A 144179-nucleotide genomic window follows, 5' to 3' on the forward strand; every position below is an offset into this window, starting at 1 on the left:
CCCCCCCCCCAATTTCTCAGCGTATTATTGCATAAAGTGCTGGACTTGGACCAAAGGGGTTATTGCTGGTTCTAGTGAAGTCTTTCCATCACTGGATGTTACTTTCTGTAAAATGGAAACAATCTTACCATACTGCCGATCCGGCAAAATGAAATTAAATTGTGGAATTGTAGATGCAGTGTTGGCCAGTAGCACAGACGGCTTTAAAAGATTAGCAGATTCATGGATGATTGGTCCATCAATGGCTACTAGCCATGGTGACTAAAAGGAACCCCCACATTTACAGCAATAAACCTCCGAATATTAGGGCTAGGAGGTAGCATGAGAGGAAGGTCCTTGGCCTCTATGCCTGGTGCGTTGGCCCTCAGGGCAGCTGGGTGGCTGCTGTGTGAAACAGGGTGCTGTGCAAGATGGACCACTGGTCTGATCCCTTAGAGCTGTTCTTATTCTTACATGGAAGTGTTGTTGTCTGTGAAATAACTTTTTGCATTTTTAGTGTTTGTGATTTTGAATTTGAATACTCTAGATTGCACTACCAAGTTTACATCATGCACTGCCAAACACAGCCCCACCCACCATATTATTATTATTGATGTTGTTGTTATTATTACTACTACTATGAGCTGCTAGAAGCAGAGCCAGTCTTACACAGCAGAAAGATCAAGCAGAGATCAATGGATTGCCCAATCAAACTGAAAATTAAGAGACACTTATTACTGTAATATTTCTATCTCTACGCTCATTCTGCAATCAGATCCTGCCAGGATAGTGCGGATGTACACTGGTACATCTCCTGAGGTACTACTCACCTCACCCCATTACTTGTTTATTTATTTTTATTCCACTTTTCTTTCCGATGGGAACCCACGTTCATTTGTTTTTGGGCCACGATTCCGCAGAAAGTTTTCTGGTGTGCCACCAACCTAAGCAGTGACCCCACGCAAATGAGCAGAATGTACATTTATTTGAAAAACGACACCCTTCCCCATTCTCTCCCACAATGACAACATTCCACATGCACACCAACAGTACAAGAGAGACACAGTGGTCATACATGAAAAGGCTTTATGGGCATGGCCACAGGGGTGCTTCAGGAGTGGAAAGCTGGAAGTTGCACCTAAAGAGAAGAAGGCATGATGTTGCACAAGGTTTTCAAGCACTGTCTTTGTGCTGTAGCATTCATTCCTCATATCAGCAGGGGATCCGTTCAGAATGTACATTGATAGCTTTTGGGAACAGATGTACTAAATGAATGCATGCAATACCTAACACCGTATGTGGACATGCCCTTTGCGATGCAGTGGCTATAATATAAATGGAACAGACTGATGTTATATATGCCTGCTGCTTTTGGAAATAAAAAGTGTTAGCAGCGTCAATGTAAGTAGACATAAGGAAAATCACAGGGGAAGGCAGGATGGTTCATTAATGCAACTGAATGAAGAACCCGCTTGAATTAAAGGGGGGAAAGTATTTTTGAACCACCCAGGTTATAGCACACATCAAGCAGAGAATGGTGATCTAGATCCCGATTCTCCATTGCTACTTTAAAAATGTTTTTGTTTTTTTTAAAAAGCAGCCGCTTGTCAGCCAAGGCACAAGGCAGAGAGATCCCTCTTTCAAAGAGTTGACATTTGGAGATCTGTGTTCAAAATCTACTCGGCTGCTGCCCTGGGGCGTGAAAGATGCTTCTTTTCCAGAAAGGAGGTCCCTCTGAGCAAACCTCCAGAACGAAGGGAGTCTCCCTCCCCGCCGGCGTTTAAGCGGAGCATGACATCTCCTGCCAGGCCTGCAAAGAGTTTCATCAATCAATCCATCGGCCTTTATTGGCATATACTCAGAAATATGATGTAAGCAGTACACAACATTCACTGTCCATACATTTTCGATTGAAATATGGGTTAGACTTTACTCCTTATATTGACAACGTTCTTCAAAAATTCCACCACCTTTAAAGTGACTTCAAGGAATAGTTCACAGTGGGTAGCCGTGTTAGAAATATGACGTAAGCAGTGCACAAAATTCACTGTCCATACATTTTCGATTGAAATATGGGTTAGACTTTAGTCCTTATATTGGCAACATCCATCGAAAATCCCACCACCTTTAAAGTGACTGCAAGGAACAGTTCACAGTGGGTAGCCGTGTTAGCCTGTCTGCAGTAGTAGAAAAGGGCAAGAGTCCAGGAGCACCTTAAAGACTAACAAAAATATTTTCTGGTAGGGTGTGAGCTTTTGTGAGCCACAGAAATATTTTCTGGTAGGGTATGAGCTTTTGAGAGCCACAGAAATATTTTCTGGTAGGGTAGGAGCTTTCGTGAGCTGCAGAAATATTTTCTGGTAGGGTAGGAGCTTTCGTGAGCCACAGAAATATTTTCTGGTAGGGTAGGAGCTTTCGTGAGCTGCAGAAATATTTTCTGGTCGGGTATGAGCTTTCGTGAGCCGCAGAAATATTTTCTGGTACGGTATGAGCTTTCGTGAGCCACAAAAATATTTTCTGGTAGGGTAGGAGCTTTCGTGAGCCACAGAAATATTTTCTGGTAGGGTAGGAGCTTTCGTGAGCCACAAAAATATTTTCTGGTAGGGTAGGAGCTTTCGAGAGCCACAAGAATATTTTCTGGTCGGGTAGGAGCTTTCGTGAGCCACAGAAATATTTTCTGGTAGGGTATGAGCTTTCGAGAGCCACAGAAATATTTTCTGGTAGGGTAGGAGCTTTCGTGAGCCGCAGAAATATTTTCTGGTAGGGTAGGAGCTTTCGTGAGCCACAGAAATATTTTCTGGTAGGGTATGAGCTTTCGTGAGCCGCAGAAATATTTTCTGGTACGGTATGAGCTTTCGTGAGCCACAAAAATATTTTCTGGTAGGGTAGGAGCTTTCGAGAGCCACAAGAATATTTTCTGGTCGGGTAGGAGCTTTCGTGAGCCACAAAAATATTTTCTGGTAGGGTAGGAGCTTTCGTGAGCCATGGCTCACGAAAGCTCCTACCCGACCAGAAAATATTTTTGTGGCTCACGAAAGCTCCTACCCTACCAGAAAATATTCTTGTTAGTCTTTAAGGTGCTTCTGGACTCTTGCTCTTTTCTGTGGCTCACGAAAGCTCCTACCCGACCAGAAAATATTTCTGTTAGTCTTTAAGGTGCTCCTGGACTCTCGCCCTTCCCTACCACTTCAAGGAATAGCGTCGTTTAACAAAATCCGGCCCGCAGAGAAGCCTCGGCTAGGCTGCAAAGAGTTAAAAGCCGACCGTCTCCCAGCGCAGCCGTCTCCCTTCCCCCCCCCCCCTAGTTTTGGCAGGGGATTAAAGCAGCTCCCCCCTGTGGCAGCCGTGACCCAGAAACGAGTTCGATTCGCCGAGTCCTCCCTCCACAACAAGTAAAAACGTCAGTCGGAGAGCGAGCGAGCGTCTCTCCCTGTGCGCGTGTGTGTGTGCATGTGTGTGCGCGCGAAGGGAGCCCCGCTCCGCTCCCGCTCTCCGGCGCTCGCCCGGACTCATGAGGCAGCCCGGAGCCCCGCAGCCTCGCCGGCGACCCTTGCAGCAGCAGCAGCAGGTAAGCGCGCCCGGGCGGCTTCCCGGCTCGCCTCCTTCGCAGAACGAGCCGCCCGCACAGCCATGTTTGATGCGCGCGCGCGGTGTGCGCGTGCGTGCAACGCCATCCGCTTCGCTTCGGAGTTTTCCCGAAGCGTCGGAGAGGGGGAGCGGGGTTTTTTTTTTTCCTCTCTCGCGCCGAAGGGCCGCTGCCTGGTGGAAATATACCGAGTGCGTCATTAACATGGCGCCAAAAAGAGTGGCTTCTCGATAGGGAGCGAACGGAGGGGGTGTGTGGTGTGTGTGTGCGAGTTGCGGCTTTGCCTATCCCATAAGCAACTTGCACGGAGGTGGGGAGGAACGGGGTGGGGGGCGAGGGGGGAGGGAAAGCGGCGCGAATTTCGGAGCCGGGCTCCGTCGCTGCAGACTTTGCTTTTAGGCAAGCCGGGAGCTGCTGCTGCTGCTTTTTTTTAAGGTGAACTAGATGAAGGGACCCAGTTGGGGGTTGTCCCCCCCCCCCCCGTCTCCAGCCTGTTTTGTTGCGGACCCAAAGACTTTTGCCGTAGTTTTTCTTGGTCGGAATGGGGTGTGTGTGTGTAGGGGCGGGTGGGGGGGGGGAGAGACGTCCGTGCCCTCAAGCGCATCCATGCTGGATAGCTCAGCCCTCCTCGGAAAGTAAAGCATGGTCACAACTTGGGGAGACAGATGGCCGCGGCCGGGCGCGGGTCCGGGGGAGGCCGAGCTCTGGCGAGGGGGAGGGGCGGCCAGCGAGCGAGGATCCGCCGCCGCGTCACCCGCACGCCCTCCATACCCGTGGCATTCACTCAAGGGCAGGGAGCGGGAGGGGATCGAAATCAACGCGCCCTCCCCTCCTGGCCCATCCTGCGCCGGCTGCAATGAGCACGGGGCGCTTAGGCGGCAGGGCACGGCCGGTTAGGTCGAAGTCTTCTTTGGCAGGCGTGCCGGGGGAACTCGGTGCAGCGAGGGGGGGGGCATTGTGCAGCTGGAGGCTGGCATGGGGGGGGGCGTTGTGCAGGAGGGGCGCCCCGCTGTTTGTTTTATTGTTTTTAAGACAACGAAGCGTACGTTTTCTCCTGCTGGGGAGCAACTTGTGAGACCCCCCCCCCAAAAAAAAACAGTGCACGTGTCAGGAAAGAGCGAGTGAATGGATATATGATGGAAAACAAGGGGCGTGTGAGTGTGTGTCAGAGAGCGCGCGCGGCGGGGCTTGCTGTTCGCCTGCTGTTCTGCTGGGCGGCAGCAGATTCTCTCCGGGCTCAACGCTGCTGCTGGCGCGGATGATTAATGCGGGGAGAGGATGGAATGTGGAACGTCGCCCTGGGATTCGAATCCCTTCCGAACGGCCTCATTTGCTACAGGCGTTCGACTCCCCCCCCCCGGCCTCTCCGTCAGGAGGCGGGGCTTCCTCGTCGGGCTGCCCATTGAGCCTGGGCGAGCAGGCAGGTGTGCGACGCCGGCCCCGAGCCTCCTGGACTCTTCTCCGTTCTTTGCGGGCAACCTCCTCTCCCCCCCCCCCCCTGCGCCGGGAAGCGTCAATAAATGCATGCACGGTTGCCGCGCAGCTGCAAAGGCTCGCAGGGGGTGGGTGCGAACTTTTCAAGCACTCTTCAATCGAGGGGAAGAAAAGAGCAAGAGTCCAGGAGCACGCTGTGGCTCACGAAAGCTCATCCCCTTCCAGAAAATATTTTTGGTAGTCTTCAAGGTGCTACTGGACTCTTGCTCTTTTCCGTGGCTCACGAAAGCTCATCCCCTGCCAGAAAATATTTTTGGTAGTCTTCAAGGTGCTACTGGACTCTTGCTCTTTCCCGTGGCTCACGAAAGCTCATCCCCTGCCAGAAAATATTTTTGTTAGTCTTTCAGGTGCCACTGGACTCTTGCTCTTTTCTGTGGCTCGCGAAAGCTCATACCCTGCCAGAAAATATTTTTGGTAGTCTTTAAGGTGCTACTGGACTCTTGCTCTTTTCTGTGGCTCGCGAAAGCTCATCCCCTGCCAGAAAATATTTTTGGTAGTCTTTAAGGTGCTACTGGACTCCTGCTTTTTTCTGTGGCTCGCGAGAGCTCATCCCCTGCCAGAAAATATTTTTGTTCGTCTTTCAGGTGCTCCTGGACTCTTGCTGTTTTCTACTACTGCAGACAGACTTAACACGGCTACCCACTGTGAATTATCTTCAATCGAGGGAATCAGCGTCCGCCCTCGATTTCCCTCTCTGTGGCCATTTATGCACGGGTGGTTTTGCCTTGGGTTTGCCGCTCTGTAGGTGCACGTTTCCCCCATCCAAATTCTCAGAACTGTGCACGGGGGGCTTTTTTTTTTAGTTTTGAGAACTTGGATGGGGGGGGGATGTGCATCCACAGAGCGTCAAATCCAAGGCAAAACCTCCCGTGCGTAAATGGCCTCTGTCAGTCACACGGAGATGCCAGTTGGCTCGGAGCGGCGGGGTGGGGCGGGACACTCGGGCTTCTCCGATGCGATGCTGGAGAATGAAGTCTGGCCGGTAGGCAGCTTAATCCCTCTTCCACCCGATCCGGCAAAAACCTCCTTCCTGGCGGCAGGTGCGGTGATTATGTAATAAATTCGTATGAGCAACGCCATAAGGTGCTCTCGAGGCTAAATGTTGCCCGGTGCTGACGGATGCAGATTGGGATCATAGGACAATGCTAGGAGGGGTGGCTGCGGCGCGAAGTGCCTATAGGGTGCTTTGCACGGGCGGAAGTAGGGATCGGTTCGGATGTGGAGATCCGCTTTCCCTGCTCTGCATCCAGGCTAAGAAAATGGGTAATTCCCAGTGGGGAGCCGTGTGAGTCTGTCTGCAGTAGTAGAAAAGAGCAAGAGTCCAGGAGCACCTTAAAGACTAACAAAAATATTTTCTGGCAGGGTATGAAAATGGGTGTAGGTGACGCTGACGGTCCGTCCGACCCCCCAGAAGGAGGAGGGAGAATGCAACTGATTTGGTCATGCCCCCCCTTGCTGAAATAGACAAAGCCGCCCCGGCGCTATTGCTGCCTGCCCCAGATCCTTAGGCTTCCCTCCTTCAGCCCTTTTTCAAGACGTTCACATCGTTTGTCGTCGTTTCTCTCCCCCCCCTTCCCTGTTCATGCACCCTTTATGCTGGGGGGGGGGTCGGTTTTCCGGCGGGTGGAGGCCGGTGGGCGTTTGTTTGTTTGCAACCGCCGGGCTGGATGGCTTCCTGTGACAAGAGGTGATACAGTTTCCAGAACTGTCGAGGAGTGGGAGGAGAAAAGCAGATGGGGGGGAGAGGGGGGGGGGAAGCAGCTTCTCCAAGTCTCAGCAATGCCGCTCGGTACACTAACCCCTCCCTCCCCAGACATTACAACATGGAGATCAGGGGGGAGGGAAAAGCAGGCGACGAGGAGGGTTGCATAGCCAGTTTCAGCCACGCAACGAGAGGTGGATTTTTTTGGGGGGGGGGTGCACCAAGTTTGATTTGCAGCCCGGCCGGAGCGGATTGGTGCAGCCGGGAGGAGAGGGCGGAGTGGAAGGAGGGAGCCCGGAGCAGGCGACGAGGAGGGCTGGTCAGTTGCGGTTCGGGGTTTCTGCTGTTGCACGAGAAGGGACCGTCGTCGGCTATATATATATATATGTATATATATACGCGTAGGTATATGTATATATGTGTGTGTATACACACACGTAGGTATATATATATATATATATACCCCCTACATATAATGATTGCTTCGGCCTTCTTGATCTGCGGCTTGCTAGGGAAATAATAAGGCGGCTCTTCTCCAGCATCTCACTCCCCCCCCCTTTCCCCCCTGCAACGCGGTGGTTCTTTGCTGCTTTTTTTGGATCTCGAAAAATAGGAACAGCTAAGCTTGCAATCCCTGGGTGATTGGATTGCCAAAGCGGTCTGCAAACGACTGCTGCCTTGTGTGGATTGGGGAGAACGGGTGGGCGGGTTCAGGAGGCATGGCGGTACCTGCTTAGCAGCTGTTACCCTGGCAGACTGGGCAGCTGAAGACAACGTTTGAAAGAATGAGAGGAGGATAAACCAGGCTTTTAAAATCTCTTCGGTGGGATACTCTCACCACCAGTTAAGAAATCTAGAAAACTCCCCTTCCTGAAATGAAAGTCTCCTTCCAATTAGTTTCCCCCCCAGGAAAGTGCTTGGATCTTAGGGAAATTGTGTGGAAACAAAGTATCTACAAAATTGCAACAGTTCAAAATTTGGTGGAATCTTCATTACAGAATTACCCCCCCCCCCCCAAATTCAAAGGTATTATCAGGCCCTTGATTCTGGTGTACTTCTATTGAAATGAATGATGTTGGGTATCTGCACAGGCATGTAAAAATGGACACCTTGAGATGTGCACACAACATGGAGGAGTTAAGTCTGCACTTTTGTGGCATTGTTGCATTCAATAGTAAGATATTTAAAGGGCAGGTTTCCCTTCTTTTCTCCTAGGGCTTCCATACTTAGGCATAAAAGATTATTGTCTGCAGCCTAGAATGTGAGTGTATTAGCCATTTGTTACTACAGGTTGACTGATGTGGAGTTCAAGGCTGTGTGATATAACTATGTCTGTGTAAGAGAGAAATCTATTCCTTGCCACCAGTTAAAAATTCAACATAAAATGTACAGAATATTTCAGAAGTGGTGGCTTGTCTGTTGGGTTGCAGTTGCTGTACAGGTTGAGTATCCCTTATCTGGACTGCTTGGGACCAGTCCGTATTTTGGATCTTTCTGTATTTTGAAATTTTTGCATCTACATAATGAGATATCTTCGGCATGGGACCCAAGTCTAAACACAATTCATTTATGTTTTATATATACCTTATACACATGTCCTGAATGTAATTTTAAACAATATTTTAAAATAATTGTGTGTACATTGAACCATCAGTGGCACTGCTGAGGGCCTGTGTGTAATTCCTGTATGTCGGCTCAAATGGTCCTGTTTTTGGATCAGTCCGGATACTGGGTGTCCGGACAAGGGATACCCAACCTGTATTAGATGTTGAGGGATGTATTCTCTCTCTGGGTGTTCTGTTTTGACACATAACGACAACTTTGAGTGGAACAGGCTTTTTAACTCTCCACCTTTTTTTTAGTTGTTTCTTCCAGTGTAGCGGTGACTTGAATTAGCTCCTTTTGCAATACTCACTATCTGTTAAATAGACTGCCCAGATTTGCGAGCCTGTTATCCATGTAGTACACTACAATATTCCCTGTTCCTATCAGGTCTTCTACACTCTGGGATATTATGCTACACAGCAAGAGGTGTACCTGTTATGATAGGCTCCTCTTTCCAGCTGCAGGTTCCAGGTCAGTTCTTTTGAGATATTGTTGACCCATATGTTTAAAAATAATAATACTGCTCCTCTTCTCTCACAGTTGGAGATTTCCCTTCCACCTTCTCTAGTTTCATTCCCGTGTTGCAAAACTATTACATAGCAAAATTCAGCACCTTGTCAGTGGTCTCTCCTGCTGCTTCATCATGTTGCTATTTCCTGCTGAAATGGATTCAGGTGACATCTCCCTCCACACTGAGATTGCCAAATAAGTCTGATTTATTTATTTATTTATTTTTCAAATTTATAGCCCGCCCTCATCCCCAGCTAGCCAGGCTCAGGACGGTAACTGATTAAAAACATAAATATATCCAATATATAAAATCATCAACATAATTAAAACCATAATCTTAATAAATCATTTATACTCAGATGGCCATAAATATACCCAGGTGTCACAGCGTAATAAATATCAGCAGATCAGCCCCCCACAGATTTCAAGAGTGGGGCTGGATAGGTGAAAGGTAGAGGAACCTTGCAATCCTATACATGTTTACTTAGAAGTGAGTCCTGTTTTATTCAGTGGGGCTTACTCCCAAGTAAGTGGTTTTAGGATTGCAGCCAAAGTGAGAGATTCAATGTCTACTAACCCATTGCTACCAGCAGCTTTGACAGCTGCTACAACTAAAATACATTATTTGTCTACTTCACAATATAACTTTTGTTGTACAAATGCACCTTTTATGACGGTGCAAACTTGGAAGGAAAAAAAACTTACGTTAAGTCAGCTGAGTGTAACCACTGGGTACTTTGTATCCATGACCCCGTAGGCCTATTTCATTTACATATGTCCCAAGTCTATATGTAGTGCACTTACCATGGATACAGAAACGTTCAAATTTATCTCGAGCATAGGCATGCTAATTAGTTCTCAGTGTAGTTAATATCTCTTCACCTCGTGGACTACTTTGGAGAGAAGATAATTTCTCAGTCTTACTTCAGGGTGTGCATTTGCATTCTCTCTGGGCTGTCGGTGTGAGGTTGTGTGCAGTTTATTATAGTGGCACCCGTTAACACCGTTATAGTTAATGATCTGTCAGAACTGGAATTATAAATCCTGTTTACCCAGGGGTTTATGGAAGTCATTAAAAGTACTCTGGAAGGAAACACAGATTATAAAAGCTTTGACCTGGGGATGCACATTTAATGTCCATATGAAAATCTGTTTCTCTTCAGCTGTTAAAATAATAATTGCAGCCACTTTCAAACTACGTTTTCTTCCCATGCCATTCAACCTATATCATGCAATGTTCAAGGTATATTGATAGTGTCTGTGTATTTGTCCTTAGGAGGTGAAAAAAGATTGAATTTAATTTTTATATTAAGGTTTACTTGGCAATGCCTGCATTTCTGTTTAGTGGAAGCTAGGTATCCCATATAAAATGAAAAAAAATGGGAGCAAGGAGAGGTCCCTGCAGTGAATTACTGTTCTTGAATACAAGACTAACTGAATAGTACCATATGGAAGTGTTGCTGAATGTATGTTGTTGCTGTTTGTATTGGTATAGGATGTGAGTGTACATCAGGATTCTTCCGCATGACACCTGCCGGCACTTCCCATGGTACCCACCATGTACTTCAGGAAAGGAAGTAGAAGCAGTGACTGGCTGCCTTCATGAAAATAGAGGGGCTCTTCACTTGGATCCTGTCTACCATGAATTGGAGACGAATCTTGTAAACAGGACCCACAGATCAGCTGTGAGGCAGTGGGGCTTGGGGAAGACTAGAACAGCAGAGTACGGGTTGTCTTCTCTGTGAGTGTAGTATCCCTTCAATGGGCTGCTTCCCTGTGTATATGGGTTTATATTTCCCATCCCCCTTCCTCGTGTGCATGTATATGTTTGACTCCACCTCCTGAGACAGCTGTTTTGTGGTAGAGCCTGCTTCAAAATTCCAAAGGTGCCTGCATGCTTGTAAAGGTGGGGGAGCCCTGATATAATCCTCTTCCATTGTGGCTACTGCTCTGTGGAATGAAGAGGTGAGGGGGGACTTTTCTTAGAGATCTTCAGGAGGTTCTGTAAGGCCTGCCTGTTTGCCAGGGCTTTTGATGGGGTTTGAATGGCAGATATATTTTAAAGAGGGTGGGGGGAGTTGGGGTTTGCTATTTTATTTTGGGTTTTAACTGTAAATGTTTTAATAAATAAATATTTTAATTAATAAATATTTATTAATATTATTTATTAATATTATTTATTAATATTTAATATTAATTAATTTTATTTAATTAATAAATATTTTAATAAATAAATGTTTTAATAAATAAATATTCACATTTGTACCTAGAGGTGGTTAAAATCGCTTTCTCTTGTGTTCTAATCCTAATCACTGAGAAGCAGTATGAGGCCAGAACCTACGAAATAAACCCATGTGCAAAAGCCCGAGGTTACTTGGGAATGCAACAAATTCAACTATTCAGGATAGGCCATCTGAAATGGAAAGTAAGAGCACTGGATAGATTTGAGAAGGACATGACGTATGAGTTTTGATTCTGAGCAAGTCGCATACTCAGCTTAATCTACCTCATAGGGCGGTTGTTGTGAAAACAATGTAAGCCGCTTTGAGTCCCTATTGGAACAAATTAACTGGGTATAAATCTCTAAAATAAATAAATTCTAAGAGTAGGAGAAAACACTTTTGTTAGGCTAGTTTGTGTTTCTCAGTGTGAGTCTTTGTGCTAATCAGTGTGGGATTTTAGTTGCCCCTTCGAAGTGAATTCTGTATTGTACAATATGCTTTCTCTAAGACTATCATGACTGATGATCATTGATATATCCATCTTCCCCAAATTTGTCTAATCCACTCTGAAAACCATTTTAACTAGCTGTCACTATCATATCTTGTGGCAGCAGGTTCCATAAATGAATAATGATTTATGTTATTAACACGCCCTGACCTGGATGGCCCAGGCTAGCCTGATCTCGTCAGATCTCAGAAGCTAAGCAGGGTCAGCCCTGGTTAGTATTTGGATGGGAGACCACCAAGGAAGTTGCTGTGCAAAGGGAGGCACTGGCAAACCACCTCTGTTAGTCTCTTGCCATGAAAACCCCATAAGGGGTCGCCTTAAGTTGGCTGCGACTTGACGGCACTTCACACACACACAAATATTCACACAGTGGGTGGCTGACTTGTGGAACTCATGACCACGAGATGTGGTGATTGTCACTGAATTAGATGAATTTAAAAAGGGGAGGTAGATATCTGTTGTTGGCTTTTAGTATCGATAGCCAAATGGGACCTCTGGGGTCTGAAGCAAATGCCACTGATAGTTATATGCTGAGGGGTAGGCAGAAGATGAAGGCGGTTGTAATTCGGCCTGGTTTGTGAGACCTCTGCAGCATCTGGCTGGCCACTGTTGGAAACAGGCTTCTGGATGCTGTACCATTGATCTGATCTGGCCTGACTACATTTTTGTTCTTAATAAAGTAATAATGTGTGGTGTGAAGTACTTTCTTGTTGTCTGTCCTGAGTGCTCCCCCAGCAGTCTTTGAGAAAAACAAAACGTTATCTCCATCTCCTTTCTGTGTATTACTCCTCTGCTCCTCATCTTTTAAACAGTATGAGAGTTGCAAAAAGTGTTTCCTTTCTCACTATGATAATCTAAAAGCTCAGTGTGAGACAGGGAGAAAAAGCTTAAGAGCCAAGATGACCAACATTTCCAGTATCTGGAAATCTGAGCTTTTTTTTCTGTCTGAAGGTGTCAGCAATTTTCCGAAAGTCCATATATTAACTGGGTTATTCTTTCCTACATAATTATTGACAGTAGCAATCTTATAATAGATTTTTGAGTTATAATTTTACTTTACATCATCTATGTTGTCTTTATACCCAGGATAAAATGTTTAACTTTGTTCTTAAACTACAGTTTTCCATATTAAGAAAAGAACAGTCAAACATCCTTTTGTTTGTTCATAGAAGCAGAGTATCAGTATTCTGAACAGCGGTCAAGAGTATTACTTGCATGGCAAGTTAGGATTACTAGGTATATCTATATACTAATAGTGAAGTCAGCCTAATCTGAGGATACTTAAGTCTGGAGACTAGAGTGGTAAATGGGCAAGATAGATCTTTCTACAAACCTGAAAAATGCCCCAGGTTTGCAAAAAAAAAAAAAAAAAAGGTGAAATCTAAAAAACAACAACAAACCAACCCTAGAATGATTAAAGGAGCACCTGTAACTTTAACAAACTGATTTCTTCACAGTATTCCAAGCTTGGGAGTTTCTGTGAGTAGAAGGTAGGAGGAGGGGGCAGGGCCCTTTCCAGGGCTGTTTTGGCCTTTGAGGGGAGACTCATTGGTGTCAGGCCCGGCTAGGATTACCAGCTCCAGGTTGGAAAATTCCTGGAGATTTTGGCATGTAGTCTAGGGTGTGTGTGCAGTTTGGGGAGGATGCATGTTTTTGAATGATTTTCCATATACAGATAAATTAAAAAATACTTCATATTGACAACTGTTGCACCAAGAAGAAGACTAAGCTTACAGTCCAGGGCTAGCTTTCTTTAGATGGGGGACTGCCTTCACTGCTTTTGGGCATTTTTCTCATTAGTATCAGTTACAAATTAATTGCAGAGTTAGGATATAAAGCTACACCAAAAAATAAAGAAATTAAGGATTGAACAATTCAGTAGCCAAAGTGACCCTTTCTAGCTACCCTGGCTGGGGAGTGGATTTTTATAAATGGGATGTTAATCATAAATTATTCTGTGGACATCACAGGCAGGAATATATATAAAAAGGTCCGATACAATGTGACGCTAGATTGAAGACAATATGGGTATTCTTGCAATAAATGCTAAAGATGGTAGCAGTTTTCAGGTCTCTGTCAGGCTATCTCAGATTGGGCAAAGTATGTGTTTGTATTTTTCTTTTAATATGGAAGTTATCTTAGTGGCAATTGATAAGTTAAAACAACATATGTGCTTGTAATATAGTTTTTACTAGAACTGAGATGTGTATGAAGTAGCTACATATCAAATGTTTGCAGTTGTTGACTTTTTTATTGATATTAGGTGCAGAATAACACTTGGGTAACAGGTATAAAAATCCTTTTAAAATGGACCAGTAAATGTATAGACAGTTAATAATTTTTCAAAAGTTTTAGTCAGCCTATGAAGAGCTCCCTGGATTCTTTACATCTTCATTTCCTGCCACTGGCTAGTATTTTCCTTTTGTATTTGCACACTGTGTTGTCAGTGATTTAATCATAGTGGATGAATGTTATAGACTTCTTGCGTTTCCACACCTTGGGTTGGAACCAGGGGTTATTTCTCATCAGGAATGGTACTTTCCTGCTACAGCTGGAATTGCTTCCCGTAGTGCTGGGGCTCCCAGGAAGAGCACAAGAGAGCAAGGTGGAGATCTGCAGTGGAAGGGAGGGAAACTGCAAAAATCATCCCCTATTAAGCAGAAACAAACCACTGGATGCAAACCCTTTAAGTCTTCCTAATATTGCTTCCCTAAAGTTCTGCATAAGACGAGGCCTTGATCAGGCTACCTTTTGAACCATATAACCTTGTCTAACTTTTATAATGTGAGAGACATAAAAACCTCCGCATAAGACTTTCTGATAACAGAGGCTCTAGTTTACTTGGGCCACAGAGGAGCAAACAGGACGTAACAAAGAGTGATCAGGATTGCTTATATAATGTGTGCCCCATGATGGATGTATTTATGCATGTGTTCTATCTTACACTCCTATTTCTGTATTTAGTCATCTCCCTCTTTGTTCAGTTGATGTTATTACAATTAGGCATATTTTCCATATGTACTTGGCTGTGTGTCTGTGATGCAGAAGCCAGTGGAGCAGCCTATTAGAAGTTGCAACTTGTATGAATATCAAACTAGTTCAGCTTCTGTGCTCCACACTAGATGCAAATCAGCTTGGCAGCCGATTTCTAAAGCTGCACCTGGAAGCCGTGCCTTGGGATTTTGCTGCTAATGGTTTGGCCAGCCCTCATTGTCACTGGAACTGAAACATGGCAGGCCAAAGCCTCATGAGATTTGATGCATGTCCTAGAGTACTTGTCACTTTAATTCACACTGAACATGCACTGCTTCACTTATGTCACGTTGTTTCCGCTGCTTAGCTCCTTTCCTACCCCCCTCCCTTTCCTGGCCGTTTAGCTCTTGGATGCTCACTGGCTATTTTTGTTTTGTAACTGAGAGCCAGTATTTATTGCATAATTTAGTGCTTGGGAGTATCAGCTCTACTGAGGGGGCTCGCAGCAGGACAGAGAATTTTTCACCTGAAAGAACTTCCTTCACACAGTCATTCTGAATGTTATGGTGTCAGCACGGTGATACTTCAGTGGATTTTTAGTGTTTTAACCGGCATAAAAACTGCCCGGCTGCACTGAGCTCCTTAGAGGAAGGGTGTGCAAAATGGTCTAGACAGATAATTTCCTTTTAATTAAGTCTTCTAAGTTAGTGGCCATCACTATATCCTGTGTCACTGAGCCCCACAAGTTGCCTGGCCCATCAGTTTCATTGAATACTCCTTATTTCTAGTAGTAGGGGAGAGGGAGAAAAAGTCCTATCTATTCCTTTCTCCCCTTCAGACATAATATTCTATCATGTTCCTTCTTAGTTGTCATTTTTTTCTAAACGGAAACCCCCCAAACTTTTTAGCATTTCCTCGTATGAAAGGGGCTCTGACCCTTTAATAATTTTAGTTGTACTCTTCTGCACCTTGCCTTTCTCTATAGCATCCTTTTCAAGGTATTGTGACTACAATTATAAACAGTATTCCAAACGTGGTCCTACCAGAGATCTGTACAATGGCATTATGATACTGGCTGTTTAGGTTCCAGTTAGTTTCCTAATAAGTCCTTAGCATAGAATTTGCCTTCTTAACTGCAGTTGTGCTGAGTTGACACTTTCATAGAGCGATCCACTAGGAGCCCAAGATCTGTTTTCCCTGGTCTTCACTGTCCATCCAGATTCCATCAGTATACATGTATTTTTTGTTCCAGCATGCATACCTTTATAATTCCACTGATTCTCATCAGTTACATTGTTGCCCACTCCAAATTTGGAAAGATCCTTTTGGACCACAGTTTGCTTTGGTATTCAGTGTTCTGAATGATTAGATGCTGACTACAAATTTATGTCACTTCACTGCTCACCTCCAATTCCAAATAATGTATAAACAAATCAAATAGCTCTGGAGCAATAGCAGCCCCCATAGGACTTCACTACTTGGTTTCTTTCATTGTGAGAACTGTCTATTTAGTCTTACTTCCTATTATCTTACTTATATGTTTAAAATAAATATAGTATCTTGAATTTCTCCCAGAGGGCCTGTTCAATTGGTAATCCACAAGATAATTCTAAATACTCCCATCACATTCTCAGATTTGCCATATATTTGTTCTAGACACTTTTCAAAGACTTTTCACCATATGGTGAATACAGATGTAGACATGATCTTGGGTCCTGCCTAGAAGTTGTGCAGGCATGTTGTCTGTGTGTGATTTTCAGTGATTCCCACCAAGCGATTCTTGGGGCTCCCCTTGTCTCCCAGGAACAGCTTTTTGGGAAAGTTATAGGCTGCTGAGGGAGGGAGGAATGGGCAAAATTTGTTCACACTCCCTGTGCCCTTGGAAATTCTAGACGGTCCAGGCCGTGGTTTGCAGCATTTATAAGGAAGGTGAGGGCACTAAGCCAACATAATCACTAAAACCATCTTGAAATATCAAATGTTTGTGTAAGTATCCTTACTTATCAAACTAATTGGAAACCAGATATACATTTATAGGATGTCTATACTGAGCTTGGCTGCTTTCAGAAGGTTATGTAACATTTATGCAGTTATCATTACTAATAATGAAAATGCTGTACTTAGAAAGGGCATTGCTATCATGTATGTGGTCTTCTCAAATGTGCAAATGGACTTAGAAATTTGTGGCAAAAGTCTGACTTACCAACTACCCGTTCTTTGGTTTGGTAAATTCCTGTCTGATTCCTATTGACAGTTTCAGGGAATGCAGTTGTTAAAGACCCCAACATCTGTAGGGAATGATACAGCAAATATGGTCATAGATATATGTGAACATTGCTTTGCTGTTTGCCTTTGTAGCTTTGATTTTTTACAAATACAGAACTACATATCATAAATACCTAAAGGTTGATGGACAGATGGTTGCCATAAAGTGGTGGTGTTATTAAATGTTTATCTCAAATTATGGATTTTTACAATGCTCTTTGCTCCCCTGAAGCGACCTTGCATTTGTCTTGCCATGGGGTCCTTCTTGGAACTGGGTTATGTGAAGGGTCCAACATGGATAAGAGTTGTGACATAGCTTGGAAATTTGAACTTATCTTCATTTATGGTCTTCGTTTCCAACAATTCCAATTCATGTGGATATCCCTGAATGGCAGGCTACAGAGTGAATTCACTGTATTCAGTGTCAGAAGTTCTCTGTTCCTGGAATAATCTTTTTTTGTTTTTTTACTGTCAAGTCACAACTGACTTATGGTGAGCCCAGAGGGTTTTCAAGGCAAGAGAAATTCAGAGGTGATTTATCATTGCCTGCCTCTGCATAGCAACCTGGTATTCCTTGCTTGTCTCCCATCCAAATGGTAGCCAGGGCCAACCCTACTTAGTTTCCAAGATCTGACAAGATCTGGCTAGCCTGGGCTATCCATGGCAGGGAATGAGCCATCTAGATCCCATTTATTTATTTGTTGTGGTTATAGTCCACCTTTCTGTCTAAAATTCAAAGTGGTTTACCACATTAGAAAAACAGTGGAGTAAAGAATGCGGTGTAAGAAATACTGGAAACAAAGAGCAATTGGATCACAGAAATTCAAAAACAGTGCAATACAAATAAAGTAATACATGCACAAGCCTGTTCCCTGTATGAAAGTGCCCTCCTGACCAATTCATTTAATACAGCTCTATTCCCTTTATAAAAATGTCCTGAACAATTCCATGTTATGTATTCTGTGGAATGATAGGAGCCTATTGATTGGGAATCCTTGTTATTTATGCTTCCTGCTCTGGATGGATGGATAGACCTCAATCCACCACTCTTGTCCTTTTGATGCCTCCCAAAGCTGTAAATACCTCTTCAGGAACAAGCTGCAGAATGTAAATATGATATAGTATTGTCTGATAGTATGGCCGCAAAGCATATTGTTGAAGTAGCTCTAAAACTGCTAATATCACAGGCGCACAACCCCATCTTCAGCAACTTTGCGATTCCTTTTTTGGCCACCCCATGTGATGTGCTCCAAATTACACATCTCCAGGATATTTACTGGTTATTTTTCATACGCTACTTAATACGGCTTGCTTGTGTTTGTGAGCTCTGAATCCTGGAATGCCACTTGATGACTGTGTTGTTATTGTGGGTTAACTCCTCTTGTATTGCTTCACAGGCTGCCTGCTGTTTCCTGGGAAGATCATGAAACGAGGTCGACTTCCCAGCAGCAGCGAGGATTCTGACGACAATGGCAGTAAGTGCTCCTTTTGTTCTGCTTGGATCGCACCAGGGTTATGAGTTTGTTTTTTTTTAAAAACACTCTTTTTAATTTGATTCTTTAAATAACAAAGATGTTTTGCATATCAGCGGGCAGAGTGTTAATATGAAAAGAGCTTTTTAGAAATCAAACAGATTTTGCTAGGTGAACTGCGGTAAAGCATCCCAAGGCTTTACTACTGATTACACAGCATGCAATAATCTCTCTCTCTGTATATATGCACGAAAGCTCTTTTGTCACACAAAGAGTTCAAGAAAATTTACACAGCACTAGTTAGAAATGTTGTCAAATCTGCAGCATGTAATAAAGGGATCAAAGTTTGATCTAGGGCTGCTTGTCAGGCTGTTCTACTGTACTGCAGATGGGGTTCATAATGCTTCTCTTTCAGATGTTTACACACTAACTCTTTATGTCTAGAGTAAATCCCTTTCTTTAATGTGTAATAATGTTCAAGTGTGGTTTAAGGCAGTGCTTCCCTGACAATGGGTTACAAGAAGTTGTTGGAGTAGCAGTTACTTTTACTGCAAGTGATGAGACAGAGAGATGCTTTGGTAGAAGAATTCACTTTCTGGATCTTTGTTTAAAATTGAGGAACTGTTGCTGGCATCCTAACTTTGATCTCCAAGCCTAAGGTGGATTTGAATTTGAAATACTGTCATTAACACTCTCTAAAAGTGTCATAAAAATGATCAGATGGTTTGGTCATTTGGGTTGCCTAGTTTGCAAATCAAAAACTTAAATTGCGAGCAGATTGCGAGCAGCCGTTTACCGTAATTTATTTTTTTAATCTCAGTAAAGCACCTTTTGGCGTTCATACAAAAAACCATTAAATGTTTGTACATATAATACTTAACTCATGAAATGGACTGGTGTGTCAATATTCCAGGGAGGGTTGACATTTGAGACAGGTTTGCAACTGTGGATCATTGGTTGTGGTTACTGCTTGATAGTCTGGTTATTTGAGCCTTGGGAGAAGTCTGCAAGAATGTGTGGGTAATATTAGTTTGAATAGGCTTTGCCTAGGGTGAGCATATCACCAGGAGAAATTATTTGCCCAAATTGGTCCTCAGAGACTTGTTTTATTTTCTGTCCACAAAAATGATCTTGTCTACAAGAGCTTTGGTTGGTGGTAAACCTTGGCTGGAAGAAGAACCAGAAAGGGCAACAGCTGGCAGATATCTGCTGTTCCTTCCGCTGACCTGGCCTGTTCTTCTCCCACTGCTGTATCTGCCTCTGCCCCACTCCTTATTGATTGTGACACTATCTGCCGCCCCCATTCTACTCCCTCAATCAAATCCCCAGCCAGCAGGTGACACAATGACAGACAACCACATTGAAACACTACAGTCCAGATGCCAGCTCTATCTTGGATCTAGACAGGACCAACAAGTCTAGGGACCACCTCACTCCTGGATCTGGACGAGACAGAAACATAAAGACAAATCAGCTCTCACCTGACATAAGATAGACAACAGAATGACATAGCCCCTACCCTCTTTCCTGTACAAAAATGGTAGGTAGCTTAGGCTCAGTTGTCTTCAGCTATCTTGGTTCTCCATATGGGCAGTCGGTGATAAAGGATTATCCAAAGGATCTCAAGAACATTCTTCGTGTTCTAAAAGTTGATGCACCTATTTTTTGACTTATCCTTGTTAAACAGCAGATCAGCTTGAAACCAATGAATCTCCCAGGGACCATAATGATGGGTAAGAGGCTCCATTAAAGAGGAACATTTAAGGCCTGTACTACTCTATCTCATACTTTTATAGTCTGTTTTTTTGTCAGAAAAGCCTATCTTTGAGTCAATAATATTTTTTTGGTATGGTACAGGATCACTTTTACAGAAAGGACTGCATAAGCTAGCCTTTACAGTGGCCTTCACTGCAGATTCCACATTGGCTGTTATGCCACTAGAAGCTAGGACCTTACTGTATGACTGACACTGGCCAGCTGGGTGAATGAGGTGGCAGTGGGGCACTTTAAAACAAGTGAGGACAGTTGGGATGATGGGCAGCCACCCAGCCAGCTACAAGAAGGGGGCAGGGGTTCCCAAAGGCTACAGAGCCAGCCAGCATCTGCCCTGCACTCTCATGGGCCATGAGCTACTCAGGAGGGGGTGGGTCTTCTCGGGAAAAATGCACTACTGGTTATAAATAGGGGGACGAAGCTGCAGGCCAAGAAGGAAGGTGACAAGCTCTCTCCTGGTTTCAAGAGAAGTGCCCTCAAAGAGGAGGAGGAACACAGTGACTGCAATCCCATCCAATCTCAGTTCTGAGGCCTAGCCGGCCCCCAAGGCTGAATGATGGGTGATGCAACTAGAGGTTTGGTTGGGGGTTACCACACCCCAACCCCTGAGGAGAACGGGGCCATGTTGGTGACTCACAACATAGAATATAGTAAGTAAGAGAAATCTCTGGCTTAGGACTTAGTTAATAGATGCTAAATCTAAATAATGGTTTGAGCCCATCTTCATGGAATTGAAGGATAAAAAGTAAGTTCTGGTTTCCATTCCAAAGAACGAATGAAGAAAAGCCAGTTACAAAAACTTGGATTTTCTGTTCCTAAGTTCAGTTACTTCCATTCTAGTTACCATAGATGGAACACCATCATATTCCTCAGAACTGTGTTCTCCTTTCTTAAGGCTCTAGCACAGCAAGTTCTTGTAGCCTGAAGCAAGACCTTCAGGATGGTCAGTGACAGTAACAGTTCCATCAAATTGAATCAGCTTGCTCATCTAGGAATGATCTTCATTACTCAAAATTTAAGAAATTTCATTTCTAGAGAGAATTCATTCTCTGTACATTCTCACAGGACATGATCCTTCTCAGACCTCTGGAAGTGCTGGGCACTTTGGTCACTTGCATGAATGTCATTCCATGGGCATGAGTAATACTAAAATATTAGTTACCAACTCAGTAAACATCATGGTTCCAGTGCCTGTCCCACATGAGAATCTCTGAATTGGTGGCTGAACCATTATTCTTTTGAATACCAACAGTGCCACTAATGGAGACACTATTCTGTTATCCAGAACCATTTCCCACAAGAGTTATTTAAGTAGAATTTTATGTAACAAATGGAAAGAGAGGCAAGTAAGTGCCCTGATTAAGGTTCCACATAGGCCTAGTAGGCCAACAGTATTTTAGGATAAGGCCCTTGGCTGATAATAGTCTGTATGTTTTTGGACACAGTGGTGGACACTTGTCAGTCTACATTTGAGAGAGAAATTCTTTAGTGAATAGCTAAATCTGGATAGTTTTCTTAGAAAGATCCTTCCTAGGAACAATATCTTTTGTGTATTCAACTGACCTGAGGGAGGTCAGTTGAGGGAGAAATGGAGCTGTTGTTTTTCCTTTCCTGTAAATCGCCATTTTTAATTACCGTATTTTTCGCTCTATAAGACGCACCTGACCATAAGACGCACCTAGTTTTTAAAGGAGGAAAAAGAAGAAAAAAAATATATATTCTAAAAAGCCGCTGCGTCTTTAAGAAAATATATTTATCTTCTTTTTCCTCCTTTTTCCTTCTCTTTCCCCACCGCCCCCCTTCCCGGGACTCCTGGGAAGGGGGGCGGTGGTGGTTTAAACTGCTCTGCGCTGCCTGCCCAGGCAGCGCAGAGCAGTTTAATGTCCGCACACACACACACACACCGCGCTTCCCGACCAACCGCTGAGAGGTTATTATGGCCAGGGCTGGGTGGAGGGATTACTGCACTCCACTTCCAGTTTCCTAGTCCTGCTCTGTGGAGCATGCACACAGCAGGGCTAGGAGGAAGGCTCCAGCCTCCCTTTCCAGGTTGTAAGCCCGATTGGGACCAGTCAGGCTTGCAGCCTGGAAAGGGAGGCTGAAGCCTTCAAAGCCCCACTGTGTGCACGCGCTGAGAGATCAGAGCGTGCGCACAGCGGGGCTTGGGGGAACTCTCCAGTCTCCCTTTCCAGATTGCAAGCCGGATTGGGACCAGTCAGGCGTGCAGCGTGGAAAGGGAGGCTGAAGCCTTCAAAGCCCCACTGTGTGCACGCGCTGAGAGATCAGAGCGTGCGCACAGCGGGGCTTGGGGGAACTCTCCAGTCTCCCTTTCCAGATTGCAACCCGGATTGGGACCAGTCAGGCTTGCAGCCTGGAAAGGGAGGCTGAAGCCTTCAAAGCCCCACTGTGTGCACGCGCTGAAAGATCAGAGCGTGCGCACAGCAGGGCTTGGGGAAACTCTCCAGTCTCCCTTTCCAGATTGCAAGCCGGATTGGGACCAGTCAGGCTTGCAGCGTGGAAAGGGAGGCTGAAGCCTTCAAAGCCCCACTGTGTGCACGCGCTGAGAGATCAGAGCGGGCGCACAGCGGGGCTTGGGGGAACTCTCCAGTCTCCCTTTCCAGACTGCAAGCCCGATCAGGAGGGGCGGTGGGTCTTTAAACTGCTCCTCCGCACCCCCCCTCGCTTCCCGGTCCCGAGGCTCAGCTGAGCCTCGGACCAGGAAGCAGGGGAGGTTAAACTGCTCTGCGCTGCTTGGGCAGGCAGCACAGAGCAGTTTAAAGACCCCCCCCCCCGCGCGCTTCCTGTTCCGAGGATCCGCCCAGCAGCTGAGCCTCGGGACCGGGAAGCGGGGGGGGGGAGGTTAAACTTCTCTGCCCTGTGCTGGGTGGATGGGAGGGGCCTTCCAGCTGCAGCTGGCGTTGTCCCAGCCGGCTCCCGGGGCAGCCGGCGCTGCATTCGCACCATAAGACGCACTGACATTTCCCCTCCCTTTTGAGGAGGAAAAAAGTGCGTCTTATAGTGCGAAAAATACGGTAGTTTTTTTCTCAAAGAAGTCTTTTTGAACATAGAGCTTGTGGAAAAGCCGTTCTCTTAGGGCAAAGTTGTCAACTTTGCTCCTTCTACTCGTCTTCCCGAAGGGAGTCACTTCCCACTTCTCCAGGGGGATCTGGATGTAGAAGTTTCCTGTAGAGTTTCTGATTCTGTGTTCTGTTTGGATATGTGTGTGTGGGAGTCTCTGAAGAATAGTGGGGCAAGAAATGGAAAAGAAAGGAGAGATGGTAAACAAGGAGGTGGAATAAATTGGACATGTCCATGGAAAAGGCAGTCTAGGCCAATATAATCAAGGAGAACTGGTACAATAGTACTGAGGAAAGATTGCTTTCCTAATAATACTTTCTGTGTCCCTTTTCCTCTTGACTTGTGGAGCATGTTTCTTGCTCTTAAGCTCCATTGAACTCTGTGGTCCTGCAGCTTTATAGCATGATAATACTCTTACTGAACTAATTGACAAACCTCTATTGGCTTTAATGCAAGTGAGCTCCTAGCTTTTAAACTGTTTTTTCTCAGGCTGGGGGGTTTTTCAGTTGTGTGTGTGTCGTTGTTTTTTGTGGTCAGGAATTGTAGCATCAAACTTAACTCTGGCCATGCATAATTTCACTTGTATATTAATATGCAGATTAATTCCTTAAATCCCACTCTAAAAGCATTTTATGAAGTGAGGAGTCATGTTGAAAATAAGAGAAACTATAGCCAAGTTGTTGAAATCCAGTATAATAAAATAACAGAATAAATAACTATATATCCACTATGACTATGTAGATAATGTGAACAATTGCATTTAGTTTCAGTATGAAGGAACACTTAAAGAAGGAGTTGCTATTATAAAAGTATAAAGAAATTCTGTACCAGATGCAGTTTTGTAAAGGAGTCAGTAATCAGCCTAGTGTGAAGAATAAAGTGTAATAATGAGACAGTATTTCCTAGTGAGACAGTATTAAAGAGTGGCAATTCCCAACATGGTGCCGGTGGGTACCATGATGCCTGCCACTGTGTTTCCTGCTGACCTTTTGGTGCCCTGCTTTCTGAACTCTCACATTCCTTCCTCATCCCTTTTAAGAGCATAACAAGAACCTGCTGGATCAGAACAGTGGTCCACTAAGTGCATCATCATGTTTCACACAGCAGCCTGCTAGTTACCCTGGAGAGCAAATGGGATATAGAGGCTGAGGCCCTCTCTGTGACTTCCTTCCAGCACTGGTATTTAGAGATTTGGTACCTCTGGATATGGAAGCTGTCTTCAGTCACCATGGCTAGTAGCTATTGATGGACTTCATGAATCTATTTTGCCCCCTTTTAAAGCTATCTTTGCTCATGACTATCACTGCCTTACCTTGTAGGAAAAGTACTCCAATTCCCTAATCATCTAGGTTGTCCTCCTTTGTACTTTTTCCAGTTCTGCGATGTCCTTTATGAGATACGGCAATCAGACCTGAACACAGTATTCCAAATGAGGCAACACCATGGCTTCATGCCCCCTTTCACTTTGCCTTCCTTTGCCTGCACCTCCCAGCAGCCATCTTGTGATAGCATCCACTGTTAATAAAAATAGAAAAAGTGTGAACAGGCGAGACAAGAGATAATCTCAATTTGCAGGGTTTAAGAGTGTGAATTAAAGATGTTTTTTTTTACGGTTGTAGTCACCAGGTCAAATGTGTGTCAGTTTTGAAATTTGTATCATAGCTAGCAGATTCCTTTACCTTTTAGACTGGCAATCTAGAAATATTTGATAGTAGTCCATTTTGAGAGAGTTACATTATCATGGGCCATGGGCTTCTCAGGAGGGGGTGGGTCTTCTCAGGAAGATTGCTAGATTTGTTAGATCCATATTTTGAGTATATGGTAGTAACAGTCAATATGACAATTAGAACAGGATTATGATTGTGCATTTTAGTTTTCTATGTTCAGATGTAAAGGTGTGCATGGTCATTCTTTCAGTTCTCTGAAGATGCAAGCTTAGAGCACTGTAATATTGGCTGCTTAGGCAGCAGAATCCTTAACATGGCTATTGCAAGTACAAGGACATATAACACAGAGATGATGCAAGATGACCATATCAGTTGAATTTGGTGTTAATTTAGATGACCATCTCTGCACACTTTATACCTGGGATATCTTTCCCTCTCCATGCAAGCAGGTTTTCCTTGTGCCCATGCAGAATAGGTCTGTCAGGCTTTTCTGATCTACCAAGGGGAATTTACTCAGCTGGCCTAGGTCCCAAGTGACTAGACCATATAACGAACAGTACACCTCTATAACCTTGTTCTGCCACTCACCTCAGAAATGTTAACTTTTTACCATAAGCAAGAACAACGAAAAGTCTACCCCTCCTCCTCGAACACCTTTGATGAACTCCCCAGCTCAGCTCCCGTGTTAGAAGCCCCTGTTCAAAAGACCCTGAATTCAAGCTCACAGGGCTTTTGAATAAGGGTGTTGAGCAGGCCTCCAGGAAACCATGTACCTTTGTAATTATTGTAGTGGAACGGCTCCATGCTGAGGAGAATAGATGTGGACAGAAAGCTATTTTATTTATTATTTATTTAAAACATTTATTATCTACCTTACAACCTTCTAAGAGCTCAAGTCAGCATACAACGTAAATAATAATAAAATATCATTACATACATAAAATATATTAAAACCACTAATTAAAATCAATAATTTAAAACTGCCAGTAGGGAGAACAGAGCAAATGCCCTTATTTATTTATTTAAAACTACACCGTTATGTCAGATTCAGTGAATCTATGCATATATACTACCTGGAAGTCATAAAGTTTTTAGAAACCTAACAGACAAGCAGATAGGGAGTGGGAATCCTAGATTAGTGTGATAATGATAGGAGGAAAAAAAACTTTCATCTTATTAAATGGTAGTGCAATCTTTGCTACAAAGATAGAATGAGTGTTACATTGTGCCCTCCAGCACCTTGACAAGAGAAAACAGGTAGGTACTCTTGTTGAGTTAATTAAAGAAGGCCTCCTAGTGTGGTGGTTAGTGAGTGAGCTGCTTCCAGGAGAGTTTGGCAGAATGCCCCACCTCTGAGAAGTTTGGAAACATTAAATTCAAGATGTGCATTTTCCTGCAACATGTCTTAATGTTTACATACTCAAAGTGTTGCTCAGCGCACGATTCAAAGATAAACAGCAATATGCTCTTGTAGAACTGAAGAGACAGGTCAGAGGAAGCGTTTTCCATCACTTTCCCCCTAGGCTTTGAAGATGGTAGCAAAGTACAGGATTCTTTTCTTACCGTTGCCCCCGTGTAAATTATAGAAGCCTTTCCCTCTCCCCAGGTCTTCAGTGTATGCTAAGGCGACTCTCACAGTGCTATCCTCAATTGAGTTACCCCATTCTAAGGCCATTGATTTAAGTGGACTTAGGAAGCTGAGCCCCGTGGCGCAGAGTGGTAAGCTGCAGTACTGCAGTCCAAGCTCGGCTCACGACCTGAGTTTGATCCCAACGGAAGTTGGTTCAGGTAGCCGGCTCAGCCTTCCATTCTTCCGAGGTCAGTAAAATGAGCACCCAGCTTGCTGGGGGTAAAGGGAAGATGACTGGGGAAGACACTGGTGAACCACCCTGTAAACAAAGTCTGCCTAGTAAACGTCAGGATGTGACGTCACCCCATGGGTCAGGAATGACCTGGTGCTTGCACAGGGAACTATCTTTACCTTTTAGGAAGCTGTAACTCCACTTAGGAATGCACTGTCAGAAGGGTAAGGATTGGTGACAAGTACAAATATTGATTGGACAAACCATCGTTGAAGAACCTCTGGCAGTTCTTCAAAGGCCAGTCTCCTCTTGTGACAATAAAATGCTAGTAAGCGTGAGCTAGAGCAATAATCTTGAGCCTCTTCAGACTGAGACCTGTCTAACTCCAATGTGCATCATGAATCAATTTTTGTTTTTTCCCATTTGTATCTATCTTACCCTTCCCCCTTTATTTTATAAAAGAAAATAGTGGAAGCTCTGCTGCAACCAACTTTAAGTAAGGGCACAGCCCAGTTGTAGATTGGAAGACTAATGACCTATCTATCTCACATTATTATCCTCCACAGAGCTTAGGGCAGTTTACGTGGTTCTTCTCTTATTCTCACATGAATCTGCCTTATACTGAACAGACCATGGGTCCATCAAAGTCAGTACTGTCTACCTGGACTGGCAGCAGCTCTACAAGGTCTCAGGCCTGGTCATTTTAACTGGAGATGCCAGCGATTGAACCTGGGACTTTCTGCATGCCAAGCAGAGGCTCTGCCACTGAGCTATGCCCCCTCACAGATAATTCCAGGAAAAAGGTTATGTTGAAAGATCAGCCCAGGGTCATGGCTGAGTGGGACTTGAAGCCAGTTCTTCCTATTCCCAGTTAAACACCCTAAACCATGCTGGCTCATTTAGCATATACTGTATAAGCAAAGGAGACAAAGTTTTGATCCCTATGTGTGACTTCGGCAACCCCTCTCTTTCTTATGTCCCTCTCCTTGCCCAAACTCTTCAGATCCTCAGCCATTCAGTCCCTCCCTAATGCCTTCTAATTTCTGGTTTCTTTGGGATCCTATACCTTGGAACTTCTTTCATGTTTCTTTGGTATTTGCACTTCCTCCTTGAAAGGAGGGATGTGAGCAGTGGTGTGCCTCAGGGATCTGTGTTGGGACCGGTGCTTTTCAACCTGTTCATCAATGACCTGGAGTTGGGGTTAAACAGTGAAGTAGCCAAGTTTGCAGATGACGCCAAATTATTTAGGGTGGTTAAAACAAAATCGGACTGTGAAGAGCTCCAGAAGGATCTCTGCATACTGGAAGAATGGGCATTAAAATGGCAAATGAGATTCAATGTAAGTGTAAAGTGATGCATATTTGGACAAAAAATCCCAACTTCACATATACACTGATGGGATCTGTGCTGGCAGCAATAGACCAAGAAAGGGATCTTGGGGTGGTAGTGGATAGCTCAATGAAGATGTCAACCCAGTGTGCAGCTGCTGTAAAAAAGGCAAATTCCATGCTGGCCATAATTAGATGAGGAATAAAGAATAAAACTGCTGATGTCATGCTGCCCTTGTACAAATCTATGGTGAGACCACACTTGGAATACTGTGTACAGTTCTGGTCACCACACCCAAAAAAGGATATTACAGAGCTTGAGAAGGTGCAGAAAAGAGCAACCAAAATGATTAGGGGACTAGAGCAACTGTCCTATGGGGAGTGGTTAAGACGCTTAGGGCTGTTTAGCTTGGAAAGAAGGCGGCTGAGGGGAGACATGATAGAGATCTATAAAATTATGCATGGTTTGGAGAGTGGACAGGGAGACGTTTTTCTCCCTCTCCCATAATACTAGAACACGGGGTCATCTGCTAAAGCTGGAAGGTGAGAGATTCAAAACAGATAAAAGGAAGTATTTTTTCACACAACGAATAGTTAAATTGTGGAACTCCCTGCCCCAGGATGTGGTGATGGCTGCCAGCTTGGAGGGCTTTAAGAGGGGAGTGGACATATTCATGGAGGAGAGGGGCATGCATGGCTTTTAGTTAGAATGAATATTAGTCATGCTGCATACCTATTCTCTCTAGTATCAGAGGAGCATGCTTATTATTTTGGGTGTGGTGGAACACAGGCAGGATGGTGCTGCTGCACTCGTCTTGTTAGTGGCTTCCTAGAGGCACCTGGTTGGCCACTGTGTGAACAGACTGTTGGACTTGATGGGCCTTGGTCTGATCCAGCAGGGCCTTTCTTATGTTTTTATGTTCTTATGAAAGGCTTCACACACGGTTCTCAAATTGCTTTTTTGAATTTCCTGGATCTGTTAATCAGACGGACAAGCCTCATCGGCCACAACATTCCTTTGATTTAAAATGACTGCCTATAATGAATTAATACCATTCAGAAACAATGCATGTGAAACGGAAAGTTTTCTAACTGGGAAAGTACTGCTTGTTTCAGAATATGGCTTAGAGTAGGAAAAGGGGCAAACGCAAAATCCCTGTATTTTAATATCATGACCAAATCCAACTCTTCATCGAATTGCCAGGCAGCAGTTTAGTTTTTAACCAGGCCAGCAGCACTTTGCCCACATATGACACATGGGAACAAAGGCTAGTTACAAACTAAAGCCTTGCCTGGTAGCCTTGTCACAGGTTTGCTGCCATACAGTTTTTGTCAACATGAGTATTTATGCAGGCTGAGAAAACCAGGGCCACACTTATCAGATAAGTAGAAAATGCAGTGTAGTATATAGAAATATATCCTGCTCTGGAGCAGCAACATGAAACAGGAAGCTCTTGTGCTGTTGAACAAGTTTTCTTAGGCTCGTATTAAGCCACATGACTAGTGGTCTGTGGCAAGTCAGAATCTCTTACAAACAGCCAGTTCTGAAGGTTTGTGTAAATTCGAAAAGGTTAGGCTCTTCTCTGTGCGGGCTGGCAGTGTGCCATAAATGTGTAGAATATAGGTTCGTGTTGACAATCATGCTAGTATCTGGTGCGTGTGGTGCGTGAGTTTTTGGACCACTTGGCTGGGTTCTCTCTCTCTTTCTTGTGGTTGCAAGAACTGTCCAATGAATAATAGTGTTATATACTACTTTAGAAGATGCAAACTGACTCGCAGCGTGGTGTTGTGGTTAAGAGTGGTGGTTTGGAGCAGTGGAGTCTGATCTGGAGAACTGGGTTTGATTCCCCACTCCTCCACATGAGCGGTGGAGGCTAATCTGGCGAACTGGATTTGTTTCCCCACTCCTCCACATGAAGCCAGCTGGGTGACCTTGGGCTGGTCACTCTCAGCCCCACCCATCTCACAGGGTGTCTGTTGTGGGGAGGGAAAGGGAAGGTGATTGTAAGCCGATTTGATTCTGCTTTAAGTGGTAGAGAAAGTCGGCATATAAAAACCAATTCCTCCTCCTCCTCTTCCTCTTCGAAAGTTAAGGGGTTTGAATGTGTATCTGTATCCTGGTCCTTCTAGTCATCAAGCACTTTATGGGCAAATGTATATGATATAGCTGCAAATTATCATAAGTAACCTTCAGCAATCTCAGGTACATTTAAGGCCAATGTAATCCATGCTGGACCTCTGTCTTCTGGTTTAGAACTACGTATTTTGCAGACAGTTCTCCACAAAGCACTTGCCCTCTGACTGTGGCGCGTTGTGCTTTGCCTTGCGTGGGACCGATGGGTGGATTGTCTGTGATTCCATGAACTTGGCAGGCTGCTGAGACGCAAGTCTGAAATAAGGTTTTGTGACGAGAGGCTGGCAGCTTGGACTGTTCCGACCACTTCCACTTTCTGCTTCAGCTGCATGGGTTTTCCAACCAATTGTGCTGTTGGCAATCCTGCCCGCTCTCGCTCCAAGAGTGCCCAGAAAGAGTCTTGGCAGGCGGAAATGCTAGCGCTAAGGAGCAGCGGCTAGGCGAGCATCTGTGTTGGAAACTCTGTCGTGCTGATTTAGCAGCGTTAGCAGCATTGTATTTACAGTAGGGGGAAAGTGTGTGCAGCCTCCAAGAGTGCTCAGCTTTTGAAGTGTCAATGAAATGATAGCAGCCCGGAGCTCTCATGGGACACGGCTGGATGCTCTGCAGCTGGTTTGACAACAGTGTGCTGCATCATGCGCTCTGTAGCTAATCTTCTGCCATGCAGCGTAGCATATTGGTTTCTGGGTGTTCTCCCTGGGACACCAGATATGCTCTGGCAGCTCAGAGGGACTTCTTCATGTTTAAAATGTTGAATCTCTCTTTCCTTGTCCTCTGGGGAAAAGGAGTGTGTGTGGAAATATTTGCAACAGAAAATATAAAATATGTTTAGCGTGTGCTGAATTAAAAATAATAATTACTGACCTCCTGTAAAATACGTTAATGAGACAGAGTGATTTCCCCCCCTCTGTCCAAATAGCACAAACGGTGATTATTAGTTACTATTAATGATGTTTGTAAAATGTCTTTCCTTGTGGAAACTGTCCCAAAATCAGTGGAACGAATTGTTTTGTAGCTTTCTAAGCCAAAATATCAATGTCAGCAGTTGTTGTTTTAATTAGATCAGTTTAGGCATTTTTGTGCATCTGAAGTTTTAGATTTTTTATTATAAACCGACTTGTTTATTTTTCAGTGGAATTAAATGGATGTGAAAAAATATGTCATCTTAATGAATGACTGCCTTGCCAAATCCATCCGTCCATATACAAAGGAGGGACCTGCAAGGAGTTGCAGTGGATGGGAAATCCCCCCTCTCCCCCCACTACCTGCCTCTGAATTCTCTCTCTGTTTTGGCTTCCACTCCCCCACCCACTACGGTTTACTTCTTTTAGTCCCAATTTCTTTCTTCCCTCTCTCCTATCTTTCTGAGTCCCTCTACTTTGTTTCTTCCCCTGCCAGCTTGCATATTCTCCTTCTGGGCTCTCCCCTTCTCCTTTGCAGGCTCTCCCAGCCTCTTTCTGATCCCTTTTCTGCTCCCCACCTTCTTGGTGAACAAACTTTCATCTGGTGACCTAATCGTTCCAGGAGATTCCAGAGAAGATTCTGAGCAAGGCAGGGTGCCTTGATGATGCCTGGTATTGACTTTTCCATTCTCCACTGTGTTTTTTTTTTTTTAAAAAATATTATTATTTGTAATGTCTGCTCCTGTGCAGACATTGGTTTTGGGGTTCCCACCCAATTAAAAGGAACAAAACAATTTTTGGATTTTTTTGCAAACCTAGGGTTTCTCTGGGGGCTTTTTTGCATGTTCCACTTCTGATTTTCTTGGCATTCGATCTGCAAGCATTGGAATCAGTTTCAGCACTGTTCTTCCACACATCTGCCTTCCCTGTGCCTTTTCATAGTTGTGGAAACTGTATTTTCTTCCATACATGACTTCAATGATGAAGATTTTACAGGGAGGATGCTGTCATCTTTGGTGGCATCACAGCACGCACACCCCTTTTTTAAAAAGGCACTAAATATTGACATATCACTAGAGCATTGTAACAATAGGCTTAGCTGGTTCTCTGAATTCCCTGCTTTCATTTAAAAAAGTAAATCTGTAGACCCATCCCTCACAAAGATATAAGGAAAAAGACATATTTCTGCGAGGGAAGGGCTAGAGACTTGCTCTTTCAAAAAAAGAAAGATGGGAATTCAGAGAACCAACTAAGCCTATTGTTATATGGCTATATTGATATATCGATATTTTACTGCCATTAAAAAAAGAAGAAGAAAACTAAGCACTCGTCTTCAGGGTGTGTGTGTGGGGATGGAGTGGTTTGACTACAACAATCATTGAAAAGTGGGCTGGAGGAGGGTGGGAGTGGGCAGGACAAAGAAAACTGACAGAAGCATTTCACATGAGGAAAAAGAGAACTCAGAATTGACTTCCAGAAAAAAGATTGGGGCAAAAGTGGACTCAGAAGAACTGGGGAAAATAATAAAAAAAGAAATGAAATCTCAAATCTCAAAAATGCATGTAGAAATCGGGATAAATTGAAGCAGTATGGGGCCAGAACCGACGGGGAAAAGCAACTGCGCAGAAAAGCCCTTCATTAACAGAATGTCCTATCCCTGAGTAGTGAATTTTTTTAAAATGTGCATGTGGGGGGCACTCATGGCTGTTAGCGATATGATACATATTTTCTGTCCAAACATTTTACTGTTTTTTAACTAACCGCAAAAAGCTTCTCCCGTTTTGCTTTCTTTAATATGTATTTAAATATTACAGTTGTTGGAATTTTGTGACCCCATCTGGACAAATTACATGCTTCACAGGCCTAGATAATAGGTTGAAAGTGCATAGGCGAGAGGTTCTGCAAAAAAATTTCCTTGGCTGCAGTGCTCTTTAAAAATGCTACTCTAGGCTGGTGATTCTGAGCCAGTAGAGTGTGGTGGGACACAGAAGTAGTCTAGGTGGTATGCAGGTTGTTCATAACAATTACTAGAAATTCACTCTCCCTTAATCTCCATGTCGACCTGCAAGTGTGACGTTCCGTCTCGTGCCGACCCTCCCTGCCATGGATTCTTCACCTGTGACCTTTTGGCATGTTGGTTTTAACTTTGGACACTCCGTGTTTTGCCTAATATCCTGTTCCTGCTACCCACCAGCAAGTGCATGTGGTGTGCTGCTGTCTGCTGACCCTGACTGCCAGGGATTATCCATCAAAACCATAGTGATAAAATTTACTCCCAACAATACTACTGCATTTTTTTATGTCCTTAAAGCTCACTGTAAATGATAAATGTAATTAAAGGATGCCTATAAACATATGAAGATCCTCCTTGGAAAAAGTGAGCGTCCTTGGAAAAAAGTGGGCTTTTCCCAGACAGGGAGTGAGAACACTGGAAAATTGATTCTCTTGGAGGCATCCTTTCAAAGGAAAGGGAAAGCCTGAGTCATCTTATTTGGCAGTCTTGTACTTTCAAGTCTCACGAGAAGACACATGGCAGTATTGCAAATCTAGGCCTAAAATGTTATTGGAGCAAGTGTGCTTTGACTGGCTGTGTAGAAAGCCCTTAAGAGCCAGTGTGGTGTAGTGGTTAAGAGCGGCAGACTCTAATCTGGAGAACCGGGTTTGATTCCCCCCTTTTCCACATGAGCAGCAGACACTAATCCGGTGAACCAGTTTTGTTTCCCCACTCCTACACATGAAGCCTGCTGGATGACCTTGGGCTACTCACAGTTCTCTCAGAACTCTCAGCCCCACCTACCTCACAAGGTGTCTTGTGGGGAGGGGAAGAGAATGCAGTTGTAAACGGTTTTGAGACTCCTTAAGGTAGAGAAAAATGAGGGTATAAAAACCAATTCTTATCCATCATCTTCATCTTCATCATGGCCAAAGCAGTCCCAAATAATGGCAAATAAATTTGGCACCACTTAGATCCACTTTTCCAACTGCCTTTTATTGCCACCATTTTTGGGAGGTAAAATTGGAAAAGGAATTTCTTGAGTTTTTTCAGTTCGGCTTTATTCAATGCACATCCCAAATTTCAGCCTCTGTAGACAAAACCAGCCTCAATGCCTTCATAAAAATTTGAGACTGACAGAGTAACCCTAGGCAAGGCTCAGCAGTCTAAGACAGGGGTCTCAAAACTGCGGCTCCAGAGCCGCATGCGGCTCTTTGGCCCGTTGAGTGTGGCTCTCCGAACTTGGTTCGGAGCCCCTGCTCTTGCGCCCACTCGCGCTGGCAGCCGGGCTGCGGAGCCAGCGCGCCTGAGAAAGAGAGAGAGAGCGGGCGAGCGGGCGTGCTGTCTCTCCCCCCCCCGCCATGGAGAATGGCCGGGTCCCCCTTCCCCTTGCCCTCAATGGTTGGGAGGCTAAAGCCTCCCCTTCCCTCTAGCAGCGCGATTGCTGGGTGGGCGGTTCAGCGGTTCCTGGCCCCCCCCGCCTATCCGCTGTTGGGCGGGGCGGGCTTCCTTTGGTAGACCTGACCTCCGGCTGAGTCCCATTGGGAGGCCATGTCTACCCACTGGTTTTCTTGGCGGTAGACCTGGACTCTGAGGAGGGGAAAAAAGTCCCCCTTCAGAGTCCAGGTCTACCAACTGGCGTCTAAGGGCCTCCGGAGGCCAGGTCTACTGCCAAGAAAGCCAACGGGTAGACCTGGCCTCCCAATGGGACTCAGCCGGAGGCTAGGTCTACCAATAGGCTTTTATGGCGGTAGACCAGGCCTCCAGACGAGGACTCCGGACGGGGAGGGGGAAATGGCAGGGACTTACAATTTAATTTTTATCAATAAATAAGATCACTATTAAGTATGATATCAAGTTTTATTCAGTGTACCTATAGTTTAATTAAGACTTAAAACTTTAATTAAAGTTTATTAAGTTAATAAACAGTGTACCTAACTATATAGTTTAAGTTTAAGAAATTTGGCTCTCAAAAGAAATCTCAATCGTTGTACTGTGGATATTTGGCTCTTTTGACTAATGAGTTTGCCGACCCCTGGTCTAAGACCATGTTTAGATATGAATAATTCTACATGGGATTGCATTGTTAATTATTGGCATATATGTTACAAAAATGTAACTAGCTAGTAACCAACTATTTCAGCAGCTTTTATTCATCCAGATAGGGATTGTTTGTCAGATTGCTGACATGTCAAGTATGCAATAGTAGATTAAAGCAAGACAGTGTATTGGGGCTCATATGGACGACTTCCTTAAAGGAACAGAATCAAAGTTACCATTAACATGCTTCCTTCGAGTGACCGAGACCTTCAAGCAATGGAAAAATAATCAAGACAAGAAGTTTTCTATGCTTGAAGGATCACTGATAGCCAGATTTATCCTTTTGCCATGGAAAAGTCAAAGAAGGTGAACACTTCTGAACATCATTGGGAGCTCTTGAATCTTCATTGTTAACTCTGGCAACTTGGCTCACAATCCAGCACGCATATAGTTAGCTTGTTGTTCCAGAAAATTCATCAAAATGGTTCTTTCTGTCCCACATTCTGTGCTGGATTAGTCTGAGAAAGAATATCTGTAACTCTACTGCTTCAAACTGATTGCAGTGGCAGCTAACAGTCAATATAAAGATCTTAGTGTTGTAGTAACATGAGCTCACCAATTTCTGTTACATGTTCTTTGGTCATACTGACACCTGACTTGGTTACATAATCTGCATCAGCTGGAACCAGGTGGAAGACGTTCTTAAAGTACTTTTTTTTTTTTTTTTGGGAGATTGTTCTTTTTTGAGATGGCATTAATCAGCTGGCACAAGATATAATTTCTATATTAATTGAATACTCTGGTTTTCTTGTCCCCCCCTTAAATTGTTAAATGCTGTGAACCCTTAAGATTTGGGATAGGAGTTCAACTAAAATGAAATTACATGGCAGAACTCAGCCAAGGTTAAGCACTTTTAAGACCCGTCGGGGACTTGGGGAGATTTAAGTACATATGTAAACTTCCCCTTTGAAATAATGGGGTTAAATGCTTAATTTTGGTTAAGTTATTTCTGTGAAAGTAGATACATTATTGTATGAGTAGAAGGAGAGGGGTGATTGTGAAGATTCAGCATGAAAGGCATCCTTGATAAGGTGCTAACTTAGCCTAATGTGAGAACAAAATATCATAGTGTTTTTTTTTCTGTGCCCATTAACTCCATCTGAGGAAACGCCAAACAAATTAAAATTAATAAAAGTTTTTTAACCGGGTTATAAAAATGACAACGTCATAGGGAAAAATGGATTCAGCTCTTTAAAATCCTGTTTTTTCGAAAATTAAAAAGAAAGCCTTTTAACAGGGCACATGTTTCTGCAGCAGGAGGGAGGAAGTTGGAAAGATCTGTTCTACAAGTGAAGCTCCACTCACACTTCCTTGTCCCATCATTTTACCAGCTAGTAAGCAGTATTTTAAAAATAGGCCAACTGCAGTGCATGATATTTTTAGCTTGCTTGGTGAACAGCTCCTTCATGCTTTCCCCCCCAGCTTTCGGACTCTGCATCTAAGCTTAAAATCAACAGCATAAGAATGGTATAGAGATGCTTCTGAGAGCTAGCATGGTGCAGTGGTTACGAGCGGTGGTTTAGAGTGGTGGACTCTGATCTGGAGAACCGGGTTTGATTCCCCACTCTTCCGCATGAGTGGCGGAGGCTAATCTGGTGAACTGAATTTGTTTCCCAACTCCTACTCATGAAGCCAGCTGGGTGACCTTGGGCTAGTCACACTCAGGCCCACCTATCTCACAGGGTGTCTGCTGTGGGGAGGGGAAGGGAAGGTGATTGTAAGCCGGTTTGATTCTTCCTTAAGTGGTAGAGAAAGTCGGCATATAAAAAAAAAAAAAACCAACAACAACTCTAGTACAGCACATCTGTGTTTATTGGGAATCACACCAGCTATGAGATAGTCATGTCCCGGTGTTTGTCCTTGTGTCTGGTAACATTGATAGTGGTTTTTTTTTTTTTTGGTTGATGTATGGGTTGGTATCCAAAACTGACTTTTGTATGAACAGTCCTGACTGTCCTGGTGTACGTGCCTGAGAGACACGTTGAACCAAGATTAGAGTCCAGTAGCTCCTAAAAGACCAACAAAATTTCCAGGTATCTAGAGCAGGGGCGGGGAACCTTTTTTCTGCCAAGGGCCATTTGAATATTTATAACATCATTTGCGGGGCATAACTCCATTAACCCCTGCCCCCTTTAACCCCTCCATTGTCGCCACTTCCGCCCCCAGCCCTCTTGTAGTACAGAGGGAATATCAATCATCACCTTTATTGGCATAAAACAGAGGGAATATGTTTCTCCATGGCCTGGGTGGGAAAGGGTTAACGCAGTTTCTTGGGCAGTCCTAGCAGTTCCATAGCTAACGACTCTTCTGCAAGGGGGAAAAAGGTTCCTTTTCTCAGCAAAACAAACTCATGATCCGCCTTGAATAGAGGCTATTCCTGTTCTCGGGAGGGGGCGGATCACCAGTCTTAGATCTTTCTGAGCTAGAGATCTGTCAGGATCCACAAAGGGACAAACCAAATGATTTCGCGGGCCTTAAACAGCCCCCGGGCCTGATGTTCCCTACCCCTGATCTAGAGAAAGCATATTATTAATCTATTGTAGATTTCAAGTCTGTAGTGTTTATGTATTGTGTATGTATTATGTATTGTTTATGTGTTGTAGTGTTGTTTGTATTACATGTTTAACTATGAAATTTGAAAATAAAAACACTAAAAAATAAAATAAATCCAGGTATCTGATGAAGGGAGCTTTGACTTTTGAAAAGTTATACCCTGGAAATCTTGTTGGCCTTTAATGTGCTACTGGACTAGAACCTTGCTTTTCTACTGCAGCCCAACGCAGGTACCCACCTGAATCCATCTTCATGCTGAACCAGATGATTATGAAAACAGTCAACAAACATTTTATTTTGATGGCACTTTTTCACGTTACCATGTTCACGGATGTTGCTGCTGGTTGTACCCGTGATTGCCCAGGTTGCATGTTGTTCACTTGAGCATGAGACCTTTTATGTAGAAGAAATCATCTTGTATGAAATGGTCCAGAGGACACAATTTAGTAGACATTGGTGAATATTGTCTATTCATTGGGTTTCCTAGACCCCAAAATACTGAATTTGGTAGCATAATCTCAAGCAATCCATAGACTTTTTTGGTTGGCTTTTTATGAATCTTTAAGGATTGATTGTGGCTATCATAATCAGTATAATTTAGCTGAGGTGCGTGGTCCAGTATCTTTCCGTGAAAACGGTCTGTGAAGATGGAGTATGTGCATGTGCGTCTGTATAATGTATATGGTATATATTTGTTGGTATGGTTAAAAATGGCTCATCTGCCATTTAAACAAAAAACAAAATACATTATACTTCCAAATATAGAGAAGCAGAAATTGTATAAACAGTGATCATTAGAATTTGGCTGGAAGATTTCCCTCCTTCAATTTATGTGCGTGTGCAGTCTATCTTCTCCTCCCCCCCACATTTTCTTGAATTTCTCTCTCAACCCAAAGCCTGTCTGACCACAGCTTCCTGCGGACTTACTGGAAGTGTTCCCTTCAGTGCCAGCCAATTCCCAACTGTTAGACCCTTTAATAGTTCTCCATATCTATGGTTTTTGTATCAAGTCCTGAAACGACTTCCTTCACCAAGAGGAAGTACTTCATTTAGTTATCTTCTGCGATACTGATAGGTTGCTAATAGGGAGTAGTTTTTCTTTAGTCCTGGTTCCAAAACATGAAAACAGTGCCTGTGCAATATCTCAAAGTCCTCTATATGATCCTCTTTTGTATTATTGCCATTTGTATTTCTGCCACAATATTCACCATTTTTCTAGCTCTGCGTACTCTTAATATTTTCTGTTTGGCCCACAATTTTTTTTTCTTGCAACGTCCGTTACTTGGGAAGCTAGGCACTGTACAACAGTATGTGAAACCCTGTGTGTGGTTGTCTGGTTATTCAGGATTGGTTAGTGTAGTTAGGCCTTAGGCTCTTACTTCCCAAGTAAAGGAACGTCTTGTTTCTCCTCAGAGCCAAACAAACTGTATTGTTTAATATTTAATACCAACTTTACAAGAACAATAGAAAAATGCAGAACGGTACAGAAGAACTGTCTTTGTTCTTATTCTATATTAATTGAAACCTACAGTCTTCTGAGGCCTTTTCTGCCAGCGTTCTGATGGGCGGAAGACGATCTCTTCTCCCCTGGACTTGGATGTAGTGGCTTCCTTGGTGGACTGCCATGAGACTGGCTGTAGTCAGGTTGCTGGGGCCTAGCTCTCTCCAGTCCTCCCTGGTCTACAGCTTCTTCAGCTCTCAGGCTTCTTCCACATCCTGAGGGAATCCTCTGCTGCAGGTATCTAGATTTCAGCTCTGTCGCTGTCTCCTTCAGAGCCCTTCCTCAGTCCATCTGGCTGGCTAAACTAGTTCTACTTATAGATTGAAGGGAGATTGAAAAATCTAACTTTTAATTGGCTCTTATCAAAGTTTTCTAAAGAGGGCAATAGGATTGCTACGTTCTTCCAGCGGTGGTGGCAGCATGGTGTGGTGGTTAGGAGCGGTGGACTCTAATCTGGAGAACTGGGTTTGATTCCCCACTCTTCCACATGAGCGGTGGACTCTAATCTGGTGAACCAGGTTGGTTTCCCCACTCCTCCACATGAAGTTTGCTGGGGGACCTTGGGCTAGTCGCAGTTCTTTACAAACTCTCAGCCCCACCTACCTCACAAGGTGTCTGTTTTTTTTTGGGGGGGAAGGGAAGGTGATTGAAGCTGATTTGATTCTCCTTTAAGGTAGAGAAAGCATATAAAAACCAACTCTTCCTCTTCCTCTTCTTCCTTCTCTTCCTGCCTGATTGGTTCCCCTCTAACCAGGCTAAGGGACCAATATGACAGCTCTGTTTTTCCTCCCTCTTCTCTAATTAGTTAGCTTTACAAACCCTGAATTTGCATGATTATTCAGCTTTCTAATACATATGCAGACCTTAAATTCAATCCAATGCATATCCTTTTCTATTTACAGTTATATAAAAAAATAGATACATTTTTCCCCGATTTCTTCACAGTGGTGTTTAACAAGAATATTTTTTTTGCTTTCAAGTTGCAGCTGACTTATGGTGACCCCGTAGGGTTTTCAAGGCAAGAGATGTTCAGAGGTAGTTTTCCATTGCATGTCTCTGCATAGCAATCCTGATCTTTCTTAGTGGTCTCCAATCCAAATACTAACCAGGGCTGATGAGATCAGACTAACCTGGGCTATCCAAGGGCTAACAAGACTACATCATTAAAAAAAAAAAGTTTTCTGAGATCATTCAGGACATAGTAAAATCCAGTACAGTCTAATATAATGCTATGATGAAAGAGAACAAATTAGAACTTTATATATCAAAATTCCAGTTTTCTGACCTTCTTTAAGACAATGCAACCAGTTTTCTGATGTTCTTTAATGCAATGCCTTTTGTAGGATCAATTGTATTTGCAAAATAAAGTAGCTTGCTTTTCAATAGCTTTCAAAACCTTCCAGAAGAAAAGCTAGAGGCAACTTGTAGGCATGCTACCATATCAACACTTACTCTAGTTGTTTCAGCAAAAGATACAAATGCAACAGTTCTGGGATCAATACAGTAACTACTGTCAATGGCAGTATATAGGGCTGAAGAAAAATCACATGGAAATGATCACAGGAACATAAAACTAAGCCCAGTGGTTTTCTTCCTGCAGGTTCATGATGCAACAGAATGTTTGAGGTGTGGAATAAAAGCTCTTGCTTTCTTTAGTGATATAATCCCATTGAAGTCAATTTAGATTGCTTGTGTGTCAGTAGATCGATGCACAGTTCTCACATACACATTTCTTCCATCTCTCCTAGGCTTGTCAACCTGGTCCCAGCATTCTAGGCATCGGAGGAGTTCATGCTCCAGGCATGAAGATCGGAAACCGTCAGAGGTATTTACTTTGAAATACCCTTGCATCTTGCTAAAACACACATGTGCCTCCTTTTCCTAATACTTTTTTTCTTTCCTTTTCTGCTCCGTCTCAGCTGGCAACCAGCAACCTTTCTTCTGGCCAGGAGATCAGGGAGCTCAGCTGCTACCACAGTCCCTGCCAGCATCAAGTTAGTTATTTAGCCATGAATACTGGGTTAGTTTGGCGCCAACCCAACCTAGTTTTTTTTAGTCGTTTTCTTTTATTTCTAAAAAAGTGTATTGGGGAATTTGTCTTTGATTTATGGTGAACGTTGAAAATGTATTTTTAGGCATGTTTTCTGTAGTTCCCTAGCCATTTATGTGGCATGAATGAATACCAGTCCTTGTTCGGCAAAGTGGTTAAACCAGAAATTTTGGTCTAGTTCAGTGCTTCGTGTGTGTTGGTTTGAGAAATTCAGATCAAAGGAGGAAATACAAATCAGTTTGACCTTTTCGAGGTGGATCACCAAGTGCAGAATGGCACATGCCTTACAAATTGGCAGATGTCCCTCGGGCCACATATGAAACTAGAAGAAAAGGAACTTTAGAAGGCTGATCTTCTTGGACCATGTTTGGGTCCTCGTAACCAGATACAGATAAATAATGCTTGGGGTCTTGGTCCATTCAGAACTCTTTCCCCTATTTATCTTCAGTTAGTACGTTATGAGTACATTCTGTTGCTCAAGTGAAGAAACCCATGTGCACTCTTGAATGTGTGAGCTGTTTCGTTTGTTCAGTGGCTGAAGCAGATATGCATGTGTATAGGAATGCATAGAGGTGTGCTTTTCCCATTGAAATAATTGGGAGAGGGGTTGTTGATTGAACACGCACGACTGCCATACTTCACTGAGTGGGGTTGGTTTTGTTTCCTACTCTAAGTGGTCTTTTCTCCCCTCTCCCCCCACACAATGCCCGTTTTGTATTATCTTTAATTTATACTGAATGCTATTGATTCCAATAGGCTGGCTGTGAAATTTCACTTCCATAGCTCTGTATATGTGACTATCTGTGTGCCAGTCAGTCTTTCAGACATCAGTAATTCTGCAGTGTTGACTCCAGGCATGCTGGTTGCATCTGCAGAGCAGCAGGGATGGCAGCGCAAGGTGGTGATTCTTGGAAATTATATCCTTGATGTTCCATTAAATCCTCCTTTGTCTTGTAGCCAGAGCAACTCACCACAAATGTTCAGGCTCAAATATGTTCACACCCTGTTTTTCCCCAGACAGTTTGAAATCAATAAGAAGCCTGAAATCTTGTGTTGACATATGAATAAACGTATTCAGTAGATGTTGATCTATGGCAACGTATTTATATTTGCCCCCCAATACAATGTTAAATCATGTTTTATTTCCTTTTCCTGAACATTTTTTTCTAGTTTATCTTGGATAGTTGTACAACTGTTCTCAATCTGTAAAGAAATGATGTTAAGACTTTTGAGGTCTCTCTGGAATTATGAATCACAAAGTTTGATGCGGCTTCTCTAGGGAGACAGGAGTAGTTATTAAGGCAGGTGTGACCTTTGGCTTGATCTCTTTCAAGCCTTGTATGATGTGTACCTTTATTGTGCAAGGAGGCGTAGTGCAGAGTTGCCAATCACAGCTGAACGAGTGACTCTGTGGTCCTCTGTTCTGTCACTTGAGTTTGATTGGTGGCACTTGGAGTTTCTCTCCCTGTGACAATTTAAAAGGCTTACGGATCACAGTCACAATCTGTCCACCTCCCAGAATGAATCTGCCAGAAACATCACGTGTATCTTTTTTTAAGATAGGTAATATACAAGATATGAGCCCTGTGGCGCAGAGTGGTAAGCTGCAGTACTGCAGTCCAAGCTCTGCTCATGACCTGAGTTCGATCCCAACGGAAGTTGGTTTCAGGTAGGCGGCTCAAGGTTGACTCAGCCTTCCATCCTTCCGAGGTCAGTAAAATGAGTACCCAGCTTGCTGGGGGTAAGGGAAGATGACTGGGGAAGGCACTGGCAAACCACCCCGTAAACAAAGTCTGCCTAGGAAACGTTGGGATATGACGTCACCCCATGGGTCAGGAATGACCCGGTGCTTGCACAGGGGACCTCTACCTTTAATATACAAGATGAAATGAACAAAATTTATAAATTCATATTTAGTGAGTCTGTACTTAACTGAAAGGCCCAAATCTGGAGAAATTAATGAATCTTACAATGATAGAAGCTTGGTACCCATGATATATCTGTGTACAGGGCCAACATGTGGAGGGAAAGAAGGGAAAATGTGCTAGCCCCATCCTACATGTGTTCACCTGAATGTGAGCACATTGACTCGACATGTACAAGCTGTACACATGTAGGTTCCATCCTTGCAATTGTGACCAAATGTGCCTACAGCTTGTACTCAGACTTTGTGTCCAGGTAGTAGATTAACACGTGTAGGAGGAGGCATGGTGGGTGTACTCATTTAGGCTCCCCCTCTATGTTTATTGGCCCTGTACTCAGATATGTCGTGTCACAGGGATGGAATTAAAGCGGAACGGCTGACAACATATAGTAGAGCAAAATGGATGGGGTATATAGGACAAGATACTTGAATCACATTTAAATAATAAGCAGGGTGTATAAAACCATACACCACCATCCTAAAAACATTTATTCTGGATCAGTTGCACTGGGATTAATTCACAATAAGTGTTTTGAGAAAATGAATCCACACAAATATGTTTTGCCCCTTTGGCTATCTTTTGCCAGTTGAACTGTGTGCGTGGAGTGTGCTTTGCTTGGCAGTGCCTGCTATAAACTGATGAGTCTTCAGACGGGACAGTTTCAGAGCTAGTATCTGTCTCGTTTTCTTTGCTAGCTCTGCATGAACAGATTTTGTGGCAAAATTGTTGTGGCCTCTCCTCCAACGTATCTTTTTAAAACTCTCGGTAAATACCCTGCACGTGGCATTTGGCAGGCAGTGTTCATGCAGAGCCTTGAAGATTAGAGGTGTTAAGCATGCATTGTTATTGTTGCTTTGTAGTGTTGTGTTGGTTGGAGTGTGCTTGGAGCAGAGGAAGATGGTTAGGTATGCATGGCCTTGCCCCTTTAATGCTTGCCGTGTTGTGGGTTCTGTTTTGCTGATGAGCAGTGACAAATCAGACCAAGCACACGCAAGAGTAGTTTAATAGACTTTCTACAATGATCTATGGCTGAACTCACAATGTATGCCAGAGTAGAAACCCTAACCCCATCCCTGCTTGCTTGTGGCTTACAACTTCCAAGATGTTTTACTAGTTTCAGAGATTCTTCCCATTCAAAACAAAGTTGAACTGTGGCTGCAAAACAGTTTTAAATCTGGATGGCAAATGGTGCTTTAGTGGTAAGCAATACAGAGCTGCAGCAAGAGTTTTTGACCTCGATCTTCCCTGGCTGATACTTTGATTTTAAAGAGAGAAGCCTCTATAAGCAGCATGTCCTCTGGTGGTCAGTTTGGTATACAGCATCACTGTGGTGTGGTGCTGAGATTAATGTACATGATTGTTCATTTGATGTGCATTGTGAGCATCTACTTCGTGTCTACCTGGATAATATCCTCACTCTGTTTAGGATTCTGCAGGGTTGCATGAGTTGATTCTATAATTCGGTGCAGAATTATTGCAGATTTATATCCTCCTGCGTTACGTCCACTTAAGTGGGTCCACATTTCTCTATCACCAGCTCTGCAACATAGGAGTGCATCAAAATGCAATTGATGATATGTCACTAGGCTCAGTTATCATACTTCTCACAGTTTCCCCAGCTTCCCCCTCCTACGGCAGTCTGAAATGCCTCTCAAAATCTTGTTATAGGAGGGCAGGGGACCGCAGGAACAAGATTTCAGGGGGCATTCCAGGCTGCTGCAGGAGTGGGAACGTGGGGAAATCATGCATGGAAATCCTTGTGCCTATGGAAATATCAGTCTGGACTCAATCCTGGGATCTGAAGCATGAAAAGCAAATGCTGTACCACTGATCTGTAGTGGGCTCTGATTTTGTGAAACCTGGAACACATCTTCAAAGGGAAGTATTAATAAGGTACCCAGTGACTCTAACAGTGCATGGTGTGTCTCTTTTCCTTTGTAAACCATTAGATGTGCATATACCGCAGACCTGGTAAAGAGAAGGTGTGTGCCTTCTTATACTGAGGAGTAACTTCTTGATTCAGAGTCATGTTGGGAAAGGTTTTGAGCTTCTGAAATCGCAATTGAAAATGGTGCAAATCAATGATGAGATGAGAAGGTATTGAATCGTGTCAGGCAGGCAGTTGATATAACTATGAGCCTTGAAACTATGAGTGATTCCCCCCTCTCTTTCACCATGCTGACGTGAAGTTAACTGTCTGGCCTCTTAACAGACCATGTTAGTGTTAGCGGTGATACAGTGACCTTGTTATGCATTGTGCTCCATGGTTACCCTGGAGCTGTGAATCACAGAGTGTAAATATAAAATGTCGGTGTCTCATCCCTTTTCCTCTCCCTTCTTTTCTTTGCAGGTGTTCAGAACAGACCTGATCACTGCCATGAAGCTGCCTGACTCTTACCAGCTGAACGCGGAGGAATACTATGTGCTGGCAGATCCCTGGAGACAGGAATGGGAGAAAGGGGTTCAGGTGCCAGTCAGTCCAGGGACCATCCCAGAGCCTGTTGCCAGGTATACTTTGGTGCAGCCGTCAGTCACATGGGGGAAATCCCTCACCAGCTGCACTTTCGAGCTACTTGGCTTGTACTTTTTCGGTTTGTGTTGAAGTAAACGTTATCTCCCCCCCCACCATCAAGGCACAGTACAGTTGGAATTAATGAAATGCTTTGCAAGATGAGGCTTTTCTGAATCAAAAAGAGAAAAATATTTCCTAGGAGGATTTTTTTCAGCACTCCCACTATTTCCCCAATTTTCCCACTGAAAAAATTGAAAAAATCCTTTGGGAAAAATGCCCCCCCCCCCCAATATTTTTCATTTCCCCTCTAAGCCTTCACAACTTCAGTTGGCTGTCGGAGTATGCACAGGTATGAGCAGGGGTGATTTTTATGCCGTTCTTTATTGTTGTACATAAAAGAGCAGCACAAGCATTACTTGCAAGTAAGCACTTCTTTTTTACCATAGGAAGGTGCACGCTGGGATCCTTGCTAATAAGTGGGTCTGCTGATAGCTGGGGCCCTGGTCTTCTGCTTGAAATGGAGCTCTTTGTGAAAAATGCCATAAGGCTCTTGCCGCAATCCCAGTACATGTGCTCAAGCAGCTTCTGCGCATGTATTACACAGGGGGAGCTGTCTGTGATAGTCTTGCGTATACAGTTCATCCTACTCAACAGTCTGTGCAATAGGCAAGGTAGTAGTTTGCCAGACATGTGAAATAGGCATTTAAGCTGTTGGATATTATATCTACGTTTGGAAATGGGTGGGAGGAAGAAGCTGGTAAATAATTATGCAAGACAGGGCTGAAGGTTAAAGAACCATACGGACCAGTCATCAACAGGTCCATATACCTGAGGAGTATTTTCTTCTGTGTATTTTTCTTCTACGAACCTGTGCTGTATTTTGTATTATACAGTGTGCACTTAGCATGTTAAGCAATCATATTTCGCAATCTTGCGTTTGTGCTGAATTTTTGATATTTCATTGCCCTTCGGCAACTGTAGCGATGATTTTCAGTCTGTAAATCTGATAATACAGTAAGATACCAAGTGAGGTTATTTTTTTTAAAGCTGTGCAAGTTAATTTAAAAAAATGAAGTAGATTTCTTTTTGGTATTGTTTTCTAGATATGTTTTTATTTCTGTAGCCATGGATTGCTTTACAACTAGAAGATTAGTGGATAATTTTGTATTGTTTTTTTAGCAATCTAGTAACTTGAAGAGTCTGGCAGTAATTGCTTAGCAAGAGGTTTTGAAATTTCAGGGAGGATTAAAACCTGGTGTAATTAATGCCTCCGGTTCACTACACTTTCAGGGTTGTGTCCGAATCAAAAGCAGTTACATTTACGAGACCTCGGAAATACATCCTTTCCTCAGGTTCTGAGCCCCCCGAACTTGGTTATGTCGACATTCGAACATTGGCGGAGAGTGTATGTCGCTATGACCTTAATTACATGGATGTAGCTTGGTTGGAATTGGCCAATGAAGAATTTAAAGACATGGGTAAGGGCATAATCTAATTACAGTTAACCTTGTTGATCTATAAGAGAGGCTTAGTAGTTACATAGATCAGTCCAGCAGACAGTTGCAGCTTCATGTTCTGAATGGTTGAGCTGAATTTTCTGGATTTGGGGGTGGGGGAAGGACATGTGTATTCCTCTTTGTTTCTGAATGTGGAAATGATTAATGGGATGTCGGGACCAGGTGAGGGGAAACAAAGGTCAGCACAAATGGGAGCATCCCCCCCCCACAGCTTGTGAGATGGCAGACACCCTTCCAAGCCACAGTTCCTAGAATTAAATTGTGTGGTGAGATGTGGTAGGAGAGTAAGGGGAGAGAAACCTGAAGTAAAACCAGTTCCTGTTTAAATTTGCCAGTAATGGAACAGAATAATTAGTGATCTTTTTGAGTCGTTCTGTTTGGAGGCTGTACAAGTTTCCGGACATTTATGTTGTCTAGAAATTGACTTAGAATGTTTAAAGCAATTTTTGTGAAGTTAACGATCCGGCCATGTTAACTGAAGATACCAGCCTTTTAGAGTACTGATAACAGTTTCTTTTTTTCTTATTTTTGAAAATTTTATTGGTTTTTATAATATAAATTTTCCATGTTGACAAACAACAATAAAAGTAATATAAAAAACTAAATCATAAATAATGTTATAGTTATTTAAGAACTTAATAAAAATAAAAAATAAAGGAAAATTTGTTGACTTCCCCATCACCTCCGTCCGCCTCTTAATAAAGTATTCTATCCCATCGTGATATGATCTGATCTTAATTATTCTTATATCTCAGTTAAGTTTCAATCACAATATGCTATTAATATAATTAATTACACTTCTTTATGTTAGCAATGTCATCTAGATCAGATTAAAAGGTACTCTTCCATTTTCCCCAGTCCTAGTTCATATTCACAATATTTCATCCAAGCCTCCCATTCCCCCATAAATTGAACATTGTCTTTTTGGTTTAAAGTAGCTGTAAGTTTTGCCATTTCCACCAGTTCAAACATTTTTATAATCCAGTCTTTTTTCCCAGGAGTGTCTGCCCCTTTCCATTTTGCTGCATAGAGCAATCTTGCAGCTGTTGTCGCGTAGTCCTTTGTATTAACAAGTCATCAGGTATCATACTTAATAGCATCATTTCTGGTGTTTTGGGTATATTTTTTTGTACTATTAGTCTTAATTCATTATAAATCATATCCCAAAAATCCTTAGCTTTGTCACAAGTCCACCACATATGATAAAAAGAACCAACTTCTTTATTACATTTCCAACATTTAGGGGATGTCACTTTGTAAATCCTTGCAATCTTCTTAGGTGTTAAATGTTAAATACATCATTTTGTAGATATTTTCTTGAATTGACTGTGCATTTATTCCTTTCAGGTCCTTCGACCATAGTCTTTCCCATTTATTTAAAGCGATGTCGTGTCCCACAGTTTGAGCCCAATTGATCATTGTTGGTTTAATTGTTTCCTGCTCACAATATATTGTTAAAAGAAGATTATACATTCTGGAAATCAGTTGGGTATTATTATCTAATAGCATCCTGTGAAAAGGCGATTTTTCTTTAGAAAATCCATTTTTCATATCTTGTACAAAGACTGATTTGATTTGGTAATATTAAAGCCATTGTAAATCATCTTTAAGTGACTGATAATCTTTTAGTGAGCATTTTTTCCCTTCCCAGTTAGTTAACTCCTGATAAGTAACAAATTTATCCGGTCTAAGTGGGCGTAATGTTAACATTTCCTGAGGTGATATCCACATCGGTGTTGCTGGTTCAAGAATATGTTTATATCTCATCCAAATACAAATTAAGGAGGACCTGATTATATGATTACGGAATGATGCTTGTGTCTTAGTTTTGTTATACCACAAATAGCCATGCCATCCACTTATATTGTTAAATCCTTCAAGATACTGATAACAGTTTCAATTGATTTTTTTTGGTACTTGGTTCAACTTTTTTTTTATGAAGCAGCAATCTGTTGTTGAAACAAAATAGTCATTTCTGAAGGCATCCAGAACCCCCAGTATGCAAGCCTGAAGGGGGAGCTGTGAAATTATTGAGATCCAAAAAATGATCTAAAGTGCAGTCTCTTCTGTAGCAAAGCTTAGAAAGAGAGGCATATGAAGAAGGTGTTTCTGAAGTAATAAACTTGGCAAAATAGTTCCAGAAGCAGATGGCTCTTTAGACAGCTGACTAGCTGGAAATAAAGACTCTCTACTAGAAATGTAATAATCCATAAAAAAAAAAAAGGAAAGATGGCATAATGATTCTGAAGGGTTGTTTTGAGCTCGTTTTCTTAAAGGTAAATGTAGTCCCCTGTGCAAGCACCGGGTCATTCCTGACCCATGGGGTGATGTCACATCCCGACATTTACTAGACAGACTTTGTTTATGGGGTGGTTTGCCGTTGCCTTCCCCAGTCATCTACACTTTACCCCCAGCAGGCTGGGTACTCTTTTCTTACCAAGGCATTAAAAGTGAAATATGCTATACTGATCTATATCCTTCCTGTCTGTTTGCCATCGGTAGCTAACGACTACCTACCAACCTTTTAAAAAAGATGATCCATTAGACTTGTCCATTCAGCCACAGTCAAGAAGTATGATTTCTTGTTGGTTGATATCAGAAACTGTGTTTCTTAATGTGTATAATGGCTTGGGTATTGTAAAAAAAGAACCATTGGATTAATTTCTCAGGGATGCCTGAATTGGACGAATACACCATGGAGAGAATTATGGAAGAATTTGAACAGCGATGCTACGACAACATGAATCATGCTATTGAGACTGAGGAAGGGCTTGGAATCGAGTATGATGAAGACGTTGTCTGTGATGTTTGCCAGTCTCCAGACGGCGAAGATGGCAATGAGATGGTGTTCTGTGACAAATGCAATATTTGTGTTCATCAGGTATGGCAGCCCAGCAGAACAATACTTAATATTGAGATGAATTTGCATAGATTCACTGATGCTACAAGTTTGTTAGTAGGGATTTTATACCCATCTGGTGCATTTGCAAATGGTTGTTTCAGATGAAATGCCAGAGATGAGGGAAATTGTTGGATAATTTGAGCAAAATATATTGAAGACCTTTCTCTGTCTCCCAGATTTCTAAGTCATACTCCAAAAAACTAAATATGCCTTCAATTTTTTTTTGTAACTAAGAAGGCTGGATACTTAATATTTTGATGTATACTCTTCGTTGTTAGAAACTGCCAAGCCTAATTAACAACCACAAGTGTTTCTTTATGCTTGCACACATAACTATGCTAATTTCTAGATGCTTTCTTTAACAAATAGCGATTTTATATGAAATCATGAAACGATAAAAAATATTGATCCGTTAAATGCTGCACTCCTTTCCTGAGCCTTTCGGCGGCTGGGGATGGCGTGGCTGAGGCGCTGCTACAGCATCTCCAAAGAGGTCCCTGGCCTCCGAAAGGCTTAAAAAAGCCTTTTGAAAGTTAAAAAATAAAAATGGGGCATTTTCCCCATTGAGAACAGCGAGGCTGCTCCAGGAAAAACCTGGTGCAGCAACGCTGTTCCTGGAGGGGGTGTTCCTGGCCTGGAGGGGCTTTGGAAGCTGACTAACATCAGCTTTGCCCCGAGAACACCCCCCCCCACACACACACACCCCATGCTGGCGCCACTTGTCTCTTCCAGGATTTATGTCCTAGAGAGACTGCGCTACCGGGGGAGCGGTGTGCAGCTCTGCAGCACTCAGGCACCGATGGAACTGCCCCTGCTGCCAGCGTAAGTGCCTCTTACCACGGAATAAGGGGCACTTACTCCTAAGCCCAATTGCCCCCCAATCTCAGGAATGAGCCCTTATTGGGTGACTGGATTCTTTTTATCTTTGATTTGTTGAATGCTCATCTGAACTTTTCCTACTTTGTACACTTGAACATTTGCCCTGTGAGGCTTATTGCATTATCTGTTCATGTATTTTCTTCATATTCTTGTTGATTGGATCTTCTACTGCTGGGATGATGTTGTTATAGGCCTAACAGAAATGCACTTCACCATTTAGGGATCAGTGAGCTCTGGATGAGGTGCTTCCACACATTCATCTTTCTTTGCTTTGGCTGTCACGTGGAACAGGCTTCTGTATGTGAATCTTCCTTGCTGAATCGAGAAAGGAAAGATCCACATCACCAGCTTCTTCCACAAACATTTCCGTAGGATCACAGTTGATTTGGCAATAGTGCAGATTTCAAGGCAGCATTGACATGACAGCCTAGAGCCAGCGTGGTATAGTGGTTAAGAGTGGCAGACTCTAATCTGGAGAACTGGGTTTGATATCCCGCTCCTCTACATGAAGCCTACTGGGTAACCTTGGGCCAGTCACAGCTCTCACAGAAATCTCTCAGCCCCGTTTACCTCATAAGGTCCCTGTTGTTGGGAGAGGAAGGGAATGTGATTATAAGTCGCTTTGAGACCCCTTAAGGTAGAGAAAAGTGGGGTATAAAAGCCTACTCTTCTTCTAATGCAGAAATATAGCAAATATTTTTGGTGAGGAAGAAAAATATAGTTAGGTATTTTTGCATAGCAACGTTTGTGATTGGCTGCTTGGGAAAAGGCCTCCTTAGAGTTTTTTTTCCTTCTCCAAGACTACAGTCCACAATAGCCATGCAGATTAGCTTTGGATTCACACATTAACAGATCACTTCAGGATACAATGGTTCCATATTAACATACCACACCCTCATTAGCACATTATCTTGATACTTACAGGACAATGATTAGCACATTACCGTTGATACTTTTTGCAGGACAATGATTCAGCTCAAACCCTACCCCTTTCTGACTATATATTACTCTTCCTACACACTTGACACTGAGAGACACTGTCCTTCAGTGTTACTCCTCTGAAGATGCCTGCCACAGCTGCTTGCGAAACGTCAGGAAAGAAAATACCAAGACCACGGTCACACAGCCCGGACAACCTACAAGAACCAATGAACTCTGACCGTGAAAGCCTTCGACAATATATAGTTTAAGTTTAAGAAATTTGGCTCTCAAAAGAAATCTCAATTGTTGTACTGTTGATATTTGGCTCTGTTGACTAATGAGTTTGCCGACCACTGGTCTATGGCACCTGAAAGTGTAGGAGAGGGTATTTTTCTCTTTTGGGCACTATATTGGATAAAGATAAATGAATTATTTATTAAGGTAATAGACTAGCACAAGGATAAAGATGTATGAATGCATTTACACATCCATGAGGATAGACTCCCTTTTAGAGTGTTTTTAAACCTGCTGCCTTGATAAACTGTCAGCCATTCCCATTGCACTGTGATTACACTGGAACATACAAGGTTTCAAAAGATTCCAGACCAACAGTAGCTTGAATCGAGGCTTCTGTAGCTGCCCTGTCTCTACTTCAACAATCAAAGCCAGCAGGGTGAAAGTTGAGTGAGTTTTCCTCAGCAATAGTGCAGTGCACTTGGAATACCTCCCTTCATTTCCCATTTTTGTTCCACCTTCTCATCTTTCAGGTGGGCACGATATAAATATGTTCTCTGCTGTTATTTTTGTTTCAGAGTCTTGGCTTAACTCCAGTTGAGATAATTATCAACCTTATCTAGTAGTCTGTCTTTGCTGTCGCAGCCGGTTACGATAGTCCTCTTTACTTCCTGTTGCAGGCTCCTGCAGAGTGTAGTATTAGATGCTCCTCATGTCTAGTGGAATCTGAGGGTTGATTAAAACGTTGCCATGGTGGCATGATTGCTACTGCTAAAAATGAGTTTTGCGTGGCTGTGGTAATCTGTCTTGGTCAGATCCCACAGTGGCACATTTAATGGGTGGACTCTACATAATCCAGCTGTTACTTGATGTTACCTCAGCTGTGTGAAGTCTTGGCCACTTGGAAGTCATTTCAGTGGTAACCATTCCACTGCAGTATTATTTGAATTGACCTTAACTTGAAAGTGTGCAGTCCTAATCTAAGGGGAAGGCATGTGCTTGTAGGAAAGTAACGTATGTTCAGCTGAAGCTTTGCCTGGTTGTTTTGCTGCAGCAATTTCTGCTGTCCAAGAAACGTGACATAGTTTTATATATGTCTTATCTCTTATGTTGTGGTAAAGGCAAAGTCGCAGCTGCATGTGTGGCTTCATGACATTGCATAGGCATAGTTGCTGTTATTGCAGTTCTCACTACACTGAACCAGTGTAGCCATTTTATTCACATCTTGAGCCAGTGTGGTGTTGTGGTTAGGAGCGGTGGACTCTAATCTGGAGAGCCGGGTTTGATTCCTCACTCCTTCACATGAGTGGCGGACGCTGATCTGGTGAACTGGGTTGGTTTCCCCATTTCTAAACATGAAGCCAGCTGGGTGACCTTGGGCTAGTCACAGTTCTCTTAGAGCTCTCTCAGCCCCACTACCTCACAAGGGGCCTGTTGTGGGGAGAGGAAGGAAAGGAGATAGTAAGCTGGTTTGATTCTCTTTAAAAGGTAGAGAAAGTTGACATATAAAAACCCACTCTTCTTCTTTATCTACGAAGTCCTTGATTGGTTTTGGTCAAATTAATCTCTCTTGTTCTCAGTTTCCTATCTTTGTTATGACTTGTGAGGATGAATGAGTAGATTATTGTGACAAAGTTCCATGCAGAATGGAGGGAATGTTTTTTTAAAATCTCAATTTCTCTTTTGTATTGTGAGAACAGGCATGCTATGGAATCCTTAAGGTCCCAGAAGGCAGTTGGTTATGCCGAACCTGTGCTCTTGGTGTTCAGCCAAAGTGTTTGTTGTGTCCCAAGAAAGGTGGAGCCATGAAGCCAACGCGAAGTGGGACTAAGTGGGTCCACGTTAGCTGCGCCCTTTGGATTCCTGAGGTGGGTGTCCTAAGCAATCTACATTTACAATCAGAACTGGGTGTGCCATTGTTTCATAACACTCATCAGTAGGAGACATGTGAGAGACCACTAAGCAACATCAGAGGCAACATCACAGACTCAAAGCAATAGAGGAATATGTTTGTACTACCCTGTGGCAGGTTGGATCTCTCTGGAAACAGGAGATGCAGCAAGGCAAGGAACGATAGCCTGGTTCTCATGGCATCAGGGGGGCTGTCCCACATTTTGTGGTTGGCAAGCCTTGTGAGACTGAAGCAGCAGCCCTAAGCAGGTTTACTTCTACTGAGAAGTAAGTCACATTTTGTTCAGTGAAAGTCTTCTTAGGATTGCAGTTTGTGCAAGATGCAGGCCATGGGCAAAATGCTTACCTGCGCAGAATGTCACGTGATGTGATGCATTGTTCACAATGTGTGTGTTTTTTACCCATGAGTCAGTCTCATCATGTGCACCCTTAGCACACCAGTGCATCTTCCCTCTGCAGCTTGTTGGCATATTAATAATACTTAAGAGCCCAGTTCATGGGTAAAAACCTTTCAGATGTGTTACTGGGTTCTATGAATCCAGTATAGGTAAGCAGTTGTCTGCGCCCTTCTTGCATAAGTATTAGCTCCTTGACTGGTAAAGGCAAATGTGTGAAGGGTGGTGGGTGGTGGGTTGCACGCAAGGGCAGGTTCGTGGTTGCTTAGTGAGGATTCCCCCAAAGCTCTGCTGCAGTAGCTTGGCAGACCTGGAAGGCAGAGGAAGATGGGGTATAGTTGATCCCTTCCTTTCTCGCCATTCTGGGAGGCACCCAGCAGCCATCCCCCTGGCCTTTACAAGGTGCGTGAAAGTAAGGAGTTGTGGATCATTTAGTTTAGTGATCATTTGCGAGTGGATTTTGCCACTTCGCACAGTAAAAACCAGTTGCAAAGTGGATTGAAAGGGCATTATTCAGTCTTCGTGAAAGTGCTGATAGTACTTCCCATTAGGCAGCAAAAAGAAATGTAGCTGCAATGCAGAAGGCAGTTCTAAGGGCGAAAGGACAGTTTTCAGGGTGGGGGGGATTCAACATATAAAAATGCAGATTTACTTTGCATTTGGAATCCAGAAAGATGGAGAATGGGCAAAATGGATCACCAGTGACATTTTATTGGTTTTGACACCCAAATACCAATTTTGAATTCAGTGGATTGAGTGTTGGACTTGCAGTGGGAAGATCTGTGTTCAAATTTCTGCTGAGCCGTGAAACTGGTCGGATGACCTTAGGCTCCTGTCTTCAGAGTGACCTATTTTACAAGGTTATTGTGAAGATAAAAAGGGGCAGGTGGGAAAGAATTGTGTATGCTGCTCCTTATAGATGGGACATAATGTATAAAATACTTGGTTGTTTTTAAAATGGTTTTTGACACGGATTCCCCCCCATTAACAGCTGTATATTGGGACAGCTAATTCAGCGTTTACGTATAAGTAGTGAAATAACTTCAGGATGATTCTCCTTTTAGGGGTTACTGATTGATCTGCTTTATTTTTCTCAGGTGAGCATTGGCAGCCCAGAAAAGATGGAGCCTATCACAAAGGTCTCCCATATTCCCAGCAGCAGATGGGCTCTGGTGTGCAGTCTTTGCAATGAGAAGATTGGGGCATCCATACAGGTAAATGACTTGGCCTAGGTATATAGAATATGTTGTTGCTGCTGCCAAAACTTTGCAGATCAGCTGTGGCCACTGGACACTGTAGGGAGGTTCATCTTCCGTCTTCGGTGCAGCCCCACATGTGGGACTGCGCCTGTGCGCAGGCCTGCTGCCGGAAACTTTTACTAGCCTTAAACCTCAAAGTGGGGATGCCTCTCCCCTTGGCAAGCGGGACCGGCCTCCGCGCCAAACCACCGTGTGCTCCTGGGCGGGGCATCCCCTCCCTCCTCAGTTCCTTCTTTGCCGCCGCAAAGGACGGAGCTTTCTTCACCTTACCTCAGATTTTCTTCTAAAATACTTCGATTGTGAGTTCTTTCTTCAGAGCTGCCGCTTAGGTCCGCCTAGCCAGCCTGCTACTGTACCATACATTTGGAGAGAATAACCAAGAGAGAAAAGTTCCTCCGTGCCTCGGTCCCCTCGGCCGCGTGCTGAGGGCCGTGATGGCCCTCAAGACCCCATTTAAATTGTGTCCCAAGTGCACCATGAAGATCCCGCACTCAGACCAACACGAATTGTGCCTAATCTGCTTGGGCGAGGGGCATAAAGTGTCAAAATGTACCATCTGCCAAGGCTTCTCCACCCGGGCTTGAAACGCCCGTGCTAACCGCCTAAATGCAGAGCTATGGAAGAAGGCCCTGACGGCTCCTTCCCCGTCAGCCGGTTCCAGGACACCTCGGATCCGACCTCCCAGTCGGATCCGACTCACGTCACTAAGAAACATCACAAAACTAAACACAAGGAAAAGTGCCCCGGATCCGGACACTCGGCTCGGTCAACTACGCCCGCTCGGAAAACTCCGGATCCGAAACCATCTCAACCGATACCTCCATCGGTACCGAGGACCCCTTCATTCCACTCTGGCTCTCCACTTCAATGCTTCTCAGACATTGAAATAGATCCACTGGATGACCCGCTGCTGCTCTCCGATCCGACCCTTTCGGATCCGACTCCTCCGGACCCAATCCCTCCGGATCCGATCCTTTTGGACCTGACCCCTTCGGATCCGAGGAAGACTCCTCAACCTTCCACATCCTCTACTCAGCCAATCATCTCCCCAGAGCTTGTAAAGGACTGGATCGAGTTCTGTAGATTTCGACAGTTCACTGTGCAGGGTAAACCACTAGTATTGCAGACCCCACAACTCCCTTCACCCTTTACTCCTTTAACCCAACGGAGTCCTAGGGTGGACTCAGATCCGGAAGATTCTGAGACCAGAGAATCAGTGGAAAGTTCAGAAGGGGTGTCGGAACCATCCCCTGATGAACTAGTGGGCGACCCAGAAGCAGTGTCACCATCCAAGGATCTGAAGCTGAGAACAGAACAAATGATCAGGATGGCAGAGGCTTTAGACATCAACATCTCCATCTCAGACAACAAGCCTAAGGACAAGATCCTCAGCCGTCGGTACCCAGACTCTCCAGGAATCGCTGCTTTCCTGGTTTTGGAGGGCCTCTCGGAGGTTACAAAATCTGTCTGGAAGAAACCAGCATCCACCCCACCTTCGTCCAAGAAAATTGAGAACCTATACAGGGTCAAGCCTGAATCAGCGGAATTCCTGATGGTGCACCCTCCCCCATCTTCCATTGTCACAGGGGAGATGCAAGCCAAACAAAGGCAGGGTCAACATTCTACCCCTGCAGACAAGGAAAGCAGACGTTTGCATCAACTAGGTAGAAGAACCTACACCTCAGCCGCATTAAATTTTCGAATCGCCAATTATCAGACGATCATGGGGGGCTACCAGCTGTTCCTGTGGGAAAAAGCCGCCCCCCATATTGAACTGCTACCTGATGAGTCAGAGACTGCCTTAAGACTCATTCAAACAGAAGCCACCCACTTGTCAAAGCAAGAAATCAACGCAGGGAAGCACGCAGCTGAAATTGCGGCCAGGACCATGGCATCAGCCATCACCCTGAGGCGACACTCCTGGCTGCGCACTACAGCCCTCCCGATGGATACGAGATTTCAAATCAAGGACCTTCCCTTTGAGGGTGACACCTTATTCGCAGCTAACACCACGGAGTTTCTTACGAACATCAAGAAAGACCGCCAGACGGCGAGATCCTTAGGTGTTACCCCATCTTTCCAACCTCAAAGTGACAGATTCCAACACCATCATCAGAGCTTCGGACCCTCATATCAGAGGAACCAAAGTTATCAACGGTTCCAACTGTATCCTCCCCAAGGAAAATTCCATCAGCATGGCCAACAAATCCAGCGCAAACCCGCTTTCAAGCAACAATCAGCCCCTGGCACACAACAGAAGGACCAGAGGCAAAATACTCAGAGATTTTGACTAACACCCCAGACTAGCCAAGAGGATCTACCCTTCCTAGATAGGCTAGCAATGTTCACCGAGGCCTGGCACTCCATTTGTTTGGACTCTTGGGTCCTCAAAGTTATCACTGAAGGCTACCGCCTAGAGTTTAAGTTCCTCCCAGTTTGCTCTCCTGCTAGTTCCGCAAGAGACAACCCGTTTCCTGATTTCGCACCCCAGTTAGAAGAACTTCTTCTGAAGGGTGCCGTTCAAAGGGCATCACCACACTGTTCTGGCTTCTTCTCCAGGATCTTCATGGTGGCAAAAAAGATGGAGGCTCCAGGCCCATTATTGATCTTAGATATCTTAATAAATGTTTAAGAATTTCAAAGTTCCGGATGGTCTCCCTGACTTCTGTTATGGAACTTATCACCCCAAGTACGTGGTTTGCTGTGCTAGACCTTAAAGACGCGTACTTTCACGTCTCTATATACCCAGATCATAGAAAATTCCTGATGTTTAGATATGGAACAGAGGTGTTTCACTACACTGTTCTTCCATTTGGACTTGCTACAGCCCCTAGTCTTTATAAAATGCATGGCAGTGGTTATGTCGTACCTAAGAGATCAGGGATGTAGTATCTACCCTTACCTTGACGACTGGCTGCTTACAGCAATCAGCCCCGATGTACTATTGTCTCACCTGGAACTGGTACTCTCCACATGTGACAGGCTGGGGCTAATGATCAATTTGAAGAAATCCAAATTGGTCCCCTCCCCTAGGGCACAGTTTATAGGAGCTGTGTTAGATTCAATCAGGGGAAAGGCATTCCTACCACAAGAAAGGATTGTAGCTATTAAACGCCTTATCCACCACTTCACAAGGTGTAGTCATCAAACGGTGGTCTCTATCCAGAGACTTTTGGGCCTTATGGCTTCCACTACAGCTGTCACCCCTTTTGCAAGGCTACAGATGAGACAACTCCAAAACTGGTTTATTAGGACCTTTGACGTCTCCCGTCATTCCCGAATGCACAGACTTTCTATCCCGAGAGGGATTCTCAGATCCCTTCAATGGTGGCTTTCTGAACCCAACTTACTGAAAGGCATGCCCTTCGGCATGCCCTACCCCGCTGTCGACCTAAAAAAAAAAAAAAAAAAAAAAGGGGGCCAGAGTTAGAAAGGGGAAGTTATTTTAGTACCAGACTCTTGTTACCTTGATTAGACCAAGGCCTCCAGTTTATTATACTGGACATGGCTGGTTTGGATGATCCTTGACTATGGTTGGCGGTGGGCGAGGAACTGAGGAGGGAGGGGATGCCCCGCCCAGGAGCACGCGGTGGTTTGGCGCGGAGACCGGTCCTTATTGCCAAGGGGAGGGGCATCCCCACTTTGAGGTTTAAGGCTAGTAAAAGTTTCCGGCGGCAGGCCTGCGCGCAGGCGCAGTCCCACATGTGTGTCTGCACCGAAGACGTCAATGAACAGCAGTTACAGGTAAGTGCAACTCTGTTTTTCTTTTGTAACTTTGCTTCATGTAAAGGGATACAGGGTCATGGATGGCAACCCACCATGCCTCTTTTTGGGATCTTAATATTTCAAGATTTGAGGGCCCCATCACCATGTTTGTGTATCTTGGCTCAAAACATGAAGCCTTGATTTATGCTCCTAGCTGCAGGCTCTTGCTGTTCCAGGTGGTTTTGTACGATTCGTAGTGCATGTGTGCCGTCAAGTTGCTGCTGACTTATGGCAACCCCGTAGGGTTTTCAAAGCAAGAGACGTACAGAGGTGTTTTGTCATTGCCTTCCTCTGCATAGTGACCCTGAACCATCCAACTACTGATCAGGGCTGATCCTACATAGCTGATAGATCTGATTAGTGAAAAAATATACGGGCATTGGTTTAGCTAAGACTGTTATGAGTGTTTTCTGAGCCAAGTTTGGCCTGAGCTAATTTCTTAAAATAAAATTGGAGATCGGGTTAAGGCAGGCCGATCTTATAAAATGAGGCCAGTTCAAAGCTCAAGAGCAGCTGCTGGAGAAGTTAGCTTGGTGCCTGGTTCTTGGTGAAGATAAGCCAACAGATCACCTTGATGAGCTGTGTGATTTCCAGACTGTTGTGAGCAAGTGATTGTAGGACACTTAACAGGAGCTATCCTTAGTAGGATTGCGCCCTTTTAAGCCCATAGACTTAGAGACGGGTGTAACTCTGCTTTGCAGGGCACTGTAAGTTTCTTTTACTTCATGGCAGGTTCTGTGGGAAGTTACTGAAGACCAAGGCTTCAGTCTGTTTATAGAAGCAAATTCCACCGAAATCATCAGGATTTGTACTTTTGAGTAGGTTTGCTTGGGAACGGGATATTGGGGTGGTGGTGGCAGAAAGGGTTAGGAGAATGATTTTAAAATGATAGGTAACAGTCTGTGATTGCTAATATTTTAAGACTTGGGAAGGCTTTAAAAATTATCCATGCCTCAAAATTCATTCATTACTTTCTTTATATGGATAGTATGAATTTCTGGAAGTAGCTTTTTAGAATCCTCATCCGACTGACCTACCTAGGAGTAATAAGCATTTTTCCAACATATTTTTATTAAGACAATTTAACACACAACTGGAGCAGTCCCAAGATTTAGGAAATAAACTGAGTTGTACACAATCGGTCATTAAAAATAGTTGGAGAAGCTGATGGAATCTAATTTTGCATGCTGATATAAACTGATTTATGATATCCTGATTTGTGTTTGATTTCCTGGTTTCTCTCTGTAGAAGTTTGGTCTCAACTATATGTTCCACTGTATATGGGCCCACTTTGGGTCCTATTGACCAAATATGCTCTGGGACTTCTGTGCCTGCAACTTAATTCCCAGGTGCAAAGAAACTTTGGTGTTAGCCCATCAGTACGTGCAAGTTACTGCCCCACCTCAGCATATGGTGACGCTGGCCTTGTTTACAAGTAAGTTCCTCTGGTGGGGCAGGCAGTGGATTGCCAGAGCTGAGGCGGAGCGGTAACTTTGAGCTCAGAAAAATGGTATAAGGGGGAAATGCTTAAAACCCCTCTACCCATGCACTGTGGTTCTAATCCAAATTGTGCCCGCACGCATTTGGGAATTAGATTCTGAGCACGGAACACCCCACATATATCTAGTTGACGGGCCCCAGAATGCACCTGTGGTGAGGGGGACCACGTAGTTAGGTCACATGAAGCTGCCTTATACCGAATCCGACCCTTGGTCCATCAGTATTGTTGACTCAGACTGGCAGCAGCTCTCCAGGGTCTCAGGCCGAGGTCTTTCCCATCACCTACTTGTCTAGTCCCTTTAATTGGAGATGCCAGGGATTGAACCTGGGACCTTCTCCATGCAAAGCAGAGGCTACCACTGAGCCACAGCTCCTCCAAAGTCCTTAGTATCTCCTTTAGAGAGGTAGTGCCATATCCCAGTTAATTTCTATCTGTGTGTCTTCTTACTTTTTATCATGGCCTTGGCTCATTCCCTGCCTCTTTATTTGCCAAAACCCCTTTCCTGTTAAAATGCAGCTGGTGCAAGCTGGCATCTATCTTGTTTCTCTGCAAGGAACAGAGAAGTAGAAGAAGGGCCTTGATTTCAAGCCTTGCATGATCTTGGCAATTTAAATATCCCTAAAGATCTCTTTTTGCATATTGTATCAAATTAGTAAAGTCAAAGTTACTGTGAACGGGTAGACAGGTATAATTGCGTGTATTATTAATTAATACTACTGGTATACTATGTTTTGGCAAAAGCTGTAAATAATAAACTAATACTAAGACAGCAAGTGACAAATTGAAACAAATACTTAAAGAGGGTGCTGGTGGAAACCCGAAGGATGATTTTCTGTGGCTGGTGATGTCTTTGCTGTGCTCCAAAAGCTGAGACTGCCAGAGAGAGCGGCAGTGACTGGTGCATATTTGGTGTGATTATATAGTTTTGTGAGTTATATCAACCCCTCTCTATTTTCTGATTAGCTTTCCTGGCATCTTTAGGTTATGATGGGTTTATAGCATAAAGAAATCAGAATTCTGTGATGTTATCTCCCTCGTTCAGGTAGCGACTCTTTCATGTCTGTGCATAAAACAGCTACTAATGTAGAGAAACTGCTTTGCCATGCTTGGCTTTTAGAACACTAATAAATATTTTATGCATAAGCATGAAAGCGCTGCCACCTGAACGGTGGGCAATCATCGCTGTATTCTTTTTATTAGTCGTATTAATATGAAAGAAGCCGTTGCTTACATGGTGGAGGGGGGAAATGCAGACTTACGCCGTTGCCCCTCACGTATTTTGGGGGAGATAGGAGTGCATTCTGGGCCTTGTCTTTGGCTCCAGTGAAAGCTGCACTTTGCTTGAAGGTGAGGCCACGCTGTAGTCAATTGCCGTGTGTTTAGATCCTTAGGATGGTGCTGTCCCCCCTCCTTTTCGCTTCTCTGCTTACTCTGAATCATTGATAGGCCAGGGATTCAGCAGGGAATCCCTGCAGCTTTGCAAGTGCTTTGCCAGAGGCTTTGTTTACTGCTCCCCCTCCCAGGGAAGTGTAAGGGAAAAGTGCCGAATACGAATCACAGGAATCGAATTGGGGCCCCGTGCATTAATAAATAAATAGCACAAGCCCTTACAGACCTCTCTGGACTCCCTCGAGTCCACGCTTATGTAACTGGTGAGATAACCGCACTGATATTGCCCTTCTGACAGTTGCTTGGAACTACTGCGTAACAGCTTCGTTCCAAGTGCAGACATCTGTGGGTGTTGCTCATTCTTGCTTTCTCCAAGTTGATAATCTGAATGCAAACAGATGAAAAGAGTGCCGCTGTCCCTTCAGACAACAGCAAGCTGTTTAAAAACACACTGGAGGTCTTGGTCCCAGTTCTCTGGCATTTTTCGTGCCCCATTGGATTAGTTCCAACATGATCCTCTGCTGTCTTTTCCTCGTGGGAAGTGAAAGCACAGGCAGAGAACGGGATGATACTATTCCTTGTGTGCATTATTTGGTGCATCCGCTGATCAAGTAGCATTTCATCAAGGAGTTCTGTTGTTTCCTAGATTATACCAGTGGGTTTTCGTGTCATTAAAAAAAACAATCTCTCAGGGTGTTTATAATTCTGTGTCAGACCAAGATCAACTAGAGCTGTTTTGCTGTTGAAATGATCTTGTGTAATCAGATTACATGGGTGCAGATTGGCACATTCAAATCCCACAGCCGGTGAAGAATGTATGGTTTATTATACCTCAAAAGAGGAAAAGGAACATGTGATACAGTCAAATGTATTTAATAACATTGTACCGCATGTTATGACATGGATTTCTGTACTCAGTTAAAGCTTGCCTCCTGATCAGTAAGGCCGTCAGCAATCAAAATATCCGAGTCTTGGGACTTGTTAGGAACCTTCCATTGTACAGGGGTGCCATCTCCATTGTCTTGTGCCTAATATAGGAAACTTACGGATTCCTTTTCTGTTCATTTACAAAGCTAATTGTAGACTTAAGATAAATTCTCCTGTTCCTTCTGGAGCTGTGAAAAGACCACCTCATAGAAACATAGAATTGGAAGGGATCACCAGGGTCATCTAGTCCAACCCCCTGCACAATGCAGGAAACTCACAACTGCCTTCCCCCCCACACCTCCAGTGACCCATACTTCATGCCCAGAAGATGGCCAAGGTGCCCTCCCTCTCATGATCTGCCTAAGGTTATAGAATCAGCATTGCTGACAAATGGCCTTCTAGCCTCTTCTTAAAAACCTCCAGGGAAGGAGAGCTTACCACCTCCCGATGAAGCTTGTTCCACTGAGGAAAGCTGCTCATTGCAGCTTTCAATATATAAAAGCGTTTATCATTATAATTAACAGATTTACAGTAATGGTTTAAAAATCAGGAAGTTTGATGGTGCAGCATCCCTAACCTGCACAGTGCTGCAAAGGATTTATCACAACCTAGTGGGCAATTCATTCCCTTTCTTCTCTGTGTAAGGATCCTCCTCCCCTGTAATGAACAGTGAAAGCAGCACACCTTCTACTTAGAAAAATGGGAGCTGAGCGCTGCCCCATTTAGCTGCTACAGGAGGCTACTTGAGTTGCAAATGTCTATTTTTTCGTAGGTTAGGGAATTGTGGAATTCCACACAGCTACTTTAGTAGCAATTGAAGGAGAAAAGCTGGTGTTTCAGTTTAGGGACTATTCCTATCATTTCAGTAAGTGAGAGGAAACCCTTTCCTTATTCACCAGATTTCTTTTTCTGCCCATGAAACCTTTTATGAAGATGACCGTGGCATGGAATCCAAAGTCAAGTAGCTTTTTGTTACATGGAGGGGCACCCACAGTCGATGGGTGAGCGCCGCGGCCTTCCGTCGGCCCCACACTCCGCTGGAACGCCCGGGGAGCGGGCGAGAGGGCTCCAGAGCCTCCCACCACGTGCAGCCCGGGTGCGGGTGAGTCCCAGCGGTGGGAGGAGCCCAGGCGTGGCGAGAGGCACCCAGCCAGGCGGAGAGGCGAGAAGCTGCCCTGCGCCTGGGCAGGAGCGGAGTGGCTCGGGAGCCCGCACTCAAGGGGCCAAAGAGCCACATGCGGCTCATGAGCCGCGGTTTGCCGACCACTGTTATAAACTATTGAAGGTTTAAGTTTACATATTTAAGGTTTGTAATTTATCTCTCCCCCCCCCCCCCCAGTGTTCGGTGAAAAATTGCCGCACAGCTTTCCACGTCACTTGTGCATTTGACCGTGGCTTAGAAATGAAAACCATTCTGGCTGACAATGATGAAGTTAAGTTCAAGTCGTACTGCCCAAAGCATAGCTCCACTAAGAAGCCAGATGAGGAAAACCTAAGTGAATTCATCAGCCAGGAGAATGAGAACGGAGACCAGGACAATTCCCCTCCTGCTCACCTTGAGCCATTTGACAACATGGATCAAAACCAGGAGGAAGCCCACAGAGTGAGCGTTCGCAAGCAGAAGCTTCAACAACTGGAGGATGAGTTCTATGCCTTTGTCAATGCTTCAGAAGTGGCCAAAGCCCTGCAGCTTCCAGAAGACTCTGTAGAATTCCTGTATCAGTACTGGAAGCTGAAGAGGAAATCTAACTTCAACAAACCTTTGATCACCCCAAAGAAAGATGAGGAGGACAATCTGGCCAAACGGGAACAGGATGTTCTGTTCAGGAGACTACAGCTTTTCACCCATCTTCGGCAGGATTTGGAAAGGGTAAGCAGCTGTGGAAAGGAAGACGTTGCTTTGGTTACCAAACCAAGGCCACAACTCTGTTGTCTATAAATGCTTTGGTTCCAGAGTACCTAAAATCAGGTTAATGGATAACTTATTGATTCTGGGCAACTGATGAGATACAGAGTATTGGCTTCTTGACTCTGTTTCTTCCAAGTGCTTTGGGAAGAGGAGTTAGCTGATAGAACTCTTCTGGATTGTACATACAGTGAGGGGAAAAAGTATTTGATCCCCTGCTGAATTTGCCCGTTTTCCCTCTGACGAAGAAATGACCAGTCCATAATTTTAATGGTAGGTCTATTGTAGCTGTGAGAGAGAGAATAACAACAGGAAAAACCCCAGAAACCCAGAAGACAAAAGTCAGAGATTGATGTGCATTATAATGAGTGAAATAAATATTTGATCCCTTTGCAAAAGATGACTTAGTACTTGGTGGCAAAACCCTTGTTGGCAATTACAGAGGTCAGACGTTTCTTGTAGGGGGCCACCAGGTTTGCACACATCTCAGGAGGTATTTTGTCCCACTCCTCTTTGCAGATCCTCTCCAAGTCAGTAAGATTTCGAGGCTGATGTGTAGCTACTTGAACCTTCAGCTCCCTCCACAGATTTTCGATGGGATTAAGGTCTGGAGACTGGCTAGGCCACTCCAGGACCTTAATGTGCTTCTTCTTGAGCCACTCCTTTGTTGCCTTGGCCGTGTGTTTTGGGTCATTGTCATGCTGGAATACCCATCCTCGACCCATTTTCAATGCCTTGGCTGAGGGAAGGAGGTGCTCACCCAAGATTTGATACATGGTCCCGTCCATCTTCCCTTCGATGCGGTGAAGGTGTCCTGTCCCCTTAGCAGAAAAACACCCCCAAAGCATACGATGTCCCCCTCCATGTTTGACGGTGGGGATGGTGTTCTTGGGGTCGTAGGCAGCATTCCTCCTCCTCCAAACACGGCGAGTTGAGTTGATGCCAAAGAGCTCGATTTTGGTCTCATCTGACCACAACACTTTCACCCAGTTCTCCTCTGGGTCATTCAGATGTGCATTGGCAAACTGCAGACGGGCCTGTACATGTGCTGTCTTGAGCAAGGGGACCTTGCGGGCTCTGCAAGATCTCAGTCCTTCACGGCGTAGTGTGTTACCAACTGTTTTCATGGTGACTAGGGTCCCAGCTGCCCTGAGATCATTGACAAGTTCCCCCCGTGTAGTTCTGGGCTGCTTCATCACCGTTCTCATGATCATTGCAACTCCACGAGATGAGATCTTGCATGGAGTCCCAGACCGAGGGAGGTTGACAGTTAGGGTTAGGGTTGTCACCTTCTCACCAAGCTGCTTGGCAATAGTCTTGTAGCCCAGTCCAGCCTTGTGCAGGTCTACAATCTTGTCCCTGACATCCTTGGACAGCTCTTTGGTCTTGGTCATGGTGGCTAGTTTGGAATCTGATGGATTGATTGCTTCTGTCGACAGCAGAACCCTAACCCTAACCCTAATCTGGCTGGTTGATAGGGGATCAAATATTTATTTCACTCATTATAATGCACATCAATCTCTGACTTTTGTCTTTCTGGGGTTTTTCCTGTTGTTATTCTGTCTCACAGCTACAATAAACCTACCATTAAAATTATGGACTGGTCATTTCTTTGTCAGAGGGCAAACGGGCACATTTAGCAGGGGATCAAATACATTTTTCCCTCACTGTATACCTCCAGTGTTGCCCCTTTCTGCCACTTTGTTTAATTGCAAGGTGTGTATTAGAAAGTGGAGAGATTATGAGAAGAGACAACTCACATTTCTTGCTCTCCCAAGAACTGCCTGTAAGGTAGTCATTCATTGCAAGGTGTGAATGGGTAAGCAATTGCAAGCATAAGATCGTGAGCCTACACGTGTTCTCTAGAGCCAGACTTCGTCTATGTGAGCAGGCCTCTCAAGTTACTTCATTGTAATGGCCATCTCTGCAAATACATTCCCCTGTTCAAGCAGAGCTTCTTTCTTAAAGCGAATAGGAAAATCCACACGGGAAGAGGTCTGTGAGTGTGTGAAAGTTCCTATGCCCACAAAAAGTCACGGTGCACATTCTCTCTCTCTCTCTGTGTGTATTTTTAGGTACGAAATCTTACATACATGGTGACCCGACGGGAAAAAATTAAAAGATCTGTTTGCAAAGTCCAGGAACAGATTTTCAATCTCTACACAAATCTTATGGAACGTGAAAGAGTTTCAGGTGAGTTCTGTTTGATTCCTTTTTGTGTCCAGTACAACATGAAAAACTGTGTAGGCAGATGGGGTCTGGAATTAAACCGAATTCTGTAATTTAACATTGCACTGTAATAAATGTAATTGCCCCACATTTCCTTGTTCTACCATACAACACTTTCCACCTGTGGGCTGGGGGAAGAAATTCAGTATTTGAAAAGTTCTGATTCTTTCCTGAATTTGAGTTCCTGAGGATGGTCATAGTAGGTATTCATTAAAAACCATCACAAGTAGACCTATTGTATAATTTGCTGCTTGTCATGTCTTCAAATATTTTTGACTGGGGATTATCACTTCCTTGCACAAAACATGAACACATTAAGCTTTAACCTCCTCCAGCTCAGATGCATTCATTTCTGAAAACTTAGCCTGTTGACTCGACACCCTTAACTTTACTTTTTTTATTAAACACTTGAAGCAAAATAATAAATATTTGTGTGATACCCACAGGCTTCTTTCTATCTCTGATACTGAGCATATGTTTGCCCCTCTGTAGTTCTTGTAGACTTTTATTTATATCACTGTAAAATCTGGTGCTGTTTATTCTCTGCACCGGACTGAATTCTACCTGTCAGTTTCCACTGTTTATTTTTCTCCATTATTTTTTTACCTCTATTACTTACGTTACCTTAGATCTTATCCCTTTCCCATTCTTTATAGTTCTCTGTTTTTGACTCACATCCTACTTAGTAGAGCCTGGAACTTTTTTACATTTTGTATTTATTTATGAAATTTTTATGGCACCCCTCCATTGTCCTGCTTGAGGTGGCTAAAAAAAAACACCTGTACCATAAAAACGTTACAGATTATCAACATAAAAATAAAACAAGTCACTAAAGCCGAGGGCTTAGAAACGCAGCATAAAATAACTGCTGATGAACCTAAAAATATCCACAGAACAGGCCTCTGACCAGAAGCAGATCGTAGAACAGTTGAAAAGATAAAAGCCCCTTTGTTGTAAGCCCTGGAGAAAAAGAAATGTTCTGGCGCTAAAAGACAGTATGGTCGGCAGCAGCATCAGGTGTTTCTGACATGTTTGATATGAAATTGCTGATAACCCATGTCCTGTTGAATGCAGGCAGACGGCTGCATTCATTACAGTGCAATCCAGTGCAGGGTCACTCCATTCTAAGCCTATTGATTTTAATGGGCTCAGGCTGAAACAAAGTGTGCACAGGATTGCACTATTTGTCCAGCTAGCCCTTTCTTAGAAACTTTTCCAGTGTTGCAAAGTTCTGACCTTTTGAAATCAAACACCTTAACTGCAATGTTTGCTCAAGCTGGCCCTGTAGCTGAATTAACTGAAAGTGGTGTCCTCTCCCTGTTCAGAAATTCAAGTGCTTATGTGCCAAAGTACATGGGCAATTTTTTTAAAGGTCCCAAATCATTAAATATTGAAAAAAATGTTTTTATTATATCAGTACAACATTTCCACTTGCAGGTTGAGTGGCAATTAGGATAAGGTAATTCGAAGTATATTTGTACCCGCAGATCAGCTTAGACAATGATTGTTCAGTTGACTTATTTTTAAAACTGCCATTCTTGTGTGGTTTTGGGCATAAGGTGGATTTTCTCATGATGGCAATACAATAATAGGGAAAGAAATCTATAAACTAGAGCCCTGAAGAGTCGATTGCTGCATCCTCAGGGAAGGCATAATTCCTAAAACCAAATGATCTCCATTTTCAAAATTGAATAATTCAGTCCTATTGGACAAAAAGAAAATAATAGAGTTGGTTTAATGTTTGTTTGCACATGGATAATATTCCCTCATTTGTGATCTGGATCACAAAGCAAGGTGTACCACTTTTTTTTTCTAGTAGTGTTCATTTTGGATAGGATTTGTTCCTTTTCATAAAATTAAGTGGCATAAACCATATACCTTGCTTACTGGCCTCCTCAAAGCCTCTTACAAATGGCTGACACCCTGACTCTTCAGCCATAACCAAAAATGCATCAAACACCCAAGGGGGGGAAAAGGCTGTAGGAGAACTGAGCTTCATGGGTCTATTACATTACAAATGAATTGAACTAGAAAAGTCTGCCTTTTTATCACATTCTTTACACTGAGTGTCTTGCGCTGACAAGCCAAGTACTTCAGAGACTATCAGCAACTAAGTGGAACGACGACCTTTCTTTAATGTGGCTCGCCAGTCGGAAAGTGCTTTAGAAGCATAAACCCTGAAGAAATAGCGAGCCAAGTTGTAACTGTACATTCTTCAGAGACACTAGCACCCGTTCAGCAGAAAAATGCTACAGCTGAATGACCTTCATGTTTCAATCATTAATCATCTGCCTGGATTTGGCAGCCTTTAAGCCCAAATAATAAAATACTGGAGCTGGTGTCGTTAACAGAGGTGCTACTGAAACATCCCTTCATGGGTGAAGCTGTACTGGCATGGCTGCTTGTCTTCCTGCTTTTCGTGCAAAACAATCTGACCTCCACTGAGCCATGAAGTGCCTAGTCAACCTATCAACCTAAATTCTATGTTGTGTAGAGAGTCCTAGGATAAGGCTGTCAGTTCAGTGTTTCACTTTCTTAGCTTGTTAGCACAAACTTGTACAAGCCGTGACCCATCAGCCTTCCACCTGCTAAGTAGTTAGCATGCCCCAAAGTAGGCAAAAGAAACTGGAAGTCTGTTAAGGCCATAACACATAGCTGATGGGATTGTTCAGCTGGGGTCACAGGTTGTGTACGGTTATGTTAGAATTATGCTGACTTAACTGCGTGTGTTTCTTTCCATCTAGTTAAAGTTGATTCTGTGCAAGTTGCAGTCTGCTAAGTTTAGATATGCTCAGGGCATAAGAGTTAAATGTGTTTTGGTTTAAAAAAAGCAAAGAGAAAAGAACAGGATCTGCAGTCTACAGCTGTATTTGTTTGCTTAAGCAGGAAACGGAACACATTTATTTATTTAATCAATCATTCATCCCACACAGTCAGCTGTACTTGGCTCCCAAGGTGGCTTACATAAAAAATTAAAAGCCTGCAGTTTAAAAAAGTTTAAACTATATAATGAACAAAAGCACTAAAAGCAGCAAAAGAGTTTAAAAAATCAAGAGTTTGCAGCATCAGATAATCAGTGCTAAATAAAAATATTACCGAAGCACAGAGGAACAGGTAGTGAACACAATAACTCATGAAGCTGCCTTTTACTGAATCAGACTCTTGATCCATCAAAGTCAGTATTGTCTACTCAGACCTGCAGCGGCTCTCCAGAGTCCCAGGCAGGGGTCTTTCACATCACCTCCTTGCCTAGTCCCTTTAACTGGAGATGCCGGGGATTGAACCTGGGACCTTCTGCATGCCAAGCAGATGCTCTGCTGCTGAGCCATGGCCCCCTCCCTGTAGCATTCCACAAACTGAAGCTCCATAAAAGAGGAAGTCTCCCTCCCACCAGCTTATGGACACACCTAACTTCAGAAGATGGGGGAATGTGGAGTAGGGCTATATGAAGTGCAGGATTTTGTCCCCCCCCCCCCACCGTTGTTTTTTTTTTGAGTTCTGAAATTTATATATTTAGCAAAGGGAATTCATGGACCTGAAGGATTCAGTTTGTGTTTCTAACATGTATACACTAATAATAATTGCCCCATAAAGATGTCTCCATTTATTTCACTGAAACTTAGCATGGACTTGATGAGCACTATAAATCCCATAGACTTCTGCAGAATAGTTAAGCACATGTTTCACTCTGTCCAGCAGAAATCAGCAGGATTTTAAAATAATTATTGGGTAGGTCTTGCAGGTCATGCTAGGAAAAGTTGAGGGCAGCAGGAAAAGAGGAAGACCCAACAAGAGATGGACTGACTCAATAAAGGAAGCCACAGCCTTCAGTTTGCAAGATCTGAGCAAGGCTGTCAAAGATAGGACATTTTGGAGGACTTTCATTCATAGGGTCACCATGAGTCGGAAGCGACTTGACGGCACTTAACACACACACACAGGTCTTGCATAGGCTTTTGTCCCACTGAAATTACTGCGAGAGGTGAGTGCTAACAGGCTACAGTCCTAAGTATGCACACATAGATGCTAGTTTGATTTAAATCGGTTACATTCAAGCAACGTGGACCATACCCTTCCCTGGATTTTTTTTTCTCCGATTGATTAAGTATAAGTAGATTTCTGCCCACTCCAGTACTGTTAAAATGTGTCTGCTGGATTCTAGCAATGTTCAGTGAGAGTGTTAATTATATCCAAATATTCCAACACAGAGTGATGTCTGTACAAAGGCATAGTGTGGTGGGTGCAGCCACAAAATGGCTGCCACAGCTTACCTTCAGTCACACATTGGAGAGCCTGGTGCTGTTGGGCAGTTGCTGCCAAAGCAACTTTAAAAAACATTGCACAGCCAATCAGAATCTTTGCTAGACAGAAACCCCACCTGGCCCCGCCCAGTTTCTTTTAAAAAAATTTGGGGAAATTTTCAAACGAACAAATATTCTCAATCGTTCACATACATACAGTGTAAACAATCTTTCAGGGAGTTCGTTTTGAATTGATCATTTGTGTCGTAGTGGACATTTATATAATCCATCTGTCTGAATCCCTTATCCATGTTTCCACTACTTTTCAGGCTATCGAAGCAATACTTGATACTTAATACAATTCATATTTCCCATTCTATACTTTTATTCTTCATCTGCTCTTCTAAACTTCATATGCACAAGAGATCTACCGCCTTAATATTGATATTCTTTTATTTATTAATATGCCCCCACCCTTCTTTACTAAGTTATAGTTTCTACTTTAAGTAATCAAAATAAAACACCTATTTCTTCGGAAATTCTTCCATCGTTCTGCCATTCATCAAGTTAGATAGTTTTGCCATCACTGTATATTTGGCCCTGCCCAGTTTCTGAAAACACTTTGCAGGCGCCAGGAAAGCTCCGGGGCACCATGGTAGGGACTCTTCATATAACCCATAGTTTTATAAAAGGCGGTTTAAGATGTGAAACTTAAAAGTTGGATGCAGTCAGCTTTTTGGTAACCATGAAATGATTTTTATGTCTTTCCAGGTATGCCCTCCTCCTTTTCTACTATGGAAAATATGGTGCTCTTCAACAGTTCACCTTCGGGACCAGATGCACCTAAGATAGAGGATTTGAAGTGGCATTCAGCTTTCTTTCGGAAGCAAATGGGCATGTCTTTGAGTCATTCATTGAAAAAGACGCAGAAGAGAGAACGAATGAGGCACAATGACAAACCTTTGCTCAAGCAGCCCAGCCAAAGGGAAGGCCTTGAGACTCCAGCTAGCTTTTTCAGCTTTGAAAAGACCTTTGCAGAAGCACAAATTGGATCAGCACAACAGAAGAATGGGGTTGTCACGGCAGACCACAGGAAGAGAAGAGACAATCATTCCCATTGTGACCTGACGAAGGGAGGACTGAAGGAAAAACCTTCCAAACACATCCCCAAACCGCTGAGGTCTAACGAACTCACTCAGAGGCAACTGGAAAATAAAAAGGCAGTGAACCACCCGAGTGGGAGGTCAGCGCCTGGAACCAGGAGGGATACGGTGCCTAAATACAATGGATCCTTTTGCAAAATAAACTGTCACCCAACTCCAGTGAAAGTGCCTACGACACCAAGAAGCCCTGTGAAAAACTGGGGAGGATTCCGAATTCCAAAGAAAGGGGAGAGGCAACAGCAGGGGGAAGGGCAGGAGGACCCATGCCGACAAATCTCTAACTACCATTACTCGGGCTTGGGTCGCATTTCGCCGAAGGACAGGGCAAAAAACAACCTAAAGGTGGACAGCGAGAACGACGGGTATACCCCTGATGCTGAAATGAGCGATTCAGAAACTGAGGTGGCTGAGAACAAATGCCGGCAGCCGAGGCTTGGTTCAAACAGCACTATTGCTCGGAGGACAGACATTATTAGGAGAAGCATCCTCGCCTCCTGACTGGAGAGTGAAACATTGTAGTAGCACTGGAAGTCGGTGATGTTCCCAGCCTGGGGGAAAAAATCCACTCTGCATTATTTATTGGTGTGACAAAGAGGAGGGTTCTTTCAGATGTGGCTACAAGATCAAACTGTAAACCAGTTTCTCTCCCCCCCCCCCGCAGTAGAAACATGTTTACATGTACTTGACACTAGGAGTTGGGCCCCCTGCCTGTCCTCATTTTTGTGTGATGTGAGCCTCCTTTATTTCCAACTATCCTGCAGAAATCATCAGAAAAATGACCTTGCTACTCTTGTTAGATCAATAGGGCTGAATGCTTTTAAAAAATTACTTAATAGCAAGGCGGTTGATTTTGAGTGGGGAATAGTTGAGGTGGATAGCACTGAGGTTTTTCCTCACTGTCCCTGAAAAGCACAAGCGGTTGGTAAATCAGATGTATGATGAATGAAATGAGGTGGTTAATACCACCATGCACTGCTTAACCCATGCTAAATTGTCACTTTTGTCAAGTTGTGCTAGGACTGAGTCCTAGCAGGCTGCCGTTTTGTTGTCGTTGCTTTAGGACTCGAGATGTGGGCAGCTGAAAATCTTTTTTAATACGAAGCCCGTCAAATAGGTAAGAAAAAGCTTACCGTGACTACTAGAGGAAAAACTAAAGGGACAGATCAAAGCTGTCCCTAGCGAAAAAACGGCAGCAGGTAGTGCTACTTAGAAGGGACCCAGACTGAGAGTGGATGAAAATAACTCGGCTCCCGTAACTGGGTGAGCAAAAATGTCTTTAAAATACTTTATCTTATTCTGAAAAGGAAGGCAGGTTTTTAGTCTGCTGTCCTCACCTGCCCATCCAGGTACCTTCCCAGCTGGAATACGACAACAATTCAAGTGGGAAAGACTGAGGGTGTGTCTGTACCGCAAATATAAATAAGTTTTGCTGTTGTGGTTCCGTTCCCTTCTCCACTCAGGAATCATGGGAATTGTAGTTCTGTAATGAGTGACAAGGTCTTTAGCAAAGAATCAGTTATCTTCAACTCCCCCAAACTACAGTTTCCATGTTTCCTTGGGAAAAGCCATAACAGGTTAACGGGTTGAAATTTTGTCATGAAAACATGCCCAAATTTCTAAAGGCGCTGGTCAGTAGCCTTTCCCAATGTGCACTAATGGTATGTGTTGGATATGCAAGTTTCTGGCACATAAGGGTTACTTTAAATAAAAGAGAAGGATGTAATAAATATATATATATTTTTGAAAAAAAAATGGAAAGGCAATAAGATGTGGTAGCGCTTTACATTTAAGCCAGTTTAACGACATGATTTCATGGATACAAATTAGATTTGAACAAGAAGGCACTTGTGTTCGGATTACATAATTTCAAAAACATTGCAATAACTAGAGAGAATAAGCCATCAGCAATAAGATGAACAGATCCTTAAGATTCTATTTTCTGCACCCAAGGGAGTGCATTTATAATACACAGTATAACAACAGGTAGACTTAGGCTGCTTTAAGCTTTAGGACACAACTCAGCTATAAAATCAGACGTAACCCAGTCACGTGAAAGTTTAAGGTACAGATTATTGAAAAGTTATGAATATCTCTCCTCCCAATCCATTATAACATTATCATTCAGTCTACACTATTTTCTTTCTAACCCTTTCCCTAATGAGAAGTATGTTTATGAAACCTTGCAATTTGACTCAAGTCTTCCAGGGGGTTTCAGCTGAGAAGAACCGGATTGCTGATATTCCATCTTGCTATGCAAGTCACTGAATGGTCAATGATAAAGTCGAGGTAGTTAACACTACATTTTTTCTTCAGTACATGTACTCCTGAGTTTCTCAGGGGTTGAGAAATGGAATGTGTAAACTTGCAAATAACAGATATGATTCGCAGCAATTCCCATGAAATCATGTTATATGTGAACCAGCCTCATAGTATTCATTCCCATTTGCCATTGGAACAGAGGTTGATAAATGCTAAACACAACAAGGGCTCAGTTCAGACAACCCTTCAGACCATGGTTGAGAAATGACCTACAGGCTCTTGAAGCCTTCATCTTTCTCCCATCATGCTTGTTTTCCTTTTGTTTCCTGTTTAGCATTAGCTGTAGTTTGGCCTATTGTCCAAATGATGCTGTCTTGCCTTCCAAGCAAGAACAGGAAACCACGGTGGGCATGATGCTTTTTGGACACCATGACAAAGTGGTTAACATTAAATGGGAAACCAAAAGGGGAGATGTGGGAGGGCATGAGACTGTGGCTTAAGAATGAGCGTTTGAGTTTGAATGTCTGCGTAATAACCCTTGCTCAGTAGCTGCTATACACATGCTGGGACTTCAGTATATACATAGAGGTCTACACAGGCAGGAGTTATTGCATGTGCTTCATTGTATGGGAAAGTCCCAGCAAAAAATGAATGCAGCTGCTGACCTCTTGTATTTTCAGTGGAGTCCTTTGGATCAGGATGAACAGGATTAGCAAGTATGTTAAGATCTTTGGGTTCCAACCGTTTTAGGATACCCACCGGTCAAGAAAAATATTGTATGCTTCTGATCAAGACTACTTGCAAATTTGTTGACCTGGTTTGCTGTTTAAAAAGCAGTCACATTCTTGTTAAATATAAGACGAGGGATATGAGAAATGAATTCATTTTTCCATAGAGTATGTTTCAGTTGAGGGTTGACTAAAATATTATCAATTGGACTGCCCTGTAAGGGAGTTGTTCATCAAGCCATAAGGAAGAATAAGATAAATTTGATTCTATTTGAAACATTATTCAATGTTATGACCAATTTTGAAAGAGGTATCAGATAACATTTGCACTATTAGGAATGCTAGCATTTGTGCAGAAAGAATGCCTTATCTGTTTTGCTCCCCACCATGTTTAGGTTCATAAGCTTTGTGATATTTTGAGTAACACTGAACCAAAAATTTAAAAAAAGAAAAAAATGCTTTCCCCAATCCTCTTAATTGCAAAAGTAGGGTAAAATATCAGTACAACCAGCTGTATAAGTTAGTTTCATGCCATACTTAGTACTCAAAAAATGAAGGATCATAAATAAATAAAGCAGTAAGCTTTACCTATCACTGCATTTGTTTTGTTGATATGGAAACGGCTGATGATTTCTTGTTAAGCTTCACCTTTTCCTTATGCATACTGCCCAAGCAATCTCTTTGATTATAACTGGTGTACTACTCTGAAATGTACACTAAAACACCTCTATAATGTTGACTGGAATGTTGTCTATTAGGTTCTGGGCATACACCAATATGAAATGAATGAACAATTATACATGTCTGTGTACAAATCTTAATTATTTTAAAATTTTGAAAAAAAACTATCATTACATTTGTAAAACCTTGTACAGAGGATTTTTCACTATGTGCCTAGCTTTGGTGTCCATTTGCTCAAATCTGAAAACAGGTGCATGATGACAAAACAGATAGAATCAGATATAAAATATATGTAGAGATGACTATTTTATATTACATGGCCCAATCCTGTATTTATTTTCCTCCCCCTTTTGAAGTATTTATAAAGACCTAGTTGAAGATGGCTGTATTTTTTTGTTAAAATATTTAGTAGAATTGTGCCTTTGTCTGTATGTGAATAAATGCTGTACATTTTGCAATACACTCGAGTGCTGTAGACTGACATCTGTGCCTTTTGACACTTTCGAGTCAGACTTGCCCTTGAGCGATTGCTGCTGGTCAAATGGGCAAATAGCTGCTCATTTTCCTTACATGATCCATAACCTCATGCCACATGCTTCACCCACTTACCACCTGCAACGCATTCTTAGATCACGCAGTTGGCTGCAGCCAGAGTCAGGAAAACCATCTTCTTCCAGCTGAGCTCTGATTGCAGTTTGTTGGGTTCAAGCCTAAGTCTGGTAAGAAGCGAGTAGCAGCTGGTACAATCAATGTCAAACTTTTATAAGAATTTATTGTGACTAACAGTGCAGTCCTTGGGCGGGAAAGAGTTTGGATGCAGTGTGACCCCAGCCCTGGCCACTTACGCCGGCTAAATGGGTATTTATGCTGGCACAGGACCACTTATGTCAGTGTTGGGGAGCTACGTGGCAGCGTCAAGCATGGGCGCTGCTGCAGCGTATATCAAACACAGGGGCTTGCTCTGGCGCCAAAGGGGACGCTCCTGGGGGTGGGGCTGACTTTAGTCAGCTCCCTAAGCTCTTTCGCCCGGGAACACCCCCTTTTGCCAGCGTCAAGTTATGTCAGCAGAAATGGTGGCGTAGCCCTGTGAAACTGCATTGGGGGATTTTCCTGATCAGTTTGCTCACCATGGCGCAGCAAACTAATCATGAGGCATCCCGGCTGCTTCGTCCCTGGGAACACCTCTACTACCCCACCCCCCTTAGGATTGCTCTGCCCAAATAGGTCAGAATTTGTTGTGCTAGTTAAAATAATGTCAACTACTGTAAAGGAAAAATAAGATCCATACAAGGCAGCAGTGTTACAAGTGCCAGGTTAACACATGTGATTTTACAGTTTATTAGTTTTCCAGCTAAATAATATACACATGGACAAAATCCATTTAAAAGACATGGTTTATTTATAGTTGAAAATTATGTAAAACGCAGTTAGACAAACCAGTTGTACAGTAAAAACAGTTTCCATTCCAGCAGCAGGTATGTCTGACTCCACTTTAAAACCATGGAACAGACATTATGCAATGCAATGTTAAATTTCATATGCTGAGAAAGGGAAGCCAGCTTCCTTTCTGAGTGCTTGTAATTCATTATGTATTTTTGCAGTTCTCTTAGTATTTGAAGAAGCTGTAATCTCTGTCTTTCTGGGTTCAAGCAACATAAAATTGCCGCAAAAACAACACTTTGTGCACAACAGGTCTTAATATTCTTCTTCAAAAGCCTTAACTTGGGAATTTTACAAAAGAAGTGCATCATGTTTAAATATTTTCCAACTCTATCAAGGAGACAGCTTTTTTCCTCTGCATGTTAACTTTACTGAGCTGTAATGAAAAACAAAACAGTGATTAGTTTCTTCAGTGGGGATCTTTAAGCTAATTGGACTATGGTACAACCTGAAGTAGAGTGAAATGAAGGAATTATTTTATTCTATTCCTATGAACTATGAAGGTAGCCCAAGATGATCGTGACATTTTTATGGAGAGCTTACTACATAAAAACCAGAAAGGCATTCAGTTTCAACAGAAGTGCGCCCTAACCCAGCAAATTCATATTAGTCCAACAGCAGCAAAGGTCCCCTGGAGTTTTTCCACTTGCAAGTGATTCCCTATTCATTCCAACAGAGAAAGCTGATCTCTTTACGCATGTGGGCAGATGTGGATCTGCTCCTGCCATTGGAACAATGTCAGGGTCTGAAATGAGTATAAATAGGGCCCAGTGGGTTAATGGTAAATGTCCAATGGTGCATCTTTTTTTGTCAAGCTTCAGAAATGCTGGTTTTCAACATCACTTGCAGTAGATTTAAATAACTAGTTATGCTGAGGAATCCATTTATGAATTCAGTGTGTGGTAACTGCAAGGGTGTGCAGGCTATTCATCCATTATATTACTTGGTGATAAGATTTGTATCGTGTCTGTGCAACTATATGTACAGAACTCTGGAGAGGGTGATTGGCTTTACAGCTGACTGGCAGTTGCCACGTGGTATGTATTTAACAAGCCGTTTTAATGGTATAAACATTAGTCTGAATCCATGATTTGAAATCCATCAATAAGGCCTAGAAAGCCACCTCTTATTATGCTGTTCCCATAATTTGTAATTCTATTTGTTACTATAATAGTTCCAATAACTAACTCTTCATCCTGAGAACCATATTTCCTATCTCTCAGCAAAAGAAAGATAAAAAGAAAAGATTGTCATTTCTAAGGATTTCTGATTATACAGCTGTAATGAGGGTGTTGCCTGATACATATTTAGATACCTGTTGAGATGCTGTAGCTGCCCTCTCTTCTGCCTGGCTTAGCCGTCTTTGAAGCCTGTTGACTTTTTCTTGATATTCCATCATTAATTTTTCATTCTGTATAAATGAAACAGCTCATTACAAATGTAAGATTCTGTTATCAGATCATACATATTGCAGAAAGCAAGCTTTGAAAAAGGGAGAGTTAATCAATGCCAAATACAGAACTATACACCAAAGGAAGACAAGACAGGCTGCTAAGCACACTGTTGTCTAACCTTGAAAGGAATTTCCAGCTTTCATTTTTTTGGGTATGCTACAAATACAAGTGAAAAGTTTTCATATGATGGTAGAGACGTTGCAGGGGGGATAGGCACAGTTCTACTATAGTGCTTTTACCAGCCAGCCCTTGGAAGAGAAGGGGCAGATACTTGCACCTGGTTGAAGGAGCATTTCAAACATACAGTTTTGAAGTCATCACCAAGATTGCTTTCAGGTACCCAGTTTAATTGTGGTCAGCTAACAACAATGTATGTGGCTTGGGCCTTGCTCACATGCACACTTGGCTCCTATGTCTTCCAATCACTCCTCTTACCTTTTCAAGTGGAATGCGATGACAGAATGGTGGTTTAGGATTAACTCTGGTTGGCTGTGATGTATAAATGCATGGCATGACTTCAGTTAAGCACATGCCTGCATTCAGAGGTAACCCAAGTTATTGAGCCACATGCCTTGAGATGCCACATGTGTGATGAACAGAGACCACAAAGAAGAGTGAATGGTTCTTGGAACCTCCTTTCTTGGACACTATTTTAGAATAATCCCAAATGGTGGAGAGATATCTCAATAATGAAGCAAATAGACAGAAAAGATATTTTAATACACAAACCAGAAACAGGACAGGCGTTTCTAAGTGAGAACTTATTGTAAGGGATACCAAAATCTTAGCAATAAACAACCCAGTTATTCATACCAATAGGGTTTAAGTAATATTGCTTAAGATGGGCATGTTTTTGAAGCATGGTATTTGAATAAAATTCAGTCTCTTACCTCTATGGTCTTTTCATGTGCTCTTTCCAGCTGACACAGTAATTCCTGTGTGTGAATTTTCTGGCGACTCAGCTCACTTCTATGAAATGGGATCAAAGAAACTCATTAAATTAATTTAATGTATCCATTGCACTGACTACTGGCCCAAAGAAAGCTGAAACGTTCATGGTTGCTCCCATTTCCCTATGCAATGAGTACAGAAATGGACAGAACTTTAAAAGGTACAAGAGCGTATGTTGATTCTTAGCCCTATATGATAATACAGGGCTAAACATATTCACATTGTAAATCCCAGATGTGAATGAAATAAACCATCTAGTGGCCTAAGAATAATCTCCATTCAATATTAACCTCCTAAACTTAAGATAATTTCTATGTTGATGCAGCCAACATAGACTTTTTTTCTCTCCTGCCGGTGCTCTGAGCAATGGCAGGGAACTAGGAAGCCATAGCAGGAGGCCTGGTAGCCCTAAAAGAAACCTATATTAGCACCTTCTAGGTGCAACTGTATGATTTGACTAGTGGAAACAAAGGGAAATATAGGAAAATTGCAGATGAAAATCTACAGAATTCAGTTTCATGCACGTATACATTCACTGAGGGATCTTCTGACTTTGCCAAAGAGTAAATTCCCTCCTTCCTCAAAACACATCAAAAGCAGAATTTTGAACTTTAGAGAGCTTTAAAAGCTTTTTATGGTGTGGCTGGAAGAGACTGCTTTTTTAGGAAAAACAAACTACATGGATTTCTCAACGTGCTCTATATTGAAGTAACAATGTGAAAAGCAAACAAAGGAAAAGTTTTGCAAAGTCAGAAGATCCCTCAGTGAATGTATAAGTGCATGCTCTCCCCTCTATATACCACCGAGAACAGAGGTTCACGGTAAATGAAAACATCGTCCTTTTTTCGGAAGCTGTCCATTACTTGGAATTGCTTCCACTAGTAGACATGCTTGACCCCTACACCTGTCTTCTTTTCTGCGGAGCCATTTAAGCAAGACAGGTTTTAAGCTCTACCCTGCTGCTGCTCTTCCTGTTCTAAGGTGTTAACATTGTGTTATTACAATAGATATTTCCAGTTTTAACGTCAACTACTTTGGAAACAAATTTGAAAGTAGCATTTTCATTTAGCAAATACCATACTTGTAACTGGGAAACAAAAGGTGAACTGTTGAGTAATCAGGCAGAGGTGATGATAAATCCTCTAGCTATGGGGAGTCATGTGACATACACATCACATTCCAGATGTTTTGATGCTGAGTTATGCTGCAATATGCTTCAATTATTCTTAGCATATATTTTGTAGGCTGCCAGTACTCGCAGCTGTTTCTCATTCTGTTAACATTTTTAAACAATATTTTAAAATAAACAATTATAGATGCCAAATCTTACAGAATTCTAGCCAAAAATCATGTGGCAGGAATAAAAGGAGGACTCAGAGGCCCCAAAATGTGATGTATTTAATAGATTAGATGGTATGTCAAAGAATGTTGTTTTAGCTAAGACAGGGGTCCCAACATGTTGCTCATGGGCATCATGGCACCCATCGCCACCTTTCCTAGTGCCCAAGTATTTTTAGAAAGTGGGTGGGGCTTCTGCCCAGCAAGGCTTTTGTCTGGCTGTGCAGATTTTTCAAAATGTTGCTTTGATGGCAGCTGCCATCACAGTCTAAGAATCTTAATTGTGTGACGCAAGTAAGCTTTTGCAGCTATTTTGTGCCTTGTTCTGCCTCCTGCGCTAGCCATTTTGCGACTGCGCACGCCACCCTGTGTCACAAATCCAAAAGTGCCCACAGGTTCAAAAAGGTTGGGGACCTCTGCTCTAAGACCGCATAAGGACAGCTGTTTCATTCCATGAAGATAGTTTCAGGAGGGTAGCCATGCTGGGCTGCAGTAAAAAGCTAGATTCTAGTCCAGTGGCACTTTACATGCTCACAAGATTTTCAGGGTGCAAGCTCTTGAGAGTTAAAGCTCGCATCATCAGATACAAATAGACACCTTGATACTACTTGTACCTGACAAAGGGACAGTGAGTCTCAAAAGCTTATACCCCAAAAATCTTGTTGGTCTCTAAAGAAGAAGAGTTGGTTTTTATATGCTGACTTTCTCTACCACTTAAGGAAGAATCAAACTGGCTTAGAATCACCTTACCTTCCCCTCCCCACAACAGACACCCTGTGAGGTAGGTGAGGCTGAGAGAGTTCTAAGAAAGCTGTGACTAGCCCAAGGTCACCCAGCAGGCTTCATGTGGAGGAGTGGGGAAAACAACTCGGTTCACCAGATTAGTATCTTGCTATTGTGGAGGAGTGAGGAATCAAATGCAGTTCTCCAGATTAGAGTCCACCGCTCCAAACCACCGCTCATAACCACTACACCACACTAAGGTGCTACTGGATTCAAACCTGGCTTATATTATTCGACAAGGTTCAGTCTAGAAATTCCTCAGAGATTTCTATAAGCAAATGCTTGAAGCCATATTAAAAGCAGTCACAATTCAAAAGCAAGACCATAGAATCCAGATGCAGATTTAATCAAAAGACCGCATTAATTTAACAGCTGCATGGAGAAACACGTGTGCCTGAAAACTCCAATTCTACTGTTTACTCTTGCACTGCCTAAATACTGCTCCCCGAAGTTGAAAAATCCTCAGAGCAACCTTTGATGCAGTAAAACAAGCTGCAGGCAGAGAAGAAAATGGAAGACATCCAAGTATGCGCACAGTGGCTGTTTTTCTCACCCTTAAAAGGGCTGTTAGCTACAAAATGTACAAATCACATTAGCTTCAAAAGGAACTGCATTTCTCCCATTCAAGCCATATTTATAACTTTAAGCATAAGACTAGCAACATTATTTGAAATGTAAGGGAACAATTTCATTTCAGTAGAACTTCTAAATAAATGAGATCAAGTTTGCTTATTTGCTATGCTATCACTTTGCATAATAAGTTAATTCCAGACTTAGCTCCAAAGTTCACATCAAAAAAAAGAAGGGGAGAACAATGTTTTTACAAAATTGGCACGATCGCTAGGTTGGCATAACAATTCCCAAAGTAAAGCACACACACACAAACACCTGTGTGTGTGAGTGGGGGAGGTCTTAACCCCCCCCCCCACTAGGGTTGCCAGGTCCCTCTTTGCAACTGGCGGGAGGTTTCTGGGCCGGAGCCTGAAGAGGGCTGGGTTTGGGGAGGAAAGGGACTTCAGTGCCATAGAGTCCAACTGCCAAAGCGGCCATTTTCTCCAGGTGAACTGATCTGTATCGGCTGGATATCAGTTGTAATAGCAGGAGATCTCCAGCTAGTACCTGGAGGTTGGCAACCCTACCCTCCATGCATGAAAATGCAAAAAAAATTATTTTTTTTAACCAAGGAAACAAAATACATGCTCGTTGTCTTTAATGTAGCACAGAATATTCAGGGCAACTGAGCATCTTTTAAGAGAAAGGGAAAGAAAGAAAACAGGAGACGATGGCAAATTATAGTGATGTGGATCCATGGTTTGTAGGCTCCAAATTGAAACTCAAAAATCCTAAATACAAAAACTGGACTGTGGAGTCACAGATCATTCCTAGAAGAGGCTGCCTTGGAAGACCTCTGGGAGTTTTTGAAGAGTGACGGTGACCCATTAAAACAACCAGTTTTCATATGCATATTCTCAGTAAAGTAAAACAATTTTAAACAGGTGCACAAAGGTCACTTTATAACATGAAGGAGTGTGCACAGTAGGCATGCACTGAATCAGCATTATCAAGATCTAAGCATCTTAAGACATTTACAGGAACTCCCTCAGAGACTTGTTAAAATTGAGCCTGGAAGCACTGCAAGATTTTCTTGTTTTAATGCCCGAGGCCATTTGACTATATATACTTTCATGGGTATTTTATCTTGACTTTATCAGTTTTAAATGTTGCAGACTCTGGAAATAATATGCATTACAAATGGAGGGGGTGGAATTATGGTGCAATCCTATGCTGTATTATGTTGGTTGATTGAGGGCAGGATGGCTAGTAAAAACCCACGTTAGAATCAACTCCAAGTTGCAACACCTTTAAAGACAGTGTCACGGCATTCTAACTAAGTCAGTGTGATTGTTACCCTGTCAAAATGACAGTGGCACAAGGATGAAAAGACTTGGAGTAAAGGGGAGAGTACGGTAAGGAAGAAGTGGGCCCATTGCTAGCTTATTTAAGGTTGCATCACCACCCAGGGTTAGGTTCTGCCTCCCTACCAGGTGAAGTTATGGTAGCAAAACTGCCACAGTAAGTAAATACACACATGTAGGAAACAGCCGGGGGGGGGGGGAGTAAACACGCTGTGTGCAGAAATGGAATTATTATTTAATGAACTACCCAAGCCCACCTAATGCAGTGGGAAAGCGGGACTGCTGCTCCACCCCTTGCCTCCAGCCTGCGGGGTTCCATGAGGTTCTATCTTGTCCCTCATGCTTTTCAACATCTACATAAAGCTGCTGGGAAAGAATGGGCTTAGTTGCCCAATCCAGAGATTCTCTCCAGGATCAGAGGAGCATGCCTATTATCTTGGGTGCTGTGGAACACAGGCAGGATGGTGCTGCTGCAGTCGTCTTGTTTGTGGGCTTCCTAGAGGCACCTGGTTGGCCACTGTGTGAACAGACTGCTGGACTTGATGGGCCTTGGTCTGACCCAGCAGGGCTGTTCTTATGTTGGGCTTAGTTGGTACCAAAATGCAGATGACATTCAGCTCCATCTTGTGCTCCTAGCATACCACAGGGAGGCCGTGGAAACCATGAACAGATGCCTGGAGGCAGTTTTGGAATGGATGAGGGCTAACGAGATGAACATGTATCCCAACAAAATGAACTGGTGGGGAAGCATGACCCAGGATGGGATTGTGCACTTACCCTAAAGGAGCAGGTGAAGACTTTCTTGCTTTGTTTCACGTACTCCCAATAAACTCTTATTGGCCCTCCTCTCTGGTTGTGTTCATATGTCCATTTTTTAAATTGCACTATTAAATATTTTATATACCGTATATTCTCGGGTATAAGCCGACCCGAGTATAAGCCAAGGTGCCTAATTTCACCCCCAAAAATGGGGAAAAATTAGGCACCCACGTATAAGCCGAGGGGGAAATGCATCCCCTCTCCCCCGCAGGCTTACCTGACCGGGCTCCAGGTGTGCAGGCAGGCGGCGGCGGCCCCCTCCCTGCACCCAGGAGGCCCCACAGGGTCAGCTGGCAAGCGGGAGGACTGGCCCGGGTGAGGTGGGGGGGTGGGGGTAAAGAAACCACCGCCGCCGTGCAGAAGGTGGGGTGGGGGGTAAAGAAACCACCGCTGCCGCCGTACAGAAGGCGCGATCGCACAAAAGGCCCAACAATCGCGCAAAAGGCGCGATCGGGTGGGGTGAGGTGGGGTGGAAGAAGCCGCCACCGCGCAGAAGGCGTGATTGGGTGGGGTTGGGGGTTTAAAGGCGGGCTGGCCGTCGGGAGCGTGCTAGGAGAGGGCCCGGCAGGCGAATTACCGTATTCACCCAAGTATAAGCCGAGGTGAGTTTTTAAAGCCAAAAATCATGGCTAAAAAACTCTGCTTATACTCGAGTATATATTTGGGTGAAAATGTGGCGCAAAAGTATTTCAAATAAATAACCTCCCATCATGTACCAGTAAAGGAATTATAGAACAATGGAGCCACCTTTGCTGGGGAATACCTGACACTCCACATATTATCACTGCTGGTCCCAATTCACTTCTCTATACCAGACAGATGTGACGAGGCAACTCTTCTATAGGTGAGCCACAAACCTGTACAATTCATCCCACATAGTGGAAATTCACAGATAAATATCTGTAAACACCAAAAATAAAATAATCTAATAAATCTCTGTCTTAGAGCATGATAACCACTCGAGTGACAAGAACGTGCATTAGATTTATAGTTTTTAATAAGGGAGAACAGAATCGTTCACTTCTGTTCATCAACGAAACAGTCTGAAATTCCTATTACACTAGTAAATAGGGTATTAAATCTCCACAAGTTACCTCCAGCTTTCACAGCGTGGACAGCCTCAGACACAGAAGACATTTTGTTTTCAAAATAGCCTCCTGAGCTTCTCCACAACGGTTCAAGAGCCAACAGCAGACACCCCGGCCACTTCTTCAGACGGCATACCGTTTTTTTGTCCCTGTTTATTAAAAGCGCTTACAGAGAGGCCCCACCGTTTTCACAGTCACTGAAACATCGGGCAGGCTCAAGCTGGGCTGCAGAAGCAGCGCTTCGGTACCCCTCCCTGGACTCTTGCTGACGGCTGCATTAGAACAGGGGGTGGTGACAAGCACACCACACCTGTCACCCCCACCACCACCAGCACTAACGCCTTAGCTGGTCTGGTGCCCCGAGCAACCGCTTGGGTGGTGAACCGGCCTGTATGTCACGTATCCTACTGATCCTCTGGTTCCCACCCTGAAAAGGAGCCATTTAGTAAACCACATCTTTCATTTAGCTCACAAGTGACTGGAGGCTGATCTCGACGAGCAAAAAGTGCAGCTGATGACCCATTTTAACCAGAAAGCAGACCTAGCAAGCATTCCAGTTGTGAAAAACCTTTTCTAGTCAAGCTTTTACGAAAGACTCAAGGGCAGTCAAAGTAACTATTAAAGCAAAGCTTTAAAAATCATGTACCTCAAGGAAAAAAAATAACTGCAACTTTAATATCTGGACATGTTGCTTTAAAATTTGTCCTGGGACATAACTAAATTTGTTCTATGCCGCAAGGAAAACCTGACAGTTTTTTTTTTTTTTACAGAAACCTTAAAATAATGCTACTAGTTAGGGGCTTAGAACTGTGTGCTAAAGTTCTGCAACCACAAAACCCAAATTCTGTTATTGGATTATGCTAGAAAAACATGCATAAAATCTCCTTTAAGGATTCAGAGCTCAGGTGACTGCCCTGCAACAGCTTGAAGCATGGAGATACATAATGGAATATTTGAGTGTAATGGATACTATGACGCACCCCCCCCTTTCAACCACTTCAATATCCCACTCTCTCAGCCCGCCTGTATATGCTGAGGAAAAAGCGTTGGCCTGAGTATATTTGTGAGGAGATTATTTTCCTTCTCCTCCAGTCCCACACCAGTATTTACCTCAGAGAGAAATAGGACACAAGATTAGAGTCTGCCGCTCATATGGAGGAGCAGGGAATCAAACATGCTTCTCTAGATTAGAATCTGTTGCTCTTGACCACTAGCTGGCTCTCTAATAAGGCAGAAGGGTGAGTTCTTACAAGCTAATTACAACTGGAGAGCAGAAGCCTCATGGTCCCAATCAATCCTCTATCAGGCAGGACCAGAAATTGTGAAAGAATGAAACCTTCATACCACCAGTTATCTCTAAGTGGTCCCTTCCACCAGCCTTATTTGATGACTGATACCAATCTACTGTTGAATGAGATGCCACAACTGTTGTGAGGTAGATAGATGCAGGGCTTCTCTTCTCTTCACAGCTTTATACTATTGCGATTGCAGCAGATCTCCACACGTTTGCATACATTATCATCATAATGCACACAAGCATGAGAACACAACTAAGTACCTGCTAGTACCTGCTACCCAACAGTTCTGCAATTCAGCACTAATTCAAGTTGAAGATTTTCTGTAGAAACTTGCATAGTGAAAGGAAAGAAGAGATGTAGAATTTAGCCCATTGTATTCCACAAGCTCAGAGCAAGTAATGTAATTAATTTTTAAAGAACATCAAAATGTTTCAAGAAAACTTACACAGAATTTAAATCTACTGGGTACCAAATATTAAATTCCCTCCTCTGTGACAATTCTAATCCATTCAAATATCATAAAGCATCACTAAAATGATGTAAGAGTTTGGCAGAAGGGACAAAGGAAACAGGAGTATACTGTGTAAAATGGGAGAAGGATGAGATGGACAATTCTAGTCAGTTTCAGAAGATTAGAAAGAATTCTTATTGATAAGTTTATGACCAATTGCTTTCCCCCTTTAGGGAGTAGATGCACTAAAAGGAGTTAGCAGGAAGGATGGCTACTTAGGCTGTGTGTTAAGAGTGTCCTGCAGAACTGAAAAACAAAACACACTCATTAAAGGATAGGGAGGGGGTCTCTTCTCTCCATCTAGACCTTGCTTCTCTGGTGCTGCTGCCTAAATCCACATTGTTAAGGTCAGAACCGATATCTCCACAATGCATCAAGCGTAAAGCTTCACAGACACCTTCAATGCCAAATTTCCATTAGTGTGTGATCACTTCCAGATAAACTGCTCACCTCGTTCGTTCAATACATTCATTTCTCTTCACAGTAAACTCTTACACAATTTTTACCACAATGAGGTCTCCCAGTTTGGGGTTTCACTCTCTGCTTTCAGAGAATATTTTGTCAATTTATCTTCATAGAATCATAAAATCATCGAGTTGGAAGGGACCACCAGGGTCATCCAGTCCAACCCCCTGCACAATGCAGGAAATTAACAACTACCTCCCAGGCACATCCCCAGTGACCCCAACCCTCCTATACCAGCTCTGAATCTTGCTGGTATGTTACAAGAAGGACATACTCAAAATGATTAGAAACGCAGTGATGATTCGAAATCGCAACATATTCCATGCTGTAAAAGAACTCAGTAATTTCCTAGCCAAGCATTTATACTGATTAAACAAGAAGTGCGCTCCCAATCTCTTCTTGTCAGCCAGCTGATCCAGCACCTTTGTTTGATGCTATGCTCTGGCTCCTGCAGTTGAGCTGCACAAAGGGCTGGTGTGGTTCTACTATGTCTTTGATCACTGCTGTCTGAGACTTTTCGGACCACAGACACTGAATGCCAATGAAAATGGTGCCTTGTTCCCACCTCAGCTGATGGAGGGGCAGGCGGTTGGTTCTTCATTTGCCAGAAACAGAACTGCTCCTACAGCTTAAACAGACTCAGATGATGTTCTGTTGGCAAATGGATTTGAATTGAAGTGGAGAAAGGAGAACTTCCCAGTGGAGGTGCATTCTCTTTAAGTACTGCTTGTCTGCTGGAAACACATCTATCTTACAAGTGATTAACTCATTATTTTTTCCACTCAGCTTTCAAATGACCAAAAACTGAATGTTAGTTCAAAGCCACACAGGAACTCTCATAATACATTTCACAGGAACAGTATCACAATACGTTTTACATAAAATACTTCCTATTCTTATCTGTACTTTTCTAACGGATACATATGCCTGTCTGCATCAATGAAGACATCAAAGAAACAAAATTATATCCCTTACTTTAAATTATTTATTCTGGTTTCAGTATTTTCTGTAAGTTTCTTTGTTTCCTCTTTCCACCGGTTTGTTGCTTTTTGTTGAGCTATCAACAGGCGTCTCAGCTCAGCAGTGGAGTTTTGATTCACATCTTCCATCTCTTTCAGTTGAATTTCATACCCGTGTTCTTTTATTAAAAGCTCATTCTCCATTGTGCTGATCTACAGGAAAAGTAAAAAAATTCACATCACCACAAGTTCAGCCTTTTTCTTTTGACCATATGATTGAAGCTGGCCAACATGGACAGACCAACATTCGGTCTATTTTCATTAGTAAAGGACCGCAGAAGTTCTAATAGTGTACTCAAAATGCAAATGGGAAAAAAGCCATTTTAGAAAGATTTTATCTGTCATTTTTGAACTTTCTTCTTATAAGGAGTCTAATCTACGGACCGGTTAAATCAGCTGTCAAAAAGTGAATTTTCCCCACAGCACTTCTGTTGGGGTGGTAGGAAACTGTATACTATTGGGATTTTTATTTCCCTCTTCTATGACAAGCCACTTGCATCAACTCAGCTTGGTCAATGGTACGTGGAAACCTTCCTACTCTTCATGGCTGGCCCTAAAGTGGTAGCATCACGACCAGCATGGGGCTCAGCCATTTTACTATCAGAGAAAATCACTGTTTTGGTAACTGTTGTAAGGGGATGGTAGACACCATTTCCCTGGAAACTGAAGGAGGTTTTTAAGCAGAGGATAGATGGCCACCTGTCAGCAATGCTGATTCTATGAACTTGGGCAGTTCATGAGAGGGAGGGCATCTTGGCCATCTTCTGGGCATGGAGTGAGGGTCACTGCGGGTGTGTATGGGAGGTAGTTTGAATTTCCTGCATTGTGCAGGGGGTTGGACTAGATGACCCTGGTGCTCCCTTCCAAATCTATAATGATTCTAGGATTCTATTGTATGAACTCCTCCTTCCAAGCATTTCCAAGGAATATTCAGTTAAATCTGAATGATGTTAAAAATACCTTTAATTTTGCAGTCTGCTGTGCTTCCATCACCAGCTTTCTCAAGTCCTCGATTTCTTTTTGTACTCGTTCATTTTCTTGCTGGAGTTTTAACCTTTCTTCACTGACTGAGCCACAGTTCTCCCTTTCAGAATCCAAAATACCTTGCAACTTTCGAATCATTTCCTGGCAACGACCTAGCTCTTCTTCATGACTTAAAATGGAAGAGAAAAATCGCAAATAACCTTCGGCAATATTGCAAGCTAAATTACACGCACATTGTGAGGTTCTTTAACTATTTGCCTGAATATTCAAGATATTAAATATGAATGCAGAATACTTACAACATTTACCAATATGGACTTACCAGTGGGCACCATATTCCTTTCCTTTTATCCCTTAGAAGCTCCTTGATCAATTGATCTTGAGCAGCATATATCTAGTGTTGGAGGAATATAAGGACTGAAACAAATCTTGCCACTGACAATGTAGCCTTGGGGTCCCTATCGCTTAGTAAAAAAGGCATTATGTCAGTCACAGAGGCATTGGATTTGTATGTTAAAAGGGGGGAAATATAGTGCAATCGAAGTTCCTCGTAAAAGCGGCATCCCAAAAGGGCAGGAGCTAATGAGTCAATAGAGCCAGATGAGCCAGGGCAGATCCTGTCTGAGTATGGTATATTCAGAATTCTGCCCTGCATTACCATAGAAGGGTTAGCATTCAATCTAGCCAAGCAAAAAGCTCTACAAAGACGAGGCGTTGTCAGATAATATGTATAGGCAGGCAGACCATGTGGAGGGGGTATTCCGAAGAACTGGAATGAACAGACACGACGAGCACGAAAGGTAGTGCTGTTATAATCGAGCTCTTTAATGCACTTTTTAATTTTGGTAAAAGCTTCAGTTTTCCCAAGATCTAATAACATATCCTGCGAGAAGCCCAACAATGACAGTTTCTCATCTAAGATTTTTTGCCATGAGGATTTAAAAGGGTCATGCTTCAGAGAAGCTAGGAACCCCTCAGTGCTAAAGCACAGTTTAAGGTGTAGTTTAAAGGCGGCCAACCACGCCCTAGCTTCAAGTGACATTTGGCCAAACTTGGAACGAAGAGTAACATCAGCAACACATTGAGGGGCATTTAGGAGTTTTCGTAAGAACTGAAGCAGTGGACGATCTATAGATTCATTGATGACTGTTATCCAGATGGCAACACCAAAGAGGATAATTGGGGTAATTTTCAGATTAAAAACCTGAATAGCCCCTGGAATATATTTGCCACCTTTGGTGGGGCACCATATTCAGAATGCCCTCCAGATTAATATTATTTGCGTCCATCAACTTTTTATCTTGTAGTCAATGCAGATTCAAGGATTACTCTTGAATTAATTAGCTAAATGTTGCAGAAGACAACAGGAGGATCTTGGATTTTTTTTTTTACCCTGTACTACTTTTAAGGATCAGGAGTTTGTGATTATCCAACAATGTATGTTTTAGATGCTACTACATAAAGTAATAAATATGTATGTAAAATGGCTGCAGCATGCTTGATACACAAGAATACATGGTTCAAACTGAAACTTAGTATTCATGGAATGAACTAAAATTGTGCAGGCTGACAAAATTATTTTTGCAGTTTTGCAGTTCAAGCAAAAGTTTCCAGGTTAGCTGCAGGCCTAGCCTAAGGGATGTGAATATATTAGCGAAAATGCTATGGAGCTCAACACGAGTCCTTAACCAAGACAGAAGTAAAAGAAAGCCCTTCTGTTTTCTGTAGTTACAGTGCTGTAGGGCCCCTCACAGAATAAGAGTTGTATCGAAACCCCAGTAAGAATGTCACTCTTTTCTCTTCCAGTTCCAATAGAAAGAATACTTTGGTCTTCACAACTTCTTCCTTCTTAGCTGATCCCAAGCATGGTGCTGTCAGCAGCAATTAAATTCTAAGAAACATCTCTGAAACGCCCTCCTCTCTCTCTCTCTCTCTCTTTCACACACACACACACACACACACACACACACACACACACACACACACACACACACACACACACACTCCCCTCCTCTCTTCTTCCAGTCTGTATGAAAATAGGAATGGGGTTCACTGTGCCATAGTTCTGTCATAAACCTTTATTTGATGGGGACAGCCTGAATAGTATTCTGAACCCATTAATAAGACCAGATTTCAGAGGGATATCCCTCTGCAGATCACTCATGAACCATGCCAGCAAATGCGTGGGGGGTGGAACAGCAACCATAATCTGATCCACGACCTAACAATTGTGAACTCTTTAAAAATGGAAGTGTTTTTCAACTTTTAAGAGGTTTAATTATCTTCAACGAGGGAATGTTTAATTAACTCCCATTTAATTATTTCCCAGTTTGGTTCATCACGCTGGCTCCAGTACAAGGAGCCACATGGCGTGTGTCTGGCATTCAAGATGGCTGCCAAACCATGCAGAAATTAGCAAGACAAGCTCCCTCCCCCTGTGCGCGCACACCAGAAGTCGTCAGTGGAATGTCAGATGCAAACACTCATGCAGCAAGAGGCAATGCTTTGAAGAAAGCAATCTGCACAAAACCTAGAGCAAATGTTCATGTTTTGGCATATGCTCTTTAGATTATTGGCACTGACTGTAAAGGAAAAGGAAGGCATTCAGTAGAGAGTGAAATGTTCTGGCAGATCTGGCTGTTTTTAGCCTGTGTGTTGATTTTATCTTACTGGTAACTTGTGTTGTTTTTGTGTCCTTGCACCTTGTTCTTTAAGGAGGTGCAGCAAATGGATATAAATATTTTAAATAAAGTAATCAAATAACATATATGTCAGCATGGCTACACAACTGAATGTATTGATTTCAACATGCACGGTGACAGCACAAAAAAGCAGCTAGAAAGAGGTCCTTGCTCAAATGTTACATACATACATGTTCTTCAGCATGAAGAAATTATTCTCATACAGTTGTAGCAAAAATGTCCTCTTTATAACAAAGATTATTTAAAATATGAAATTATAACTGGGCATCTGTTTAAAATAATCAACAAAAGTTGCAGTTCAAGGGACTTTGCAGAGAAGAACCCTGACAGTGCTTACTTTCAACCTGCAGTGCACAGTAATTACTTACTTCATTTCCAGTTGCCTAATTTTGTTTTGTGCTGTTTGCAGACTTAGTTGAAGATCATCTTTTGCACGTTCAGCCGTCAGGCATCTTTGGTGAAGTTCTTCTAGTTTTCTATAATCCCCTTCATTTCCTCTGCCTTCACGATATATCTGAAAATCAAAAAATGTCATAATTTCCCACTTACATTTCTAAAAGTATCACTCTGCCTACCCATATTTTCCAACTAAGTACAATTGCCATCAAGGGTACTGTGATGATGTATCACAAATTCTGTATAACTCATAAAAGTTATCCACATTATTATTATTATTAGTATTATTGGGTTTTACGTTTTGGTTGCTGTGCTCCCAGTTAGCTGGCAGAAAACAAGGCTTGAAAGGTGGCTATGTTTTTGTGATTGCCTAGCAACCCCCACATTGGCCACTGAGATCTCACATGGCATCCATTTCTTAAAGGTACAGGCACTGATTCTATTATTTTAGGGAGTTTTAACCTCTGAAAGTTTCTTTTAAAAAAGATTTTACTGCATATCTGGCGCTTTTCTCAGGTAGGCAGAAAGATCTGTCTTGTCTGTTCATGGCTACAATCTCAGAATTTAAGTATTCACAGATGGGGCCATGTTGAGAATTAAATATATTATTTCCAGTAGTTTGGAAAATAATGCCGCTGCCCTAATTTTCTAAAAGCTGAATCCAGATGAAATTCTTCAATTCTCCAATTTGTAATATTGCTATGAAAATTCAGTCAGGATACTGAAATCCATCTTAGATTCATTCATGAAGAAGCCATGAATGTGTCATTATTTCCATGATGAACATTCGTGTATTCTCCAGAAAATCTGCTTTTTTCAGTGTTTCAAGCTTTTCATACTAAACTATCTCCTATAACCTCATCGTCACCGCACAACAAATAATTCCTCAAAGCAATATAATCTTGATGAAATAAAAATGTACAACTCGTTGTTTTAAATTCTTCAGTGCTACAATCCTCCACTGTGCAATTCTGATGCACATGCAATAACCAGGCCACAGAACCTCTCTCTGGCTACCCCATGATTAGGGAACAGCCTCCCAAAGTTTAGGATATGCCAAATCCCTTCCTTTTTATTCTTCTAGAAAAGTTGAATATTTTGGAAGGCTTTTGGTTGATGGATACTGGACTAAGAATTCTGAAAACTGTTGGATTTTTTTCAATTGTAGATATCATTCTGCTTTTAATGCAGGCTATTATAAGGACAGGATATAAATATTTTAAATAAATAAAACCTATATTTATTTTTGGCGTCGCCATACAGAAGTGTATGTGCTTGAAACAATGAATGGATGCTGTTTAGATGTGCCTAAAGTCCAAGAAGCCCAGTACAGTCATATAGGTATTAACCATTCAGTCTATTACCTCTGGAGATAACAAATATAACTCCACAAGATGTTCCATCCTCAGCAGTAACTTTCAATTTACTTCCGTGGTGTGAATGCTTTGTCACTTGTCATTCTCGATAATGCCTAGGGTTGTATTCCAATTAAATTTTCTGTCAGCAAAATAGGACTTCCCTGATTCCTCCCTCCCTCTGCAGGCCACAGATCTCCATGAAATGCTACTCTTGAGGGAAAGGGGACACCAAGAAATGACAGGAGAGATATTTGCAGCAAGAAGGGGAAAATCAGTAGAAATCTGCCCCTCTCCTTTGTTAGAAAACTTAGTCTGGATCCAATCCTCATTCTGTAATACATGGTAAGAGTTAAAATACTTCAAGCATATAATTCCACATCGGTAAGTATACTACAAAGTAGTCCGTGCATCACAGAAAAGACAACTCACCTTCTCAAGTTCTTCCTCTATGGCTCGCTTTTCTCTAACAGCCCGCTCAATTTGGGCCTGCTTATCTCCACATTCCTATCAAGAAAATAGTGGGTAAACATTCTACACATTTGCAAACCACTGCACCAGTACAGCAGATGCCAGGTATGATCACTGAGCACAAGGTTACAGACATGGGCACAGTTTGGGGGCTATGATGTAAGTACGTATTCTACTCACTTTGTTTATTTTATCCTTCACCACCTTATACATACAGATGTGGACTTGTATGTACATACAGACATATTCCCTTCTCTGGAACATATGGAAGCAAACCCCCCCCCCCCAAATGAACACAAATCTTCTCTACTGTCCATTTCCTTCATGTCTCATCTTATCACCAATTCCACATTCACTCTCCATCTTGCTTCCTTATCTGCTTGTTGTAGAGAATTACAAGAACCAACATCAGTGATGGCTTGTGGTTCAGAGTGGGCTGGTAGGAGACTATGCCCTCTTTCCACCCCCATGCAAACCGTTGCTGTATGTCTCAGGGGTAACCTGCCTAAAAGTGTACCACAGGGCATGGACTGGGTTGCCAGGAAGGAATGCAGAATATTGTGTGCCTTTTTGTCAAACAACCCTCCTCAGGTGTAGGAAAATCATTGTGTATGTGCATGTGTGATTTTTTTAATGGTGTTAGAAGCGCTCCCTCCCAGCTATGGAGCGAGAAATAGGTCTGGGCTAGTGGCAATGTGTACCGAATAGAAGCCAAAGACATTTGTGTTGGAATCAGGTATCAAAGTGAGCTGTGGGGTCTTTCTATTGTCTAAGAAAAGCGATTGGCTGCATTCCTCAGCCAATATTAAAAGGAGGGTAAACAAACAGAATGCATACTTTATGTTGGGTGGTCTTGTCACTGAAAGCCTGTCATTTCACTTTCATTTTCCATACCTTACCAAATACTATTTGACAAGCACCCTTTATAAAGAAAAGATGAGAACAATACATAGAAGAGCTATACAGAAGAGATGAAAGGATGACAGATTCCTTCCAATAACAATCTTTTGAAGAAGAACCAGCAATTTTAGAAAGTGAAGTGAAAGCTGCATTCAAAGCTTTTGGAAGATAACAAATCACAAGGAGTAGATGGGGTATCAATACAGCTCTTTCAAGCCACAAACTATCAAAATCTTAACAAGACTATCTCAACAAATATGGAAAATAAACAATGGGCCACAGACTGGAAACACTCTAAATACATCCCAATTCCGAAAAAAGGAGACATCAAAGACTGAAGCAACTATCGGATCACCACATCAATTTCTCACAAGAGTAAAGTGATGCTCAAAATCATACAACAAAGAATGTCACCATATATGGAACAGGAAATGCCAGGTGTTCAAGCTGGATTCAGAAAAGGAAGAGGTACTAAAAATCATATTGCAAATTTACATTGGTTACTGGAGCACTGGCTGAGGGCAGCAGGAAAAGAGGAAGACCCAACAAGAGATGAATTGCCTCAATAAAGGAACCCACAGCCCTCAATTTGCAAGATCTGAGCAAGGTTGTCAAAGATAGGACATTTTGGAGGACATTGATTTATAGGGTCGTCATGAGTCGGAAGCGACTTAACGGCACTTAACACACACACACACTGGAGCATACGAGAGAATTTTAAAAACATTAGTTTGTGATTCGTAGACTACAGTAAAACATTTGATTCTGCGGATCATGAAAAGCTATGGTTGGTTTTAAAAGAAATGGGTATGCCAAAACATCTGATTATTTTGATGTACAACCTATATTCTGGACAAGAGGCTACTATTAGGATAAAATATGGAGAAATAGAATGGTGTCCAGTTAGCAAAGGTGTCAGACAAGGATGTATTTTATCTTCCTGTCTGTTCAATCTATATGCAAAACATGTCATAAGGAATGCTGGATTATATTTAGATGAAGGTGGAGTGAAAATTGGTGGAAGGAACATTAACAATTTGAGATATGAGATGACACTGCATTACTGGCCGAAAACAGTGAAGACTTGAAACTAGGATTGCCAACCTCCAGGTGGTGGCAGGAGATCTCCTGCTATTGCAACTGATCTCCAGCCAATAGAGATCAGTTCACCTGGAGAAAATGGCCGTTTCGGCAATTGGACTCTATGACATTGAAGCCCCTCCCCTTGCCAAACCCCGCCCTCCTCAGGCTCTGCCCCAAAAACCTCTCGCCGGTGGCGAAGAGGGACCTGGCAACCCTGCTTGAAACAACTACTGATGAAGGTTAAAGCAGAAAGTGCCCAAGCAGGATTACAGCTGAACATCAAGAAGACAAAAAAAATGACTACTGAGGAATTACATATGTTTAAGGCTGACAATAAAGAAATTGAAATTGTTAAAGATTTCCAATTCCTTGGTTCCACCATCAACCAATAAGAGAGACTGCAACCAAGAAATGAGAAGATTGAGACTGCGAAGGGCAGCCATGAAGGAGCTAGAAAAGGTTTTTAAGTGTAAGACTGTGTCGTTGGAGTCTAAGATCAAGATAATTCATACCATAATATTCCCTATTACTATGTATGGGTGTGAAAGTCAGACAATGAAGAAAGCTGACAGGAAGAAAGTAGAAATGTGGTGTTGGGAGAAGTTTTATGGATACCATGGACCGGCAAAAAATTCAAATAAGTGGGTTCTAGATCGAATCAAGCCTGAACTCTGCCTAGAAGCTAAAATGAGGCTATCGTACTTTGGTCACATTATGAGAAGACCAGATTTACTGGAAAAGACAATAATGCCAGGAAAAGTTGAAGGCAGCAGGAAAAGAGGAAGATCCAACTTGAGATGGAATTACTCAATAAAGTAAGCCATGGCCTTCAGTTTGTAAGACCTGAGCAAGGCTTTTAACAATAGGATGTTTGGGAGATCATTAGGGTCACCGTAAGCCAGAAGCAACTTGACAGCACTTCACACACACACACACAATTCCTAGGTTATGGCTTTACATATGGCTTTACAGATTATAATATACAGACGTTGTGTGATTTCTGAAGAAATGCAGTGTGCATTTATCGTACATATTACAGATTAGTTTATGTATTAGGCCAAAACTGGCAATCATTTACCATAGACAGCAAAAAGAAGACAGTGGGCATGGTGTGGAGGTCTATAGGCAGAAATTTGTGTGACAGAAGCTCTATAAATGGGTTTGCCTGAGAATCTTACTACTATGTGAATAAATACAGACTGGTTAGTCTTTTTGTTGAACAATTGTACAGGAGGATCACATTGACTGTACATCGAAATCCTCAACAAATTTCTTTCAGTGGAACATACTTTGGACAAGCATCAAATTCTAATTATATTACATTATATTATAGGTCCTAATTATATTCTGAACAAGATTCTCCTAAAGTCAACAAATGTAATAACAAAAACAGAAGCATAATGGAGAAAAATAAATCTAACAGTGACGTATTTCCAAACACTGCTTGTAATAATGTTTTTTAAACATAGCGAATTTTGAAACACAGGGCATATTTCAGTTAAAGTATTGTTAAATCTCATTTATTTCAGAGGAAGACATTTAAGCAGGTGCTTAACTTTCCCACTAGAAACCCAGAGGACATGGAAACACTGAAGTCTGGCTGGATTGCGCCAGAACTTTGCCTCTTCCAGTTATGAGTTGACATGGAGGAAAAGTAAGAAGATTTACTCCTGCCCCCAAAGTTATAAACTATACAATGAGCAAACATACCATTTGAAGTGCTGTAATTTCTTCAGTTAATCGAGAAATTTGTAGATTGCATCGTTTCCTTTCATTTTCTACCTAAACATTTTAAGTAAATGACATATATTATTCGTTGTGGTGATTAGTTTTCCCATGCTATAAAATACATTACTAGGCCTACCATAAACAGGTTAAACTGAATTGGAGAAGACAGGAAATCAGAGCGATGAAGCTAGTAGTAAAAATAGTTTTCATCAGTGATGCAGGTTTTCCCAGAAAATTTAAATTGGAAAATTTTCTAATTCAAATTTAAATAAATAATCCAAATATTTAAACAATATTGTCAAAATATAAATAATGTTAGCAAAAGAAGGCAAATGCACCATGTACAAGTTCTGAGGTTTGTCCATACTTCATGTGTGGGGCAGGATTTTTTCCACGTAAAAATACAGCAGAAAATTTTCTGCCCTGCATCACTGGCTTTCATCCACCTGTTGCGGAGATATATGTCCTTTATTTCTGTACAATATGTCCTATTACTTATAGGGACTTTTCCTGAAGCATAAAAGGCAATAGTGAAAAAAGGAAGAAAATGGAAATATGATTTTTTTACTTTTTTCCTGTTAATACTTCTAGAATTTCATCTTTTCATTAAAAATGCACTATTCTGTAATCTTTTAAGATTGGAAGGCAAATATACATCTTTGTTAACATTAATAAATCTTAAATATTAATCTTGCTAATCCAGTTGTGCATATGCTCTTCCCCTCAACTCTCACCAACTACTGTTACAACCTCATTTGCAATGCAGTCAAATGTGCTTTATTAGTATTAGTGGAATTAAATAGAATTAAGTTCATACATGTGAGCAGACTGCATTGTTTAGTGGGAGCCATAAACTTTCCTATGCAGTCTCAATCACGAAAAGTTATTTCAACTGTTCTAACATCAGTCTTAGAGATGGAAAGGCACACTGCCTGGAATAGCTTTTAAAAGTTATATTCATACTATTAACGTTGCTAAATCTAGAAGAGAAAGAAATGGCAGTAAACTCTAAGCATGATGACTCACTTCCTTTCTAGTTCTTGAAGCAGCATCTTGCCACAGTTGAGGAATTGCTTCCTTCATGTTGGCAATTTCCTCTTCTTTTTGTTTCTCACCTACCATTGCCTATCATAAAATAAAAGTGGCATTCCATTAAAAATATCTTTCTGTGAAAAACAAGCCAGAATACAATGCCAGGCAGCAAGCAGTTGCTACTAAACAGTAAATAAAATGACAGCTTCCTAAATGGCTCCATAAATACCATTCTTCCACAAACACGTTCAATTACTTTTGTGATTTTCCACACTTCCTCATCTGGATCACTCTTCCAGATCTGGACCAACCTAAGTTAATAGTCAAATATGCATTTTCTCCATCATAAGATGACATTTTTCTGTAAAGCACCGTGGAAGAAACCCCAGGAGGGATTTCAGCACATATTCTGATTATGTGCTAAGATAAATTTGGCGTACACGATTTTTCTGGGGCTTACTAAAATTGTTTGGGCTCTACCTCATTCGTCAATGTTATCGTTTTCTTGAGAGATTTTTTTTAGTACTATTCTGACCATATTTGTGATCCTCTCACAGCTGAGTGATCCAGTCTGAAAAATGTCTCACATCTCATGGGTAGAACATACAAACAACACAGAGTATAACAATATGTGGGATGATCCAATCTCTTGCCACTCCCTTCCCCTCCTGAGTGCTGGCTACTCTTTGCACATAATCCCCTTAATGCTAACCTCCTTCTGCTTTCAGCAAAATCTACATTAACTTTATGGGAAAAACTATGTGGTGGCAACAAATATGCTCTATGATTCAATTTTTAAATGGTCTGATAATGGGTTGGGGGTCTTATAGATTTGGTCTGCTAGAGTGGCACCTTCCCCTGAAGTGACTCACACCAGAGGAAAGTTCCGCTGTTCACAGAAAGGTATTCAACCCAGTAAGTGATTTTCTCTCTTTACAATACGTGCTCTAAAGGAAAATGGAAGCTCTTATGAAATGTTACAAGTAAATTTTAAAAAAAATATTTTGTTAAAGCAATAACTTTAGACATGTTCTTGTTCACTCTATTTAGGATAGCTCAACATTTTCTGGAAATATGAACTACGCTGAGTAGAACAGAATTCTCATTTCCAGAAACTGCATGACAATATTTCAAAAGTTATGAGGAATGCTCAACAATTAACGTACAATACAAGTCACAACTTGCATTGCAATCTAGAAAGCATGAATTTGCAAGTCAGCAAAATGTCTATGTACCATTTCTTATATGGTTTAATAACAGCGATCCCAAATATAAAACAGTATCAAATTCAGAGATCTGAAAAGCATGATGTTAGTGCTTTGTTTACCTGACTCTTTTGCAAATTGGCTTCTTCTAAGAGCTGCATGCTTTCACGGATCTTAATTACACCGTCATATTTTTCCTTCTCTAGATCAGCACATCTCATTTGTAGCTCTGTGATTTCCTTTTTTAGGTTTGTTCTTTCTGTTCTTAGCTCTTGAGAATCTTTGGTAATTACACATAACCTGTATATCAAAACAAAGAACTTTTAACCAACTGAAGCTGAATCTAGACAAGACTAAACCACAACCGTTGGCAGGTTCCTGAATGACAGGAAAGGACAGAGGATCATATCACTAACATGGTTTAACCTCCTGTAGCCATGCCTTTTTACTGACTTGATGGACCAGATCTCCTTTGCTTCAAAAGCCAGGGTGCAGTAGTGGTCAGGGTTGGCATTCACTAACTCCTCCTAGCAAGAAGGTCACAATCTCCCTTTTGAGCCCAGATGTAGTGACTGGTCATTTTTGCCTTTGCAGCTTTGAGTATCATAAGACCCTTGATGTGGGCCTGTGTTTGCTGACTACTTTAAAGTACCAGGTGGTACACAGAGCACATGATAGATTGCTGGGAACAAATTAAACTAGCGCTTCAGTGTCTACACTCATGTGTTTTCCAGATTCAATTCAAAATGATAACTAACATCTTAAAAGCCCAAAGTGCTTGGCCAAAACATTTACAAAAGACCACCTTCAGCCGTTGACCTTTCACAATATCAAAGGTTGATTGAGAATGGATCTCATATGTTTGTTGCCTGTGCAACAAGTTAGGACTGCAATAAGCACACAAAGGCCCTGTTGCTGTAGGGTCCCGAAATGTGAAAGTTGCATCTTAACACTATGCAGACATACAGAAAGCTAATAATTTAATTAAGCAGCAAAGCTGTAAGACCAATCTGAATGTGATCGCAAACTTGATGTGCAGATTGTCTTGCTGGATATAATCAAAGCAAGCAAAAGGATATTGTCAAAATAAAATCTTGTTCCCAACAACCAAAGCTGCATTCATAGTGAATTTTTTAGATCGGGACGGCCCATGTGCATGCTGAAAGGCCGGTGCACCCAGGATTTAGGACAAATCTCTTTCAGTGGTGGACTGAATCCAGCCAACCTTTTCTGCTGCCACCTATTCACTTCCCACAGGTGAGCAACATGGGAAACACATGAAGCTGCCTTATATGGAATCAGAGCCTAGGTCCATCAAGATCAGTATTGTCTACTCAGACCAGCAGTGGCTCTCCAGTATCTCCGGCAGAGGTCTTTCATATCACCTCCTACCTAGTCCTGTTAACTGGAGATGCTGGGGATTGAACTCAGGCCTTTCTGCATGCAAAGCCAATGCTCTACCACTGAACCTCAGCTCCTAACAAAACCAACTATCCTTTTGGCAGGTATGTCTGTGGATACGAGTATGCAGACCATTGTCTATGCCAGGGGTGGGGAACCTTTTTCCTGCCAAGGGCCATTTGCATATTTATAACATCATTCGGGGGCCATACCAGGTGCAGATCTCCCGGCGGGGGAGGGGGAAATGCTAGGGTGGCCAGGTCTCCAGCCACCACCTGAAGGTTGGCAACCCTAGTAGAGGGATGGGGGAGGGATGGAGAAAGGAAGGAAGGAACTGGGAAAGAGAAGGAAGGAACTGGGGAAGAAAGGATGAAAGGGAGGGAGGGAGGAAGGAAGGAAGAAAGAGTGGGGGAGGGACAGAGAGAAAGAAAGAGGAAGGAAGGAACTGGGAAAGGAAGGATGGAAGGGAGGAAGGATGGAAGGAAGGAAGGAAGGAAGAGTGGGGGGAGGGACAGAGAGAAAGAAAGAGGAAGGAAGGAACTGGGAAAGGAAAGAGAAGGAAGGAACTGGGGAAGAAAGGATGAAAGGGAGGAAGGAAGAAAGAAGAGGGGGAGAGAGGGGGGAGAGAGGGGGGAGGGAGACAACAGGCCCTTCTCTGGTGGACGCGCGGCTGTTGAGGGGCCGCTTGGCCCTCCGCGAGCGCCCTGAGAAGGAGGCGGCAGTGGGCGAAAACGGCCGGGGAGAGGCGCCTGAGGAGGAGAAGGATGACGGCGGCGGCCTGGAGCTGGTCTTTTGGGAGCCGCCTGAGGGTGACGAGGAGGAGGAAGGCGGCAAGGAGGAGCTGCTGCTGGAGCCTGGAGGAGGAGGCCCAGCCTCGTTGCTGCTGGCCTCCCCACCGCCTGTCAGCTGTTACAGGGCAAGAGGGGGGGAAGAGGAAGAAGCCAGCCGCGTGCGTGCAAGGCAGGAAGCCTTCAGCCCTGCTAACGTGCTCGCACACACTGGGAGGGGGAGGAGAGAAAGGTGCTGTGTTGGCGCTCTTCCCTGCCACCCCCCTCGAAGGCCCCCGCCAGTGGCAGCGGCACCGAGGTCAACCCGGGGGATGACAGCGGGGGCGGCGAGGCCAGCGGCAACGAGGCCGCGGTTCCAGCAGCAGCTCCTCCTCGTCCCCCTCAGGTGGCTCCCAAAAGTCCAGCTCCACACCGCCACCACTGTCGTCCTCTGGGCTGGGCTCAGTGCTGTTGCCGCAGGTGGAGGCCTTCGAGGGGGGGGCAGCAGGGAAGAGCGCCAACACAGCACCTTCTCCCCACCCCCCACATGCGCATGCGAGGGGGCCAGCAGGGCTGAAGGCTTCGTGCCTCACACAGGCATGCCCACGGCTGGCTTCTTCCTCTTCCCCACCCTCGCAGCCCAACAGCTGACAGGCGGTGAGAGGAGGTTTAAAGGTTGCCACAGCGTTCCTGCATGTTGCGGCTTCTGGAACAGTTTTGGGGAGAGCCGTGCTGGTCTGTGTTTCAATGGAAGGGCCCTGGAGCTCCCGGGGGCCACTGAAAATGTCCTCACGGGCCGTTTACGGCCTGGGGGCCTGAGATTCCCCATCCCTGGTCTATGCGGTGTCCCTTGGCCTTCAGTTTATAGAGGTAAGAGGTCTTGCATTAGTGTATCGAAGTAAAAACAGAAGCTTACCTGAAAAAGGTTAGAAACATAGTTATTTACAATAAGAAAAATACCCATCAACCTAATATTAAAACTTCTATTAAGCTCCGTCTGAGCACAGAGAACATCTAAACAAGATTACTCATCAGAAAGTTATCTTTGCACTGCTTTTTAGGACTTCAAGTTCCAGTGAGGCACCATGCACAAAGTTATTACTAACCTTGTTTCCAGTTGTTTTATGCTAGACTGTAATTGCTGCAAACGTTTATCTGATGCTTCCTCTCTTTCTTGAGCAGCTCGCACATCTTCTTCCTGAAAGCCACAAATATTATTGAAGATACTTATGAGAACTGTTGCTCAAATATATAGCTCATGGGCCAACAAAATAGAGACTAATAATTATTTGAACCTGCAACAAGATAAACAACTTTAACTTGTCCTGGAATACCTTTTTGTCCATTTGGTTCTGAAAATCCTCAATCAGCCTGGTCATTTCATCAACTTTTGCAACAGCAGTTCTCAGGTCAAATTTGTATTGCCTGCACGCAAAAACACACACAGATACTCTTCACTATATTTACCTGACTGTAAAAATACCAGTAGATCTTCAAGCTATCAATCACCATAACTGTATTTTCCGTTTTAACACTGCTAATGTGCTATGAACAAACTTTTTCAAATTGTACTCTGAAGTATATTCATATTCCAAGCCAAATTTCAGCATATCCTCGTGTAGCAAAATATCCAACAATAAAAACTATTTGTGGTGGCAAAAGACATTGGGTTTTACTATACCCCAATAACAAAAAACAATAGATTTCTGGGGTTGCTTCATAGCCTGGGTGCTTTTTTTTTTACCGGCAGAAAATGAAGTGGTAAATTGCTCTCCTTTAGGGACAATATCCTAACAGGAAACATTTCTGTAGTTGCTTCTTTATGCATTTTGTCACAAAAATTCAACTAAGGTAAAAAGTCAGCCCAGTGATGTTAACAAGGATTTTAAAAGCAACGCTTTCATGAAAAAACAACAACTGTTCCCATCCTAAAGCAAAATATTTATGTTGAGGTATCGAAAAGCATATCATTAATCTACTTCGTGTCTCCTAGGCTCATTTGATATGTAGTGGAGTTGATAAGATTACATCAAAAACTGTTGCTACGTGGCAGGGGCTAGATGTGGGAACTAGGGTATTTGCAAGTGGCTTTTTTGCCATCCAGTCACAGCTGACTTATAGTGACCCCCTACGGTTTTCAAGGCAAGAGATGTTCAGAGGTGGTTTGCCATTGCCTGCCTCCATGTCACAACCCTGGTATTCCTTGGAGGTCTCCCATCCAAATACTAACCAGGGTCATGGCTGAGTGTGTGTGACTGGCCCAAGGTCACCCAGCAAGCTTCCATGGCGTGAGTGGAGATTCAAACCTGGGTTTCCCAGGTCCTAATCTGACACCTTAACCACTACACCATGCTGGCTTCTCTTTGCAAATGACTTATCCCATAGAAATCTTCCCATAGCTCCAGTTGTTCATAGGGAAGAGTAGCATGTGTGTGGATATTTTTTTATATAGCAAGCCCATACATATATTAAAGCAGGTGCGTGCAATGTCCAAGGAAGCAGTTATCAGCAGATACTACTGCATAATATATGAAGCCTGCCTTGTTATCTCTGTGTGTGTGTGTGTGTGTGTGTGTGGGAGCTGAACATACAGTGCACAACAAAAGAAGGCATACACTTATGTTAGCAACAGCAGTTACCAGAATGGCCTTTGCAAATATTTATTGTTGTTACTTGAATCCTTAAAGTATTCTTTTAAATATCTACACAACACTTAATAAGGTTACCTAATTCCATAACTATTTTCATACATAGTTTAAAAAATCCACTGGATATGCACTAAGCCACTATGTTTCTGTGCTTAGCTTCATTGCGTAAATAAGACCATTACACTAAAATATTTAAAATATTTATTCATTCTCCTTCACTGCTACTTATGCAATGAAAAGCTCCTAAGGCAGTGGTGATAAATTATTCATGCAAGTATTTTTCTGAATGATACAGGAGAATACTCTAATTGCATTTTCAACTTCAAGTGTAATTTTAAAATGTACCTAAAGTCAACTCCGATATAAAATGCAACCTTTCTATAAAGGCGAGAATTTTAACTATTATTCTCAGAGCTTAACACTATGTAAATTTCCTTCTCAAACCCTTCATACATGCAAAGCAAACAATTAAAAGATAAGAAAATAACTATTATAAAATTATACAGCTGGATACATTGTGATATTTTATGTGTACTAAAACACAGGCATTTGTTGGGGAGGGAACAGAGGGACAGATATGCTCCTGCTACCTCAACAAGCAACAAACCTGCGTGCACCCAGATATGCTTCATACTGCACATGCCACATTTGTGTAGAGTGTAAGAGTGTAGGGTAGGGCTGTTGAAAATAAAAAAATTCGGTATAGTTCGGATTCGGCCGAATTCGGCCCGTCTGGATTCGGTACACGCCGAAGTCCGAACTCCCCCGATTCGGATACGTTAAATTCGGCGAGAAATTAAAGTTCGGCAAAATATTCGGCCGAATATTGCCATTTAAATTTTAAACAATCACTCTTGGCCTCCCGCGGCTGCGGGGGCGGGGTTTAGAGCTGGACGTTCAAAATTTTCATCATTGCTTCTTGTGACCCTTATTGAAAGGACCGCCAATTTTGGAGACGATGGGGTCCTAGGGAGGCGAGATATGGATCCCAGAAGCCCTCCCACAATTGCCCATCGCAAAGCATAGACCGTCCGTGACTCGGCTCGGCTGCATTTGCACATTCAAGCAAATGATGCAATGCAATACATTGGACTGAGAGAGCCCACGCAATTCACAAACTGCATGCTGGGGTGAAGCGCGAAATATAAGCATTGCACCCATGGCAGCTCCGCGGGCTGGAGGAAGTAATTAATTGACCACCCAACTCTCTTACAAAAAGTGGCTGGAGGAAGGGAAAGACATACGCCCCCCTTCTTTTTCTCAGAGAGTCTTTTCCTGTGTAATGTATATCTTCCACTTTGAGGTGTGGCTGCCCAGCGGCTTTTGGCAATCCCCGGTTGCAAAGATTAGAGGGCACCCAAGCACCGGGGGATGGGGGATGGGAATGCGGGAGCCCCGGCGGCGAGAGGGTCCTCCTCGCACCTCCGCACGGAGACCGCTCGCCCTTCTCAAGCCAACCTGGGGGGGTGGGAGGCTAGGCCGGACCGTGGAACCCCAAGCAAAGCAACCACCCGCACAACTCAAAGACCACAAGACAACCAAAAGCCAAAAGCGCTGGATGAACTCAAGTGGCACCCAAGCACCGGGGGGTGGGGGGTGGGATGGGAACGCGGGAGCCCCGGCGACGAGAGGGTCCTCCTCGCACCTCCGCACGGAGACCGCTCGCCCTTCTCAAGCCAACCTGGGGGGGGGGAGGCTAGGCCGGACCGTGGAACCCCAAGCAAAGCAACCACCCGCACAACACAAACACCACAAAACACCCTCAAACCAGTTCCAACTGATGAACTCGGGTGGATCTCTCAACCGCACCAATTCTGCTGGCTGGAATCGCTGGATCTCTCACCACCAAAATGGAAGACAGTGGGGAAGGGAGGGATGGGTGGGCATTTTAAACTTTCTCTTGGCCAGTTCAAAACTTCAAATCAATGCTCTGATTGGCCATGAGAAGAATCTGCTGGGCTACCATTGGCCGTGGGAGAAAGCAGATTGCCAACAGGCGGATCAGCTCCTGCGCATGCGTCTCCGCCGAACCACCAAATTCGCCAAATTTATTCGCCGAACTCGCCGAACATGAAGAGTTCGGCCTCCCGGATTTCTCCCATTTTGGAGTTCGGATCCGTCCGAACAGAAAAGCGCCGAATCGAGGAAAATTCGGTTGATTTTCAGTTCGGGCCGAATCAACAGCCCTAGTGTAGGGTGCAAGAGGGTAGAATGTAAGAGGGTAGAGTGTGTGAGTTTCCTGAGTATGAAAGAGTTTCGTTTGACGTAGTGTGAAAGAGTTTTAAGGGGATGTAGTATGTTTGTGTAGTATGTAAGAGTTTTCTGGTGAATGCTCTATGTCTCACTCTCACCTTCTCTGGCAAGTGCTTTGGGTAAGTGGCAGGCCGAGAAGTCCAAAGAACCAAGTAAAACAGGGAAAATTCCCACATCAATCCACAGGCACACACATGAACATGGGTGGTAAAGAGGCCTTCCACTCTTGTTAGGGTTGCCAACCTCCAGGTTCTAGCTGGAGATTTCCTGCTATTACAACTGATCTCCACCTGGAGAAAATGGCCTCTTTGGTAACTAGAGTCCATGGCACTGAAGTCCCTCCCCTATCCAAACTCCACCCTCCTTAAGCTCCACCCACAAATCTCCCACAAAGAGGGACCTGGCAACCTTAGCCCTCATATTAAAATATACACATGTGTATATTTATGTATCTTTTGGTGGTTTTCAATTAAGACATAATCTATGTGAACCCACATTATTATATTCCATACCTTTCAAGGTGCATTTTTTTGGGCAATTAGGAACATTCTAGAATAATGAAGGATTAATATTTTGTGTGCTTTATTTCCTAACATAACAGTAGACAGTTTAATGCTTCCTAAAAGCACAGAAGAGTGATTTTCAATATTCAAAAATAGTTTTGACATAGTAAATTTCAGATCACACATAGCTGCTTTCCAAGAGGGATCTGGAAAAAAAATCCAACCAATGCTCATAAAATAACAATTGGAATCTTTCTCATTTTTTACAAAAGCAAAGTTCCTTTAACATACAAGACTGAAAATACAGTTGAAGACTTTGAGGAAGCTGGTATGTGAATAAGCATGTTCTAGTGTATTTGATCAATCTGTACAAAAATAAGCATAGGGTCACCAACTGAAGGTACATTCGGAGGGGACTCAGGAATACTGAATCAAAACTATTTCAAGACTCCCTCATTTGATATACATTACAGGCGCATGATGCCTCCACTTGTTCGGATTTTAACTGCTTTACAACATGAAACTGAAACAAAGGCTCCCTTCTGTTAGAATACCAAACACTCTTCTTATTTGAAAGGAGAAGATTTATGGCATCCTATTTACTGTCTAGTCCTGAATTACTGGAAACCAGATGCTGAAAGTTATCCTCTCTAATTTCACTGCTGTTTTTAGTGAAGCTTTTCTGTCCTCTGTTACTCCCTTCTACACAAGATCTGTGACCTTTCCCCAACAAAAGTTGCATTCCTTGGCTCTTCATTCACTCAGTCCTCCGGCTTATACTTCAAGCCCTGCTGCTCTTCTGTTCTTGACTTTCAACCTTCCTCTCCTTTCCACAACTCACATTCTCTACCACATTAAAAAAATGTTAAGAAAATTTCCTTGGAGTGTCCTTATAGATTGTACCCTAGAGGATCCCTATGACATTCTCAGACAGGGACACGAGAAAGAGATATGCTGGCAAAGTACCTTCAGTGGCACTGGACTTTACCGCAATAAATTCTCATGACTGATACAATGTAGGTAGAAGTTTTGATCCATTGGGGAAAAAATACAGAAATCCACAGTAGAATATCTTTCTATTAGGCAAAATTAAAACAGCACACAACCTTTCAAGTTCCCTGAAATCTTCATCAGGATGGGCATTCAGTACAACAAAAAAAATGGCAGGGGGGTTCAGAATATGACCGAAAAGACTATCATTTGTAACTTTCTTAAAATAAGAGACCAGAAAATGCTGCAAAATTCCATCAGGATCCCCAACATGACACCTGTGGTCAACATGGTGCTCACTGATACCATTCCTGGCACCCACCCAGGTATTCTTAGAAGGTAGGTGAGACCAGGTGTGACTTTTGCTCAGTTGGGCTTCTGAATGGAGACTGGAGATGTTGATTGTCTAAGCCAGGGGTCCCCAATGTGATGCCTGTGGGCCCCACTGACACCACTTCTGGCAGCCACCAAGTGTTTTTTAGGAAGGTGGGGTCAGGTAAGGCTTCTGCCCAACAAGACTTCTGACCATTGGAGATTTGATTGGCTGTGCAGATTTTTTTTTTAATGTTGCTTTCGCAGCAGCTGCCACCATAGCACAAGGATCTGCCCTGTGTTGCTGAAGTTAAGCTGTGGCAATCATTTTGTGTCTGGCACTGCCTCCTGCGGCAGCCGTTTTGTTACTGCACTCACCATGCCGTGTTAGAATTCCAAATGTGCCTGCAGGCTCAAAAGACTGGGGATCTCTGGTCTAAGCAGATTTAAAAAAAATTGCTTTTAGCAGCAGCTGCCACCATGGTACAGGGATCTTCACTGTGTGACTGAAGATAAGCTGTGCGTATGCATCCTTGAGCACCATGGCACCCAACATCTTTCCTGATGCCCACCAAGTGTTTTTAGAAAATGGGCTGGGCCTGGTGAGGCTTTTATGTGGCAGAGCTTCTGATTGGCTGTGCAGATGACAAGGATCTTCACTGCAGGGATGAAAGTAAGCTGTCTGTACGCAAGATAATATTTTTAAATAGTATGTTCATTTTAAAAGGCATCCTGTTAAGCAGAGCTTTTGCCCAAAACATGTGTTACTGTCAGTTATACATTATCTCACTTCCTGACATTTTGTGGTTGGCTCCACCTTTTTGTGGCAGCCATTCTGTGGTTATGCCCACCCTCCCATATCAGAATTCCACAGGTGCCCACAGCTTCAAAAAGGTTGGGGATCCCTGGATTATTTGGTGCTGGGTACAAAATAAATTTCAAGATTCACGAGGCCACTGAGATACAGAAGCAAAAAATGCCCAATTCCCACATAAAAATATAAATGCTAATCTGAGCTTTACCCAGCACAGATGGAAACATCTAGGTCTGTTGTAAGACAGAAAGCAGAAGAAAAATGTGGCACCTGCCTTCTTTATTAACCAAGGCTAAGGGCAACTGGGGGAACATTTTCAATATGAGAAAAACAGGAAAAAAAGGATTAAACACTCCCTTCTCCTAATCTATATCAGGGCTACCCACAACTGCCATTTAAACTATCCTGGGAGTTCTAATCATCATGTGCAGCTTAATGCCAAGGTCAGAACAATTATCTCCAGATTAACTAACAGCCATCATTGGTACACAATTCCTGGCATGTAAATAATACTAGTTTAATGAAGGTAGGAGTGACCAGATACTACAAAATGCAAAGTTTTAGAAGTCTCACTTATACCTCAGTTGCTTACGCTGCTGTTCCAGTTCTACATTCTGCTCCTTTACAGTCTTTAGAAACAGTTGATTAATCTATAAGAGAAAAGCTTTTTTAAATTCTTTTTTTCCATACTCACCCTATATGAAAATATGTCAAAATCAAGTAATTTTATATTGCAGCAAGCATATTCTTCGACTCCAAACCAAACACCAGATGTTAGTTTTTAACTAACAAGCACACATCTGAGACTTTCGAAGGAGGAACGTAACATTTTAAAACCAGCTCTGTTTTGACTGTTGACTCTTCCAAAACCTATGCTCAGGCCTTCACCATTTGCCAGCTTAGTTATGGCAATAACCTCCTTCCCTTTTCAATATTTCTCATTTTAAGTCTCTTATTTATCTCCAAAATCATCTGTTTGCATCATTTTTACCCCCCCTCCACTTTATCGTTCGCTTCCCATTGCTTCCATATCCAATATAAACAAGTCCCTCCATGCTTTGGCTTAATATGAACAGCCTTGTCCTCAATCACTTTGAAGAGCTCCACTCAAGCTCACTGTTCTCATTACACTAATTATTTTATGAAGTCCATCCCATAAAGCCCAGATCATCATTGATCTGTTACCCTCTAACAGACATGCCACAGCAGGGAAAAGGAGAAGTAGAAGAACAGAAAATTGTAAACCAATACTATCGAGCAGGGGTGGGGAACGTCAGGCCCAGGGGCCGTTAAAGGCCTGGGAAATCATTTGGTCTGGTCCTTTGTGGGCCCTGGCAGATCTCTAGCTCAGAAGGATCTAAGACTGGTGATCCACCCTTTCCCACAGACAGGAACAGCCTCTATTCAAGGCAGATGTTAGTTTGTTTTGCGGAGAAAAGGAACCTTTTTTCCCGCTTGCAGAACAGTAGTTAGCTATGGAGCTGCAAGGACCGCCCAAGAAACTGTGTTAACCCTTTCCCACCCAGGCAATGGAGAAACGTATTCCCTCTGTACTACAAGAGGGCTGGGGGCAGGAGTGGCGACAATGGAGGGGTTAAAGGAGGCAGTTCTTAGCCTATGTGTCCTCATTTCATCCCTGCAGGCAGAGGTAGCAGGAGCCGGCTGTAGAATCTGGCCCCGTCCATGCGGAGCAGGAGCAACTCCGGCATGCGGCTGGACGGCTCCGTCCAGCTGGTGCAACAGACCATCCTGTGGCACCAGGTGGGCAAGTGCGCCACTAGTTGGATGCCTGCCTGCTTGTCCACGCTAGGGGGGGTCATCTGGGGCAGCTGCCTGCTTGGAGCTTGGTCGGCTAATTTTTAAGTTGATAATGTTGTATGGCCCACGAATGATGTTATAAATATCCAAATAGCCCTTGGCGGAAAAAAGGTTCCCCACCCCTGCTATAGTTAGATGATAAAATGATGTATGACAATTAAGGTGTTATTTCCCATGCAGAAGAATATTGTCAGATCCTGACTGTATCTTCTAGACTAAGCTAAAAAAATCATATAATGTTCAGAATTTTTCACTTACTGACTCTGTTTTTTCATTGGCTAAATGCAGTTGCTTTGTTAGTTGCTGAAAGCTTGTCAGTTGACCCTACAAAAGAAGATGCACAGCAGGTAATTAAAATCTAAAGGATTTATCACCAACATAAATGTTCAAGCTTAATATTATAAGTATGATTATTATAGAGGAAACATCAATGCTCTCAGGCTAGTCCAGAGTTTTTTCTGCAACCATCAGCCGGATATTTCAGAGAAAGCAAACAAGATACAATTATAGTATATTTCATACAGAGGTGCTATGCGTTTTTATGGGTTCTGAGCACTGGAGGGGGGTGTCCCTCCATCATGGCTCTCTTCTCTCCAGTGTACCTGAGACCAGTGGAGAGCAACTTAATTCTAATAGGACCAGCATAATAAAGAGTTGGAGTTCTTCTCCATTCACGATGCAGGAATTCACGATGCATTTCCTATAAGGAAATGAGGAATTATCTCAAAGGCCCCAACAATATTGAAGGGGCCACTGGTGTGAATCCTATTTCTTGATAGGGTGGTTGGAGATGGCAGTGAAAAGAACTGACACATGTCTGTTAGTCACACTACCGCTGCTGGGGCTAAAAGGAATGCAAGAGTAAATCTCTGCTTCTTCCAGCGTAGCTATAATTTGGGTTGAGGCAAGGCTGCAGGGGCCTCTGGGACAGGTGCCTGAACTTCAGGAGGCAACACAGCATGGGGTGCTTCCTCCACACCTGCCTGGCACTAGACTGGCCTTGTATCTGCAGTGGAAGCAAGTTCTGTGCCAGCCAGTGGGTCTCTGTAGGCACTGTACTATTATTCCATCCCCTACTGTTCAGTATGTAGGCATGTAGGTTTGCATGAAAAACTATTTATAAGAACAGAAGAACATAAGAAAGGCCATGCTGGATCAGACAAAGGCCCATCAAGTCCAGCAGTCTGTTCATACAGAGGCCAACCTGGTGCCTCTAGGAAGCCCACAAACAAGACAACTGCAGCAGCATTACCCTGCCTGTGTTCCAAAGCACCTAATATAGTCGGCATGCTCCTCTGATCCTGGAGAGAATAGGTAAGTATCATGACTACTATCCATTTTTACTAGTAGCCATGAATAGCCCTCTCATCCATGAACATATCCACTCCCCTCTTAAAGCCTTCCAAGTTGGCAGCCATCACCACATATTGGGGCAGAGAGTTCCACGATTTAGCTATGTGTTGTGTGAATAAATACTTCCTTTTATGTGTTTTGAATCTCTCCCTCTTCAGCTTCAGCAGATGACCCCCTGTTCTAGTATTATGAGGGGGGGTATTATTCAAAGAGTGGGGTGGGGGTAAGTCATAGCCAACATAATTCTGCAACTTCATGGCTGGCAATTTCACCAGAACCAACAGTGCTTGGAATTTTTTAGATACTTCAAAAACTGAGTTAGTCAACAGTGGGATCATCTGACTATCCAGAGACGGACCGAAATCCAACGCTCTAAAAGAATAATAGACATATGCCATTCTAACATCTGGCTTTCAAAATTTATCAGATGCCTTACAAATTTCAATGGAAGTTTAATAAAGATGTTGTACTGAAAGACAAAGATCAATAGAAACAACATTACTTTTTGTTTCTGGCTTTCAGCAATATGGATTTGGGCTTCTGTCATTTGTTTATGGAACATCTGCTGAAGTCGCTCCAATTCCTGTGACGCTGTGTGCCAAAGTTCTAACGCCTGCTCCTTTTCCTGTAAAAATTAAAAACCAGGTGAGTATCCAAAAAAGCAACTTTACTGCCATTTTGTAACTAATTGGGCTGTTATTTAGAAAGTGGATAGCACCAACCTCCATATTTATAGAATATAGATTGGTTTTGTAGAACAATCACTCTGCTTCCTACAAAAATGACACGTAATTGCTTACTATGCATGTATTAGGCATCATATTTAAGCAGTAGGAATATATTATTAATAAGAAACTTCTAATACTGTTTACATTTCTATGCATTTGCATCAACTGCTTCTATTTTTTTAATTATTAGAATTCTGCCCTCCTTTGCTGCCACCCAACGGGAACTCAGAGTTTATTGTTGTATCTCCAAGAGAATGAAGTCCTAAGAATGATTAGTTGGGAGGTGTACTGAAGTACACAGACCCAACATTAGTTTGTAAGTCCTGGAATTAAAAGCAAGTTTAACAATTTTTTTTTTAAAGTAACTATGCAGAAGACTTCTGGAAAAAAAGGATGGTCTCCCAGACACAGTCTTTAAAACTAGTGCAATCTGGCATTCAAAGGAGACTGTCAAAGAAATAAGGAAGCATACATGGTTTAACTCACTTTATTTGCAAGCTGCAACTGTTCTTGAAGGTTTCCTACTAAGTTTTCATCCATAAAAGTAACATCTTTTGAAGGAGAACCAGATGGCAAAGCCTCTAACTGCTTTTCAACGAGCTCTTTTAGTTCTTCATGCAACCTGCAAGCAGGTGAATAATCAATTGCTTTTAACAGTCATTCGTATCTGTCAACTGAACATCAGCTGCAAACAAAACACTTTTCAAGTTTTATAATGATTTACATTACTGAACACACGAACACATGAAGCTGCCTTATACTGAATCAGACCCTTGGTTTATCATGGTCAGTATTGTCTACTCAGACGGGCGGTGGCTCTCCAGGGTCTCAGGTAGAGGTCTTTCACATCACCTACTTGTCTAGTCCCTTTAACTGGAGATGCCAGGGATTGAACAGAAGTAATTCACATGCCTACGTGGAGCTTTCTGAAGAATGTAGAAACTTCTAGCTGTGTGTCAAAGAAACAAGCTGAAAGCTATTGAAGATATTTTTAAAATTGACTTTGACTTAAATCCCAAATTCATGCTATTAGGGATTATTCCCCCACAAGTGAACTCAACCCAAAGAGAACTTTTCCAATATGCTACAACAGCAGTGAGACTTCTATATGCCTCATACTGGAAAAATCCAAGAGCACCGACTAAGAGAGAATGGATGAAGAAACTGATGGACTTCGCCACAATGTCTAAACTAACTTGCTTAATTAAGAAACGACCGCTGGAAGACTTTTGGAACAAGTGGCAAACTTTCTACGATAAACTTGGATAGGGAGACAATTTGTAGCTAATATAGTAATGTAGTTCATGCTAAATAGAGATTTTATTGAAGGGGTCAAATATTAAAACTGTATAAGTAAAGATATTAAATAGCTGATAACAGATAGAATGCAGTATTATGTAGCTTGATTATAGATTATTGTATTATAAAATTTTATACAGAAGATAATGAAGGATATGGAGATTAATAATAGAGATTGATGTGAATTGTTGAGGTTGCTATGAATATTGATTGACTAGAAACGCAATGTGTTAGTGCGCTAAGTAACAGATGTTGTGGCTTGTCACAGAAATCTATGCCTATTATTTTCCCTCCCCCTCCTTCCCCTTATTTTATTTTGTATTCCTAAAAACCCAATAAAAACTATTTTTTTAAAAAAAGAAACAAGCTGAAAGCAACCCAAGCAGTAACTAACTGTTTCTGGGGAAATATCTGCAGAGAGCACTAAGTCAGCACATGGGTCTCATACATATGGTCTGAGAAAATACGGCCCACAGCCATAGACACTGGACCAATTTTGCCTTTTCAAGACAACAGTGGAAGATTCAGTGTTGTCAAGGAAATGCTGAGGGAATACAGTGGTACCACAGTGCCAATTTTTTTGTTCTGCTCTTTCGGAAGTTAATTCCTCTTCTCTCCTTTTACTACACTCACATGCTGTGGGGTTTTGGAAGCAGGATCTCCCGTCGATAGCCAAGGGAGGACAAAAGCTATGGAGAGGCAGACTTCTTCAGGAGAAAAGAATGCTGCTGGACTATCCTCTTATCTATTCAGCTTGAAGCAACCATTTCTGCTCTTGGTAAATGTATTCGTATGATGACTGGTTTTTAAACCATGCTACTGCTTTTATGCCTATGTTTTATATGCTTGATGCTGTTTTTAATAGTTGTAGTTTGATTTAGTTTTGCATTGCTTTCTGTGTGCATTGTTGAGTTCTTTCATTTTAACAGCATTACAAGCTGACTCCAGAAAGAATACAAAGGCAATAAATGTGTAAATAATCCTACTGGCATTCATGTACCCCATTCTGATAGAAAAAAGGTAGCAAACGTGTCCGAACAATATAATAAATATTAAAACAGTATGTATTTCAAGCACTTTATACATTTCTAAATTACGGTTTTAGAGGTGAAAAGGATATGGGCAGTTTTAATGCTTTCTGACTACCTAGAAAAGCACTAATAGTTCTAAAAACACATTTGGGAATGAAGGATGTAGGGGGGAAAGGTGATGACAAGAGAAGAATAAAGGCACAATCCTAACACCACCCTTGAACTTCTAAATCTTTATGCTAGGATAATGCAGAGCTATACCAGTAACAAACACCCTGCTGTCATTACGTCAGCGTACATTAAGTACCAGTGTAACTAAACTGGTTTAGGGACCACAAATGGGTATCAAAAAACCTGCTTGGGGAGGAACAGAGCTAAGTCAGCAACCTAAATTCCCTCAGCCCCTGTTCTTCCCCTGGCATTGTCATAGCATTACACCGGCAAAAAAAACCCCAGAGCATAAATACAAGCATTCCCGCTGAATTTAACTGGTATGACAAACAAATCCTGCCCCCCTCACATACCTACACAACCAGTGCCCAGTTTAGGATGCCCAGTTATGTCTACAGCCAATCACAAGTTTCCTTAGCACTACATAAACACACACACACACGCAACATGCACAGGGGGACTTAGGGAAAGGGCACGTTCACAAAAAGGGGGCACCTGTTCACAAGCAGCTCAAAACCTTACAATTATTTTATCTCAAGCCACAAACTCTAATCCAGATCCTCAGCCTCTCTACTTGGGAATACAACAGCAATGCACCCAACACAGGTAAGCAAGGAAGGGGGAATCCCCTTGATGCCTGCAAACATCTCTCCTCCTACACAACCACGACCTACTTTATTACTTAAGTCCATTTGCTATTTATTGCTCCTACAGAACATTAATCGTTACTGCCCTTTTTTCTAGCTCCTTCCAAGCAGCCCTCCAAGAGAAATAGAGGTAAGGGTGGACCCCACTCACAAAGCAGTGCTAGCCATCTGTTGCATCTACAATTTAACCAGCTGTGTATCTAACTGCTCTGATGCTTTTTTTGTCAGTCTGTTCTGTCTTTGGACAGATGGATGATTTCAACAGGGTCAACAGAGAATTGCAAATGCCCCAAGATGTGTGGTTTTCCTGTTTCCCATCTGGCCATGCACTTAGGGGAATGATCATTCTAAAGTATGGCAGGTGTGAGTTCTAGCTCTGCCTCTTCCTTCTGGCTTAATACTGATCAGCTTGTTTGCTGGCCGTACTGTGCCTTAGCAACTTCCTCCTTGTTGGGATTCTTGTTTCCCCTGCTTTTGTTCCTTCCCTCGTTCCGTTCTGTGTGTAGGCAGGGTGATATCATAGAGGCATGCTGGCTGCTTCCATAACTGACATGGGGGAACGATCAGTGTGCTGCTCCGTGATTGATAGGTGTCAGCGAAGTCACTGTAGTGTCCAGCTCAGTTGCTGCATTCATGTCCTTGGGGTTAGGACCTTTTTGGCATACAGTTCCAACTGCCACAGGATACCAACTAGCCATGTTGACACCAGTGATGTTCTGATGGTGGAGGGCTTAGGATTGGGCAGCTAAGTATGCTCGAATAAATTCAGTTATGTTCCAGAACCCAGATCCATACAGTTCTGTACCTAATTCTACCCAATTCAAACTGATGCCACCTTCTTTTCTTGGCAAGCAGAAGTTAAAATATGTACACATGTTATTTGAACTTAAAAACCAACGTTAAAACGGTTAAACTACTTTTATGCAATGGAATATCTGAACTAAGGTGAGATTTTATCAAATGCCACCCAAAAAAATAATTGTTTTACTTTAGATCATAGAACACGATTGGAACATGTAGTGATAAGTGAATCTACCTTTCATTTTCCCTGGTGACTTGTCCAAGTTTTAATCTCATTTCGCCCATCTGTCCCTAAAGGGGAGTCATACAGGACAAGTAAGCATTTTAATAGGGTCTAAGAGCTCAGATCACATACAGTAAGATGCAAGAGATAACCAAAACCACTCAGATACTTCACTATCAATAAAAAGAGGACAATTTATAATTCAGTAGCAGGAATACAAGGTTTCTTATGTTTAACACTTAACACACTTTGATTCAGCAAGATCCTAAATGGTTCGTTTTCAATGTCTTTCCCATTTACTATTTCTATGCAGAATTCATACCTGACAGAAACGCAGTTGTTCACTCATTTCTTCTAAATGTTTATCATATTCAATAAGCAGAGGGGATAATATGCTAAAAAAAATGTAAAATAAAGTTATCAGTTATATCAACTGAACCAATAGCACAATATTTCAACATTAATTTTTCTTGCAGTAATTTTCACACAAAACTGGAGTATATTAATAAGAGTACAATATTTACATCCCCCTGACCTAGGTAGCCCAGGCTAAGCAGGGTCAACCCTGGCAAGTATTTGGATGGGAGACCTCCAAGGAATACCAGGGCCGTGCCCCCTCCCCCTACCTTTTACTGATTTAAACCAAGGCTTGAACCTTGACAATACTGATGCAGTTGCCTAGAAATAGCCACAGAGGGCATTTGTTTCTTAAAAACTATAGGCACTGCTTCTGTTATTTTGGTGTTGTTTGTAGCCCCTCAGTTTTTTGTAGCCCCCTTAGATTTTAGATTTTTCTGCAAACCTGGAGTTTTTCTCAGGTTTGTAGAAAGATCTGTCTGGTCTGATCATGGTCCTAATCTCCAGTTTGGGGTATCTACACAAAGGGCCACATTGAGAATTAGATTTATTGATATTGAAGATTACACAGATAAACCTTTTTCTGCTTGCCAGTTCAGTTCAAATGTTAAAACCTGATTCTAAATAGGTTTGCTTAGAAGAACATTCCACTGGACTTCATCATAACATTGATAGAGAACTGAGTTCTTCTAAAAGTCATGAGACAGTATTGTTTTTAAGAGTGTAATTACATATATCGCATACCGTACATAGAAACTTGCTTCAGATATATATGGTTAGAATCGAGATGAAATATAATAAAATAGTTTCCAAGCATAAAAATGAAATCTAAAAAGTTGCTGTTTGAAAAAAAAAAAAAAAAACAGTTAAACCACATTCATCATAATGCTTCCTATTTAACTGAAATTGAATTAGAATGCTATGTAAACCTCTTTACCTTTGGTCTGTCAGCCAGGACTCCATTGAATGATCAGCTCCAAAGGTTTTTTTCTAAAACAGAGCAAGTTTGCTTTAATGCACATATGCTGTCAAACTAAACAATCTTCACCTTTGACATTTAATGTAATAATATCTAAATATTTTCCCAACCTATTCCATATGGACCAAGATTAAATCCCTTAAACATAAGTATTCATACTCTGTTTTTACACAAAAAGATGTTGTTTCAATTCACCTTGAGATCTTTTTTTAATTCACTAATGCATTAATTCTTTTACAGCAGAAAAAATGCTTCCTAAATTATGCACGAAGCTAGGATTATACACATGGTAAATTATCATCAGAAATCAGAACAGAGTAAAATATCTCCATCAGTTTATTTATTTACTTCATTTATACCACACCTTTCTCCCCAATGGTGATACAAGCCTTTAAAGTAGTTTAGGATGAGTGTGTGACTAGACCAAGATTACCTAGTGAGCTTCCATGGCAGAGTGGGGATTCGAACCTGGATCTCCCAGATTATAATCCCACTGGCATGAATTTTAGGACATAAAGCAGGACAGAAATGTTTTAAATAAAACAATATTCAGAGGATAATTCTAAAAGGAATTCCCACGTTCATTCCATTTAGTAGTCATGACTAACAGCCACTGATGAATGTAACTTCCATGTCCCTGTCAAATTCCCCTTTAATGCCAGCTAAACTAGCAGCCATCATTACCTCTTTTGGCGAAGAATTCCACAGCCAAATCGCTCTTTGAACAAAGTACTTTCTTTGGTTTGTCCTGAATCTACTTCCCATTAACTTAATTGAGTGCACCTTTATCTTGTACTATTAGACAAGGGAAACAAGTTCTGCTACCCTCTTTTCCCATCCCATGCATAATTTTAAACTCATATCACATTTCCCTTAACTGGAAAGCCTGTACATTGTTTTGTGATGCTCACCACACTGTGTTATTTTTTGTTATTCCCCATAAAAGTCACTATACAGATTTTGCTTTTGGAACTTTCCAATTGACAGGGCCTTAGTACATTAGGTTACCTCTGCGGACAGTGCCCCTTGCACATTCCCAAATACAAATGGTCCTTCTTACCTGTACAGCAGCAGTTCTTGGAAAATTCTCTGTTTGATACTGTCTGAGCATTGCATTTGGGTTCTGATCTGAAACACAAAAATCTCATAATTTGAAACAGACAAATTATGAAAGTCAGAAATGATTTCTTCTGGTAGATAGCTGCAGCCCGGCATTTCGAATAATGCATTTATTTAACCAACACATTATTTAAAATCCAACAAATGATCTAGATCACATTGTTCAATTCTTTCAGATTAAATTGCTATCCTGACATGTATGGATATTCCTTTCCAAAAAGTCTTTGATAGAGAATTCTTGTCAAAAAGCTTTCCGACACGCAGGTACTTTTCTCTGTGCCATCCTAGGCAGAATAACATCCTTTTCAGTCTATTGACTTCAGTGGACTCAGAAAGGTGTAACTCTTTTTAGGACTGCACCGTGTCTACTATATTGCCTATGACTACATTCTCAATACCTCATTCTTGCTTCATGAGATGTTATTCATTTGATTTGGATCTGGTTTTTTTTTTTTTTTAACTGGTACTCCATTGATCACTTTTTATTTATCTTCTTGGGAAGCAGATTTTACTACATTGCAGGCTTATAATTACATTCTGCAGTTTAACACCTGAACTCTTTAAGAGCTTTTAAATTTAAGTTGTCTAGTCTGACAACCTGGAACAATTAATAAAGCTTTTCAAAGCATTCCTTTCTGCCACTGAAGGGCCTTTTTATACAATAAAAATATTGACTAAGCTTATCAAAATAGCATAATCCACTCAAACACACAAAACAGAATGGATTTTAATGTCAGTTAATGTGTAACTTACTTTGATCTCTCGAAGGTTCTGTTGCCATTTGATAATTTTAGCTACCAGGTTTCCAACTGAGAGATTCCTTTCCACCAGCAGTACAAAATCTACAGAAATCAAATAAATATACTTTCAAATATTATATTAATTTACATTATTAAATATTTACATTACTTTAATATTACATTAACTTTAATTCTCTTCAGGACTTGGAAACATTCTGTTTTTAGCATGTAGTGCAAAACAGTCTACTTTTTTCTATAACAAGCATTTCCATATGTTCCATTAAAAGCTGTAGGGAAAGCTTTCTCGTGTATATTTCAAAGCTCCAATCCTCCTTTTATTTTACAACACTGAAATAAACACTGATGATTTCCACAACTCATTTGGGTACCAATGGAACACTCAACTATTAGATTTTAGTGTTCAAGGGTACACTCAAGAACCACTGATTGAAAAGACCTTGAGATAATTAAACAACATCCCTTTGTTTACTAAATAAAATTTGTTTACTAAATAAAAACACTAGAAGACAACAAAAATCTTAACACTGTTCTGTCAGTTCTTGGTATGACTATTCAGAGAAGCCTAAACTATAAAAGACCTCCTGCCCCAAAAGTCCAAATATTTAAACATATATAGTGCAATATATAGTGCACTGGAAAAGACAATCATGCTAGGAAAAGTTGAAGGCAGCAGGAAAAGAGGAAGACCCAACAAGAGATGGATTGACTCTATGAAGGAAGCCACGACCCTCAATTTGCAAGATCTGAGCAAGGCTGTTAAGGATAGGACACTTTGGAGGACACTGATTCATAGGGTCACCATGAGTCGGAAACGACTTGACGGCACTTCACTCACACACACACACACACAGTGCAATCTTATGCAGTACTGAAATCAATGGGTGTAGATCTGAGTAACTCTGCATATGATTGCTGTCAGTATTCTGTTAATTACATCTCTACAGACTAAACTCAGTGCATTTCACTCTTCGCCTTGACCTGGATGGCCCAGGCTAGCCAGATCGCAGAAGCTAAGCAGGGTCAGCCCTGGTTAGTATTTGGATGGGAGACCACCAAGGAATAGCAGGGTTGCTGTGCAGAGGAAGGCACTGGCAAACCACCTCTGTTAGTCTCTTGCCATGAAAACCCCAAAAAGGGGTCGCCGTAAGTCGGCTGCGACTTGACAGCACTTCACACACACACATTTCACTCTTCACAGATGGAGCCTACAGCATATTTTCTTTTTCCACTCCTAATGTAATCCCAGCTAACAACCATTCCTTAAATTATGCCTTCCTCCATCAAATTCAAAATTACCCCAGTCTGTTGTAACAGTCTGGAAGAGTTTGCCCCATTAAATCACAACTCTGCAACATATTCCCCAGTCTCAGGAATAGGATGCATTAGCAAAGAGAGTTGGGATAGGATATGTCAGCAAAGAGAGTACCCCAGCCATCCCAATTTTCCTTTGGAAACCAAATACACACATGAAGCCACAGAGTGGGAGGTAGACTCTCCAGACAACTCTTCCACCACACCTCTGATTGTGCCCTGTTGGCTCTGGATGGTGAGTCAGGTGTTAAAGGCTTGGGTTGCTGCAGTGATGCAGGGAGAGCTACTGGGAATGCTGGTCTCCCACACCATCTCATACTAAATCAGACCACTGGTCCCTCAAGATCAGTATTATCTACTCACACTAGCAGCAACTCTCTTGGCTGGAGATGCCAGGATTGAACCTGCACGCCAAACAAATGCTCTGCCACCTCCTCTTAAATGGTGCTATTTCAGTTACCAAGAGTACAAAACACGAACACAGCACAATCCTTCTTATTGAGGCAGGCCAGTTCCAATGCCATAGCCCCAAAGATGACTACCGGGAAGGGGGGGGGGCGGTCTTCTTCATGGTCAGATCCTATCTGATGCAACCAACAGAGGACGATCAGCTGGCACTGAACCACTTTCCACGTGCTAGCTGTCACCTGCCAAGGAGTTATCTGAGCCCCATTCATGGAATTCCAGCTGACCGATTAGGAGAACACCCAGTCCTGAAGCCCCTGCACACTTACCTAAAACAAATCCAAACTAACTCAGGGGGACTAACTTCCGAGTAGAATTGCAGAGGGCTAGCCGTGTCGGAATAAATTTTTTGTTAGTTTTTACAGGTACCCCAAGACTCTTTGCTTTTTTTATTATTATTATTTTACTTCCCTGCTGTCGCGGATAGGGTTGGGCTTTAAATCGAGCATAGAAGCAGGCGTGCAGGGTACACTGGGCCTACCGAAGAGTAACCTGTTCGTGGAGAAAACACCGTGGTTTTACACACGCAGTTCTTCCGCCAGCTTGCTCGCGCACGCCGACGTCCAGAGCCAGGGGAGCCCCTGGCCCAGCCGGGAAGACAAGGAAGCTCCCGGGCTCCTCTCCGCGACGTCACCTCCCCTCCCTGTCCAATCAGGGGGTCTCCTCCGGAGAGGCGGCGCGCGCCAGCCGACGGCTTTCCAACGGCTTCCTTGACAACGGACCTAACGGTCGAAGGAGGGGGGGTGTCACATGACGCGGGCCACGCTGGGCCAATCGTATCCTAGGTGAGGCCGGGGGGAGGCTTTCCCATTGGTTCGAAAGGTCACGCGCGTGCCTCTTCCCGCGGGCTTCCGCATTCGCTCTTCCGATTGGGTGAAAAGATACTGGAAAGTAAGCGGGGCTGGTAAGCGGGAACGTAGAGTCTCCTTTTGCTCCATTCTACCCGCTGGCCGTCGAGGGAAGCTGGTAAAGGACTCCTTGTCTTACGAGGGTTCAGCGCTGCTCTCGACACAGATGAAATTTCTGCCCTCCCTATCCTGTCATTCTCGACCCCTTTCCTCTCCATCATTAATCCCCATGAAGGATTCTGTCGATTTCCCCCCTGATTGAAAGTTCCTCTCTCTGAGCCACATCTCCAGTATGACTGCTTTTATGTCAATAAGCAGGAATTCAGCTTCTGAAGCTTTTCCTGCTTGTGTGTGTGCAAAGTGCTGTCAAGTCGCAGCCGACTTATGGCGACCCCCTTTTGGGGGGTTTCATGGCAAGAGACTAACAGAGGTGGTTTGCCAGTGCCTCCCTCTGCACAGCAACCCTGGACTTCCTTGGTGGTCTCCCATCCAAATACTAACCAGGGCCGACCCTGCTTAGCTTCTGAGGTGTGACGAGATCAGGCTCGCCTGGGCCATCCAGATCAGGGCTTTCCTGCTTGTATGCCTCTTAAAAGCGTAAGGCCCCTAAGCGAGGGGGAAAGTTGGCAACCAGAATCCACAACTACGGGAATTTTCCAAAGACAAAGGATATGCATGTGGCTTTGCTTATTGCAGGTTTAAGCTAATTTAGATCCTAGGCAAGCGAGTGTGCACTGGCGACGGTGCCTCTCAGTGAAGGATAGCAAAGATCTCATATTCCTCAAAGAGGTTGCTTCTGGCAGGGGTATAGGTTAGGGAGAGAAGGTCTGTCTACGTGATCTTTGATGGCTCTGTGTCGAAGGAGCAGTTTTTCCAGGTTGCACCCTCCACTTTGTTTTTAGCCAGACCAACCATAGCAATGGGGAATGGAAATGCTTCCATTTTCCTTTTATGAGATGCTGAGGCCTAAGGTGGGAGAATGAAGGTATATGCCACCACTTTCCATGGTGGTCTTGGCATAGCTTTAAGATGGGCAATGTGAGATGAGTGTCTTATGAAATTTTGTTTCTATAAGTATTGGACCCAACAAGACTAAAATATTTGACATGAAGAAGCCCTGTACTAGCACAGTACAAGCCAAAATATCCAGCGTGTTTTGGTTTTGAAAAACTCTTAAAGTGCCACAGTGTTGACCAACTAACAAGAACACTCTCGTTATATGGAATTAATAGATCATAGAATCACAGAGCTGGAAGGGGCCATACAAGCCATTTAGTCCAATCTCCTGCTCAGTGCAGGATCAGCCTAGAGCAGGGGTCGGCAAACTCATTAGTCAAAAGAGCCAAATATCAACAGTACAATGATTAAGATTTCTTTTGAGAGCCAAATTTCTTAAACTTAAACTATATAGGTAGGTACACTGTTTATTAACTTAATAAACTTTAATTAAAGTTTTAAGTCTTAATTAAACTATAGGTACACTGAATAAAACTTGATATCATACTTAATAGTGATTTTGTTTATTGATAAAAATTAAATTGTAAGTCCTTCCATTTCCCCCTCCCCATCCGGAGTCCTCATCTGGAGGCCTGGTCTACCGTCATAAAAGCCTATTGGTAGACCTGGCCTCCGGCTGAGTCCCATTGGGAGGCCAGGTCTACCCATTGGCTTTCTTGGCAGTAGACCTGGCCTCCGGAGGCCCATAGAAGCCAATTGGTAGACCAGGCCTCTGAAGGGGGACTTTTCCCCCTCCTCGGAGTCCAGGTCTACCACCAAGAAAGCCAGTGGGTAGACATGGCCTCCCAATGGGACTCAGTGGGAGGCCAGGTCTACAAAGGAAGCCCGCCCCGCCCAACAGCTGATAGGCGGGGGGGGGGGCAGGAACCACCGAGCCGCCCATCCGCCCAGCAATTGTGCAGCTAGAGGGGAGGGGAGGCTTTAGCCTCCCAACCACTGAGGGCAAGGGAAAGGGGGACCCGGCCATTCTCCATGGCAGGGGGGAGGGAGAGACAGGCGCCAGCTCGCCCGCTCTCGCTCTCTCAGGCGCGCCGGCTCCGCAGCCCGGCTGCCGGCGCGAGTGGGCGCAAGAGCAGGGGCTCCAAACCAAGTTCGAAGAGCCGCACTCAACAGGCCAAAGAGCCGCATGCGGCTCTGGAGCCGCAGTTTTGAGACCCCTGGCCTAGAGCATCCCTGAGAAGTGCTTGCCAAGTCGCTGCTTGAAGGCTGCCAGAGAGAAGGAGCTGACCACCTCCCTAAGCAGTTGATTCCACTGCTGAACTATTTTTACTATACAAAACGTCTTCCTGATATCCAGCCAGTACATTTCCCTCAGTAATTTATACTCATTATTGCAAGTCCTGTCCTCTGCTGCCAACAGGAAAAGCTCCTTGCCTTCCTCTAAGTGGCAGTCTTTCAAACTCTTAAAGAGAGCAATCTCGTCCCCCCTCAACCTCCTCTCTTCCAGACTAAACATTCCCAAGTCCCTCAGCCTTTCATCATAGGGCTTGGTCTCCAGGCCCATGATCATCCTCGTCCTAGATGGTATAGACAAGCACTCAGTGTATGATATGCAATCATTGATGAGAATGATGTGGGAAGGGGCTGTAGAGTGTGGGACTGGTGTTGTTTGACCCTAGAATTCAAACGAGAGTGAGACTATTATGTTATGCATTAGTTAGAACACTTTAACAGTTCTGAAAAACAGCCATATCACATGTATTTGATTCTATAACTGATTTTTTTGTGGTAATTTTTTTAAAAATACAAATTTAAACACAACTGTACATCCTCTAGATTTGTTTACAATTTTGTTTAATCCACGGGTAAGCTTGGCACCAGTATTTCTTGGCACCAGTGTTGTTGAGGAAATGTGGTTTTATCAGGAAAATGGCAATAAATTTGAATATTTGTAAGTTAATTTTTTGATCACTGTGGACACCATGTGGTGAAACTGGGGAGGAACAGACAGACACGCAGTGCCACAAGAAAAGTACAACATTCCAAGATATTTGATCCTCAACATGGGGCTAACTGACTGGCAGTTCTTAGTGCAACTTACAGTTAAATATGGAATCCACCCTATGTGTCACCCTCAGTCTCTAGTGAAGTAATTTCCAAAATGTTGAGGTGTAAAAAGGAAAGCTTTCCCCTCATTTCCTGGTATGTCTCACTTTCTGTTTTTCTTGCATCCCCTATGCAATATTTTAAAAGTTTCTTAAATCCTCCACCCCGGAGTGGGGAGAATCAAATCTCTAATTATGCCATTGTTGCATGTTCTAGTAAATACTGGCAGTATAGAATGATATTTTGGAGACCATAATATTTCAGTTAAAGTACTATTGATATAGGCAAGAATATTTTCTTGCATGTTGTACCCTGTTGCTATGTCCATCTGTGTGATGTTTGTTTGTCATTGTAACGGTTCTAGAGTTTGATGAGGTATGACTTTTTCCCATAAATTGGGAATGTAAGTGTTCATTAAAAAAAGCTGAGTAAAGAAGAATAGAATTGATTTAGAAGCTGTAAGACTGTGTATACTAGCATGGTAATCTTCATAAAATGTCTGTGTTGGAAGTACATGATGTCCATCTCTAGCAGTGTGTAATCAATTGATATTTTAAGTCATCACGAGTAAATGGTGTGGGTCATATGAGTAAAAATTACAGCAGAACAAAATAATCAAAAATAATCTTTATTGCCAAACATCTTAGTGGTATTTAGAGGAAATCTACAAATTGTATGTTTATATCTAAAATATTCAGATGGAGTTTAAAATTGAACATACATGGAACAGCTTTCCAGTGTCTCATGATCCAGTAACAATCAGGCTGGTTCCTGCCAATGCTGGACTGTTGATGGATGTAACTGCTCCATTTTATAATGATCCTCCAGCCCCTCCTAGTGATTCTGGAAAACCATTCAACGGGCTGTGGGACTATGAGGGTAAGTGAAATAATTTTTAACAGTTTAAATTTAGGGTACTAGGGCAGTAAATCCTTGCACAGAGGTTGGTATTCCTGTCAATAGAATCACCAGCCCCACATTGCTTGAGTGGATAAATACATGGACTGGTTGAGAATTCTGAACAGACAATTGCTTTTAAAGCACTTATGGCAGGGGAGAGGGATTGATTTCCTTTTTATTAAGATGTTTGAGGTTATATAGCTCAAGTAAACAAGCAGCATTTATGTATTGAGCATTCAACATGAGCATGCTACTTTAATCAATCTTGAAATATGTCCCGTTCTCATAAAACTGGTGTCCATTTTTATTGTCCTCTGTGCAGCTCTGTCTGCTGGGTAACAGAACATGTCAATGTGCCTGTCTTGACATTGTAGGGTAAACAAAGTACGGTAATCTAATTATCCAACTTTGAATTCCAAATTATGTCATTTACTGTACAACTCCTTATAAAAGTTGTCACACAGCTTGTGCTTCAGAAAGTTAAGAAAAATGGAGTGCTATGAAAACTGTAGTAACAAGCTATGATACAGAAGAGAAGATGAATTAGCAAGCTTTTTCATGACATGTTAGTTTAAAGTATATGAATATTAGCAAATGTGTAAATGTTAATGTTGGGATAATTATAAAGCATGTAGCTTATGTATATGCAAAGTATTTTTAGCTAATTATAGTGAATAAAATATTGGTAATCAGTTGCTTATAGATCAGGGATCCCCATCCTTTTTGAGCCAGTGGGCACCTTTGGTGGTGGTGAGTGCAACCACAAAATGGCTGCTACGAGGCAGGACCAAACACAGAATGTCAGGGAGTGAGGTCTTGCAAAGCTCTAACAGTAACACTTCAGCATTTCAAGCAGAAGCTGTGCTTAATGAGATTTATTTTAAAATGAACATATTGTTTAAAAATATTGTATTGCATACACACAACTTATTTTCATCCCTGCAGTGAAGATCCTTGTCTTGTTGTGGCAGCTGCTGCTAAAGTGATTTTTTTAAAAATCTGCACAGCCAGTCAGAAGCTCTGCTGGGCAAAAACATCACCTGGCTCAGCCCACTTTATAAAAACATTTGGAAAGGTGTTGGTGGGGGCCATGGTACTCATGGGTGCCACATTGGGGACCTCTGCTATAGATAATATAGAGCTGATTTTGCCATTGTTGTCCTAAAATCATATTGTTAACACACCTTTCAAGTACTATAGTACAAGTCTTTATCCTGTTGAAAAGGTTGTGTATCTGCATTTTGGCTAGCATTTGAGTTTCCATAAGCCACATTTCATTTTAACTTTAATCCGTTATAAAGATATATCTTGGGCCAATTAGAACTGTAAAACTGGAATCAGATCACTGGCTGATAACTAACTACCTATCTTTCATACAGGATAAACATTTTATTTGTCACAAAGAAGTGGGTAAAATGTGTTACCTTGCATCTAAATTTAAAGAGGTCAGTTACACAACTGTCATTTCTAATAGTTTAGAAGCAAGGGAGCTGAATTTGGAGTGGGTTGGATCCTATCCTGTTTCTGCGGGTAAAAGAGGGATGGGGACTTCTTGACCACCAAAAGTGCTATGTAGGGAACGTAGAACCCATGTGGACAGGCAGGATGGGGGTCGGGAGGAGAAGTGAAAATTGAGCAAGTGAAAAAGTTGGTAATATCCAACCCATTGCATTTGGAAAATGACCTATTTCTGTATACTAATTGGGTTTTTAAGTAGCCACCTGTCTCAGTAAGACTTTACTCAAGTAACAAGGCATGAATACTTTACAAAGTTTTGGCTAGTAAACTCTTCTGTGATTTTCTCGCAAGACTGCTCTAATCTCCTTGCTCCTACTTCCCCAATTACAAATTTTCTGCACCACGGTATTCCCTCCTCCTCCCCTGATTTCGACTCTATAGCTGCTTGATTTTCAGTGCTACAAACACTACTTTGCATGTATAGCCTTCCACAGGAATATATCAATATGGAGTGAAACTGGCTTGGCTTTTTTGTTTAAATTTGTCACCAGAAGTGTGATTATTATTATAGCAACAAGCTCTAGATTCGTATGAACTGATCAGACCATATTGCTCCATATTATCTACCATTGGATCTCAGGGCCAAGAATGGTATTTCCCAGCACCTGCTATCTGATCTCCTTTAACTGTAGATCTTTTGTATATAAAACCATGTGTTTGACCTCTGAGCCTTTGTTATTCCCTCTTTTAGTTTTAGTCTTCAAGCAGTGTTATTTTAGAAACAGTGTTATAAAAGGCATAACAAAACTGGCAAGTTAAAACATGTCACTGTTTAAAGAAGTCACTCCTCTACTAAATTCAGATACCATTCTGTGACAGAACCAGAAACCATGTCTTAAAATACTGATAGCTCAGACTCAAATTGAATTGTTTTGAAAGGTTTGCCACCAAAATGACCCCAAGTATGTTTTTAAAATTGATAATTAAAGTCTGCAAGAGTTTCACCTGACTGCAGTTAGAGAAAGTATAAAGGATTTCTCACTCGTAACTTTTTTTTCCTGGGCAAAGAAGGAATCATCCTTATGAAAGCAATTTGCATTGTATCCTTACCATATTACTCTTACTGTTAATGAATGTGGATGAGATTTATCTCCCAGTTATTTCATATCCAGTCCATTGCTTTAGCGTTCACATGAAGCTGCCTTATACTGAATCAGACCCTTGGTCCATCAAAGTTATTATTGCCTACTGAGACTGGCAGCGGGTCTCGAGTAGAGGTCTTTCACATCACCTACTTGCCCAGTCCCTTTAACTGGAGATGCCGGGGACTGAACATGGGATCTTCTGTATGCCAAGCAGATGCTCTACCACTGAGCCAAGGTCCCTCCCCTCTTGTTCATTATACCATATTCCTTATCTAGATGGCAGAATTGATCTCTTCTTTTCCCCTCTGTCAATAGAGTTGTTGTAAATTTCGTTTCAGCAACAGTAAAAGTAATTAGAGCTATGATAATTGTGAACACTTTTGTTTTCAGAGCCCTTGATGATAGATGCATATAGTTAGTGGGATGTTGAAAATGTAGAATGGAAAATAAAACTAAATATTTGACATGTAAAAAATAATATAGGATGAAATAAGTACTTGTTTTTGGGTTCTTAGTTGTAGAAGCTTTCTTCCTGAATGGCCAAACTGAGCAATACTTAGAAGTGGAGCTCTGTCCGTAAGTAAACATTTTAAAATTTACCAACATTTTCTGCAGTTTTTGCAGAAAAACTTTGCAAGCCTATTGTTTAAATGTTGGATATACAAGTATGATCTTGGGGGTGATTTCTGGTAATTCCTAACACTTTATACAAGTGGAACAAAGGACCTAGTTCAAGGAACTCTTATTCAGGTGTTTCTGTAACTCCTTTTAATGCCTATATGTTTGGAGTTGGTCTAGAACTGTAGAAAATAATTGTTGGTTCTATATTTTGAACAGAAGGGAATATTGGGGTGTGTGTCTATGCATACACTGTCCTTGTACCAAAGGGAAAAGGCTAATAAAGTAAAGCTGTAAGTACAGGGTTGTACATTGAGTAAAAAAGAACTACAGAATAGTGGGTAAGGCAGACTCTTCAATAGTGAAAATAGCTACAGTGAGGGAAAAAAGTATTTGATCCCCTGCTGAATTTGCCCGTTTGCCCTCTGACGAAGAAATGACCAGTCCATAATTTTAATGGTAGGTCTATTGTAGCTGTGAGAGACAGAATAACAACAGGAAAACCCCCAGAAACCCAGAAGACAAAAGTCAGAGATTGATGTGCATTATAATGAGTGAAATAAGTATTTGATCCCTTTGCAAAAGATGACTTAGTACTTGGTGGCAAAACCCTTGTTGGCAATTACAGAGGTCAGACTTTTCTTGTAGGGGGCCACCAGGTTTGCACACATCTCAGGAGGTATTTTGTCCCACTCCTCTTTGCAGATCCTCTCCAAGTCAGTAAGATTTCGAGGCTGATGTGTAGCTACTCGAACCTTCAGCTCCCTCCACAGATTTTCGATGGGATTAAGGTCTGGAGACTGGCTAGGCCACTCCAGGATCTTAATGTGCTTCTTCTTGAGCCACTCCTTTGTTGCCTTGGCCGTGTGTTTTGGGTCATTGTCATGCTGGAATACCCATCCTTGACCCATTTTCAATGCCCTGACTGAGGGAAGGAGGTGCTCACCCAAGATTTGACGATACATGGTCCCGTCCATCGTCCCTTCGATGCGGTGAAGGTGTCCTGTCCCCTTAGCAGAAAAACGCCCCCAAAGCATAAGATGTCCCCCTTCATGTTTGACGGTGGGGATGGTGTTCTTGGGGTCGTAGGCAGCATTCCTCCTCCTCCAAACACGGCAAGTTGAGTTGATGCCAAAGAGCTTGATTTTGGTCTCATCTGACCACAACACTTTCACCCAGTTCTCCTCTGGGTCATTCAGATGTGCATTGGCAAACTGCAGACGGGCCTGTACATGTGCTGTCTTGAGCAAGGGGACCTTGCGGGCTCTGCAAGATCTCAGTCCTTCACGGCGTAGTGTGTTACCAACTGTTTTCATGGTGACTATGGTCCCAGCTGCCCTGAGATCATTGACAAGTTCCCCCCATGTAGTTCTGGGCTGCTTCATCACCGTTCTCATGATCATTGCAACTCCACGAGATGAGATCTTGCATGGAGTCCCAGACCAAGGGAGGTTGACAGTTAGGGTTAGGGTTGTCACCTTCTCACCAAGCTGCTTGGCAATAGTCTTGTAGCCCAGTCCAGCCTTGTGCAGGTCTACAATCTTGTCCCTGACATCCTTGGACAGCTCTTTGGTCTTGGTCATGGTGGCTAGTTTGGAATCTGATGGATTGATTGCTTCTGTCGACAGCAGAACCCTAACCCTAATCTGGCTGGTTGATAGGGGATCAAATATTTATTTCACTCATTATAATGCACATCAATCTCTGACTTTTGTCTTCTGGGTTTCTGGGGTTTTTCCTGTTGTTATTCTGTCTCTCACAGCTACAATAAACCTACCATTAAAATTATGGACTGGTCATTTCTTTGGCAAAGGGCAAACGGGCAAATTTAGCAGGGGATCAAATACATTTTTCCCTCACTGTATATGTATTTGCTTTTCTCTTCTAGTTAAGATATTCATTTCTGAGGTATCTGAGGTGGGGGCAGGCAAAAATACTATATTGGCTGTCTGCAACAGTAGATACATGAAGTGAAAGAGTGATTGGTCTCTGTCACCAAGTTCGATATTGGACAGGATTCTTCTGCCTTTTATGACTGATGTGAAAATGTTGGCAGGTAGAACTTCTCTCAGTTCTGCATTTGCTGAGATTCTGCTTTTAAACAGCTATTAATGCTAATTTTTTTTGCTGGAAGTACTCCTTATCTCCTACTGTGCACTTAAGAGAGAGAACACTCATGGCTAAAATAATTGGATACATCTTTTCACACAAATATAAAGTGGATTAATTTAAGTTGGTGATTTAGATCAGAATTCTCCCTTATTATTTGGGTACTTTCTAAACAAAAGCTAGTTGGTTGCTATAACCAAAAATGCATTTATTTATTTATTTGCTTTATAGCCCACCTATCTCACTGAGATGGATTATGTAATAAATACCAAGCAGCTGCAGAGATTTAGTGCCTGTGCATAACACAGAAGTAAAAGGTCACCCTGATGAAACAGTGGCTGAGAAATGGGGTGGATTGCTGTCCTTGACCCCCATTATCAAACCATAGTATGTGTATGAACTGTTGTGGTTACTAAGAAGAGAAGAACTCTGTGTAAAAATATTATGTCCAAATGGAAAATCTGTTCTTACGTAGTTCAGAATGTAGCAAATGTAATCCTATATTTTAGTAGCTACATAACAAGATTTTTTAGAAGTTGTGCTTGCATTTTATTAAGTAAGACCATGTTCATCTAAGAACAGTGACACACCTTTGGCTTGCAGATATGCTTGTGGACGTATTTGCAGTATGATTATACCATGTTTTCATAGGCATGGGCAGTATCTCATTTTGTTGCTTTGTGGCAGAAGGAAAGTACTGAAAGTAAGTGACCGTTTCTTTTTCCTTAATACCTAATAACCGATTTCTTGGAATACCAGGCTCAGGTTTTTGTCTTCCTTTAAATACAGCAAGAGCTACCTTTAAAATTTGAAGTATCAAGAACCAGTGCTAAGTGGAATGGCAGAGCTCATCTTCCCTGGAGCTATCTTCCACCAGCTACTGAACAATTTAATGCTTTCGCAATTCATGGGTCAGGTGAAGCTAGAACATATGAAGCCCTCTATCCTGTACCGCAACATGAGATTCAGAAAGATCAGCAACCTGATTTGTAAGTAGGTTTCACCAACTTTCTATTATGACAACTGAAAGCTATGGTACTTTATTGGCTTGCTTACTGAGTATGAAATAGGAAGGCAAAAATGACCCAGGAATATCTGGGTTATATTATAAATTGCTGTGGCAAGCATTTCTAGTCTTATTTTTTCCCTAGTCCTTTGAACTGAATGCTTTCTGAGGTCTGGGGCACTCTGTGTACTTCATATGCATCTATATCTGTGGAAGGAAAAGGCCTCACCAGTATGTGTTCCTTGCAGTGTGCTCCTCACTGTTTATTATGTATTGCTCAAATGTCCACATTTTTCGGATGCCCTGTCTTGAAGTGGTGGGGAACAGTAAAAGAATTCAAGTACTCAAAGTTGCCACTACTGATGGTTATTAAATATTCAGCAAGAACAAAAAGAGTGAAATATAAATGTTTCTAATTCATCCTAGTCTTTGCCTCCTTTCTTTTGTAGTCATCGTCTAGAATATTTTAAATGCTTGAACTTGAGGATGTTAATGGGAGAAGGTTGGAAGCAGCCGGTATCAGATTTCTGGGCACCATGCAAACCGGCCAGCTAGGTAAATAAGACAAGAGGGTAAGCTATCTAGAAGTTCAAAAGTGGCAAAACTCCAACAGTTTCCAAAGAACTGAAGTCTCTGCAAGCATATACTCACTTTAAAAAGTGGGTAGTGGCGTAAGGGTTGATTGAATTTATACTCAGACAGTATGAGCTGTCATCAGTTTATATTAGTGTTTGTTAAAAAAAACCCAATAGCAAGCCTGGCGTAGGGATTAAAGTGTCGGACCAGGATCTGGGGAACAGGTTTGAATCGCCACTCTGCCATAGAAACTTGGTGGGTGACCTTGGGCCCCTCACACGCTCTCAGTCTCGAACCTGGCAAGTATTTGGATGGGAAACCTCCAAGGAATACCAGGGGCGTGACGTGGAGGCAGGCCATGGCAAACCACCTCTGAAGTCTCTTGCCTTGAAAACCCTACGGGGTCGCCATAAGTCAGCTGTGACTTGATGGCAAAAAAACAACAACCAAATCCCACTGTCACTAATGACTGTTTTGCTGCTTCTCAGTTTTTCCCTCCTGTGCAGTTCCAGTTACAAGCTCTTTACTCCAAAGTTCCACTGTATTCAGTAGACCTTACTCCAAAGTATGCAAGTTTATCTTGGAGCCTTACTTTGACTCCTGTGGGACAAAATGAAAAGGGCTAAACCTGAGGATACTGCTGAATCGAGTAAAAACATACTGCTTGTGCAGGAGTTACTCATATTAGAAACCCAACAGGTTTTGAACGCACACATCTTCCCATGTGCCTGAGTTCATGTTTTACTGTGAATTCTGTGGAATATAGTAAACTAGCTTCACTTACATTGCCATCCTAAGCAGAGCTGTTGTAAGTCCATTAAAGTCAGTGGACTTGAAAGGGTGTAACTGCTGAGGGTGACACTAAAATCATCCTTGGTGAAACTTGCCCCTTGTTTTGGTCAATGGGAAGTTTGATCTCTGCTAACAATGATGATTAGGTTAATTATAGCACAGGACATCTTGATTTCTCCAGGTGTCCTTGAGTTGGATCCAGCCATCTTTTTTGTTCAATCTGTGTCAATTCCCCTCCTTATTACAGCCCTCATTTCACTTGGCTTTTGTTCATGCAGGTTCCTTGACCCCCAAGGTAGCCCTTTTGGTGGTCAAAAGGGACCCTTTCCTGTCTTTTTAACCAGTGGAGAAACTAGCTGGATCCAACCCTATGTGCTTTTTTTGTGTGTCCTGCCATTTGTCACAAATAAGTGATATTGAAAGGCATTTCTAGATTTTAAGTGCATTTGTAACCCTTGAAAAATAGAAAATCATGTTTTCAGGCTTGCAATTTGCAGCTGTTAGGGATAACATCTTGATTTAGATCCCCAACTATATGCTTTCTGCTCAGGTCACTTCAGCATTGGTCCTTTGTTGGGTTTCTGGGTTCCACTCCAGAACATCTCCAGTAAATGTTTCCTGTATTTTTGTTATACAAGGATTTATTGAAGGTGCCTGTTGCTTCTAAACAAGAATATGTTACGAGCAGCTAAATAGAACCTCTTTTTTCTTTACAGGTAATCTTGGTGTAAAAGTATTTCAAAGTTTTGCGGATCACGAGTCCATCAAAGATTACTATTGCTGGAATGCAGAAGTTTTATTCCTTTTTGTTTGGACAGAATGTAAATCCTACTTATTTACTGATTTGAACTTCAAACTCACATTTCAAATACCTTTATTGGCATAGTACAATTTGCAGGACTTCAAACTATAGTGGTTATAGTATGTTTTCTAATAACTAACATTACTTATACCAGGGGTATCAAACATACAGCCGCATCCGGCCCCTTGAAAGCACTTATCCGGCCCGCAAGCCAGCTGAGGCAGCCACATGCCCCCAGTCCTGATCTGGGCTGGCGAGACATGGCCCGGCACAACCAAGTGACATTTATGTCATATGCGGCCCACATAACAAATGAGTTTGACACCCCTGACTTATACAAAAAGAAAATGCCAAAAAAGATGAACTGAGGAAGCTGGTGTACCAGCTAAGAGAATGAGTTGAGATCGATAAGGTCCCTAATTCAAATCACTGCCATGAATTCACTTTGTGGCCTTAGGCAAAACATGTTCTGTCTGTAATACAGGGATAATTTTGGCTAAACCTGTGAGGGCTGTGGTAAGGACTGAAAATAGTGTAAGTGCAGTATTTTGAACAGTGGAAGTGCTATATAAAAGCATTGCTATTATTAATAGTATCACTAGGTGTCTTCAAGTCTGCTGTAGCTGTTAGATTACCATTTTATTTTAAATATCCAGCCAAGTGCTCCAGTTCTTTCAGCTTGTAGCATATAGCTATTTACTTTCAGTGACATTCAGTTAACTAGCTGAACAATATATTTTTGTTCTGTCACCTGTTAGTGTTTCTTCTCACAACTACAGTGAATGGATGCTTTTCCTCTTAAGAAATTCAAGACCTGGGGATGTTCAGAATTTTAGAGGTGTCTACTCATTATGGGCAAATATTTTGATTTTTCTAAAAAAAATCATTTAATTAGAAAATAAGATTGTGAAAGTCTAATTATTTTAACATGAAGTTAAATATTGAACTGTTAATATATTACGATGGGTAGCCATGTTAGTCTCTCAGTAGCAGTAGAAAAGAGCAAGAGTGAGGTGTTACTGGACTCTTGCTCTTTAATAATATATTGTAAGCTAAGAATAATCTGTATTCTGTCTGTTCACTGAATGTAGCGAACAGGTTTTCTTTTCTCACACTAAACTGGTCTTGCTTTACTGTAAAGTTAATAAATACGACAATATTGAATCAGCTGGTGTTTGTTATCTCTTCCCATCATATATAGACGCAAAGTGAATATAGCTGGAGTTGCTCTATTTTTGATGAGGACAAATTAGCCCTTTCATTCTGGGCAGTGGATTACAGTTGGAATAGAAAAAGAGTATAGAAACTTTGCTCTAAATAAAATGCATAGGAAACCTAGGGACAGATCCCATGGAGGATTTCTGCAGAAGGAAAGGATTTTTGTCCATGCGGTGTGACTTTTATGCCTAGTCTGAAGTGCTGCATTGGGAGGAAAGGGAGGGTTGCAGTTGGAGGAAAATCAGTAAAAATCACACATACCCTTTTCCAGATGCAAAAGTTCTCCATGGGGTCCAAGCCCTAGTCTCTAGAACAGCTGTATAAAACATTTTCAATGTTGTTAATAGCTTGACAGGACACTTCCAAAAACGTTCTGTTCATGCGGCTGTCTGTAGAGGTGTACAAAGGTGTATCATGTGAGCCACCCTGAGCACTGCCTTGGTGGGGGAGGGTGAGGTGTAAATATGATCAATCGATCAATTAAATAAATAAAAGTCTCATAGATGGCACTCAAGGAAAATGTGTACCAATAGCATGGAAAGCAGATCTGCCACGATTCTACAGTACAGCGGACAAAAAGCAGTCCCTACCACTAAGGAAGAGATGAATTGCTAAAATCAAAGCACTGTGCCTGCTCATGCTGTGAAGTAAACATGTAAAAGATACTGGTGTATGCTATCAAAGCATACAAGAATGGATTTGGTAGTAATGACGATGATGTTTCTAGCAACTGTTCAGAGAAAACAGTAGGACTGTGGTGAAGGCTGGCTTTTTGAGAAGTTTAAACAGCATCTACAATTGACACTGTGAAAGTAAACTTCATTTCCACCACAGGATACAAGAAACATGTTATTTGCAGACCACCTAGTAGGTATCAACAGTGTAGTTAGGATTGGATTTCCCTACTAAAAAGATAAAAATAGTCCAGCAAAGCACAAATTGGGACTGAATATTCTGTAGTCCAAAATCCTATTATAGGGGTGTCTCTAAACAAGACTAATGCAGGTGATCAAAATAAAATTTCTAAATGTTTGAAGCCCTTGGGTTCCTACTAGGGTATTGCAGAATGAAAAGCATGGTGTGGCAGTAGCTGAAATACTACTGCTGACTATTATTAACCTTGAAGTATACCAGGAATCCTACCTCGTTTGGTATAATTGAATTGGGGGAGGGGAGCCAATTTTAAGGGTCAGTTTGTTGCAGAAAAGCATTTTTGTGTTTTTCCATTATGGACTCTTGCTCCATAATGTGGGAAGTGCTATAGATTACCTATGAAAGATCATAGGATTGATGGGATCAGGCTGTAATCAACATGCATGAAGCTGCCTTATATTACGTCCAGTCCAATGGTCTATCCAAGTCAGTATTATCTACTCTAACACTGGTTCTCCTGGTCTCAGGGTAGAGGTCTTTTACATCACCTACTAACTGCATTTGGAGCTGGCAAGCTCCAATTCAATATCATCAAACTGAATTTTATGAATGAATTTGCTTGTCTTTACGTTTTACCTGGGAGGCGCTGCTTGAAGAGCACCCTTTAAGATTTTTTCCTAATTTATCTGATCACTTTTCCCCATAGTGAGAAGAATGGGAACGAGTAAGCCCCCCTGGGTACGTCATTTCAAGTGCCCAAACAGCCATGGAGTGTTGTGGCGAACTTTAAAATTTGCTTTTAGATTTGAAGTGTTTTAATTGTGAATCATTTTAATGCAAAGCTCTTAAGATGTCATTGGGGCTAAAAAGTTGTCTATCAATATTTAATTGGATTCTGCTTCTTGCAGAGCTTGCTCTGAAATATGATTCTTTGAGCTGGCAGAGGACTCTACACTTACAGTGCATTCTACAAAATGCAGGTAGGAAGTCTATAAGCTTTCTGAGCCACAGTCATTTCCTGGATATTGAGGAGCAATGCTGAATCCAAGTCTGTTTCCAAACTACAAATCTGGCCCATAATCTTATTTTATTATTATTATTTTATTATGTATATAAATAAAAATGTAAATGTTCGTTTGTTCAAAATCTTAAATCTCCTAAAGTTCTTCACCGATTGCTTTGAAATTTTGACACAACGTTGCATTCGAATACGCGCGTGTTTTTATATACCTATATTATATAGATGTCACACCTGTGACAGGTAAAAACATGCTTTTTTGAAAAACAGCCCCATCTGTTGGACGTTAAAGCAACACATGCTATCTTCTTAGATGCACCAGGAGGAACTGGTAAAACGTTCCTAATTTAGACTGCTTCTGGCAGCAATTCGATCCCAAAATGACATAGCCTTAGCTCTTGCGTCGTCCGGAATACCTGCAACATTGCTACCAGGTGGAAGAACTGCTCATTCCACTTTGAAATTGCCATTGAACATGCAATTCATTGAAACTCCCACGTGCAACATTTCCAAAGCATCCGGCATGGGAAAAGTATTGCAGAAAGGCAAACTTATTGTTTGGGATGAATGCACAATGGCGCACAAGAAATCGCTCGAGGCTCTTGATCGATCATTGCAAGATTTGCGTGGAAACATCAGACCATTTGGGAATGCATTCATATTGCTTGCAGGAGATTTCAGGCAAACATTACCTGTAATTCCTCGATCGACACCAGCAGACGAAATAAATGCTTGCCTGAAATACTCTACTTTGTGGTGACACGTCAAGATGTTAAAATTAACTACAAATATGCGTGTCCAGCTGCAAAACGATCGATCAGCTGAGATATTCTCACATCAATTGCTGGAAATTGGGAATGGAAAGGTACCGGTTGATCTGACCTCAGAACGAATTTCATTGCCTCATAACTTCTGCAATGTAGTGACGTCAAAAGAAGAATTGGTTGAAAAAGTATTTCCCAATATTCAAACCAATTATAAGAATCACGATTGGCTGAGTGAATGAGCTATTCTTGCGGCCAAGAACAAAGACGTCTACGAACTTAACAATATTATTCAGTCTCACATTCAAAGCGAGGCAGTCACATACAGGTCCGTCGACATTGTTGTGGAAGCAGATGAAGCGGTTAATTATCCAACAGAATTTTTGAATTCACTCGATCTGCCAGGGATGCCACCGCATGTACTGCAATTGAAAATCGGCGTGCCAATTATCATGTTGCGAAATATCAACCAGCCAAAGCTTTGCAACAGCATGCGGCTTGCAGTAAAAAAAATTCATGAGCAACGTCGTAGAAGCAACAATCTTGATATGCCATTTCAATTTAAGAGATTGCAATTCCCAATTCGATTGGCGTTTGCAATCACCATCAACAAAGCTCAGGACCAATCTTTAGAATTGTGAGGTTTAGATCTAGACACGGATTGCTTCTCACATGGACAATTATATGTTGCGTGTTCTAGAGTCGGCAAACCAGACAATCTCTATATCTGCACGGACAATGGAACAACAAAAAATATTGTATACCCACAAGCATTGTGAAATTACACATATTAGAAATGTGCGCTTTCTCTTTTCTTTTCCATTTAACCAGACTGGGCCACAGCAACGCGTGGCCGGGTATAGCTAGTGAAGAATAAAAATGTACTAGTTTATTGGAAAGAGCTATAGGTATGAGATTAATATGACAAATATGTATAATATGGCCACATATCCAAGGATCAGATTAGAAGAGAGGCAGATGAATCTGTGGGACTTCCAACTGATTTACTTATGCGTTTGTTTGTTACTTGACTTGTGCAATGTATTTTTAATGTATTTATCAAGTGCCTTAAATATGTGCTGTAAAGGAAGTCTCTTCTGAAAGCTTTGAGCATACATGCATTATTTGTCTAAGCAATCCTTAGGGTTACAGATCACATTGTTAATGTGGTTCCTACAGTGAAGGTGGGGAGTTTCTGAAGTGTCAAAATTAAATTATTTTCCTAACTTACTGTTAAATCTTAGTCAATTATTAAAACACTGTCAAGGCCGGTACGTGTTATTAATTACCTCTTTTTGATGGTCACTGGGCTTTTGAGATACTTACTATCTAGCTGTGTTAACATAAGCTTATATATAACGTGAATTTGCTGCCCAATACCTTCACAAAATGAAGCATTGGTTTGCTTTCATAGTTGCATCTCTGGTTGGCTCTGCACAGCAGTTCATACCAAGCAGGTACTGAAAAACTAACGTTCATTTGGTATTTACCAAATTTAAAAAGAGGTTTTATTTTCCTGTTTGTTCAATGCATTTGATCTTCTTTTTCATAGAGAACAAATTGAAAAAAAAAAGCCAATTGCCTAACGGTAAAAACAAATGCTTTATTTTGTGCTCTGAGATGAGAAAGCTCTGACCCACAGCAATACAAGCAATTACCCTGGAAAAAAGCAAAAACAAAATCTTGTAGTGTTCTTTTAGATGAAAGATCATTACAGCACCGAGGGTGTGTGAAAAACTGCCCACTGAGGAGCCAAGTTTAACTTCAAAATATTGCAGATGACATCTCAGGTTAAGAATATATGTATACAATGGTGTTGGGGCTTGGAACAGGCATTGTTCATTCTCTCTTTTTAAAGCTAAGATTTTGATTGCTTTTTGTTCTGGAGAGTACTTGCATCTATCCACAAGATCTGTTTTCATGATTTTTATTTAATTCACAGTCAATTGAGTAGCTGGGAAAGTCTTTGAGTAGCTTACTGTGTAAATTGTCTTTAACATTAAACATTGTGCTGTCCTTTAGAGGGGCATCTGTTTAATTAGCTGAAAAGCGAACAATGTAATTTTATATGCGTAAAAATTCAACAGTACAAACAGAAATACTTGGTATCATACAGGTACAAAAGATTGTGCATTTACGGTATAATTGAACTGCATAAGAACACAGATACTCTGGGGCATGGTAGTAAGTGCAGTTTTTACAAAGTTTTAGATGAATAACCCTCTTCTCATTCTCCAATTTTCTTTCATTCCCTGCCCCTGGCACATCATAGTATCTAAGAAAAGGAGGAATTGAAAAATTGATCTCCCTGTAGTAGCTCCTTTGCCTGATTTACCCGGTTCTTTCCACTCTCCAGTCACAAAACACTGTACCTGCAAAAGATTGCATTCACCTCCTGGAAAACCGTCTCATGCTGATCTCCCCCTCTATCATATGGAATCTTCTTGTGTGAAAAGCCTTTAACATTTAGTCCTGCTGGATTCAAGTCTTGTAGCAGAGACCAACAAGATTTTAGGGGTATAAGCTTTCGGGACTCCCTTCATCAGATACTGAGCTTTGACTCTCAAAAGCTTATACCCTGAAAATAGGGTTGCCAGCTCCAAGTTGGGAAATACTTGGAGATTTTTGAGGTGGAGCCTGAGGAGGATGGGGTTTGGGGAGGGGAGGGACTTCTGTGCCACAGAGTAAAATTGTTAAAGCAGCCATTTTCTCCAGGTGGACTGATCTCTATCGGCTGACGATCAGTTGTAATAGCAGGAGATCTCCAGCTAGTACCTGGAGGTTGGCAACCCTACCTGAAAATCGTGTTGGTCTCTAAGGTGCTACTGGACTTGAATCTAGCTGTTCTACAGCAGACCA

General features: G+C 42.5%; 3 protein-coding genes across 6 annotated transcripts; 2 read left to right on the top strand and 1 right to left on the bottom strand.

The window, feature by feature from the left end:
* Window positions 1–18244: 18244 nt before the first annotated feature.
* Window positions 18245–73322, top strand: JADE1 (jade family PHD finger 1). 2 transcript variants are annotated; one of them, XM_056855481.1, is made up of 10 exons: window positions 18245–18319; window positions 40896–40972; window positions 45473–45630; window positions 46925–47112; window positions 49821–50032; window positions 53788–53955; window positions 55491–55607; window positions 64574–65104; window positions 67216–67333; window positions 72382–73322. In XM_056855481.1, exons 1-10 carry the CDS (start codon window positions 18268–18270, stop codon window positions 73269–73271), a joined length of 2511 nt encoding a protein of 836 aa, XP_056711459.1. In that variant the 5' UTR covers window positions 18245–18267; the 3' UTR covers window positions 73272–73322. The 2 variants fall into 2 exon arrangements, with proteins under 2 accessions (XP_056711459.1, XP_056711460.1); XM_056855482.1 differs by lacking the exons at window positions 18245–18319; window positions 40896–40972 and adding an exon at window positions 41111–41167.
* Window positions 73323–78185: 4863 nt separating this feature from the next.
* On the bottom strand, window positions 78186–122395 carry SCLT1 (sodium channel and clathrin linker 1). The gene is made up of 21 exons (XM_056855347.1): window positions 122347–122395; window positions 121535–121602; window positions 120433–120485; window positions 119461–119533; window positions 119151–119206; window positions 115453–115588; window positions 114741–114863; window positions 113144–113209; window positions 111647–111717; window positions 104882–104972; window positions 104654–104745; window positions 101502–101679; window positions 100169–100267; window positions 99125–99196; window positions 95393–95467; window positions 93578–93723; window positions 90484–90676; window positions 89480–89676; window positions 80226–80304; window positions 79197–79292; window positions 78186–78257 (listed from the first exon to the last, which is right to left on the bottom strand). Exons 1-21 carry the CDS (start codon window positions 122372–122374, stop codon window positions 78195–78197), a joined length of 2055 nt encoding a protein of 684 aa, XP_056711325.1. The 5' UTR covers window positions 122375–122395; the 3' UTR covers window positions 78186–78194.
* Window positions 122396–128739: 6344 nt separating this feature from the next.
* Window positions 128740–137467, top strand: LOC130482744 (UPF0462 protein C4orf33-like). Of its 3 annotated transcripts, none has more exons than XM_056855585.1 (5): window positions 128740–128920; window positions 132060–132120; window positions 134923–134974; window positions 135061–135268; window positions 137406–137467. In XM_056855585.1, exons 1-4 carry the CDS (start codon window positions 128740–128742, stop codon window positions 135262–135264), a joined length of 498 nt encoding a protein of 165 aa, XP_056711563.1. In that variant the 3' UTR covers window positions 135265–135268; window positions 137406–137467. The 3 variants fall into 3 exon arrangements, with proteins under 3 accessions (XP_056711563.1, XP_056711561.1, XP_056711562.1); XM_056855583.1 differs by lacking the exon at window positions 137406–137467 and adding an exon at window positions 135727–135841 and having other exon boundaries at window positions 135061–135260; XM_056855584.1 differs by lacking the exon at window positions 137406–137467 and adding an exon at window positions 135727–135832 and having other exon boundaries at window positions 135061–135264.
* Window positions 137468–144179: the final 6712 nt, after the last annotated feature.

Source organism: Euleptes europaea, chromosome 9 (assembly GCF_029931775.1).
Source record: "Euleptes europaea isolate rEulEur1 chromosome 9, rEulEur1.hap1, whole genome shotgun sequence".
Taxonomy (NCBI): domain Eukaryota; kingdom Metazoa; phylum Chordata; class Lepidosauria; order Squamata; family Sphaerodactylidae; genus Euleptes; species Euleptes europaea.

What these genes read in the sequence shown, in the direction of transcription:
- JADE1 (XM_056855481.1), top strand. Translation starts at nt 18,268, where the DNA reads ATGAAACGAGGTCGACTTCCCAGCAGCAGCGAGGATTCTGACGACAAT. An exon ending in GCAATATTTGTGTTCATCAG is followed by an intron (nt 50,033 to 53,787) that starts GTATGGCAGCCC and finishes TTGTGAGAACAG; the next exon opens with GCATGCTATGGAATCCTTAA. An exon ending in GCGCCCTTTGGATTCCTGAG is followed by an intron (nt 53,956 to 55,490) that starts GTGGGTGTCCTA and finishes TATTTTTCTCAG; the next exon opens with GTGAGCATTGGCAGCCCAGA.
- SCLT1 (XM_056855347.1), bottom strand. Translation starts at nt 122,374, where the DNA reads ATGGCAACAGAACCTTCGAGAGATCAAA. An exon ending in CAAGAACTGCTGCTGTACAG is followed by an intron (nt 120,486 to 121,534) that starts GTAAGAAGGACC and finishes GCTCTGTTTTAG; the next exon opens with AAAAAAACCTTTGGAGCTGA. An exon ending in CAGCAGCGTAAGCAACTGAG is followed by an intron (nt 104,973 to 111,646) that starts GTATAAGTGAGA and finishes TTTTGCGTGCAG; the next exon opens with GCAATACAAATTTGACCTGA.
- LOC130482744 (XM_056855583.1), top strand. Translation starts at nt 128,740, where the DNA reads ATGGAGTTTAAAATTGAACATACATGGAACAGCTTTCCAGTGTCTCAT. An exon ending in CGGGCTGTGGGACTATGAGG is followed by an intron (nt 128,921 to 132,059) that starts GTAAGTGAAATA and finishes TTGGGTTCTTAG; the next exon opens with TTGTAGAAGCTTTCTTCCTG. An exon ending in TTAGAAGTGGAGCTCTGTCC is followed by an intron (nt 132,121 to 134,922) that starts GTAAGTAAACAT and finishes ATGTTTTCATAG; the next exon opens with GCATGGGCAGTATCTCATTT.